This window comes from Adiantum capillus-veneris, chromosome 3, assembly GCF_014529385.1.
Source record: "Adiantum capillus-veneris isolate H3 chromosome 3, ASM1452938v2, whole genome shotgun sequence".
Taxonomy (NCBI): Eukaryota; Viridiplantae; Streptophyta; class Polypodiopsida; order Polypodiales; family Pteridaceae; genus Adiantum; species Adiantum capillus-veneris.
Genome location: NC_140933.1, coordinates 18,254,133 through 18,398,311, shown reverse-complemented (window position 1 = coordinate 18,398,311; position 144,179 = coordinate 18,254,133). Strand labels below are relative to the sequence as shown.

The following is a 144,179-nucleotide window of genomic DNA, read 5'->3' as shown; positions in this document are numbered from 1 at the left end:
AGAGAGAGTGCACTCAATGAAAATAGATTTTCTTGATTGAATAGGATGAAAGAGAAAATTACAAGCTAAACATTATGGCCTTATTTAGGCTCTGAGTGAAAGGTGGAAATCAATGCTAGAAAGTGATGTTGATCACATGTGGGAAAAGGGTCAAATACCATGTGACTATAAAGAAGCATATGATTAGGGAAATCTATGTAGTGGGATGCATACATGCACATAATGGTGCATGAGTGGTATGCTTGGTTTTAGGAGTTGGAACGGCATACCCCAATAGATGTCTATGTAAGCTAAAGCTTACACGAATGATCATGGATTCCAATCAAGGAATTTAACATGGGCTACATTGGGTAACTAGATGGGGCTCATAAATATGGAATCTGATGCAAAAGGGGTAGGTCTTACCTCCAAAACTCTGGGTTTGGGGCAGTGTCTAAAATCCATTACATTACATCCTCATATTCCCACCCTATTCCCCACCCCTGCAAAGTTTCATGGCCATCGCTTATCGTATCGCCAGTGTGGGATTGCGCAAACACCATTTTTTTGCCATAGGGTCCTAAGCAAGCCTTGTGGTAAGAAATGCACGATGTGTAGCTCCATACCGATGAGATGGTAACCAATGCCCATGAAACTTTGTGGGGGCAAGTAATACATCCTGCTCCCCACCCCTCTAAATTTTCATGGTCATTGCTTACCGTCTCGTTGGTCTGAGACTGCACCAATTTTTTTCCAAGGACCCTAAGCGATCCCTATGGCAAGAAAATGGCGATTGCGCAATCCCAAATCGGTAAGATGGTAACCGTTGTCCATGAAACTTTGCAGGGTGGGGAGTATGGTGCATTATTCACCCCTACAAAGTTTGTGGGCTTTGGTTACCTTCTTGTTGTTATGGGATTGCACAATCGCAAAATTTTTTCCATAAGGTTTGTTGAGGTCCCTCTGGCAAAAAATTGGTGTTTGTGTAGTTACAAATCAGAGAGATGGTAAGCAATGGCCATAAACTTTGCAAGGGTAGGGAGTAGGGCGCATCACCCACCCCTGCAAATTTTGATGGTCATAGATTACGGTCTTGTCAGTCTGGGACTGTGTAAACGTCAATTTTTGGCCATAGGGCTCGCTAAGAACCTATGGAAAAAAATTGGTGTTTTCATAGTTCCAGATTGACAAGATGGTAACCTATGGCCATCAAACTTTGATATGGTCCTTGGTCATGTGCACCACATTCTCTCTACATCTCTCTCTCTCTCTCTCTCTCTCTCTCTCTCTCTCTCAATGACTCGAGTCGACTTCATGTGTAAAAGGACTTATTTCTCAAAGTTTTAGCAATTGTTTGAAGCAAAGTTTGGTCACTTTAAAGTTTGTCTGCACTTTCATTCTAATTGTTTTCGTTTAGTTTCAAACTGTTTGTGTGTAGTCTAGTTCATTCTGATAATTTCCTTTTAGTTTCAAATTTTGACTCGCGGCAGACTTTGGGGGGCCTTTTTGAGGGTATTAAGGTCAGATTTTGAAAAAGTTTTGTATGTAGAAAACATAGTCCTAAACACAAGGAAAGATAAAGATATTAGTTCTTTGAGTATTTTTAGATTTCATTGTTTTCATGCTCATTTCAACTCATAGACTTAAAAAAAAGAGAGAGAAAATTCTATTTTACACCGTTCTTGTAAAAATTGCCAACTTGCCAGGTTAGTTTTTGAAGAATCCAAGTAGGATGTGACTTTTTTGCGTCACACCACTATTGAAGAGCACGACAAGGCAAAAAAATTTATGTGAGATAAGCCCGAATAGATTTGAGGTTGATTAGGAGCTACGAGCCGTTGAAACTGGTCAAAAATTAGGACTTAAAAATTAAAAAAACTAATTTTTCCAAACTTGGATGTATGATCATCTAAATGTACGTGATTGTTCACCACGTAACTTATTGAATTATGTGACGATGGTGCAACCAAAGTGTGTCAACCCTAGCAAAAGGCACAGGCACTGATGTGTATGCTTACAGGTGCATGGCAAAGGGCTAGAGCAGATGGAAAGAATTTGGGCAGGCAAGTGACAGCTGTGATGTATACTTTATGTGGTTTTTTAGACCAAAAGGGTTTTAGAGTGATCTAGATGGGGTTACAGGTGAAGGAAGTCCGAAGGGCTGATTTTTTGCTCAAAAAGGTATTGCTTGAAGTGCTAAGTCAACTGGTCTAGACGGCTCGTCAACCGGTGCCACGGCGCGCAAGATATGGCTAGTCAAAGCTGGAGTGTATTGCAGATCTGAGATGGGCAGGGCAGGTGATGCAAGGTGTTTAGAGCTGGTTGTAGCATATGGATGTGAAGTGTTCATCATGTGGAGCATGTCGGTCTTTTTGAATTCATGATTGGAGTCTTGGATGCCAAGTTATTGCCAAATGAAGATTTATCGGGGGACCAATTCTGTGTCGGTCTCGTTGCCTCAATCGATGTGCCATCTGAGGTTTTCTAAGCCTTTCCAGGGTTTGCATGCAAAGTATAAGGTGTATGAAGGCCATAGGAAGTGACAGCACAACAATCAAAGTCTAAATCAGGGAGATATTGCAGGATGAAGTTGTCAGTTGATGGCTCTACGTGTGCCGAGGTCGAGGACATGGTTGTTTTTGGGGTTTTTCATTGCCGTCGACGGCGATGCCAACGGCTGCTCATGTGGCAAGTCATGAGGGCGGGTGCTCGCTCGCCTAAAACAGCCCTCAACCTTTTTAGCATGGGGAGATGCCCACAGTCACAGCGCCATGATTGTGAGGCTTGAAGGCTTAAGAAGAGGTGGTTCATGCAATGCCTTGGGTCTCAAGAAGTGCCAAGATAGAGCACAGATTCTCATGCAAAAAGATGGGCCAAAAATAGCACAAGGGTTTAACTAAATTAGCAAGTGGTACATGCCCTATGGGGGCCCAATTTCTGGAGTGTTGGGGGAGATTTTGGAGAGCTTAAGAAGGGAGCTCTTGAGGGAGAGTCCTCAAAGCTCAAAGAGGAGCTTGAAGGGAATCTTTTGAAGCTCAAAGGAGGAGATTTTGGACCGTGTTGTGCCATTAAAGGGTTTTTCTTGCTACTCTCAGCAAGGAGATCCATACAACAGTGAAGCCAGAGGTTGTCCAAAGTTTTTTTTGTTGCTCGTCGATGTTCTGTCGAGGACGAAGTCTATGATAGCAGAGTTACATGGTGCTTGTAGATGGTGATTTTTGCACAATCGAAGCAAACCATATCAAATTTATTGCCATTTCTTCCCCCTTCCCATATTTGCTCTATTCAAACCATCAGGTGCTGGATTTATGAGATGTGTGTGCCTCCCCAGGCCTTTGTGTGTGTGCGAGAGAAAGAGAGAACGGTGTGTGTTGTGGCACAATTGTAAACATGAAAAAATTGTTGTGGCATGCTGTCAATTGTGTGAGTTTTGAATGTGAACTCTAGTGGATTGGGGTGTAGTGATTATCCTGGGCTATAGAGAGGCAGATTGTTTGGGTGTTGGGTGTGTTTCCCTTTTCCCCTTTCCAATGGATTAAGCCACATAACTCGCTGAGTTATGTGGCTGACATTTTCCACGTAACTCAACAAGGGTTACATGGCAAGAGTGTTTTCCATGTAACTTCTTGAGTTACGTGGACCTGCTGATTATATCACCATGTTGGCCATCATCAACTTGCCACGCTTGCCACAAGCGTAACTCAACAAGTTACGTGGCCATGAAACATAGCCATGGCTCACCACATAACTTGGCAAGTTACATGGATTTTCCATCCTGGCAGAGATGGGGAATTTCTTTTCTGCCAACGTGGAGTGGCCACTCAACTCGTTGAGTTACATGGCAAGTCCTTTTGGTAAGTCGGCGAGCTACGTGACCTTGCCATGTCTCACCTCCCAATGTTTCAAAAGCAACGGTATCTCGATGAGTTAGCCGCATGGCGCATGTCATGCTAGGGGGGGACTGCAAACGTGGAATGGACACTCAACTTGCCGAGTTAAATGGCAAGTCCTTTTGGAAACTCAAAAAGTTATGTGGCCTTGCCATGTGTCACCTCTCAATGATTTGAAAGCAAGGGTATCTCGATGAGTTAGCCGCATGGTGCATGTCATGCTAGGAGGGGGACTGCAAGAAAGTATAAAGGTTGAAGATGAAGCATCGGCAAAAGGGTAGCAGAAGCACATGATGTGCTTATTTGAGACATTGTCTCATGGAACACATTGATTGCAAGATATCCCCAATAAGGGCAAGGCTAAGAAGATCAAGTTTGATTATAGCAGATCTGAGCAAGGGATGGAGAGAGAGCACATCAGCTCTCCTTCGGCATCTTTGAGCATCGACAAGTCCAACGTTTGGATTGGGACATCCGCAGTGGATTTCAGTCTTTTGAATTTGGCATTGACTTTTATGGATCCCAACATTAACTCTCGACATCGGAGGGCTAGGACATCCTGATTGAGAATTCTTCCTAGATTTGGCATAGCGAGAGTGAGAGAGAGCGGTTTGGCTCTTCTCCAGTGTAGCCTTGACATTGGCTACCTTCCTCTGACATAGCTTTTCCATCTCATTCTGGAGATTTTTTGCTCCGATGGACTCTCTTTGGCATGCTGGCCTTTGCTTAGCAAGAGACAGATCGAGAGAGCGTGACATCTACTCTCCTCTAGCCCACATCTGGAGCAGCTTTGGTTTCCTCCTTTGGTCACACAATTAAGACCCATAGTGGCTCCAACATAGCGGCATTGTCTCTTGGATGGCGACTTTGACCACTACTAGGTGGTCAAAGTCGCCTACTAGGTCAAAGTCACCTAGTAGTGGTCAAAGTCACTCTTTTTACCACTACTAGGTGGTGATTGTCATATGTCTTTGCTTTCTGGTCGACGTACTTTTTGACCAATAAGATAGCGTTTCATATTTCAATATTTTTCTCACCGGTTGCATTATTTTTAGTGTAGATTATGCGGCACAGGTATTGTGCTCATATATGACTATATGGGTCACTTCAAAGAGTTTTTCAGCACATTTTTTGTGTGTTTTTTTCTATGTACACATATGTAGATATAGAGTGAGCTAGTTACAGTTTGCAAGTGGTAGATTCATGTTGATGACTGTGCAATTCAGAAGGGATGCAAGGTCTAAGAGATTAGGGTTTTGAGAGACGAGGTTGAGAGAGAAAGGTTTAGGTGTGGCTTCTTCTCACTCTATGTGTGAGCTCCTTATTGTTCTATATTAATTATCAGTAAGAAAGAATGAGATTAGGGTTAGTAGCTATTATTCTGTTATGGTATGGGCCTAATGGCCTTTATCCCCAACAACCTCCCACTTAAATGCCAATGTGCCGATAAGCGGAGAAAGGGGTAAGTAGAATATGATGGTTCTACCCAATACCCATCAAGTCATGATAGAATTCAAAATGCTCAAGCGGGAAACCCTTTGTGAGAAGGTCAGCAGGGTTGTCATGTGTGTGCACCTTGACAAGCCAGATGTACTTGTACTCAAATGATGCACTTGTATTTCTTGAATGAAATGATACTTGATCTCAATGTGCTTTGTCTTTGCAACAAACATAGAATTTTCTGCTAGTTGAATAATAGTTTCACTATCACAATGCAATATTGGAATCTCAAAATTAACACCTGAATCTCCCCATAGACGAGTAAGCCAAATAATTTCCTTCAAAGGTGTCTACATATCTCACTGGTTGATTTAGTGGTGCAATCTTGCAAATGAGATCTCCATGATATTGCACCCCCAGAAAATGTGAAAACATAGTCACTAGTGGACCTTCTATTGTCCACATTCCCTGCCTAATTAGCATCTGTGTATCCTTTCAAATCATAAGCATTTATCCTTTCTACAACTCAAACATCTCATCACTCTTTTCACTACCTCGCAATGCTTCTTACCAAGATTGGACATGTATTTACTAACTACTCCCACTGCGATCATGCCATACATCAAGCTAACATCAGTAGATGCATAAGAAACCTTGGCCATTTTAGTATTTTCCTCCTCTGATTTGGGACAATGAATTTGACTAAGTTTTACATTTGGAGCTATTGGGAAATTGGATACCTTCCCCCTCTCCATATTAAAATGTTGAAGTACCTTGGAATTGTACTAAGTCTGAGATAAGTAAAGCATTTTCTTGCTCCTATCTCTGACAACCTGCATACCAAGAAAGTGATTATCTTTTCCTAAATCCTTCATATCAAAGTTCTTGTGTAACTTTCATTCCAATGCATCTATCTCACTGGTACTTTTTTTGATTGATAAGCATGTTATTTACATACAAGATCAACATTAAAAGGCTGCCATCAATAGCCTTTTTAGTGTAGAGGCAATGATCTTCACCACTCCTAAAATCTTGAGACCTCATAGAAGCATCAGACTTATGATACCATTGACGAGATTCTTGTTTTGTCCCATACAGAGCCTTTCTAAGTTTGCAAACCGTATTTTCCTTGCCTTCAATAATTGGTTGTTGCATATAAATGTCTTCATGAAGATCCCCATGTAAGAATTACATTTTGACATTCATTTGAACAAGTTCCATACCCTCAACGGCTACCAATGCAAGCGCTAAGTGAAGAGTGGTCATCTTCACCACTCGTGAAAATATTTCATCAAAACCAACATCCTTTTGCTACTTAAAACCCTTGGAAACCAGTCTAGACTTGTACTTTGGCTTATCATCAATGGAACCGGTCTTCATTTTGTAGACCCATTTGTAAGGAAGAAATTCCATGCCCTCTTTTAGAGGTACTAAGTCCCAAGTGTCATGCCCAGGGCAACCCAAGGGGTCATGGACCTAGGCCAAAGGCCTAGCGGCTTAGATGTGGACTAGGGATCCATACTAGGCTAGGGCTAATAGCCATAGAGCCTATAAATAGGGTGGTAGGGAGGTGGATCTCTCAAGCCAGTCTCTTGGGTCTTACATTGATATCGTAGCCTCCGTTTTTTTGGGAAATAATAGGGCATGGTCATTCTAGTTCTTCCATGCCTTGCATGCTCATGCAAGCCGTGGAGCACAGGATGGCCACGTGCAAGACTGCTTAGGCGAGGAGAGAGCCAAAATTTGACCTGGTTGAAACACTATGAGGGTGGGCTCATTGGGTTTGCGGTGCCAAGGGAAGACAATCTTGACCCTATGGTGTGGCCAAAGGAGCGACACGGCGTGTTGGTTCTCCCTTTCTTCCTAGCGTTATTCTACAGCAAATGGCCTGCCATCACTGCCAGGGTTAACTTTTTAAAAAAATAAAAGTTGAGCACCCTAGAGTGCCCACGGGGTCACCCAAGAGCCCCATCTCACTGCTGGGTATTCAAGCCCGGGTTCAGCTCGTGTGTCATGCCCATGGGAATATGGCTTTGTGGCATGCATATAACTTTAGTTGCAAGTCAAGTTATGCATGGCAAAGTTTTGCTATTTATAATGTAAGGTGTTTATATACAAATGATTATCAATCATAGCGTGTTGTTTTGTTCTTCTTGCTCTCTCTCTCTCTCTCTCTCTCTCTCTCTCTCTCTCTCTCTCTCTCTCTCTCTCTCTCTCTCTCTCTCTCTCTCTCTCTCTCTCGTTCTGTTGCATCTCCTCCACGCCATGGATCCCCACCGCATGCATCCTCCATAGCCACAGTTCCCAACACTTGGTATCAGATCCTGGCGTCGGTCTTGGCTCAACTCGGCTCGCGGGAGTAGTCCCTTACAGCGGGAGGAAGCAACACGCTGACCTGCACAAACTCGCATAATCTTTGCATGAGAAGGGTTGCCCTGGCTTGCTGGTAAGATTTCGTCTCTTGAGCCCCTGCCAGTTTGGCCTCTACAAGCTCCTGCTTCATCAATTCACCATCGTGCTGGTCTGCAGCTACTACAGAGAAGGATTTTTGTTTTTTGTTGTGTGTTCCCACTTGTTTAAAGTGGCCACCTTCTTTGGTAATAGGCCTCTAATCAAGAGGTCATTCACACCCCGCAGTCCGGCATATCGATCAGAGTTTGCAGTCTCGATTGTATAGCATATGAGACTAAGTTTGCTAGTGTGGGTGGCATTTGTATTTCAGACAAGCATTTAAAATGCAAGTATAGAGGTAGTTAATCTTGAAGATTGACGATTCAATAACTAAACAAATTCAAATATGCCATTCAAATTTGACAAGTTTGGCAGCAGTGGCCAATTTTACATTATCAACTCAGTTTTGGCTATTGATGCCGAAGAAAAGCATGAGGGCGACTCCAAAAATCAAAGCTTCAATGGTGATTTTATTTTTAATGATTTTGTCTCAAGCACTCAATACATCAACATATGCCATACATAAAGTACTACTTCAAGATTGCGGTACCGGTTTCACAAACTACTTTTGCCAGTTAAGTGTCATAGGATTTTTTAGCTTTAGTCTATTGTCAAAACAATCATACTCTTTTTAGTCAAAGCCTTGTTGTCAGTTATTGTCATGCTTGCCAGTTGTCATCACGTCAAAATGTGTACGGGTTATAGACATTGCCACATAAAAAGTGGTAAGACCACCCCTTTGTTGTTTGGTCGGGTTCTTGTATGTCTCACTCTGACGGTTGTTTGAGGGAAGTACACACACACACACCTATGTTATTGTCAAGGGGGGGGGCTTCTACTCATGGTTTCAGGTGAATGAACTCTACCATTGTCTGTCTATCTCGAGTCCATTGTCAGTGGTTTGGGCTTGAGGGGGGGGTTGTTGTGTATTCAAGCCCGGGTTCAGCTCGTGTGTCATGCCCATGGCAATATGGCTTTGTGGCATGCAAATAACTTTAGTTGCAAATCAAGTTATGAATGGCAAAGTTTTGCTATTTATAATGTAAGGTGTTTATACACAAATGATTATCAATCGTAGTGTGTTGTTTTGTTCTTCTTGCTCTCTCTCTCTCTCTCTCTCTCTCTCTCTCTCTCTCTCTCTCTCTCTCTCTCTCTCTCTCTCTCTCTCTCTCTCTCTCTCTCTCTCCTGCATCTCCTCCACGCCATGGCTCCCCACCGCCTGCATCCTCCATAGCCATAGTTCCCAACACTCACCACAAGGGCATGCAAATCATTTGTGTTTATACACAAATGATTATCAATCGTAGCGTGTTGTTTTGTTCTTCTCTCTCTCTCTCTCTCTCTCTCTCTCTCTCTCTCTCTCTCTCTCTCTCTCTCTCTCTCTCTCTCTACTGCATCTCCTCCACGCCATGGCTCCCCACCGCCTGCATCCTCCATAGCCATAGTTCCCAACACTCACCACAAGGGCTCCCAAGGGTGTGCCAAAGGGGCCACCCAAGGGGTTGCTCCCTAAAGGGGTCGAGGTTGGAGGCCATGGATGGAACACAAGTAACAACAAAACCATCCATGCAAGGCATAATGCATGGGCGTGTCAGGCAACACTTGGCAGTTTCTGATGATCAAAGTATTGGCAAAAGTACATCGCATGCAAGGCAACATGATGAATACATCCATATTTGAATATTCATGAGATGACAAACAAAGGACATCTTGTATAACTTATATTCTCCAAAGATGGTTATAAGTTTGCAAAGCATGCATAGCTTTGGGAATGGACCTGAAGATCGTATAAGACACAATCGTGGAAAATTCTCCCCATCTGCATGCACGGCAATCCATGGGATAGAACAATCAAGGATTTCTAATGAAAGTGGGTATCTGTTGAGGATTCCTAATGAAAGTGGGTATCTGTTGAGGATTCTTCGGCGTATTGCACGACATAATAGTACATCCAACAAGATTCTAGGTACTCATTTTAAGTTTCCGCTTCAATTTTGTATTGGTTATGCAATCATTTGCATTTTTGTTTGGGTTTGTGAATTTCAATTTGTGCACTCATTTTCGCCCAAGAGCTTTGTTGGAATTTATCAAGCATGGATTGATTGTCATTATAGCATGGGTATTATTGGACTTAGTCAATTTTCTTTCTCCGCATGGATTGGCAAGTATGGTGATCGTTCATCTAGAATTGCACGTGCATATGACTTGTGCATATACAACATGTTTGCACATCATTTCAAACAAGCATGGCATTTGTTAAGTTACAGGAAGGCTATCAACCCATTAAGATGTTCCTGAATTGATGCGAAAATTGATACACAATTATTGCAGCATCTCTACATAAGCAAGCACATCTTAAACTTGTAATAGTTGGGCTATGAATGGTTTATAAAGCATATTCTATAGTTGGAACGAACATCCGTTGGTTATGACCATATTGGTTCCATCCTGTTTATTCTTTGGACAAACTTATGTAAAGCAAGGCTTCAATTTTAAGTATTGAAGGCACAAGCAAGGCTTGTGGTGTTGGGGTAAAGGCCTCTGTGCCTTACCCGGCTGCCCAGGCTATGGGCGCATATCCACTTACCATCACCTTATTCTTGTACATATACCAAGAATAAGGAGCTCCTCATTTGAGAGGTTGACTCCACCCACACACCTTGCATAGCCTCGCCATTGGCTTTCTTCCCTCGACCATTCCAGAGCGGATTTTCTCTAACAGACATTCCCCGGCACCCCTGCTTCCCAACCTCGATCACTGTCAAAGTCAAAGAGAAAAACTACAAATATGCATAAAATATGGCAAGAATCTGGGAAAAATCCGACAGAGTGTCTCTTAAAAATTGAGTGAAAACTCAAACAAAAACTCACAAAAACCACATGAAGCATAGACAAACACTCAGAGTCTCAGTAAACAGATCCACAAATGGTATCCATGCCTTGCCATCAAAACCCTGGCAAAGTGGTTCACTCCTGAACGAGTGGGTGTATGGATGTGTACCTGCAAAAAATACCTGTGAGACTGACAAAGTCTGTAGCCACATGAGCATATGCAACTCTCACTCCTGCGAGAGTGTGTACAAGACTGACAAAACCTGTCAAAGTGAGAGTGAACACTCAATCATTGTCAAAGTGAGAGATTGTTGGGGTAAAGGTCTCTATGCCTTGCCCAACCGCCTAGGCTATGGGCGCTTGCCCGCTTACAATCACCTTATTCTTGTACATATACCAAGAATAAGGGGCTCCTCATTTGAGAGGTTAACTCCACCCACACACCTTGCATTTTTTCTCCTTCTTCCCCTTCCCACACACCACACTGCATGCATTTTTCACTGCACGACACTCTTCAACTAGTATCACAGTCACGACGATGATTACGCATGCGTGTGACGGCTTCCCATTGATCTTCACGGGAGCGACGGAGCTCGTCGGCTATGGTGGAGCTTGGAGCTCAAACATTTGTTTGGCGGTAGCAGATCTGACATGGAGGTGTTGGATCAGTACGTCTCGATGAGGACCCGATGACAAGGATCGAGGTGAGATCTCGGATCTCGGACTCCCAGCGTGCGCATCCCCTCTTGGGCTTGGAGAATTGGGGATCTCTGTAGAGAGCAGAGATTTTGAGCTTAGAGAGCAGCTCGATGAATCAACAGTGAGCAAGCTTGAAAGCAAGCAGGATGTGTAGGGCAACAGATAAAGGTTTCGATAGAGAGAGAAGGAATGGAAGCTGAATTCGGTAGGAAGAGTGTGTGTGTGTGTGTGTGTGTGTGTGTGTGTGTGTGTGTGTGTACACACGCGCGCCAAAATTGGGCTCTGAGCAGCTTGAGGCCAGATCGAAGGAAAATCGATAAAATTGGGGGAGAATTGAGGAGTCCAGAATCCGAGCAATTGCAACCAATCGGGTACCAAGCACAAAAACAAGCTAGCGTTGGGGAGCACACACAATTAGTTTGAAGTTCTTGAAGTTTCAAAGCAATCAAGCAAGCAGAAGTAGATCAACAACTCGTGAGCAGGCAAAAGCTTGCATTAAAGCTTGGTCTTCGCCAACACTGAGGCAAGGGAGTGAGTGTGTGTGTTGCTCTCGCTCTCTCTCTCTCTATCTCTCTCTCTCTCACACACACACATGGTACAGTTTAAATAGCGCTCATACCACACAAAAAAAAAAAAAAAAACTTTTTCATCTAAGCGTGTGTTCACACACAAACACACAATTCTCGGCTCATAGGCGATTTGAGCGAAAGAGAAAAATTGTTTTGAGAGGAAGAAAGTAATGCTCGGTGTGTAGATGTGCACGCACACAAGAAGCATCTGCAAGCAAATAAGCCCGAGCATCACCCAACATAAGCTCGTCACCCTCATGGCTTTGGCATAGAGCGAGGGAGGGAGAGAGAGCGCATAGGATCTCCTCCGGCATGCATACGATATCGATTTCAAGCATTAGCGATTGGCATTGGTTTGGCGCATTGGTTTTGACACCGATTTTGGCACCTACGGCATTGGCACTTCCGTTTGCGGTGGAAGGTGGCATCTTTCCAGCCTTGAGCGAGAGCAATCAGGCTCTCCTTCAACCTAGCCTTTCACCATCAACTACCCTCCCACGTGCTCATCCAGAGATATTTGGCTCCGACAATTCCCCTAGCATCCTTGGCATTTCGGCTTCAACTTGGTAGGAGACAAATGAGTGAGAGCCGCACTAGCTCTCCTCTAGCCCACATTCGGAGCGGCTTGGCTCCGTAATGTCTCCTTGGTGACCCCCCCCCCCCAATGACATTTCAGCTTCCACTATTCCCTAGTTTTCTCTTTGTCAGCACACACCGATCCATAGCAGCTCCGATGGACCATTCTGAAGTAGTTTCTCCCATGAGCGTGGCTCTCAGACGGCAATTTCGACCACACACAGTTCGTTGATTGTGCTTTGCACTTAGTTTATGATCGTCTTGTTTTTCTAACCAATGAGGTAGTGTGCCAGATTCCAGGCGGTTTTTCTCATAATTTGTGTTGTTTTGCATTGCAAGCTAAGTATGATTGTGTGGGGCATTCTTGGGGCGTCCACTAGGAAATATGTAAGATAGCACGTGCAAACAAAATAAGGGATTTATAATTAGGTACATTTACAGAAAGTGAAAACTTTCATACATAAGGGCTAGTTTTTTTTACAAAAATGCATAAATAAGGGGTACATATAATCCTTAAAAATATACAGGTAAGGGATTATTTAAATACCTCTTGTTCGCACATGCTATATGCGATTTTTACATGGTGGACTCCTCCGGGGGGGGGGCATTCCACAGAGCAGTTTTTAGCACGGTTTTGTGTAGTCTAATGCTATGTATGCATTTTACAAATACAGCTTGAGCTAGGTATAGCACGTAGATACCATCTTCACGAGTTTACAACATTTTTGGATAGGTGCACGTCCATACAGCCACTCATGCAAGGGTGAGCCGGTTTGCCAGGGTTTGGTAGTGCATGTATACCATTTGTAAATCTATATTTAGAGACACTGAGTGTTTTTCAATGCTTCATGTGGTTTTGATGAGATTTTTTTGAGTTTTCACTTAGTTTTCAAGGGCAACTCTGTGGGATTTTTCCCAGATTCTTGCCATGTTTTATGCGTATCTACAGTTTTTCTCTTTGATGGTTTAGTGGTTAATTTTGACTCCCACTTTGACAGGGATCGAGTGTTCACTCTCACTTTGACAAGTTTTGTCAGTCTTGTACACACTCTTGCAAGAGTGAGAGTTTCATATGCTCGTGTGGCTATAGACTTTGCCAGTTGTTAAAGGGGTATTGCTTAGTAATGCTTTGTTGGACTATCACTCAGTCAAAATATTTCTTAGTCAGATTTTGGTAGGTCAAAATATGCTTAATTGGATATTTGTTGACTCGGAATTATGTTATTCCAAGAACATTTTGTGGGTTGGATAGTTATAACCACCCCACTGATTGGTATTTGTATGTGTTGCGAGTTCTGAGAAATATGTAGAGAAGCTTTTACTATGGTTTTTTTCCTTTGAGTGTATGAGTTCTGTCATAGCATTTTTGTGATGATTCTGAATGTGTTTACCTATCTTTTTTTATAAATTCTGAGTATGGAGCTTTGTCTAATCTTGGTTAGAAGTTTGTGTGGAAGTTAGATCCATGTGTTACAGAACCCTAACACATTTGGTGATCCTGTTGTGCCCGTTCCACTACTGTATCTGATGTATTCACTGCTATGTCTGATTCATTTCTGTGTCTACATTGGGTGAGTTGGTTATGTTGTTCCATTGAGGTATAATGTATGTCAGACAAACCAAGACAAGTTTAAGAGTTTACTACATAACGGCTCAAGCTCAAGTAGGCAACATTGATCCCTTCAACTATGAAGAACCTGTAAATGGAGCTGGGGAAGCAACTGTCTCTGAAGTCCAAGTAGAAAATGAGCAAGGGGAAGGTTCAGGAGCAGCAGAAGGAAGGTAGGTGAGGAAATTGCTAGGACCTTTATTCTTGACAGCAAGTTATACAAGAAGTAGAAGAAGACTCATATTTGACCCACTATAGGCATCTACTAGTAGGCAAAGACCTAGGATAGTAGCCTAGTCTATCCCAATGGCTCAACAACCTCCTAACCCTAAGGTGAAAGCAGCTAAATTAAGAGGCAAGTCAAGTGAAGATGCTGATTGTCATCTGGCTCAATTTGAGACCAAGTGGCAAGCAAGTGGATATCAGGCTTTGTACCCTGATAATATTAAGATGCAGCAATTTGCAACAACTTTTGAAGGGAGAGCTATGAGTTGGTTTAGCCAGTATGGCATGGCACATTTTGCAACATATGATGCATTAAAATTATAAATCTTACAAAGGTTTAGAAAGGAGAAAACCCCAACAGATATCTTAAAGAGAATAACGGACAACAAACAAAGGACTATGTTGGTGGAAGACTATGCTAAAAAATTCAGAATTTTGGTGGAGAGATTACAGGGAAATGAGAGGCCCACAAATGAGATGTTAGCTGGATATTTTTTTCAAGGTTTGAGAAAGAGTTTGAAGAATGATGTGGCTAGTATTGATATTTGTTAACCCTTACGGCTCACGGACACCCTATCACCTACGACGGACGATGTAACCTACAACGGACGTTGTATTATTTACTTGGTAGAGTCAGGTACCGGGCTTGTCGGTCCAATACTAAACCTAAAATTCACTCATTCTCTCATTTGTGCAATTGAAGAGTGCTCTTGCTCCACCTCCATCTCCTTCTTCTTCATCTCCTTGTGTGTGTGTGTGTGTGTATGAGTGAGTGAGTGATAGAGTGTGTGTGTGTGTGTGTGTGTGTGTGTGTGCGTGTGCGATCGAGCATTGTGGCGGCACGACAGCGACGAGGCGGTTGAGCGCGGCGTGGCGGCGTCTCCTTCTTCTTCGCGGCAAGGAATCCTCTACGATAGGAAGCGTAGAGCGGTGAGGGACACACCAACGCCATCTTTGAGCTTACTAGTTTAGGCTTGTTATGTGCTTGGAGCCATTTGTGGCTCGCACACAGTGTATCGGCAAGTTCATTGCATTGACACGTGCGACATACGCGCATATTTTTGGCGCCACTGTCGGAGAATGCCATACACTAAGCTTGAATGGCACTCTGTGCTTCTTTTGTGGTGCAATTTCAATTGTAGGAAGGGTAGGGAATGAGGGTGTGTGTGTTGAGAAGAAGGAGTTTGTGTTGCTACTGTGTATTTCTTTGTTAATGGATTTTTCAAAGGTATTGTGTTTTTTCTCTGTCATAAGGAATTAGTATTAAGGTTGTTAGTTCTGTGTAATGCAAAGTACAGTAAGTAGGAAGTAGATCTGTGAGAGCTATTAGAGTGTGTTAGTGTGTAACAATAGGTGTATTAGTTGTAAGTGGGTAGGTAGAGTGTGTGTGCGCTCTCGCGCAGGCCGCGGCGACCGTATCCTTTAAAAAAATTAAAAAAATAAAAATAAATAAAAATGTAAAGGTAGGACCGGGATCGGGAATATCTTCAAGATCCAAGCCCAAATTCAAGCCCAAGCTCGCGCTCAGGCTCAGGCCTCAATCGCCCTTTAAAATTACATATTTTAGCTTCACACGTAGCTAAAAATCGATTTTTTGAGGGCCAACGGAGCTTCAGGTGTCCAAACGTTGTGTTGTAAAGCACACCGCGACTCTCTGAGTGATATGCTCATTTCAAGCTATCACACTTTAATAAAAAAAAAAATCGATCATTAAAAAACATTAAAAACATAATTTTAAAAAAAACGAGTGAAAACGGACGCCTAAAAAAGTAAGCGGTTAACCTTCGAGATTATTCGTCGACGCTTGTAGGGTGCCAAAGGTACATGCATTCGCGCTGTGGTCGTGTGCTAGAGACGGAGCAACTAGAGAGAATTTCGACTTACGCGAGTTCTCAATATCCACCTACTTTAGGTTCCGGGCCCTCGACGGGGATCCAAGGTAGTACAAACCAAGACCCGAACATAGCGGCTAGTGACTCTTCCTCTGACTACGACATCATGGAGGGTTTCCCAATGCCTAATCCCGATAGCTCAAGCCAAAACATGCATGCCATGGGCCCGCGGTCCGGGCCGAGCGTGCTTAGCCGCTTGAAGGAAACCTTTAGTAGAGCCACTCGCTCCGAACATGGAGCTAATGATGTAAATGAGGGGGGTGGGGAAGTAAATTCTCCATTCATGACCAACGTAGACCCTATGCCCTTAGAGAATGTGCACGTGAATACTTCATTCACTGCACCTCCTGACTCTTCAGAGCTATTCCCCTCCGAGGTCATATTACCCGATGGTAGAAGCCTTGCCGAAGTGCAAGAGGTTGAGCGATATATCCTTGCAGCAAGGGAAAAGGAAATCGAGAGCTTACGCAAGGTGGAGCAACGAAGAGAGTTAAAAGCGAAAGCCCCTATGTCAATATCCTTGCTAAGAGAGCAATCGAGTGCTCCTGACTTAGGAACCGCTAAAGGGCAACCTCTAGAAAGCAACATTGCATCTAGCTCAAAGGACACCCCTAGCACCTCAATCTTAGATGGAGCGTTCTTAAATGATAACTGGGAGTACGAACTACAAACGAAAACTCTGACCGACCTATACACAGTTCACACCTATCACGTGGGTTGGTTAGATGTCCTACAATCCACAATGGGTGCTACTAGTGTAGAGGATCAATAACAAAGAGTTTGTGAGGTCATCCATAGGGTCATTGAGTTAGAGAGACAGAACAAGGGGATCAACATGCCTTCAACGGGTCTCATGAGATTCTTAGATACAGGAAAGGCTAAACAACCAACCTTATTGCAAATGGAGACTCCCTCGGTAAGTCCGATGGATCCTCCATATGTTGTTTTGCCAGGGGTCTCGGTGCAATTTGAGCCCACAAGTGATAGCTTTACCTTTCCAAGTCTAGCTCATCTTTCCCCTGATGACACCACATCTACCATGCCTACCCCAATGATGGGCATGCCAAGAAACACGCCATGGACCTCATTTGTTAGTAAAGCACCACTACATGGTAGCTCAATGCTTGCAATAGTACCTACAAGTGTGTACCAATCGTATACACCCAAGGGTCCTCGTACTCATGTAGTCCCTACACCTCCCATTGTTTCAACAACCTATGCTCCACAACCACAATACCCAAGTTCTTATTTCCATGGGACTATACCGGCTAGCATTAGCATGTCACACCCGACGTCTGCTATGCATAGGGCCACACATATGAACTTTGGGCCACCACATGGCACAACATCGTACCCAACGTGGAGCCCAAGGGCAATCCCAATGACAATACCTACTCCACATGTAGTCTCTAGAGCGCCTTCACCCACGGTTCCTTCTCACTTAGGTGACTTGGCAACATTTGCTCAAGCTTTTGGTCGATCTATTGCTGAGAATATGCGTAACACGCCTGATAGAGAGCCTAGAAATAAGGCAGTACAAATAGCCAAGCTCACACAAAAATTTAGTGGAGACAGGGATGTGAGAAAGCATATCGAAGTGTTTGAACAAATATGCGATTCTCTAGGAGAACACAATGACCTGTATAAGAGTAATGCTTTAAGCCTAACCTTAAGTGGGAAGGCAGGGGATTGGTATAGAACCGTAAGGGTGGAAGAAAAAACGATTTACCCTACTCTTAGGAGTCTGTTCTTGAAAGAATACTTACGAGAGGGAGTACTTTGGGGTGTAGCCTCTCAGCTCCAGAAAGCCCAACGAGAGGAAGGAGAGTCAGTGAGAGACTTAATTAGTCGACTGAAGCATTTGAATTCTCGTTGTAATTCAAATGAGCACTTCAATAATAATCAATTGCTTGATAGATTCATTAGGGGATTACGACATGAGGATATCCACAATGGCCTAGTCATTAGAGGTATCACCACTTGGGAAGCAGTCACCACCAATGCGATCCAATTGGAGGATAATTTAATGATTCAAGGAGAAAGAGTGTCTGTTGAGCCTAAATCTATTAGCTCGCAAGCATCACGGCATCAACCAATGACACTAAAGCCTATTGCTAAGGAGCCAAAGATATCTGAGATGACTTTAGCAGATCTCATCAAGGCTATTCAAGAGAGTCTTAGAGAAAATCGTGCTCCGCAAAACAATCATATGTATCCAAGAAGGGAGCAACAATGGTGCTTAGTATGCTATGGACCGCATAGCACCAGTGAATGCCCTACTTTTAGAGTAAAATTCAATGGGGACTGCAATGCATGTGGGAGGTATGGTCATCAAGCTAAGGATTGCATAGTATTTAAGCACGCGATGGCCAATAGACCAACCTTAGCATGGACAGACACACCTCGAGTGCCTGCATTGATGTCGGCCCCAGCTCTTGAATAAACAACACAACACATGGTCCCTAGGGCCCAAAATGTTGTTCAAACAACACCCTTACCACCTCCAGTGCTAGGATCGCAACCACCACATCCGAGAATCACTTCTGTGAATCAAGTGGGTTGTGAGTCATCTATTGCTTTTTTGGAAGGCTGTGAGGAAGATATAGATCCTAATATTGCCTATGGGCTGGATGTGCTTGAAGAAAGTCCACAATACTACATGGAGGACTATTGGGGACAAGTCAAACCTGTATATCAAGTAGCTGCTCTTGCAGCAAGAGGCCAAAATATCAATTACACTGCTAAGAGACCACCTCTTCAATGCTATGAGTGTGGAGGTCCACATCGTGTAGCCGAGTGTCCTATTAGGCTACAAAAGAACGCCACACTAATGCAAACCAATCAAGCGAGCACGTCTACAATGCCGATACTCATGTGTAATCGATGTGGAATAGATCATTTGATTCCCAATGTCCAAATAATCCAAATGCACCGAAGATCACACCATTAAAGTTGATTGAAGTTACCGAGGAGCCATCACAAAGTACACCTGTGGTACCAGTAAACGTACTCACACGATCGATGTTCCAAAAACAAAATTATATTCTTGAGGAAAGAGACACGGCATCAATTGCCCAATCTCAGAAAAAGAAGAAAACACGAAGGAAGAGATCGCAAAAAGCAGCGAAGTCAGACCCCAGTTCAAAGACCAACATAGGGATTGGTGACGACCTTGTATATATGAACGACGCTGAAGAGGATTCTGATTCAGGAGAAACCATGGAGATCAAAACGACCACTAAGATACAAACCAACAAGGAAGATCTTCATGAAACACAATGGCCAGGATCCGAGAAGAAAATAGGAACTTATCCAAACCCTACAGAGGAGATTGAGCGAGTCAAGCAATTAAGGAGTTTGGTAGAAGATACCCAAAGGGATCTAGAACCAGCACCTAGGCAGATACAGATTACAGACACCATGTTCCCTATGCAACTACAACCTCACCAAGTCCATAGACCCTTAGCCATACCTAGTGTCATCCAAGAAAAGTGACTTAAATTCATGGGAAAGTGGGCGTACTCACTTCTTGATGGAAAGAATGTTTACATAGGGACTACTTGATCCTATCGAAGAAATGGAGATCCCATCTTCCCCACATCAAGGGACTGAAGCCCAAAAGGTGCCGTTAAACATTGCCAAATTGATGGATTTCATGTCTTCAAAAGTTAGAACCACCATCATGTCCAAACTATATAAAGACCCTGAGCTAGTCTCAGCTCTTCAAGCCTTCCTCAATGGAGAACTGAAGTTTGGGCTACCACAATTTTCCCAGATGGCTAGAGCTAGGGAGATGCCAATAGAGGAGGAACACTTAGATCCACAACCTAACCTAGATGAGAACCTTGTTATACACTACAACAAAAAGACGTGTTATCGACGCAGATATCGACGCGGCCCGTCGCTATGCACGTTGCTATCCGCGTCGCTGTGAAACCAGTCGCTATTAGCGACGCAGATAGCGACGCGCATAGCGATGACCATAGCAAAAAAAAAAAATCTTGGAAAGAGGACAGGTAGCCTGGCCTGTGCCCAGTTAAAAGATGGACACAGCCACAGCCAGACTTCCTGCCCTCTGCCCAAGAAAGCGAGCAGCACCAAAATATCAACCATGCTCCCGCGCGTAGAAATTTCGACAGAGTTCCCTTTGTTTTTACATAAACTTTTCAAAAAAAACCATATCATGTATACGCCTCCTACATGCTATCCATGTAGGATCTCACATGAGATTTAAGGCCAATGAAAGACAACCGTACCAACTAAAAAGCATAGCCATAACTTAAAAGCATAACCATAACGAACCATAACCATAACTTAAAACCATAACCGGCTATAACCACTTTGATCAAAACCATAATGCAGATAACCATAACCATAAACAAAATTAACAATAACCATAAGCATAACCAAAAAGAGAAACAATAACTGTCTATACAATGACAATAATCATAACCATAAGGGAAACAATAACTGTCTGAACACTAACTGTTTGTACAAAAAAGAGACACAGAAGCGTGTCTGTGTCTCACAAAGCATATAGATGAAATCTGGTCCACTAATGACTAGGCGTCGCAACCTGCACATAGGACAACTCACAAAATTAGTATTGATATTACTTCACATATATGTTGAGATGTCGAGCTCTACACCTTGAGCTAGCATCCACTACGGGTCTTGGCCGCTTATGGCATTTACTCACTGGCACGTTAGGTGACCGACACGGAGGATCTCTGCCAGTGATTCTACAGCTGGACTACACTTATAGTGTCAGCCTAGTACGCTTCTAGCAAGTTCACACTTAGTGACCGCATGTACATATGTGCTACTTTTCAGCTTTAGCACTAAGTCATTTTGTACTCTCTTTTCTGTGAAGAAGAAGAAGAAGCTTTCCATCTCTGTGTGCTTTGTGCTTGTCTTGTGTAGCTCTCTTGCATCCTCATTCTTTACATGGTATCAGAGCCTAGTGCAGGCAAGAGAGGCTAAGAGAGCAAGAGCATCACAATCCCTTCGTTCGCAATCCACGACCAGATGCCAAAGGCGCCTCGCGTAGTGAAAAAAATTTTAGGGGTTTTTCGCACAAGTTTCTAAACAGGTCTCCAAAGTGAAGTATACAGAGATTTACTATACAAGTACAGTGGTTGTATGTACGCTTGATTGTGGACACTCGTTGAGTGTAAAAAGCGTTACAGGTACCACGATAGCAGGTTCAGCAGATTTGCAGGTTTTTGCAGATTGCAGCTATTTTGTCTTAGTGCTTCAAGATGTCTGACGGTTTCAGTCAGATTGTTACTGAGAATCTTGAGAAAAATAACTACCCTGCATGGACTATGTAGAAGGAGACAATGAAAAGGAACCAGAGATTCCCGAGGCAAATGCTACAACAGAACAAAGGAAAGCTTTGAGGGACTGGCAACAAGGCCAGAGCAAAGTGATGTATTGGATTTCTATGAGCATCACAGATGGCATGATGGGCTATCTACAGGATGCTGAAACCCCCGCCATTGCATGGAGAAACTTAGGCACAGTGTTCGAGGTGAACACCAAGGTCAGGAAGCTTCAACTAAAGTCGGAGCTAAATCAGGTTAAGAGGAACAACCTCTCAATCCATGATTATGCCTTGAATATCAAGAGTATCATTGAGGCTCTTGGATCTATTAAAGTCTTTGTGGAAGACGATGACATTGTCCGTGCATGCTTGGATGGTCTAGGAGATGAGTATGTACATTTCAGGTCTTCCATGAATACAAGAGACGACATCCCCGTGTTCCAAGATTTGATTTCTATGCTTATTCTTGAGGAGAAGAACCTTGACACATCTTCTTCTCATGGCAGAAATAATTCTGAGCAGGCCTTCTATTCTAACTCCAAAAGAGGTAGAGGTAGAGGTCATGGTCGAGGCCCAAGGGGTTGCAGGGGCCAATTTCTGGAAGGTCAATCAAATCAAAACAATACAGGTGGCAGGGGAAACCAGTCTCAAGGCAGGGGGAGTCAAAGAGGTCGTGGTGTACGATCAAGCAGGCAGCAACATACTCCAGATAGCAGAGAATGTTGGTCTTGTGGTGAAAGAGGTCACATGTCACGTGACTGTCCAAAGGGAAAAGCAAGTGGAAAGAGAGAACATGGCAACTATGCATCTACTAGCAGAGATGCAGATGACAGCAAAAACGAGCGCATGTTTGTTATGCAGCATGTAATGAATACAATGAGTGCAGAGAATTCCACCCAAGATGATGTTTGGTATGTGGATTCAGGTGCCTCTAATCATATGACGTCTCGTGGAGAGTGGTTTAGAGATATGCGCAAACCAGATGTGTCAGGCTATGTGCAGACAGGAGATGACACAGCTCACCCCATTGCTCATGTAGGGGACATACCTCTAAATACAAAGAGTGGGAAATCAAAGTACTTAGCAGATGTACTTCATGTCCCAAACATTACAAAGAATCTTGTTTCTGTTGGACAAATGGTTGAGCAGGGTTTGCAGGTTCGCTTCAATCCAAATGGCTGTTATGTAGAAGATTTCCAGAATGGCTGTAAGCTGATCACAGAGGGAAAATGTGTGGACAGAATGTTTACGCTGAATGCAGACATGCCTGAGGTAAAAGCTACATTATTTGCACAGGGCACAGGTGTTGTGGCTGATGTTGACATTTGGCACAAATGCATTGGCCATGTCAATGAGCAGAGATTGCGCAGCATGCAATCAAAACAGATTGTAAAAGGTTTGCCCACATTCAAGGTGGATGGTATGCATTAAGTGTGTGCAGCATGCCAGTTTGGAAAACAGTCAAAGGGCTCATTTCCACATGAGTGCAATGTATGTAAAAATCCACTTGAGGTGGTGCACACAGATGTTTGGGGCCCAACCGATACTGCAAGTATACATGGTTGCAGGTATTATGGCTCTTTCATTGATGACCATACAAGGAAAGTATGGGTCTACTTCATGTGTAACAAAAGTGAAGTGTTTGGTCACTTTCAAGACTTCAAAGTCATGATTGAGAAGGAGACAGATATGCAAATCAAGACATTGAGGTCAGATGGAGGGGGAGAGTACTTCTCCAATGATTTTTCAGATTTTCTGCGAATGCATGGTATACGCAGGCAGTTTACATGCAGATATACTCCACAACAGAATGGGGTCGCAGAAAGGAAAAACAGGCACATTGCAGAGGTTTCACGTGCATTGATGAATGAGAATAACATGCCTCATCATTTCTGGGCTGAAGCCGTAAATACAGTTGTGTACATTATGAACAGGACACCTACAGCTGCGGTGCATGATGTAACACCTGAGGAAAAGTTTACAGGTACAAAGACTGATTTGGCACACTTGAAAGTGTTTGGCTGCATAGCTTACGTGCATGTACCAGATGAGTTGCGTAGGAAATTGGATCCTAAAGCAGAGAAATGTATTCTTGTGGGATATTTCCTTGAACAAAAGGGGTACAGGTGCTACAATCCTACTACACGAGAATTACGAGTGAGCAGAGATATAGTCTTTGATGAGATGAGCAGCTGGTACAGTAATGCACATGGCACTATTGGGGCTGATGTAAAAGATGATGTGGTTGTACAAAATGTGAGGCCACAGTCACAGGTTTTGAGTGGACCACAAGAGTCCTCTTCTCGTGGCTCTATTGAGAAACCATGGAATGGTAGACTACGTACGCAGGTTACTGCACCAACAGGTACAGGGAATGTATCACGAAAAGGAAAGGAAAAGGTTGATGAACCTCCCTTTATGGCTGATGCATCATCAGGTTTTTCACATGTAGACATGGATTCAGATGGTTCTGAACAAAGTCTTGATGAGGAATTTGGAATTCCGGCTGTCAGGACACCTGGTGTAAGGAAAGTACAAGAAGATGCTAGAGGGCAAAGGAGTGACCCAGGACCGCACAAATCTAATAGAGTCAGAAATCCAGTTCAGAAATTGACTTATGATGGGTATCTAGCGCATCACCAAGCCTACATGGCTAAGGTGATACAGGATGTGGAGCCCACATGTTTTGAGGATGCAGTTGGAAATGTGCATTGGGATGATGCAATGAATGAAGAGATGGCTGCATTGGAAGCAAACGACACATGGGAGTTGGTGCCATTGCCAAGTGGCAAGAAAGCTATTGGCTGTAAATGGGTGTATAAAACCAAGCATAAGGCTGATGGTAACATTGAGCGTCACAAGGCAAGGCTGGTCGCAAAGGGTTATGCACAGACGTATGGCATAGACTATGAGGAGACCTTTGCTCCAGTGGCAAAGATGACGACTGTGAGAGCTGTCATAGCAGTGGCTGCATCTAGAGGATGGATTATGCATCAAATGGATGTAAAGAATGCCTTCTTGAATGGTGAGTTGCAGGAGGAAGTGTATATGGATCACCCACCTGGTTATGTTGATCCAGGTTACCCAAATTATGTATGCAGGCTTCTCAAAGCTTTGTATGGTTTGAAACAAGGCTCTAGAGCATGGTATGACAGGATTACCAAGTATCTTGTCAGTATTAATTTTAGGAGAGCTCATGTTGATCATTCACTCTATGTACGTGAGAGTGATGTGGGGATTGTGGTCATTACCATATATGTAGATGACCTTATTATTGTTGGTGACAATGCTATGGAGATTGACCATGTGAAGGGTCTTCTCAAACAGGAGTTTGAAATGAAAGATTTAGGCGAGTTGTGCTACTTTCTTGGCATTGAGGTGATCAGGACTCCAAAGGGTGTATGGCTATCATAGAGACAGTATGCTTTGGACATGTTGTCAAAGTATGGTATGGCTGATTGTAAGCCAATTTCTATTCCCTTGGATGTGAATGCAAAGCTGAGTGCAGAGAAGGGTGATGTTGTTGAGGATGTCAACATGTACAGGAAGATGGTGGGTAGTCTAATCTACTTGACTATCACGAGGCCAGACTTGAGCTACACAGTAGGCTTGGAGAGTCAGTTCATGCAGCTTCCGAGGAAGCCACATTTGGATGGAGTACGATGCACACTTAGGTATGTGCAAGGTACTCTTGACTACGCATTGTTCTATGCAGCAGATGCACCATTAGCATTGTATGGGTATACAGATGCAGATTGGGCAGGTAGCATTGTTGATAGGAGATCTACGAGTGGCTTCATGTTCTCTTTTGGGAGTGCTGCTGTTACTTGGAGCAGCAAGAAGCAGCCTACGGTTGCTTTATCGAGCACAGAGGCCGAGTACAGAGGTGCAGCAGTTGCGGCGTGCGAGGTAGCTTGGCTACGCACATTACTTGAGGACTTGGGAGTGCAGGTGGACCAGCAGATTGTCATTCATTGTGACAACCTCAGCAGCATGCAGTTGGCTAGGAACCCAGTGTTCCATGCTAGGACCAAACACATAGAGGTCCATTACCACTACATTCGAGAGTGAGTGTTGGCGGGCGACATCGACTTGGTCTACGTCAGCACAGAGGAGAAGATAGCGGATATCTTTACCAAGGCCCTCAGAGCTGAGAAGCTTCGACGTTTCCGGACTATGCTTGGACTCTGCGACATGCAGAGCTCGAGGGGGAGTGTTGAGATGTCGAGCTCTACACCTTGAGCTGGCATCCACTACGGGTCTTGGCCGCTTACGGCATTTACTCACTGGCGCGTTAGGTGACCGACACGGAGGATCTCTGCCAGTGATTCTATAGCTGGACTACACTTATAATGCCAGCCTAGTACGCTTCTAGCGAGTTCACACTTAGTGATCGCATGTACATATGTGCTACTTTTCAGCTTTAGCACTAAGTCATTTTGTACTCTCTTTTCTGTGAAGAAGAAGAAGAAGCTTTCCATCTCTGTGTGCTTTGTGCTTGTCTTGTGTAGCTCTCTTGCATCCTCATTCTTTACAATATACTGACTTAATTAAATCAACTCACACATATTAACATCTCACCTCAAGCGATCAGCCAGACTGTAAGGCCTCCCAGTCTACAGGCTCTCCTGAAGCTTCAAGATCATTCAGTACTTCATAGATACCTCTGCGATATCCATCTGACTCCTCCTCGCGTGATGGAGCTCGATGCATCGCAAGATTCTGCGTTTATTCAAAAATCAAAGTAATAAGAATACATGATTCATCGCGTTTTAAAAAACGCCATAGTTAAGATTGGATTAGAAACTCACAAACTCATAGCGAAAGGTGTCGAAGCCTCCGCTGCCAAGATGAGATGTCCCCCTAGTCATCTGTCGTACTTGCGCGGCCTCACGCTGCTGTCTGAACCGCGTGGCCGCTGTCCGCTCATCCTCCCTAATCTACAGCCACGTCTCGTGTGGGATGCCCGAAGGCTTTGGCGAGCCGGTCCTGAAAGCCTTCCGAGCTGCATCTCGTCGATGTTTGATGGTGTCCCGTGCAACACCCTTGATCCACCGCGTCAAAACAACGGAAGAACCTAGAGCAGGCCAGTCCTCTCTCAGGATGGTCTCCACTATGTAAGTGACTTTTTCCTTTTCTTGCTGATCCCAAGACGTCAGAATGCTGGTCGAAAACTGCAGCTCCACGAGCTGGCGAATCCACTGTCGCATCTCAGTGCCGACTCTATCCATGTCAACAAAACCATCTCCCTGTACAGTATAGAGCTTGGAGGCACTAGGATCGTGTGCCCCCCAAGGTGTCCGAGGTGTGCCAAGAGGTGCGTCGAGAGGTGTGCCTGGGTAAGACGGGGGTCGTGAGCAAGGAAGGGTCGAAGCATCTGTGGACCCTCCTCCATAGCAACCACCACCTCCACCTGACGATCGCTGAGATCGGCGAGTGCGCGTGTGCTACGGAGATGAGGACGTACCCGCCTCTGCCCCACCCCTAGGTGTCGAAGCGGCCGTGATGGGAGAAGAAGGCGTCGTACCCATAGGCGTCCTGAACCCCGTAGGCGTCCCCCCCCTAGGCGTCGGACCCTCGGGTGTGAAGCCCGGAGGCATAGTACCCGTGCCTCTGGCTACCCAGTACTGAGAAGCCTCTGCCATCTGAGCAGGCGTCATCCGTGTAACAAAGCCATGAATGCATCTGCACTCATGGAAGCGGGATCTGGAATCTCGTCTGCCATACTAAAGTCCTGCACAAAGAAAGTAAAATAAAGCGCCAGACCACAGTTGTTTAAATTAACTTTAAGCTTAATTTTAAATCAAAGTCTTCACACAAACACTTACAGGCCTAGGCCTCGATGAGTGAGGCATCATCGATAAGATCTTGCACCGTATCATCGTCTATCTCTAATTGCAAACATAACTCTGCCCCAACTCGTTCTGGCAGATTGTCTTCATCCATTGCATCTTCATCTACAAGTGTCAATCCTGGCTCGTCTGCGTCATCCCTCGTATATCTGTCAGCTTCCTCTGCCATACCTTCGTCCATCTTATCTAATGTCACAGTAGTATGGACGTCGTCTGACTAACTTTCCTCCAGAAGATCTTGCCCTTCAAATACTTGTTTATTTCTTGGAGCAACCTTAACCACAAACCACCATTGTCGCTCTCGAGGGTCTGGTACAAAGACCACTTGCTCGCATAGGCGTCCAGAACCCATAGGCGTCCTGAACCCCATAAGCCTCTAGTCGTTCAACTTCGCCTGAAATCCTGTTGCTCTAGATTGCGTCTCTCTTTCTCTTCTTCGTACCTTTCAAGCCATTTTTGCATCGGAGCTGAATTTAGTATACAGAACTTCATGATCTTTTCTCGCATGGCTAGGTTCATTTTCTTCGACACCCCTTGCCCTTGCGGCTCCTCTCCCACCAGTCTTGCATCCTCCTCATCGCTCCACAGTCAAGGCATTTCTGGGTCAGAAACGGATAGAAATTTGGTCGTCAATACAAGAGACTCTTGCACCAGCCATCCTTCTGCCATGCTCCCCTCTGGACGCGCTTTTTGGCGAACAAAACCCTTAAGTGTTTTCATGAACCGCTCTAGAAAGAACATCCAACGGCTGTGGACTGTACCTGCCACTGCAACCTCATCTACTACATGGACGAGCAAGTGCATTTGGATAGTTAGGCAGCTCGTGGGTAGATACTTCTCAATCATGCAAACTGCCTCAATGGAGTTAGCCCTTGTGACTGCAATAGATTCCTCCCGTATCTCCTTGGAAGAGATCCACCGCACTAGCTCTGAAATCTTGTATATGTAGGTCCGCACTTCCTATGTTAAACACGCCTTGATCACAATTGGAAGAATGAATTGCAAGAACTTATGCCAGTCGTGCGATTTCAACCCTGACAGTTGATCGTCACGGGTGAATGCTGTCTTGAGACATCGCATATATCCTGTTGGCGTCATGAACTCTGAAATCACCCTTTTCATTGGTCGCTCTTCGTTTTTTAGCAATACCCATGGCGCTCTTGGAAGTTTTGTTTGACCAGCTGCATTGGTGAAAGGCCACAGCTCTGGCATCTTTCCCACCGACTGCAAATCATATCGTGAATCTCGATTGTCTTTCATTCCCATGATTGTCTTCCAGAGGAGCTCTCCCACATTCTTGAATATATGCATTGGATCCAGCAAATGGTTAATTAGTAGATCACCCCAGTACGGCAACGTATGGAGAATGGACAAACGTTTCATTCCTAGAACAGGTTGCCCCTCATGTTGCTCCCACGATGACGCCACTCTTGTTCATGCATAGGACGACATTCGACGCGACCAAGCTGGCCTTCGCGCAAGTGATGTCCATCTGGAAGATAACGGTGGTGGCCTTGATAAATTGTCTTTCGAAGAGAGGGAGAATAGCGCACATCCAAAGACTGCCCGCAAATTGGACATGCATTGTATCCCGAAGTTGTTAGTCCTGCATATATCAAAGCATGAATCAGGCCAAGGCAAAGGGCTTGCGAATAGCGAGAATTTTGTAAATCAGTAACCATTACCAGAAGCTTCTCCGTATCCTGGCCAATCATGCATAGTCCACATAAGAAGTCCATGGATCCTTGCATGCTGTTGTCCTACTGGTTCAACCGCATCTGCTATGTCGATCCCATGCCATAACTCCTGGAGCTCGTCAACTAGTGGACCTAGATAAACATCCATGTTTTTGGCTTTGAACTTACCAGGTACAATCAAGCTTAAAATCAAATGACCCTTCTTGATAGCAAGCCACGGCGGGAGGTTGTAATTGACAAGGCACACAGGCCAAGTGCTCCATGACGAGCTTCTCAAGCCAAATGGATTGACTCCTTCCATTGCCATGCCCAAACGCAAATTGCGTGGTTCACTCTTAAAATGTGGCCAGGTATCTTCAATGTGCCTCTAAGCCTTCGAATCAGCGGGCACCCTAAATGTTGCGTCAGTGGATCTATTCGTAGAATGCCACCGCATCAACTTTGCAATGGAACCACAACGAAACATGCTTTTTATCCTAGGAATAATAGGAAAATGCTGCAACACTTTAGCTGGCACTGTCTCGCCAACTGCATCTTGTTTGTAGCGCATTGCTCTGTACTTAGGACACGACAGACAATCTACGAATTCATTGTGAAAAAGAATGCAATCATTTGGACATGCATGAATCTTGTTGTAGTCCAAGCCAACTGAGGTCAGAAGTTGCTTTGCGTCTGGCCTGGAGGGGGGCATTTCATTGCCAACCGGGAGAAGTTGCTCCCGCAATAACCTGTTTAAGCCACATTAAATTAAAATTAAAGCTCTCCGAGCACATCACCGTTGCAATCGGAAAATCTCTTTTGTAAATTACGTACCTAAACAAAGCAGTGACACTTGCATCTGACCACCCGTACACTAACTGAAGATTCAAAAACGCCAGACAAGTACGAAGCACAGATATTTTGGCGCCTTCATAGATTGGTTGACGTGCCAACTTTCTCAACATGTCTTCAGGAGATAGGCGCACGGTTTCTGGTGCTGCTTCGTTCGCGTTCTCCTCACTTGTCTGGAAGAAGGCATCCAGCATCTCCTCCATGCCGTCGTCTTCTGTCTGTAAGCCCTTTTCTGCTTCCATCCGTGGCTCTATATTGGTCGGACCTTCATGCATAATCTTTTTTCTCTCTCTCTCAGATGTAGGTGCTATGTCACGGAAATCAATGCCCGTTCCGTAGGAGTCGTATCGTAGATTCTGTATGGTTTCTCTAGAAAACTCTCCGTACTTGTGCACATGCTCATTACATATCCTACGCTTGCGCAGGATTTGATACTTGCAAAGCATGCACGAGCATGCAATCTTTTCCTCCATGTTAGTTGATGACGTTGCCATCTACAATGATTATGAATGTTGTTTTAATATATATATATATATATACTCCTCACAATGTAAACTACCTCGCATTCTCTAGTCTTGCCCAATCTCCGTACACCTCGGTCCAGAGGTGTACGGAGATCAGGACCACCGGGTCAAAATCTCATCTTTATTGGTAAAATCCTATATGGGTAGACACATACGTGCACTCCTAGGTGTACATGGCAATGCATGTAGCAGGCAAAACCCCTTTGCCTCTTTTAGTTCCATAGTTTCTTCTCTGTGTACGTACCCTATCTCTCGTTCTTTCTCTCTCGATCTCGCTCTCGCTATCTCTCTTTCTCTCTCGATCTCGATCTCGCTCTCGCTATCTCTCTTTCTCTATTTTCCTATCTCTCTCTATTTCTCTATTTTCCTATTTCTCTGCCATAACTCCTGGAGCTCCACTTCCCTATCTCTCTCTCTCTCTCTGTCTATATATTTATATATATATATAACTCTCTCTCTCTCTCTCTCTCTCTCTCTCTCTCTCTCTCTCTCTCTCTCTCTCTCTCTCTCTCTCTCTCTCTCTCTCTCTCGCTCTCTACTTCCCTATCTCTCTAATGATCGAACGAGCGGCTGATCTAGGGAGATCTAGACGCCCACGACTGCGGAGGACTACGCAACATCGATAGAGGCTGCATCAGAGGATCTAGCTAGGTCACTTTGGCTCGACATGCACAACGTCCGGTCAGAGTACTGACCATGGAGGAGATCTACCTATCCCAACTAGCTCGTTTAGCCGTTTAGTCCACACCCTATGTTTAGGATTCCATAATATTTTATTTTGTCATCTTCTTACTCTGACTTTGTATCAGATCCATCACATTGTAACTTTCTTGTCTCATGTCTCATAGGTCACTTTGGCCTTTCGAAGACGTTAATATAACATTTCATTTCATTTCTCTCTTTATTTTTTTTTCTTTAGTTTTAATTTCGTAAGCATACATTAATTCTCTCTCTCTCTCTCTCTCTCTCTCTCTCTCTCTCTCTCTCTCTCTCTCTCTCTCTCTCTCTCTTTCCTACACACACACACACATTTCTCTCTCTCTCTCTCTCTCTCTCTCTCTCTCTCTCTCTCTCTCTCTCTCTCTCTCTTTCTTACACACACACACACATCTCTCTCTCTCTCTCTCTCTCTCTCTCTCTCTCTCTCTCTCTCTCTCTCTCTCTCTCTCTTTCCTACACACACACATCGCTCTCTCTCTCTCTATTTCCTACACACCTCTCTCTCTCTCTCTCTCTCTCTCTCTCTCTCTCTTACACACACACACACACACACACGATGTAGAGGTAGAGAGAGAGAGAGAGAGAGCAAGAGAGAGGGGTTGGGGAGGGTGGAGATGGACATAATACCTGCGCAACAGGTTTCGGCCAAGACCCGAGCAGGCGAAAATGGCCCCTACGCACGGGTTTCGCTTTTTTCGACCAATTTTTTTGGCGTCGCTATACGCGTAGCAAATAAAGCCTTTCCACGCGTATATCGACGCACATTGCAACGCGTGGAAAGGCATGGCCATCGATATAGACGCGCCGATATCTTCATTTAGTGTTGTAGTGATAGAAATACCTGTTAACAAGTTGGGACAATACTTTGATGGTGATGAATCCAATGCGACCATACCATTTACTACTAAGGGATTAACTGTGAAGGGAATCCTTGATGGTGGCACTGGGGTTAGCATTGTGACTAAAAATTGATAGGAAACTATGGGACCTCACTTTGCAACCACAACCATAGTAGTGAAGATGGCCAATGGGTCTATTGTTAAACCTATTGGGATGCTAGAAGATCTCAAGATCAAGGTCTTTGGACATAAAATAAGGATTATCTTCATTGTTATGGATTTCTCCAAACAGATTGGCATCGGAGATGATCTTAGGACGTCCTTTCATGAGGGAAGCAAAAATGGTGCATGACTGGTCTGAAAACCATGTCTACTTGCAATTCCAAGATTCTGTTATTCGAGTGGATCTTGTGACTGGTCGAGCACATCCTCTAGAAAACAGGTTTATAATTGATCATAGATCTGACACCACAGTTCACTCGGCCCCATTGCAGTATTGTTACACGTGTAAAGAGGACACTGATATTGGGGAAGATTCTCCTTATATGGATGTACTACCTGGGATGACTGAGTCGGACAATGTTGATTGGGTCCACCTAGCAGCAACCATAGACACTTGGGGAAATAGAGGGACGACCTGGGTAACACCTAAGGGGGATGAAATGCTTGTATCCTTAAATATGCTACAAGCAATGCATATAGATTCTGACACAACTCATCCTAATATAACAAAGAAAACATACAAGTGGGTCCCTAAAGCTTTCTTAGCGACCATAGCTAGTGCTAAAAAACAGAAGCCTTGTAAGAAACGTACCACTCGCTGCAAGAAAAGTAAGAAAATGTTGTGATGGATTCATAAACGACTTTTGGAAGCCCAAGGCTACTACCAAGGAAATGATCAAATCTGGGTGCCAAAACGTAGATTGTGCTCTTACTTGTCACCGGGCCCATGTGAGCTCAATCATGTGGCTCCAAAACAAATTGAAGATCGCAGAAAGGAAAAAATCATAGAATGCTACACACCTACTCCAGAGCTAGTTTGGGTACCAAAGAAAGAACGGTTTGTTCCACCTAGCTCAGGAACAACGAAATCAAATGAAGCTTCTTGCTCTTCGTGTAGTTCCTATATGAAAATAGAAGCTTCAACACAACCTCCACCTACCATTGTACATATCCATACAAGCAAGAAAGAGTTTGCACCTCCCGTTGTAAGTTCACCACCTACAACAAGGTTGCAAACAAAATCATGGGAGAGTACCTTACCACCCTTGCAACTCGATGAGGCACCTAAGGTAATAGAAAACTACTGGCAAAAATCCTCACCTATTACCAATTCGAACAATTGGTTTCAAAAGGTGACGAAATCATTCCAAAAGGTGACGACATCATTCCAAAAGGTATGATCTACCCAAGGAAGGGGGGAGTGTTTACTGACATCCATCATTCACTTGCTTCCCTCAACCTTCCTCCCTGACCTCCTAATCTCCAATCTTAGGGAATGTATATATAAAGCCTTATACTCACAAAATAAAAAATAAAAAAAATTAAAGAGCAAGAGCAATTAGCAAACTTGTATGCACAATAAAAGTCAAAACATCGACTTAGACCTACACATTCGCATCCGGTACACTGAAACAGAAACCTATGCCATAAAACACCTTTGATCCTCATCACTCAAGTGATGGAAGGTACGTAGAATTAGTACGATAGGAGTGTTTCTGTTTTAGAGTTGAGTGATTAGCAAAGTTCCTTTTCCCACTGATGTGCCTCCTAGCAGTATTCTTTGTGTTTCCTAGTGTGTACAGAAACGTGTTGCTGTTGTTAGGATTTGGACCTTCATGGAATCTTTCTCTCGTTCACAAATCAAATCAAGCACGACCATCAACACAAACAGGTGTTTCTTGTCCATTAGCATTGCCCCTTATCTTTTTGCATCCATGTTTGTCTGCTTTAATTGTGATTGGTAGCATAATATTAAACGCATTTGCTTAGTATCAAACGTTAAATTCAATGTAATTTTTTGGCATAATCACTTGTCTAGGTTTAAAAATCAAGCAGTCCGACTAAGCAAGTTTGACCAAGTTAGGCGTTAGAGATTTTCTCTTAATACCATGGGGAATGCCTTCCTAATAATTAATGGTTTCTTAGGTTCTTAATCTGATTTAGGCAGCATTGTGTGAAATGTACTAGAGCTTTCTAGTGGGCTTAGTCCCTATTGACCTTTAGCTTAAGTATTATAAAGGGAGTTTACTAGTGTGATGAACCTGGGGAGGTGTAACATTGTTATATGACCCCAAAGTTACAAAATTAAAACGCTAAAAAAAACAAACAAACAAACAAAGTGCCACAATGTAAAATCTTAAGCTGGAAGAGAAATCTCAGGTTGATTTGGTACTCCACTCACATGTATCGCCTATGGTACTAGAGCCCTAGAGGTTCCCAGTGTGGGCACTTTTTCTTGAAAAGCAAAAAACACAAGGCATACAAAATAAGCACACACATCAAAATCGAATCACTGTGAAAAGACTTTGGGGGGTCAAAGAAAAGGAAATAAGTCAGGTGATGATTTCATGAGCAATTTCTTTTATCGTAGCTTAACTACAAGGTCTTCTAGGTATAGCCTCTAGTCAGCCCTCGAACATGAAATACTTGGCTCTCACGATTAAACAACTTAATTGACCAGAGAAAATTGAGAAGCTTACCCATGGTATTAATAGTCGATCTTTAGTGCCTTTCGATTGTTAAATTAGCGACCCCAGACTTGTTTAATTTTTTACCTTTACACCTGTTTATGCATTTGATTATATTACAATTTAATGTTTATTGCTGATAAATGGTTTAAAATTATGTTACCAATCAAATTGTCTGCCTACAACTGCATATGCTTTTTAATTGCTTATGAGAATGCAATTACTGTGACAATGTTGTTTGATTTTGTAGTGATTGAAGGAGGCTAAGGACATTCATCTCAAAAGCTCTTCCACCTCGACGAACGAGCTTCAACTCAATAGCTTCCGAGGACGGAATCTACATCAAGAAGGGGGGCATGTTAATCCTCACGGCTCACGAACACCCTATCACCTACGACATTGTAACCTACGACGGACGTTGTATTATTTACTTGGTAGAGTCCGGTACCAGGCTTGTCGGTGCAATAGGAAAAGGGTAAGAGTGATCGCCAATGAGAGGCGCACTCTAACTGGAACATTCAAGGGATTAGCTGACTAAGCATGGGTGCCCAAGTGTGAATGGGGCGAGCTCATATAAAAGTCAACTAAACCTAAAATTCACTCATTCTCTCATTTGTGCAATTGAAGAGTGCTCTTGCTCCATCTCCATCTCCTTCTTCTTCATCTCCTTGTGTGTGTGTGTGTGTATGCATGAGAGAGAGAGAGAGAGAGTGTGTGTGTGTGTGTGTGTGTGTGTGTGTGTGTGTGTGTGTGCGATCAAGCATTGCGGTGCCACGACGACGGGCGAGGCGGTTGAGCGCGGCATGGCAGCGTCTCCCTCTTCTTCGCGGCGAGGAATCCTCCACGACAGGAAGCGTAGAGCGGTGAGTGACACACCAACGTCATCTTTGAGCTTACTAGTTTAGGCTTGTCATGTGCTTGGAGCCATTTGTGGCTCGCACACAGTGTATCAGCAAGTTCCTATCACCTACGACGGACGTTGTATTATTTACTTGGTACAGTCAGGTACCGGGCTTGTCGGTCCAATAGAAAAATGGTAAGAGTGATCGCCGATGAGAGGCGCACTCTAACTGGAACATTCAAGGGATTAGTTGGCTAAGCATGGGCGCCCAAGTGTGAATGGGGCGAGCTCATATAAAAGTCAACTAAACCTAAAATTCACTCATTCTCTCATTTGTGCAATTGAAGAGTGCTCTTGCTCTATCTCCATCTCCTTCTTCTTCATCTCCTTGTGTGTGTGTGTGTGTGTGTGTGTGTGTGTGTGTGTGTGTGTGCATGAGACAGAGAGAGAGGGAGAGTGTGTGCGATCGAGCATTGCGGCAGCACGACGGCCACGAGGCAGTTGAGCGCGGGGTGGCGGCGTCTCCCTCTTCTTCGCGGCGAGGAATCTTCCACGATAGGAAGCGTAGAGCGGTGATTGACACACCAATGCCATCTTTGAGCTTACTAGTTTAGGCTTGTTGTGTGCTTGGAGCCATTTGTGGCTCGCACACAGTGTATCGGCAAGTTCCTTGCATTGACACGTGCGACATAACGCACAATATTGCAAGTGATTCAACAATTTGGTTGCCGCTACAACTAGAGTTGAAAAAAGGCTTGGCATGAACAAGACCAGAAGTAAAAACAAAGATAGTTCAGGTTCAGAAGAAGGGTCTGAAGCTGAGTCGGAATCTGACAGTCATGGTGATTCAGATAGGTCATCAGAAAGTGAGGTTGACAATAGCAAAGGAAGGAAGAAGCAGAAATATAGTCAAAAGAAGAGAAAGGATAAGAAGGATAAAGAGGAGGATTTGATAAGTCAATTGAAGAAGATTGGATATTCTGTGGTAGCTCCCAAGGAGAAGCAATATTGTCATATTTGTGAAAGGAAAGGACATAGCACAGCTCAGTGTTGGTACAATCCTCACAATAGAAGTAGACCAACTTCAAATGCATGAAGAGGAAGAAATGAGATGAAACCAATCAAGTAGCTCCATTTAGAGGGAGACCACCATTTCAAAGACCTCCAAGACCACCTTGGAGAAATCAAGACAACAATCAGAGAAGACCACCAGGTATAATGACATGTGTTAATTGTAATGCACCAGATCATTGGGTTGGTCTGAATTGTGCATTGTGGGTTAAGCATAGAGAGGAAAGAGGAATGCCAGTGGTACCATACAATCAAGATAATCAGCAAGCTAACCCATAGCTACAACAACCAAATCAGCCCACAGGCTAAGGCAAATGTCACCATAATTGACATCACTAAACAACAAGCACTAGAGGAGTTGTCTGAAGAAAATCTGGATCAACAAAGTAAAGAGCATTGTGATGAATGGGCATGTTATTGTAACCAATGTTGGAAAAGTTAGGAGATAGATGTCATGGTTGTTACTAGGTCTAAATTTTAGGGACCTATTGATTGGAAGGAGCAAAGAGGAATAAGAGACCGGGTTCAAAAACGGATTCAAAAGGAGCAGAGGAATCAGAATGTGGATGACATTACTTCAAACACTCAAGAGGATCACTTGCACAGCAACATTCTGAGAGACCCTTAAGGAAAAAGGGGGACAATGATTGGTTTGAGGTATTTATCAACTCTCCATTGCAGTTATCCTTAGATCAATTATTATCTATGGTTGCAGCGTTCAAAGAAAGATTGTTGAATATATCGTTATTCAAGGAGTACCCAATTCAGACAAACCACACAGTGGAACCAATGGTGAACAATGTTGATCCAGCAGATGTGGGCTTTGTAGTTCCAATTATAAAGGTGGTGTTTTAGGATACTTTGTTTGATGAAGTGTTGTTGGATGGAGGATCTAGATTCAACATATTGGCTGAGTCTGTATATCGTAAGATGAAGCTGGGCAAATTAGAGCCAGCACCATTTCACGTGAAGATGGCAGATCATAGGAGAGTTCAACCTTCAGGTACTCTGAGACAACAGGCTATTCAGATTGCAGGTATCAAATTCCAGGTGAATTTTGTTGTTTTGAAGATGGAGAAGGGAAATTCATCCTATGATATGTTATTGGGAAGGCCTTGGTTTAGATTGGCTAAAGTCAAGTAGGATTGGGGTGAGAATGAAGTTGTTTTAAAGAAAGGGACGCAGATAGTTGTAATTCCTATGATGGGAAGAAAGAACATTCCTGGTAACGAAAGAACATTCCTATGATGGGAAGAAAGAACATTCCTGGTAACGAAAGACTATTGTATGCTCAAACAATTAATTTGGTAGAAGAAGTGGAAGATGATGAGGAAGAAGCATTTTTCAGAGCTAATCCAACCATTGTACCAATATTTGAAGTTGATGGTGAGGGAATCTTGCAGAAGGAAGAAGAAGCAAAAGAGGAAAATTTAGACTTGCTACCTGGGTAAGAAATTCAAGGATCACAGTTGGTGCAGATTGTGGATCAAAACTTGCTTCCTAATCCAAAGGAAGCTTTACAACACGAGGAGAAGGAAGCAAGGGAATTGGCTGAGAAGATCTATAATAAAAGGTTTGGAGGATCAACTAGGGTCAAGCAAGATGAGCTCAAGGGCCTCAATTTAGGTACTAAAGAGGAGTCCAAGATATTCAAGGTTAGCATTCATGTGGATGGGTAGTTTTTGCATGATCTGTTTCAGTTGTTGAAGGAGTATAAAGATGTGTTTTCATGGGACTACTCTGAGCTTAAGGGTATAGATGCTAATTTGGATCAACATCATATTAATCTGAAAGAGGATGCAGTTCCGATTGTGCAATAGAGGTATAGAATGAATCCAAACTTTGCAGCACAGGTTAAGAAGGAGATTGATAAGTTGTTAGTTGTTGGGTTTATCAAACCAATTCATGAAGTTGCATGGTTGTCACCAATCATTGTGGTACCCAAGAAAAATGGGAAGATCATAGTATATGTTGATTACAGAAAATCCAATGCAGCCACTGTCACTAATTCATTTCCAATGCCATTTTCTGATGCCATATTAGATCCAGTAGTAGCTGGGGAAGAAATGTATAGCTTTCTAGATGGTTTTTCAAGTTATAATCAGATTGTGGTTCTGAAGAGGATCAACATAAAACAACTTTTATCACAAAATGGGGAGCTTATGTATCTACAGTGATGAATTTTGGATTAAAAAATGGACCGACATCAATCAATTTTACAGCACATAAAACATTTGAACCATACCTGCCAGATTTCACTTTTCTCATCCCTTTAATGGGTGATAAGCAAAGGAAAAGTTTTGCTTGTACCTAAAGTTTTTGAAGAGTCCTCTCCAAAACGTTTCATATGTGGGTCTCTATCACAAACAATTGCTTTTGGCAAGCCATGATTCTTGAAGATATGAGGAATAAAAGGATGAGGAGGCCTAATAATCTTCTTAACATGTATAAAATGTGTCTGCTTACTAAGACTCTCCACTATTGTCCAAATAGCATTGTTGCCATGAAGAGACTTAGATAGGCCAAGATAAAGATGCAGCTTGTGTGCTCATAGCCAACAGGGGATCCTATCCATGTACAGATATCATGGAAAAATAAAATTGATCTTGCCGATCATTCACAAATAATCGACGTGTCAAATTAAATAGCTTATTGAGAAAAATAAAGTACCTTAGATTGCCCAATGTGGATAGTAGATAGTTGAGGAAACTAAAATATCCAATTTCATCTAACTACAAAAAATATTTTGGCGGAAGCAAATGTTGATGTCCAAGCTAGCTTTGGAGAAATTCAAAATATTCAAAATTATAAACCTTAAATTTTATTGGCTTATCGATTTTGCATGAATAACTGCCCTTAGCAGTGGAATTTGTAGCACCCCCTGGTGCGATCATCTATGCAGGATACCTCACATGTGAAGAAACCTCTTCACCTTGTACCATTACATCTTGCACAAGCATTGCTTGTGAGCGTAGTCCCATGTGGAGCCTTGCTCCTTTATCCAAGCATGAACATGACTAGGCCTTGCTATGTTCCTCAAGCTCATGACATACCTCTACAAAACAAACTCGAGATCAAGGTAAAAATAAATTTACTTGCTTGACCGCGATCCTGTCGATTGATTGGGATTGTTATCCTTCCGTATTCAATGCCCAATTATGTGCTCGATAATGATTGCAATAAAATCCATGGCTACCTAATGCAGAATTCTTGTGCTTGAGTAGCCCTCTATGGAAACTTTCTTTGTAGTTGGAACCTAATCACATGTTGTGCATGTGCGCCGAATCGCGTCTTGCTTGTGTTGGATGTCTGCGATCCTTCTTAGTCCGATGTACCATGGCTGATATGATGATCAAAACTACAAACCTTATGGTAATTAATTTGTTGATACATTCGTATGATGCCATAAACTTTTACCCATCCTAGAGCTCATTGGGTGTTGTTCACTTCCATAAAGCGAGTTCTCCCAACACTTTTTACTAGCTAGAGTTTGAAAAAGTGTTCAGATGTATTCCAAATTAGGTCCTCCTTCCCTAAGCTTCTCAAATCCTGGTGCAGTTTCTCCTTGCAATAGCTTCTCAAAGCCTGTTTGCAGGTCCTCCTTGCATGAGAGGTGGGAAACTCCCCCCTTGAAAGGGGCCAACCAACAATACATGCCCCAAAACATGCCCAAAATTTTTTTTGTTTTTTATGAAACCAATCGCTTTCTCTTGTAGAGCGATGGCAAGCAAAATAGAGAGGGCTTCTCAAGCTTCTGTGTCAGGCGCCAGAGGCCGCAAATTGATTCCCTTCAGAAGCAAAAACATCTCCCCAGACCATGGCGATCCTATCAAGACCAATATCATGTAGTTTGAGGCAGGTCAAAAACATGCTCTCCTTGTGTGCAGACGATCGCTCCCACAACCATCGCTTGTCGACACTCCTCGACCGACCTCGATGTATCCAAGGGGCCATGCCCATGTTGTAGAATCTTCATGCAAGCTTGAGGGGTTGATGAGAGAGAGAGAGAGAGAGAGAGAGAGAGAGAGAGAGAGAGAGAGAGAGAGAGAGAGAGAGAGAGAGCCCATGCACCACATCCTTCCCTCCTCCATGACTGCCCTTCTCCCTCGATCTCTAATACCAATATAAGAGATTGGGGACTCGCACATGCACATCTCCACCCAATCATACCTAATATAGGCCCTTGGCTAGTATATGCCCCCTGTACCAACATGTGTGTCGTGGCCCTTGGCCTTGGCCCGTCTTACCCTAAGCCTAACAATTTTCTCATTTTATTAATAAAACAAAATACCCCTCCACCTCTAGGCCTATAAGTTTTACCACTCACTTTTAAGACCTAGCACATCCACCATTTTAGTCCACATGGTAGTCCCCCATTTGCTCATTCCTTAATCTCATTTTTAATCCCATGGCAAATAAAGAGGCCCTCATACACCCTATTCCCTTCCTAATGTACCGCGTGGTTATGTTTTTTTTTAATGTGGTCCACTATATTTTAATTTACTGAAAGGGTGGCTCCTTTTTTGTTTGTGCACCTAAAAGCACTAAATGTGCTCATTTGCATGGTTAATGTTCTAGACTTCTTTCTTTAAAAGAAATGGTCCAATAATTCTCTATTTTTTTACTTCCAAAAAGCACTTGCCATGCTTATTTTGGTGATGCTTGTCAGTTATGTGTTTTGAGACTGTGTGAAAGAGACCAATATTCTTTCATGAACTTCTTCTTGATGTTTTGATTTTGTGACATCTACACTTACAGCAACCTCTCTTAGTATCCATGACTTTTCTACTAGACATTCATATATACCTCCCTTTCAAGGATCTGGGTTTTTTGGATGGAAGGCCAAATTCATTCTTACCCTTGAAGCCGATGATTTGCTAAGATTTTGGGTGATTTGTTGTGTCCTCGTCAATCTCTTAATCCCTATAATGATAACACTTTGATTCTTAATGGTCCTTTGTTTCATCATTGGCAAGCTACTCATGCGGATTAGACACGTGGAGATAACAATGCTCATCGATGTCTTCTTTCAGCTCTTCATGATTCCTTTATGCTAAGTGTGTGTCATCTTTCCAAGTCTAATGACATTTGGAAATATCTTGTTTCTACTTATGAGAAGAAGTATGTTTCGGAAATCTCATGCATCAATTGGACAATTTGGAGTATAAGTCGTCTACATTTATTTTTCCTCATATTGAAGCTTTCAAGAGCACTATTACTCAACTTGTTACTGATGGTGTCCGCATTGTGCAAGATCAATTACTTGTGCATCTGCTCCACACTATCAAGGTTCAGCAATATTGTTATGTTTTTCATGCACCAAGATAGTCTTCCTTTTGTGAAAGATTGTACTTCATTGATTTTCTTCCATTTTTTGTGGATTATCATTATGAGCCATATTTATTTTTATGATTAAATAAAAAACATTCTTCATTTTTCATAAATTTTGTACTCTTCTGTTATATTCTTTCATTTTAGACACAGTTTTTTTTCACGTTATTCAAACTGAGAAATGTCACAACATTGTTTCATAAAATTTGTACTCTTCTGATATAGTCTTTCATTGTAGACACAAAGTTTTTTTTTCATGTTATTCAAAATGAGAAATATGAAAACATTGTTACATTTCTCTCTAATAAGGATGGCCTTGCCTTTGATAGTGCTTATATGTTTCTCATTGAGTATCATCAACATCATGATTATCACGTAGACTTTGTGGATACTACTTTGCTCAATTATTCAACAAAATATTTGGATGTTTCTTTTCTTACCCGAAAGCGTCCTTTCAAAAGAGAAAATGGTGGCAACTGTTTTTCTCAAGGTGGACATTTCAATAAGCATTTTAGATCATCCAAATTTTTTTTCTATTGCAAAAGAGATTATCACATTGAATCAAATTGTTGGGCAAAACAATATGATGAAAATCATGGTGTGTCTCTTACCCGCCAAAGTATCTCTAGAAGTTGCCAGTCATGTGACTATTGTGAACATACAAATCACTTATCTTCTTGATGTTACAAGAAGGCTTAGGACAAAGAGCACAACCAAGACTATGTTGTTGAACGTTTGCAATATAAAAGGGTGGACAATGAGGTAAACTATGTTAATTATCACATCTATGCGGATAGAGTTTTCTTGTCAAAAATGGTGCATCATCTATTGTGGAATCTAGATTCATCAAAAATATGATTTTTCAATCGCAATGGATGCATAACTATTGTACTTTACCCAACCAAAAGCTTGTTTATCTTGCTACTAATGATACACCTTGTGAGGTTAAGGGTATTGGTGATTTTTACTTGGGACTTTTTCTCCTACGAGAAAACTCAAAGGTGTGCTTTATATTTCCGGCCTATAGTGTAATCTACTTTCGATTGCACACTTAGTCGATCTTGAATGCTTTGTTGGGTTTGATTATAGCTATTGTTGAATTTTAGTTGATAAGACTATTGCGGTGGCTCCTTGCCATGGTAATCTATTTGAGCTTACTTTAGCTGATGATTTTGCTCATATGTTTACGTCTTGTAAATATCATGATTGAAAATTATGGCATCATCACTTTGTACACTCTAATTTATCTAAGACTCTTGACTATATCGACATGATTGGATTCAAGGCATAAAGCTAAAATTTTAGTGCAACATGGGAATTTGTGAACATTGTACTCTTGGAAAACATCACAAAAAACCATTTTCTTTGCCCAATACTATACACTTGGAACTTGTACATACAGATCTATGTGGACCATTTTCTCCCATTCATTCTTTTTATAAATACCTTGAATTTTACAGATGTTTTTCCTTTATACACGCATGTATTTTTTATACACAAATTAAAATTTTCTCAATATTTAAGCGATATTGCAAGCATGTGCGGCTTCATACAGGTTGTTAATTGAAGGTACTTCACAGTGATAATTAGGGTAAATATCTATCAAATGTCTTTGATGATAATGATAGGTTTGGAGGTATTCGACGTGAAGTAGCTATTCCATATTCTCCTCAACAAAATGGTATTGCAGAGTGTCATAACAAAAATAAATAAATAAGTTATTTACGATGCATGCTTTTACACTTCGATCTTTTCAAGCAAGTCTAAGCAAATGCACCTCTCACATCAGTTCATGTATAGGATTTTCTTCCAATAACATTAGAAAACATATTTATATGACATGGACAAGTAAAACTTTTGGTGTCTTATTTTCAGACCTTTGGTTGTATTGCTACATGTTTCCAAAGAGACAATGCAAGCTGGATCCCCCTCGAAAAAAGGTTACCTTTATTGGTTATCCTCATGATGCTAAGGGATCCTGATCTTCAGTAAAAAAAATTTCAATGAAAGATTCCCCTTGGTAGAAATGCCTGTAAAAAATATTAGAGAAGCACTTTGCTTCCAAGAAAGCTATGTGCAGTCATGGTGCTATTTTTTATGAGCTTACAATAGGTGGTGCATGGTCTTCAAATGATTGTGATGATCCAGAATCTCTTTTAATTGCCTTTGCATTTCTTCTTGATGATTGAGTGACTAGTTTGGACTCTAGCACTACTCAAGTGGATGTCTTCACAACCTCGAACCTCTTTTATAGCAGGTGATGATTCTGAAGTTGAGGTCTATGTTTATATTCCTATCGATAATGACCATGGTTTCTATTATTATCTTGATAATCACGAAAGCTTGCTATGATCATTACTAAAGATCCAAATATATATGAGCAAGCCATATCCTCACCTTACCATAGTTAAATTGCAAGCTAAGTATAATTCTCCCATCTCTTCAGGTATTTCGATTCTTATCTTCCACCTAGCTACACACCTATTAAATATAAGTGACTATATAAGACCAAATTGAAGGCTAGTAGTACGTTGTTATGTTTAAAATTTTCTTGTAGCCAATTATTCTCAAACTGCTAGTATTGATTACCATTATACTTTCTTCTCATTCATGTACTTTAAGCTCTTGTTACTCATTAGATGGATGTTAAAACAAGTTTTCTAAATGGAGATTTGAAGAAGAGATCCATATGGAACAACCACTTGAATTTGAAGTTCAAGGACATGAACATCTTGTTTATCGTCTTCGCATAGCGCTTTATGGACTCAAACAAGCCTTATGTGCTTGGTACATCAAAAATGACACCTCCGTAAGGACGTTGTCTCTTGTTTTGCAAATCTTAATATCTACATTCAAAGGAGAGATCTATATTTTGTGGTTACTACTTTATAAGTCTATTCCCAACCCATGCACTTTGGGTTTGCCCTTCTTATTGTTGAAGGGACTACTCCTCCTTTGAACATGGGGAGAAAAGGTAGCACTGGGTAGCTCAAGGGAAAACAAAAAGAGAAGATGGTAAGGTAAGAGTCTTGCAAAGCTATATTATGTCATAAAGGGAGAAACTAGAGCTATAACTTAGGCTATGAAACTTCAAATCAAGAGCATGATGGACCAAAAAGATGCTAGGGACTTACCTTCCTCCAAGAAGCCGGTATCTGAATAGATAAGTTTAGAAATGATTTGAACTATTTTATAACAATTGAAGGAGGAAAAAGCAATACAAAAGATACCAACAGGTTTCCAACAACTAGGAGATCACTGGGACCAAAAAGTGAAAACAAAAGCTCGAAATGATGTGAGTTGAAGGAGACCTTGGGGAACCAAAGACATAACCCAAAGCGGCTAAGATATGTGATCAAGAAATGGCTCAAAAAGGAAAGCTTCATCAGCTAGGTTCCTCTCTAAGACACATTCTTCCTTTCGTATGCTTCCACAAGTAGAAGCTCCACACATCCATTAAGAGTATTTTAATAGCAACCAAAAAGTTCTTTGTCTTTATAGCTGTGGTATCATCAATATACTCTAGTGGTTGCTTTCATTCAACGTAGATAGATATAATCATAACCCTAAGTCATGGACAATCTCAAGGTTATCACATAAACAGCTTCCACTATTAGAAGCTCCACATCTAGAAGCATGCTTTAAATTGCAATCAAGCAAGCACTTCTGAATTAGCCATGGTTGAGTCGAAATCTTCCAAGGAGTTTTGTTGAGGTCTCCATAGTTGTGGTAACGTAAGTTTTCTTGTGGTTGCTTCCTTGGTAGCTATAGCTACTCCAGATCCGTTATCAAGTATGGCTAAAGTCTTAGCACCTTTGCAATCAATGGGCATTTCAATCTTCTCCTTCACAGCCATATCCTACCTTGGGGCTTGTTTTACTCTCAGAGACACTTATGAAAAGTACATTGCTCCTCAAAATTATCTCCTTTACCCTTTTTTGGACTGTACCAAGAATACACAACATTCTGAGCAAAGATTCACACATTTTTGTTTCAGCTACCTACCCACATTAAAACCCTTGAGACACCTTTCAAGAGCAGCTACAAAAAGCAGGACAAATCCCTTGCTAATTTTTGCAAGGTAGTTACCAGCACTGTGTGCTTGTCTTTGTAGATGCCAGCCAGTTGCAAACTCTGTGAAAGGCCTGACAGCATCCATATCTAGAGCATGAGCAAGAAGAAGAGAGACATATAGATCGGGATAGGACGCGAAAAGTCCGTCATTCTATTGCTGCTAAAAAGCATATCACAAATTTTAGTTTGATCCCTCTGGACCCCACCACATTGGTTGAAGCATGCAGCTGAGAAGGTAGGTAGACTCTAAATAAAAATACCGACTTTTGAGGGACATGGAAGTAGCTTATTGTGGGATTTGCTGACGATTTTGTATTCAGATTTGTCAGAATGTGTTGCTTTTCCTTAACTCCATGACATAGAATTGACCTTGAGAACACAAAAACTCCTGAAACTCGAGAATCATTAAATCTAAGCTACAAAACTGTGGAAGAGATTATATACAATGCTTCCATTGTACAGTCCATTCTTGTATGCCACACTGTGCTATCTGTCTTTTGTAAGATATACAGGAAACTATGATACAGTGTGCAATGCCAAGAATGCGCTCATATATGGCTGATGACACCCTTAATCTAGCACATCTTCCTTTCGATATTCAGGCAGGAACTTCCCAACATCCCTCATAGAGCAGCATAGGTAGGCGTAAACCTACGGTGCTGCTTTGCTTGATCCCCCCACAAGCCTCTCCAACCTTTCCAAGAGTGGTGCTGCCTCTGCTGCTTTCCCAAGTACATCCATTATCTCCAGCATCAAATCCAGCACTAGCCCAAGCTCCTTGCTGTCCTTTCCCAGCTGCTTCTCTTTTATACGCAACGCTCTCCGTGCAAGCTTCAAAGCTTCATCATGTCTACTGTTTTCATGTAAAATGGAAGCCAGTATATAGCAAGCTTCTCCTGTACAGCACAATCCCTAAGTTAGGCTGGCAACGAGAGGAGATCGAACGTAATACAAAATGTTAAGCATGAAGCTCACCAATTAAAAGATGGTCGTCTGGAAAATTCTTCTCACGGATGCTGAGGGCCTGGCGTGCAAGAGATTCTGCTTCCTTGTTTTTATCCAAGTGATGTAACGTCGTTGCCAAAAACTCCAAAGGGACAGACACCTGAGGTGCAGTTGGCCCCAAAGTGGTAGTGACGAGCTTTAGGCTACGCCGCAGTAGTGGCTCGCACCTATCAAACCTCCCAATTTGAGCATAAGATGTAGCAAGATTATGAAGGTGAACCACCAGCCTTGGACTGTTGATGCCTACGATTCTCTCTTTTTCATGTAAGACCTCTTCCCACAGATCCTGAGCTTCTTCAGTCCTGTTAAAAATCCAGAACATAATCTTGAGACCAACAACCCATACTTAACTACACATGAAATCAGTAGGTTAAGACAGCTTGTTTTCTCATCCTGACACAACACATGACATGAATCACATGTCTCAGCTCATGTTTGAAGGCTTCCTCAACTCCAGAACCTTTATTACCATTTTTCCATGCTTCTTCATGGAAGCAGATTCCCACTAAAACTCTTGACACTATAACTCAACAATAAATCCCTGAAAAGGCCATATGTACACAACCTCAGCAAAGCATCCCCTTTCTGAACTGCCAGTCTAAGTGCGGTAAACACAGGACACTGAATGGCAACGTGGAAGACCAATGAGAATGGCCACAAGGGGCAGAACGCAAACGAGGGAGTGGAGTGGGGACACTTAAAATACACAATTTTCAGCTGTACTCTACAAAATATTAGATGCACAAGACACTTGGAGCCTGTAGAAGCATAATATTGCAAAGAAACCTACTCGAGTCTCATGTTTCCGGCACAGCGTTCATCGCAACGTATGTAAGTGTTCATACTTCAATTTGCTGCGTGCTCAGTAATGCCACTTTACTCATTGCAAGTTTTGACTCAATTAACAAAGCAAAATTTGTCATGGACATGGGGATTCATGTTAACGAAAACAGACTACAATCTTGAAACTACAAAGTTACAAGTAACAAGAGGGCACAAAGAAATAATGCAAAGCAATGATGTGTACAACCAAAAAATGTGCAACATCCACATGTCCTCAATGTCATATAGAGATCATCTTGGAGGAGGTGGGAGAGAGTACCAGTGGTTTTCCTCTTGCAAATTGCAAGTGGTGGGAGAGGGTAGAGGAAGCTTGACTTGAGACTTAAAGGTGCCAAGGCTCACGACTCATAAAAAAGAGGAAGATTATGAGAAGACGAGAGGGAAGGATCTCTCTTACACAAAGAGCCTTTCAATCTTTTCAAGTTTCGAAGAGAAGAGGCTTCAAAAGTGTGGCTCTTGAAGCCTAAAAAGAACATTGGTTTTTGTTGAAAATAGGGTTCGGTCTGTTTTCAACAGCCTGGCCAGACAGGGGTTTGATGGATCCGAGCCAGTCAAACCGGCGTTTCGAGGTGTCGAAACAGCCGTTCCCTGTTTCTATGATGCAAGTAGACGAAGGATGCAGCAATGAAAAGCCAATGATTTTATCATCAATGCTATTTACATGAGAATATAACTGCACCAAAGCTACTTTAGAGCAATACTGCTAACTACCCTATGTCATTACAGGCATTAAGAAACCCCGAGACTCTAAATATAGTTGGAACCATACTCATATGTTTAGCTCAACCACATCCGTAGGAAAAATGATTCATACTTGGCCAAAATGGGCAACGAAAACTTCAAAATGATGAGGTTGATGATGAGGTTGATGCAGGCATCGATGATGATTGAAACTCATAGTGGCTCAACCACATCCGTAGGAAAAATGATTCATACGTGGCCAAAATGGGCAACGAAAACTTCAAAATGATGAGGTTGATGCAGGCATCGATGATGATTGAAACTCATAGTGGCTTCAAGAATAAAGTAAGATTGGGAAAGTTTCATATTTCTATAGTGCTACGCGTGCTTACAATGTATTCCATACCGATATGCATTTTCCATATGGAAAGGACTATGGTTCTAATGTGCCCTCATGCCTATTGCTATCAAAAACAATACAAGCCTCGTTGAGGTTGGGACACTACGTTCACAGTTTATCATCCGTGAAGCAGGTCTTGTAGGAAATTTATGAAACGCTGAAACCAATTTCTCACGTCAAATGTTACCTCCCAACAACACTGAAAAACTCTGCAGCTTCCATTTGAATGCTTTCGATGGCAAGATCTCCACTTGACCAGAGACCCGAATTCTTTAAAATCTCCAACCCACTTTGATAAAGTTCTGCCGCCTTGCTATAATCACCTATTACCATACACAATTGATGGCCAGGCATTAGCCAAAAGAGATAAGAAAACAAAATCAAGCTATTGAATATTTACCTTTGACATACTTGACCCTGGCAAGCCCACAAGTAGCAACACCAAGGCTGCCACCTTTTTCACTAGTCTTCTCTGCTATATTCAAAGCTCTGCATAGACACCCACCTTTAAATTCGTGAGGTAATCAGGTAAAGTATGTAGCTCCAACATGTACGAGCTGGAACGATGATGCATTACAAGAAGGCACTGCTGTGAATGAATGTGCACATGAGACGGACAATTTTATTGGCTAGGCAACAAAGAATTCATGTCATATGACTCTTCAAAAAACACCATGTTCTGGTTCAAGAAGCATTTTCTCTTTCAAACATGATCAGTACCTACTACTAACAGTTGTTTCTCTTGCCATACTGAAGAGAAAAGCAAGCACAAAACTATTCTTTCTCTATATCATTTGAACGGGAAGTAACATTCTGTCCTCCATAAACCACAGAATTGCAAGATTTGGATCCCATGTATAGATTGACGCAGGTAATGCATCCTTCAGAGATTACAAAAACTGTCGTGACATTTGCATTTTCCAAAATCAAGTACCTTCTCATACAGTGCTCAGCTTCCTCTGAATTCTCTTCTTCAAGAAACATATAACCAAGGTGCAGCAAAGGCGGCCCTAACTCCGCACAAACGACTCCTTTTGAATTCTCCAGTATATGTACAATCCGAGTGTATATAGATTTTGCCTTATCTCTTTCCTCTGGTTCTGTATATGCTCCAGCAACAGCAAGCAGACTAGCCACCAACTCTGCACTATTCTCACCTGAATACAATGCAACCAGGAAAGCTCAAGTTTAAGAACTAAAACTGTAGCTTTGTAGGTCACATCTTTTCTCTTCCTTCTGACTTTCAGGGGAAATGCAATTATGAGAAACAAGAAAAGTCTTACGTCAGTCTATGGTACAACAACAAGCCCCTTGATAAAGGGGCCTTCGCCTACAATGCTCTCCCCTGGTCACAAAAAACATTAACGGCGGTCAACACTGTCACTGTGAATTCAACCCATTATCGATCAGTTTTGTGCCTTTGATGACCAAATGGAGAAAAAAATTGACTGAAGCTCCAAACATCTTTTGGAAACTCCGTCAGAGCTTGCTACCACTCCAGCCAAAGTTTGATTCAAGTCCAACCCATGCGTCTCTCATCGGCACCTTCAATTGAAAAGGCTCAACTTCTCACTTTACATACACTTACATTATTAACATTCTGCATCGAATCACTTATAGTCGCCACATTCCATGTTTTGTCTCTAAGTGGGCTACAATGCATGAGAAGTTTGGGTCACGTGTTGTTTAGTTGCTACGTACGAAGGCGTTTTGAAGGACATCATCCTTTTGTGCACACGAGCTTTCATTGCTATTTTCTCATCACAAAAGCTTGCCTCGAGGACCGTCACTCGCACTCCTCTCACTTTTGGAGACAGATTGATTTTCCTACATCTGTGATATGAGGATTTTACTTTAGCTTCTTTTGAGGACAGATATCAGGTCCCGAAGTAATAAGTATCCTAAAAAAATTGCTTTTCTAGAGCTACTTGCATAGTTTTGGTTGCCCGACATGTTGAGGAAGATGGGTTCTAATTTTGGCATACTATTATGTGCTCAGTTGTAACGTGGACAGGCACCACGTGCCAACAGAAACGAACAGATTGAACAACTTTAATGCACGAAACGACAAAGAGTGGCGGAGTTCCACCCCGAGAGAGCATTGGCCCCAAACCTTGGCACCCTTTTCGGTATTTCTTTATATAGCTTCGACTATGTACAAGCCAGTACTCCACGCTATGCACCTTCACCGGGAATGTGCCAAAGAATGAGCCCATGGCACAAATTTGAAGGCCCTTGGCCTATGAGAAAAGTTACATGAAAAGCTTCAAACTCAAAAGCAACTGGTCCAAAAGTTGCCAGCGCATTTTGCGGAAATCCGTACAGCTGCCACGTCATCAACGTAAAACACGAAAATCCATACAGGTGCCACGTCATCATGTCAGCGCGTTTTGCGGACTTTCCATACAGCTGCCACGTCATCATGCTCCACACGATTCTTCTATGTGTGTGTGTGTGTGTGTGTGTGTGTGTGTGTGTGTGTGTGTGTGTGTGTGTGAGAGAGAGAGAGAGAGAGAGAGAGAGAGAGAGAATCTTGCTTTATCTTTAGATCACTTGGGCCCCATCGAACGGGGTCCCATAAGTTGGTGGGAACTTCTTCTGCTTCTTCTTCTTCTGCTTCTTCTTCTTCTTAGGGTTTAGATCTCTCGACCGAGATCTGTAGGCTGGCTCCGTTCTTCAGTGGCTTAACAAGTCAGCAGTTTGTGAAAATCCCCCCTTCTTGAAAGAAAGTGATCGTCCGCGATTACCGTATTCCAGATTGGAGCTCTTGATATCTTGGGTCGTTGCCTTCCAGAAAAATCTCATTTAATAAGGAGTCTCATTCCAGATCGGAGCTCTTGATATTCTGACGTAGTAAAATTAGCCATCACACCCAAACCGTGTTGATCTCCAACAAGTGTCTTGATGGACTAAAATTACATACCCAGGCAATCTCATACAATTAGGGATATTTCAATGATTGGCACATCACAATGCAACATAAATGCTCACATATGCATGTTACAACACATAGACACATAAAGCTGCAGATGAACACTGCCCCCGCAAATAACCATCTTGGTCCGGGCTATTCAAGGACTCTCTCATCTCTCCTCCTGCAAATAACCAAATAGAGGCCTTTTACAAACAACACACCCCCCCCCCCCCCCCCACAAGACCGCAACCTGCATCGTTTGGGTTACATTTCTTCCACAAGGTTGTAGCCGACCGCCGCAGCATGGTCCATAAGCTCTTGGATAGTCGAAACAGGCCTCGACAGACAGTGTTCCTGTGGCGGTGATGGTAGCCTCAAGATATAGCAATCACATTGGGCCTCCAAGGTTATCATCTTGTGAAGAGACACATGCTAAAAGATGTCGAAAAATTTCAAGTTGTAATCTGCTAAGGTTTTTTGTGGCAAGCCTTTCAAGATACCCCACTCATCCAGAATGCAATCTGAAGGGAGATGTCCGAAGGCATGTAACTTTGGGCAAAACCTTTCTTGAAAGCTTGTCAAGTCCTTGGAGGGGGCGGCTTGGTAGCTATAGACTTCCACCACTGCATGGCAATGCCCTTGAGAGAAAAACAGTGGTTTGAAAAAAAAAACAGTGCAAGTGATCTTGAATTCCTTATGACTTATGCCCTGTAAGATCGATGAAGACGGGAGCGCGCTCGATGCACAATGGAGTAAGGGTGGAGTGGCTAATAAGTTCGGAGTCGGGACACAAAGATTTTTTCATAAAATTTTCCTGAAAATCTTGCAAGCGCCATGTTGCTCTGTCTACTCTTTGGTAGGACCGGTATGCTTCCAAAAAACCACACGCTTGAAGCTTTGATACCACTGTAACGGGAACGGGCACCACGTGTCACAAATTGCTGACGTGTCAAGCCACAATAGAACGGAGCCGACTTAAAGATCCTGACCGAGGGGCCTAAACCCTAAGAGAACAACAAAAGCAGCAAGAGAAGATCCAACCAACTTAAGGTTCACGTCCGAAGGGGCCTAAAGTAAAGCAGCCCACACACACAAATACAAAAAGCGTAGAGGCTGATGACATGGCATCCTATATAGAACTTCACACTTTGCACTGGCTTGATGACGAGGCAAATTGTACTGATTTCCGGATTTTACGTTGGCTACTGATGTGGCAAAGCTGTACGGATTTTCTTGCTTTTGCACTGGTAGATTTTGGACCAGATGCTTTTGAGTTTACTGCTTTTCATGTAACTGCTTTTAAGGCCAAGGGCATTTAAATATGTGCAAACGGCTCACTATCTGGCACTCTTCTGGGTGAAGGTGCAAAGCGCGAGTACCGGCATTGTACTGAGTTCCAAGTAATATAAAGAAATACCTAAAGGGGCGCCAAGGTTTGGGGCCAGTACTCTCTGGGGTGGAATTACATCCCTCATGTCACGTGTGCTCTCTCTCTTTCAGTTCAGTTGTTATTGAACTGCTAAAAGTCTGTTCACTCTGTTCTTTTCTATTGGCACGTGGTGCCCGTCTCGTGGCACCACGTGCCAACGGAAAAGAACAGACTGAACAACTTTAATCCACGACACAAGACAAGGAGTGATGGAGTTCCACCACGAGAGAGCACTGGCTCCAAACCTTGGCGCCCCATCGTATTTCTTTATATTGCTTCAACTCACTACAAGCGGATACTCCATGCTCGGCACCTTCACCCGGAAGCGTGCCTGAGAGTGAGCCCATGGCACAAATTTAAAGGCCCTCGGCCTATGAAAAGCACTTACATGAAAAGCTTCAAATTCAAAAGCAAATGGTCCAAAAGCTACCAGCGCATTTTGCGAAAATCCGGAAAGCTGCCACTCATCAACGTAAAACACAAAAATCCGTACAGGTGCCACGTCAACATGTCAACGCGTTTTGCGGGCTATCCCTACAACTACCATTATATCATGCTCCACGCGATTCTTCTGTGTGTGTGTGTGTGTGTGTGTGTGTGTGTGTGTGTGTGTGTGTGTGTGTGTGAGAGAGAGAGAGAGAGAGAGAGAGAGAGAGAGAGACAGAGAGAGAGAGAGAGAGAGAGTGGATCTTGCTTTATCTTTAAGTCACTTGCGTCCCATCGGACGGGGTCCCATAAATTGGTGGGAACTTCTTCTGATTCTTCTTCAGTTGTTGCTGCTGCTTAGGATTTATATCTCTCGGCCGGGTTCTACAGGTTGGCTCCATTCTTCGGTGACGTCAGCAATTTGTGAAACAATACACACCTAGATATCTTTGCCATCTATTAGTGTCACATGCACATGGATCTGTGTGCCACGTGGACATGCTTCATAGACTACTAGAGTCGGTTTTCCCCTTCTTTCTAGATAGGAGTGTCTAGAATCTTAGGAGGATTAGTATCGGCAATTTTGTGAGCCTATTCGCAAGCATAGTTACATGGGACGGCGGGTCGGGGTCAGGAACGGGGTCAAGACGGCAAAAGTCAGGAAACGGGGACGGGGGTCGGAACGGCAAAAAAAAAAAAAAGAGTTTTTTTGGCATTTTTTGACCTACACACATGCCACACACATAGAGCATCACTTTGACCATAAATTTACACTAAATAGACCAAAGAACACGAGTCATATAGGCTGAAAATGTGCTAATAAAACATCGATGATCGATCGATACAAAATGAGAAGTGCATGCCACAAGGGCTCAAGAGTCAAAAAGCCTAAAGGACTTAGGAGAAGCCTGAGGCCTCAAGGATAACAAAAAGTACAAAGGGCTACGTAGTAGGTAGAGTCGTAGACTCAAGAGTCTAGACTCGAGAGTCAAGTGATCAATGATCATCAAACTCAAGAAGTGCTCACCTGCTGAATCTCCACATCGTCGTCGTAGTCGAGGTCGTCAGCAACGTATGAGGGCTCCGGCTCGGGAGGCTCGCATTGAGGCTCGAAATCCTCCTCTAGCTCCTCCAAAAGAGTATCGGCCATAGATGGATTCTCTTGTGCCATCTCCCACTCAGTGAAAGGATCTGCCTTGTGTGTGACGCTCTTGGCAAGCATGCGCAAGTTAGCGCTCACAAACACCAAATCATTGGCCCTCTGAGCCCCAAGGCGATTCCTCTTCTTAGAGGCAATGTGGCTGTACACACTCCATAGTTGCTCCAAGCAACTAGTGGTACATGCTTGGCTAAGGACACGAACAGCCAAGCGCTGCAAATGTGGGCCATCTCCTCCATAGTCCTCCCACCACAAAACCGAGCCAATCTTGTTGCGATCAAGCTATGCATCTACACATCCATAGGAGCCCTTCTTTTGCCTGTAGTTGAGTAGCTCGTCTCTAATCTTGCGCCTAATGTCACTGCTAGGCTCAAGGCGCTCCAATGCAAGCCGCCATCCTTTGCTCACCTCCTTGTGGGTCTCTTGACGCTTTCCTTGAAACTCAGGGTCAAGCACATAAGCTGCCGCATGAAGTGGAGAGTAGTATCCATTCCACCTCGACTCACACAAGCCATAAATCTCCGCATACTGAACAGGGTCAGGCACAAGCTTCTCAAGTGCCTCTATCATCCGATCCATGGCTTCGTAGACTTTGCCAATGCATGGCTGCAAGCCATCCACCACTCGAAGTAGGTGTAGAATAGGCTTGACCATGGCGTCAAGAGTCTTCACCTCCTCCCACCAAGCGACGTCGTCGGCCCATTCTCGGCATTTCAATCCTACTGCTAATGTAGACTCCGGCATGGCCTGGAACTCATCACTGAGAAAGAGGCCCCTTAAGGCTCCGCCACATGTAGACAAGCGGCCTAGCATAAGCCAATTGAATGCAAATCTTGTCTCTGAATATTTGAGCAAAGACAAGTGGCTCCTCTTTGAGAATTCATGGCGCACTTTTTGATGGTTGAGCACAAAGGAGACAATTCGAGAGGCGTCACCAATGGTGGGTGAAATCCATGACAAGTTCCCTATGTCCTTGAGGAGGTTATTGAGGCAATGCGCCATGCAAAATGTGACATGGATGCTGGGATACATGCCCTCAATGATAGCTCCGGCTGCCCTATTTGACGCCTCTCCATCTGCAACCATACAAAGGACATTCTCCGAGCCGGTGATCTCTATGGTGCTTGTCCACTCCACAGCAAGCATCTCGGCGGCCTTGCCACTATCAGATGCATCATGTGACTCCACAAAGTACATCTCCCCCCGAGAGTAGGCCACCACCCCGTGGATGGACCGCTTGCGGGTGTCGCTCCATCCATCTACAAGAAGAGAGACGCCATTGGTCTCCCACAAATCCTTTGTTGCTTGGGCCGCTTGCTCCACGGCAAGCTTCTCTTTGTCAAGGAGGGTGGTGCGAAGCCTCTCCGATGAAGGTGGCACATAAGAGGAGCCATATTCCCCTGTTTTCGTAACCATGGTTCGAAAGTATGGAGACCTATCCACACAAAATAGAGCATGTTGCGTTAGTATAGAGAGTCGAGAAATTATAACCCATTATGAATACAAAATGGAAGATTGCAATGTGTATATGCCAAGGGAAACTCACCGCGAAGCATGGAAGGCAATGTGGTCGTGGAAGAAGAATCGGGCAACGGACCTATCCACCTCTTCCTTCAATTTAGGATTCCAATTTTCGTTGAGAATGGTTTGGCAATGCGGAAGGGAAGAGGACGGTGTAGATCCATGGCTCTTGAAGGTTCGAGGGATGTCGTCAAGGTTGGCTTCCCTTTGCTCTCGCGGTGTCGCCGTGGCGGAGGGATCAACGGCAACAAAACGGCCCCTCTTGGCCGCTTCCGCAACCTCATACACCGTGAGTTTCTCAAGAAGATCCAACCTCTTCTCGGGAGCTACATGAGGGCAAAACTTCACCTCGTGACCGGGTTCATGAAGAAGATGGCCTCGCACTTTGTTTGAACCACCCGATCTCTTGTATGGACATAGCTTGCACGTCCATGGTCTTGCACCGCCACCTTTGCCACGCGAGCTAAAGTCGACTTCATCCCACCACGACCACGTTTGCACGGCGGGCCTCCTTCGAGAAGAAGCGGCTTGAGAAGTGGAGTTGGCTTGAGATGACATGATGGTGGAGAGACTCGAGAGAGTAGAGCTTAGAAGTTAGAAGGGTTAGAGGAGAGCTTGTGTGGAGAGAGTAAAGGAGAGCTTCAAAGTGGGTAGAAGAGGGAGAGGAGAGCTTCAAAGTTCAAACTTGAGCCTTGAGCTTGAGGGAAATGGAATGAGCTTGAGCCTTGAGCTTGAGCCTTGAGCTTGAGGGAAATGGAATGAGCATTGAGCATTGAAACTATGAGTATTAAGAGGCCCATGGGAGCCTTTTATAGCCTCCCAAGGGCCAAGGCTTAAAAAAATATGGCAGTTGGGGCTGCACAGAGCCGTTGCAAACGGTCAAAAACGGCCATTTTTTTTAATCCGACCCTGGCCGACCCTTGCCGTCCCCGTCCGGTCCGTCCAACCCCGGTCCGGCCCCGGCCGTCCCCGGTCCGTCCCCCCTGCGACCCGCCCGTCCGGCCCGTTTTCCGTCCGTCCCTCGGCGTTCCCAGCCGTTACCGGCCCGGTTACGGCTGTCCCCCGACCCTAGGGCCCGTCCCCCCCGTCCCCTGTAACTATGTTCGCAGGACCTGCAGGTCCGAACAAGTCCATTAGATTAGCATTTCCAATTTGCAACCCTCTTGCATAAATGGTTTGTATAGGCGTTATGACAGATGTTATTACACTACAATGGGCATTTGGCATGACGAGCATGTAGTTCTAGGTTAGAGGAATCCAATGAGCCAATCCCCATGTCAATTGGATTCCCGGGTGGGCATTGGTGCGACAGTTTCACCCAAACTAACCCCCCCTAGCTTTAATTTTTTAATAAATCACTTTAATGATTTTATTTGTTGGGTGTGGTGGATAAATTGCCCTACCTCAGCCTAAGGAGATTCATAAGTCAATTTTCAGCCCTATAAAGGAGCCAAGGGAGCTAGTGTTTGCAATCAGATGCAGATAGCGCTAGCAAGGAGCAGAGCCAGTCCTAGCGTTTGCTCAGGATCAGCCTAGCGTTTTCAGCCAGCAGCAAAAGGGTTAGCATTTTTGCTTGGAGATGCCAGATCAGCCCTAGCGCTACCTCCTCTTGCAAATCCAGCCAGTGTTCTAGTTTTCAGCCCTAGCGCTGCAGTTAGCATCAGATCAGTCCAGCGTTTTCAGCTTTCAACGGCTTGCATCTATCTTCATTGGCATCCTATTGCGGTCCAGTACTTCGGTAGCCCATCGAGCCTCCCCTCAGCCATTCCCTCGCCGGCATGGAGTGCTCCATTGCTACCCATCATCACCGTCATCGAGATCTGCGTTTGCATTGCTCTACGCGAGAGGTCTGCTGCATTTTACGATCTGCGTTTTTGCAGCCAGCTTTCAGCCCATCATTCCTCTCACATCGGGAGAGCAAATCAGCCCCGTATCTTCCCCTTGGTGGCCATCCGCGATCCCACGTCGGGAAGGATCCTAAGGTGCATCAAACCAACTCCGGAGGTGCCTCATCTTGAAGAGTTACCGCGGTGATACTCATCATTCGAGTCAGTAGAGTCTGCACTTGAGGTATTGCATTGTGTGTGCATTCCATTTACGCAATCAAAAGCAAATACCACATCAGCAATGGTGTGGGGGGCCTTTGAGAGGGTTGGGACCCCATCGGGTGTCTTTCTCTCTCCCTCCACACATCTCTACAGCACTCTCTCATTCCCTCTCTTCAGGGAAAAGTAAAAGGAATGCCTTTGTGAAAAGGTCTGCGAGGTTGTCCTATGTTGGCACATAAGCCAAGTTGATCTCTCCTGTTGAGAGTCTCTCCCTGACAGAGTGATAATGCACCTTAATGAGCTTTGTGCAAGCATGAAAAATTGGGTTCCTAGCACTTGCCAATACGCTATGACTGTCAGTGTAGGTAATGTTGGCAGAGTCTCTCCCTGACAGAGTGGTAATGCACCTTAATGTGCTTTGTGCAAGCATGAAAAATTGGGTTCCTCGCACTTGCCAATACGCTATGACTATCAGTGTAGGTAATGTTGGCAGTGTCTTGTCCCCAACACTCAAATCAACCATAAGGCGTCTGAGCCATACACACTCAGCCATAGCTGTGCAGACTGCCCTGCACTCAACCTCACAACTAGAAGTGGCCACAATAGGTTGCTTCTTGCTCAACCATGATATGCATGAACTGCCCAGTGCCAAGCATGAAATAGAAACCACTTGTGGACACTTGTGTGTCAAAACAACGAGCCCAAACTGAGTCCAAAAAAGCATGTAAATCTGACGGTAATGATCCCTCCTTGGGAAAACACAACCCAAGATGTAAAGTGCCACTCAAGTAGCGAAAGACCCGCTTGATAGCCTACCAATGCTTAGACCCTAGGCTATGCATAAATCTGTTGACCTGTGAGAGTACAAACTAAATATCTAGCCTTTTGTTGCATACATAAATAAGCCATCTAGCAACAATTTGGTAAAGAATGACATCGGCAGGATCACCAGCATCATGAAGACTCAATTTCAAACCTGTTTTCATAGAAGTGGCAATAGGTTTGCAATCCTCAAGTCCAAACTTACATAGCAATGTCTCTATGGAACTTGTTTGACACAAGGCAATACCACCATCACACTGCTTAAACTGTATACCCAAGTAATGATGCAACAGCCCCAAATCTTTTATCTTGACAGTAGCATTCAAATCAACCTTAAATTCAGTAATATGTGTCTCATTCAGACCAGTGATCAGCAAATCATCCACATATAGAACAATGATGAGAAGTACATGTAGTAGGCTTAGACACTCCAAGCAAGAAATCAATAGCCACACACGAACAGAAACTTCAAAATCACTAAACTTCAATAAAGAGAGAGAGAGAGAGTCGACACGGTCCGGCGGAGTTCTGTGCCCAAAGGCATTGGCCCCAAAGTCTACCGCCCCTTTAAGTATTTCTTTATCATTAATCATTGCATAGTACAACTCCCAAGGGACCTCTACTCTCCGACTCTGCGTTCAGATGCTCTGCAGAGTGAGGCTCCAAGGGCTCTTTTAATCTTACAATGGATGCCCAAAAGAAGAGCCCCAAAAGCATTCAGTTCAAAAGCGCTAGATCCAAAAGCATCTGCGCCAGCATGAATCGCGGAAATCCGTACAGTCTGCCACGTAGCACAACTAGCGCAAAACACGGAATTTCCGTACAGTTGTCCATGTTAGCACTCCACGCAATTTAATCTTTTGGCATATTTTAGTGACATTGTGTCCCCTTGGGCCCCGTCGGAAAGAAAGCATAAGTTAGAATAACTTTGAAAATCATTTTTATCCGATGTCTTGGTAGTTGTGCCACGTCATCACTTTGTGACATACCCCCCTCTTGAAAGAATTGTAATCGTCCTCGATTACACCTGCAAAAATCAGACATAAGCCATAAACCGATTCAGTAGACACCGACTCTCAATACTTACATGCTAGACAACACAAATCCAACACTTGCACAAAGACGACAATCACTGAATATCCACGTCACATTCAAATCAAATCGCATAAAATCCATCGAGATCTCAGACCGTGATCTCTTGGCAACGTGTTTAGCAATCGCATCTAGATCCACACTGTATCTCACTAATGTCGGATTGAATAATTTTTATTGCTAGCATATCCAGAGACTCTCAAGACCGAAATGCTGCATTTTGTCTTTCAAATTTGCACCCAAACACAGTCACATGAGAGAGCACACAAAAGTCAAATTCATTTTGAGAATTCCCATGTCGAAGTACTTCTTTCATAAAGTCATCCAGCAGAATACTATCAACCCATCAGTATCCTTGAAATCCAAGAGAAAATAAGTGACTTTATTCCATCTGGGTAACCTGGTTACCTGTGACAAAGGAGCGGAGTGACACGCCTCTTGTGCAGTCGCTCCTTTCCCTTCTGTTTCCTTAGGCGTGCCTTCTCAAATCGTAAGAGCACCCAATCATCTTCCTTCAACTACAAGTCGCGTCGATGTCTATCAGCTGCCTTCTTATGCTGTGCTTGAAACTTCTCAAGAGCCTCGTGAACCTTCGCAAAAGTAGTGTCGAAATCTCTCATATACTAATCTGTTTATCTTATCCTGGGTCTGGGGAATTCTCTAATCTACCAGCTGATTCTTGTCACGTGACACATCCAACCGTGTCTGTCCATGGACAAGCTACAGCATGACCAGGGTTCAGTTCAGTCAAGTCAGTCTAGAATAGGAAGTGATCTGGCACTTTTGTGAGTCTGTTCGCAGACCGTGCATGACCAGACACTTAGAGTAGATGCATATACTCCGGTTGCATTAAACCTATTTTTGACATTTTTCACTTATTATCTTTAAGTGACTTTTGTTGGAAAGTAGGTAGGGCAATTTTGCTAAGATAATATATAAGCAAACCAACGCTAGCACTTTCTGGCAGAAGAGGAAGCAGGAGCACCTTGCTCAACAGGCAACTTCTCAGCAAGACCAACCCCCGCGACAACTCTGGCGTTTTCTCTCACCAGAAGGCCTAGCGTTTTTGCATCAAATCAGCTAGCGTTTTGCAATTGCAGATTCTTGGCTAGAGCAAGAAGCAGAAGACTCCCAGCGTTAGCAAATTCTCCACAGCAAGACCATTTTCAGCCCTAGCGTTTTTGCATCTGCAAGACACTTCAGCGTTTTAGCAGACCTTCGCGACGGAATCCCCAGAAGCATCAGCGTTTTCAGTTTTCACCATTTAGAACCCGCAGAAGAAGTCCCGAACCTCGCAAATCTCACCTTCCTGCAACAGTTCCTCGCCGGACGGTCAGATCCCGCGCAGTTTGGAGATTCAGCCCGGAAAACGCAGATTTCAGCATCAGGGTTTTCAGTCCATCGTCGTCGTACCGTCGTCGTCGACATCGTCATCGACATACAGTCAGAAATTCAGCAGCTACAAAATTTGCAGATTTTAGCCTTAGCGTTTTCAGATTTCACCCGTCTCGTCGTCGTCTTCATCGTCGTCGAGTCCAAGCATTGTAGAGATTTGTGCAATCATAAGTAGACCTCTCTCGCCCTAGAGAGTGGGACCTTCGGAGGAGGGTTTGACAAAATTCTGGTGTCGTATTCTTCTCTCTCTATCTCTCAGTCTCATGCACTTCCATTCACAGTGTCCATTCACTTTGTTTGTGTCTATTGCACACTCTCACTAAAGGAACGGAAGGCTCTCCCTTCCGTAAGTAAAGGAACTCTTGAGCACAGTTCGGAGCACTCATCTTGAGCAAAGTTCTGTTGGGTTAAAGGCCTAAATAACCACTTTTTTGTACATTTTTATACTTTGTCCAGGTTCAATATCATATTGAACCTGGACACATTTTTTAAAGGTCACTTATAATAAAAGTGGAAAAACCCAAAACTCACTTATTGAGTTTTCCCCAAAAACGTGAGCTCTCTCTCTCACTCTCCCTCTTCTTCTGCTAGCGCTTCCTCTCCTACTGCTCTTCGCCTCCCCTCTCTGCACACACACTGCACTTCCTCGCGTGCTCTTTCACTTGCACACACTACCGCGCGCTCATCAACTGGTATCAGAGCTCGATTAGGGTTTGCCCACAAACCTGCAAACGTTGAATTTCAGCCAAGAAGGTCAACTTTCTCGCGAGATTTTGCAATTTCGTTGCCAAAGGACTCGTCCTCGAACACTAGAGAGCTCCCGGCAACCCAAATTGACCTAAAACAGACTGAAATTAGGTCAAAAAACAGGAAATTACAGGTTATGACAGCGAAAATACAGGTTTTGCAAATGATGTATTAAGGTGTGGAAATACTTTTGCTAAGTCCCCGCTATCCGAAAACCCTGAAATTGCCGAAAAACAAGCCCTAAAACAGGTGTTTTAAGCAAATTTCAGATTTACGCAGGTTTTTGCAAGTGTTTTTATGGTGCGATTACCATTTGGGAAAGTGCAAATTGACCATTTGTGGCTCAATTTCATGCAATTTTGATGCTACAATTTGGGGCTTTTGTGCTTACATGCTTCTAAAGACTGTGTATTAGCCTTATGTATGTCTTCTGAAGCTAAAAACAACTAAATTTTTTGTTTTCAAGCACAAATACGCTCGCTGAAATTTCCTGCGCATAAATTTCAAAAATTGAATTTTATGCCCAAATCGACCTATTTCGCCCCAAATTGCCCCTGTGACCATTTGGAGTTGTAGTGCACATCTTTGTGAGGCTATACTCCGATTTTTTGCGCATTTTGCCCAAAAAATCAACGTATTATTCCTCTTATTTCGTGCAACTATGGCCTCGTCTTCTTCGGATATGAAGAACCTCTTCGAGATTAGGAGGTTCGATGGTACAGGTTTTGATCTTTGGAAAGACAGGATTCAAGGAATCCTATTTCTTAAGGATTACAAAAAGGCACTTGAACAGGTGAAGCCATAGCATACGACGGATGAAGCATGGGTTAGCATGAACAGGAAGGCCGTTACATACATTAAAATGGCCATGACAGATGAGACCGTCATTGATGTAAAAGGTCTCACGACTGCTTTTGATGTGTGGGAGAAGTTAAAGGGAATGTATGAAAATACGCCGCCTGTCAACCAGGTGCACTTGATGCGAAAGCTTGTTGGCATGCAACTAGATGAGTCCAAGAGCGCGGCAGAGCACTTGTCACTGTTCGCAGGTACTTTGTCGCAGTTACAGGATTCTGGCTTACCCTCTTTTGATGATAAGCTGAAAGCTATCTTCTTGCTTATGACCTTACTTGAGTCATGGGAAACTTTGGTGGTTTCGTTGTCCAATAACCCCAATTTGACCTTTGATGGTGTTAGGGGTTCTATCTTGAATGAAGAAATCAGGAAGAAAGCAAGTGGAGAGGGAGGCAGCTTTGCCAACATGGTTAGAGGCAGGACAGAAAAGAAGAATGCTTATGCACAAAGGAGTAAGAGTAAGAGTAAAGAACGGGGAAATGCAAGCAAAGGCAAGGGTGATGTGACATTGATAGAAAGAGAAGAAGGAAGTCAAGACAGATGCACAGGATAGCTCAAAGGACAAAGACAAGGCCAATGTGGCTTCTAGTGTCGTGATTGAGGAGCTGTCAGATGTAGAGGACATCTTGTGTGCCACTTTGTCAGATGATGATGCTTATGACTTTGATGCCTCTCTAAATGTTCATTCACAGGACATGAAGATCACCAAGAGTGATCTTATTGATGCTTTGTTGACTGTCAATGATGCATTGTCCCAGACTTGGATTGTTGATTCCGGTGCTTCATTTCATGTGACTCCTATCAAGGAGTGTTTCTCTACTTTTAATGCAGGCAAGCGTGGCCATGTATACCTTGGAAACAATCATGCATGTTCCATTGAGGGTATTGGCACTATGCATCTCTCCATAGATGGCACAAATGAGCTTGTCTTGCATGATGTTCGATATATGCCAGGAATCAAGAAGAGTCTGCTTTCTGTTGGTCAGATCGATATGCATGGTTACAGCATCTTGTTTGAGAGAGGGTCATGGAAAATGACTAAAGGCTCAAGGCTGATTATAAAGGGCACAAAGAAAGGGACACTTTATTGCATGCATGGAAAGGCCGTGTTGGGCAAGTTTATTGCATTTGCTGAAATTAACTCTCACATGGAGTTGTGGCACAAGAGGCTTGGCCATATGAGCCAAAAGGGTCTTTCTAAGCTTTGTACTTTGAACAAGCTTGATGCTAAAAGCCACAAAGCTTGACTTTTGTAATGAATGTCAATATGGCAAGCAAGTAAAGCGTTCTTATTACTTTGGTGTCTCTCATAAATCTTGTGTGCTTGATCTTGTACATTCCGATGTATGTAGCATGCCTACTAAGTCTATGGGTGGTGCATGTTATTTTGTCTCCTTTGTTGATGATCATTCTAGGAAAATTTGGGTTTATTTGCTTAAGTCTAAGGATGAAGCCTTTGCTGCGTTTAAGAGATTTCATGCATTTGTGACCACCCAAATTGGTAGAAAGCTAAAATGCTTGCGTACAAACAATGGGGGGGAGTACACAAGTGCTGAATTTAACAAGTTTTGTGAAAATTTGGGCATTAAGAGGGAGCTTACTACAGCCCCTCTTCTAATGGTGTGGTTGAAAGATTCAATAGGACACTTTGTGAGAGGGTGAGATGCATGCTGTCCACAGCTAATCTCTCATGGATTTTAGGGAGAAGCTTTGAAAACTGCAGTGCATATATGCAATCGATCCCCTCACATGTCTTTGAAAGGTGACATCCCTGAAGAGGTTTGGTCTGGCAAGCCTGCTTCATATGATCACTTACCCATTTTTGGTTACGAAGCTTTTGTGCATGTAAGACCGGAGTTGAGGAGTAAACTAGATGCGAAGTCCATTAAAAGCCTCTTCATGGGATATGGTGAAGAAGGCGAAATGGGCTACCGGATTTGGTTACCTCAGCTCAAAAGGGTTGTACGCAACCGAGATGTTGTTTTTAATGAGGCAAGGCTGCTTCAAAGCAATTGTGCCTCAAAGCATGACCATAAAAGGGTGAAATTTCAGCATGACCAACCACATGTTAGGCCTATTTTTGACCCTCAAGATGCACCACAAATGGCTGAAAATGTAGATGATCCAGTGGTGTTTGAGCCAGATGATGTTGGACAGCAAATTGAAGCTCCTGAAGGGCATTTGCAGCCAAGAAACAATGCTGAAAATGGTGCTGAAAATGATGTACAGCAGCCCATTGTTGATGATTTTGTAGTGCCACCTGATGTAAACCCATTGCCGGATAATGTGGATCATTGGGTGAGGCGGTCTACTCGTCAAAGACGGCCTGTGAGTCGATATGACCCCTCTTTGCATTACATTATGTTGACAGATGAGGGAGAGTCTCTTACGTATAAAGAGGCAAAGACATGTGAGCACAGCGACAAGTGGGAGCTTGCTATGCAGGAAGAGATTAAAGCTTTGCATGCTAATCATACTTGGGATTTGGTTGAATTGCCCAAAGGAAGGAAGGCTATTCCTAACAAATGGGTGTATAAAATCAAGACTGTTAATGCAAAACCCAAGTATAAGGCAAGGCTTGTGGCAAAGGGATATGTTCAAACCAAGGGCATAGACTTTCCGGAAGTGTTCTCTCCTGTTGTGAAGATGACCACTTTGCGTGTATTGTTTGCCATTGTGGCTGCTCTTGATTTGGAAATGGACCAAATGGATGTACATACCGCTTTCTTGCATGGTGATGTGGAAGAAGAGCTTTACATGAAGCAACCCGAGGGTTTTGTCATCCCTGGCAAGGAACATTTGGTATGTATGCTCAATAGAAGCTTGTATGGGCTGAAACAATCATGTAGACAGTGGTACAAGAAGTTTGATCGCTTCATGCTTAAACATGGTTACAAAAGAAGCCATGCAGACCATTGTTTGTATACCAAACGTGATGAGGATGGCAACCCTATCATTCTTGTGCTCTATGTAGACGATATGTTGATAGCTGCAAAGAAAAGAAGCACTGTTGATGCTCTTAAAGGGCAGCTAAAATCTGCGTTTTCAATGAAAGACCTTGGGGCAGCTGAACATATACTTGGGAGTGCGTCAAGGTAGTACCGTACGTACGTACAGATGCAATCCATACGGTACGTCCATACAGTACGGATCCGTACCGTACGGATTGCATCCGTACGGTGCAGTATTTTTTAAAAAAAAATTTGGCCAGCGCGTGTGGCGTCCGTTGCAGCGATAGGGTAGCGATTTATTTTTTCAGTAAAGCTCTTTACAGAGAGTGTGCGCTTCTGTAAAAGTTGCAGAGCAAGTGCAGAGCAGGTCTGTGAGCGCCTTTCTTGCAAAGAAAACACCATGCCTCGCGAAGCCAACCCCCTCTGGAACATTCACACTAATGTCATTGAGATTGTGAAGTCTCCAGGGCAATCCGGATCAGGTACACGACGTTGGCAATGCAAGTATTGTGGGATGCAGAAGACCAGTACGGTCACTCGTGTCGTCAGACACTTGACGGCAATAGGATGTACAGCCAATTGTGGAGCATGCAAGAAGGTGCCGCCTGCTGTAAAAGATCAACTGATTGCAGAAAAATTTCCAGCAATGGCAGGAGTAAACAAAGGTATGGGAAAACAATCTACACAAGATGCCCTTCTCGGAGACCTTGGGGAGACGGACACTCAAGATCAAACGGTGGGAAGTAGTGAACCTAGTGCACAGGCTCAGTCTAACAGGAAGAGGGCTCGTGTCATGCAAGATGTTGAGGATGTGTTTTCTGAGGATGTTAATGATACGGAGGATGTCACAGGGCCTAGGCAAACCACCTTGCCCTCGCGTGTGCATACTCAATCTTGGATCAAGGAGCGACAAAAGGTGGCGGAGATGGAGATTGCTCGCACTCTTATTGAGTGCAACATCTCCTTCAATGTATTGAGGACTGACCAATGGAAAAGGATGGTGAAGGCTATTGCTCAGGTTGGTCCCACAGATACATGGACTGGCTTAGAGTACAAGAAAATGCGCACGACAATGCTTGATGAGCAAAAGGCTTTGATTGACAGGGCTTTGGTTCCAGTGAAGGCAGGATGGAAACAATTTGGGTGCACAATCATTTCAAATGGTTGGAGTGACATACGTCGACGACACATCATCAACATTCTTGTGTCATCTTGCCTTGGCACATATTTTTTGCGAGCCGTGGATGCAAGGAAGGCAAGGGAACATATCACAGTTCAGTTCATTTACACGCACATTCGGCAGGCCATTAGAGACGTTGGCGCAGAGAATGTGGTACAGGTTGTCACTGATAATGCATCAAATTGCAAAGCAATGGGTGACTTGATTTCAGCAGAGTTTCCATCCATAGTTTGGACCCCCTGTGCTACACATTGCCTTGATTTACTCATGGAGGGGATAGGGAAACTCCCTTGGGTGCTGCCTATTGTGTCTGATGCAACAAAGATCACCACTTTCTTCCGCAAGAAGCACCAAGCACTTGCCATCTTTAGGAGCCACAGCCAGTTGGATATGGTACGGCCTTCAAAAACCAGGTTTTCCTATATGTAGTTGGTGCTCCATAGGCTCTTCAAGCTAAGGGATTCCCTGATGCAAACAGTGGTGGATCCCAAATGGAGAGACATGCACAATTCCCAGCAGGAGAACACTAAGTACATCCAGAGGCGTGTTCTTGATGAGAGCTTTTGGACAGAGGTGCAGTCTCTCACAGTGGCTTTGCAGCCTGTTCACGTGTTGCTGCGTGTCACGGATATGGAGGGGTCCACACTAGGGCTGGTTTACCATCTATTCTTGCAGATGAAGAGCCACATTAGAGAGTGTCCTTCTTTGTCTCAGCAGCGGTATGTTTCCTTGATTGCATCATTGACAATTGTTGGCAATTGTTTTTTTTTAGATAGCTCGGACCTGCTACACTGAGATGCTTCTTTTTTGATGGATGTGTGCAAAAGAGATGACATACTGGCTATTGTGGAGAGTCGGTGGACGTTCATGAGCCGTCCTATACATGGAATGGCTGCATGTCTCCATCCTCTCTACAAAAAGCCAGAACTATTCCATGATAGAGATTTGCTTGCACTACGCGATTCATACATCTCGTTGAGGTATGACGAGGACACAGAACTGGAGATTGATGCTGAGATGACGAGCTTCATCAACAGCTTAGGTCCTTCCTTTGTGCGGCCTGTGGCACTGAGACAAGAGGCCACCAAGTTTCCTTTGACTTGGTGGCAGAGCTATGGGAGACAGGGTCTTCCCAAGCTTACGGATCTTGCATTACGCCTACTTTCGCAGGTAAATACGAAACCTAAACCATTGCCACTTTTGCAGGTAAATACTAAACCCTAAATCATTGTAATTTCCCAATTGAAGGATTGCTCTGCGGGTGCTTGTGAGCGCAACTAGAGTGCCTACTCATTGATCCACACCAAAATACGCAATAGGCTAAGCACTGCGCAACTAGAGAGGTTGGTTTACTGTAGAGCCAACATGAAGCTTGTGCGAGCCTACCATGCTTTGGGGACACCAAAGCAGGTAATATTAAATATGTGGTTTTGTTAACTCGTCGATTTTACTTATGATGATATGATCGAACTCTTTGTAACGTACGTTCGGTTTTTTCTATGAGCAGGTAGATCCCACGCAGGTTAAGATGGCGCCTGATTCCACTATAGAGAACATTGAGCAGCAGACGAGAGATGAGCAAGAGGAGATTCTTCGACTACTTCATAGAGAGTTGGAGAGTGCGGATCGACGAGTGACCAGATCGCGAGCACGGGCATACAACATTCCACTCCAAGAGCGAGCTCCAGATCCAGATATTGCACGACGTGAGAGCATTCGCAAAGGAAAGCTTCCTGTCCGCAAAGCACAAGTACGTGCAAATGAGGCGGTTCGTCTCATTCACGCCACAAAGGAGGAGGATCTTGAGGATGTTGCAGAGCAGCCACAGGTGTCTATGGTTGTGGAGCCAGAGTACGACGACGAGGGCAATGTCTTGTCACATGGAGACATTCTCTCCTCTGCAGAGAGCTCATCTTCATCCGATGATGAGTTCTAAGCTAGTTGTCTTGGGAGAGAGAGACTTGAGTCTCTTGACTGAGGACTCCATTGGGTTTTTTCTAGTATTATTCATGCTATGTATTAGTTTTAACTTTTGGCATTTGCACCTTGCTAGTTTATGAGCTTTTGTAGTTGGCATCAGACATTGGTCATGATTGCTATGTCATGATGTCATTCTCATTGGTCATGATTGATATGCCATTTTCATGCCGGGATGATTGTAGTGTTGAGTTTTGTATTTGCAGTATTTTAATCATCATTAGTCAATCTTTGGATCTTCACCCTTGTATGATCATTGATGTACATTGTCTCTTACCTTACAATGCTATGTTGCTTTTGAGATTATGGTATCGAGTCTGTCAAACTATTACTGAAATCGGGTATTGTGTCCCATGTTCGTATATGGACCATAAATCGGGTATTGTGTCCCATGTTCGTATATGGACCATGGTAGGTCACTTGATTGATGTTTAAATTTTAATGCAGGTAGGCCTTTTCATTTAGCCATATAGATTGATAGTTTATATATTTGTGGGCTTCTTTTGTGAAATTTCAAATGTTTTTCCTAATTTTGAAGGGTTTTTTACCAATAGTGCGTATTTTTACGTACCTTAAACCTCAATCCATACAGGACTGCGTACCTTACGTACCAAATACGTACAGTATTTTACGTTTGGTTCCACCTTGGAGTGCGTGTTACACGGCAAAGAGACAAGTGCCTATTGTATTTGTCGCAAGAAAAGTACATTGAAAAGGTGCTGGACAGATTTAACATGGCTGAAGCAAAGCCTCTTGGTGTGCCATTACAGCCATATGTTAAAATCTCCAAGGATGATTGTCCCAAGTCAAAAAAAGAAGCCAATGACATGCAAAGTGTGCCTTATGCTTCAGCTTGTGGTTCACTTATGTATGCTATTGTCGCTACTAGGCCTGACATAGCCCATGCAGTGGGAGTTGTGAGCCGATTTATGGCTAATCCAGGCAGGTTGCATTGGGATGCAGTAAAGTCCATTATGAGGTACTTGAAAGGGACTAAAAGCAAATGCCTCTGCTATGGTAAAGGACCAATGGAGTTGAAGGGATTTTGTGACTCTGACATGGCTGGTGATGTGGATACACGAAAATCCACAAGTGGCTATGTATTTACTCTTGCGGGAGGTGCTGTTTCATGGTGTTCTAGATTGCAAAAGATTGTTGCATTGTCTACGACAGAGGCTGAATATATTTCAACCACTGAGGCCTCCAAAGAAGCTATTTGGTTAGCACGCCTATGCAGTGAGTTTGGTTTGCCTGCCAAGGCACCTATGCTTGGTTGTGATAGTCTGGCAAAGAACGCCATGTTTCATGCACACACAAAGCATATTGATGTGCGGTATCACTTCATACGAGAAGTGCTTGAGGATGGCCTTATTACATTGGTTAAGGTCCATACATCACAAAATCCAGCCGATGCTCTCACTAAGTGCTTACCCAAAGCACAACATCATCTATGCATAGAGATGGTGGGAGTCACGTAGCTTAAAGGCGCCATTTATGCCTTTCAGTGGGAGGTTGTTGGGTTAAAGGCCTAAATAACCCCTTTTTGTACATTTTTATACTTTGTCCAGGTTCATATTGAACCTGAACACATTTTTTAAAGGTCGCTTATAATAAAAGTGGGAAAACCCAAAACTCACTTATTGAGTTTTCCCCAAAAACGTGAGCTCTCTCTCTCTCCCTCTTCTTCTGCTAGCCCTTCCTCTCCTGCTGCTCTTCGCCTCCCCTCTCTGCACACACACTGCACTTCCTCGCGTGCTCTTTCACTTGCACACACCGCCGCCCGCTCATCAAGTTCAACATTCACATTCCGTTGCACCTTACATTGGTATCAAAGCTTTGGCAATGTTCTGCATCACTCAAGGAAAGAACCACAAGAATTTTTTTTGCTTGTTGCGGTCGCACGAACCCAAGACTTCTTGGGCGTGTCGATTCCTGATTGTGTCTTTGAAGAGTGACAGGAAACCCAAGAAAGAAGGCTTGTCTAGCCTCCCCTTGTGCCTCTTTTCACTCATTGAGAGTGGACCGTGCACTTAACGGCCGGCCAATCGACGTGAGGTGGACAAAAGCAACCTTGTGTGAGCGCAAGGCCGCCAAGGGGTGCGCTCGCAGAAAAGAGCAGAACTTCTTTTCTTAGGGCACCCACAAGAGCCCTAAGTTCCTCGTGAACTTAAGAACCAAAGATCACAGTGTATGCTCATCACCCGAAGCGGAATGGATACTTCGCATGGAGGTGATGGCCATGAAAGTAGGGAAAAAGAATTTCCTCACCATGGAGGTTTTCCTGACCCTCCCCCTTCGTCATCTACGCCAGGGATTGCACCAAATCCTATGGAGGCTTTGGTGAAATCGATGATGGACATGATGGCACAACAAGAGGCGACTCACATTGCTTTGGAACGCGAGCGCGATGCACGAAAAGAAAGAAAAGCAGATAGAAAAGCGGCTATGGAGCATGAGCGTGAACAAATGCGCTTGGAAGCCGAAGCAAGACGAGCGGCCTTCGAGGCCGATCGAGAGGTTCAAAGGGACCTCCGCAAGCGACAACTAAGAAGACAGGAAATAGCGAGGTTTTGACGGCAGCTATGTACCTTGGCGGTGATGCCATAAATTGGTACCACGCATGGCAAGAGACACAATTAGCCGCGCACCTAGAGGAAGCCGACAAATTCACGCCTCTTTCCTTCAATTAGGCTGATTTCCAAGACAAGCTCAAGGCACGGTTTATGCCACCTCAGTACCTCGCACGATTGAAGGACGATTGGCGCGCTCTCAAGCAAAATGATATGCCAGTTATATCTTTCTCTAATCGTGTTTTGCAGCTAGGTACCCAATTACGCAAGTCGGATGATGAGCGCAAAGAGGCATTCCTTTATGGATTGGACAAATATATCAAGTATGATGTCGAGGTGCTCGATCCAATCGATCTCAACAAGGCGGTAGCGATTGCTCTCGCACACGAGATGAAGCACAACAAGGAAAAGCCTAAGGAAAACAAACTTCGACAAGTACCTCTCAAACTTCTCGGAACCCTCAGAACGGTAAGAATGGTAAGAACGGTAACTCTTCTAACCAATCTTCCAATAGTCTCTCAGAAAAGAACTTTCAAAGTGAACCTAAGGGTAAAGCTAGCACAATTGCTAAACCTAAGCTCACTCCATATGAAAAGGTAGCACAAGGAAGTTGACTTTCAGTTAAGTATGATGGTAAGATGAATGCTACGGTTATTCAATATTGGTTGCATCAATTTAATGATTATAATGCGACAACTAAGAAGACAGGAAATAGCAAGGTTTTGACGGCAGCTATGTACCCTTGCCGGCGATGCCATAAATTGGTACCACGCATGGCAAGAGGCACAGTTAGCCGCGCACCTAGAGGAAGCCGACGAATTCACGACTCTTTCCTTCAATTGGGCTGATTTCCAAGACAAGCTCAAGGCGCAGTTCATGCCACCTCAGTACCTCACACGATTTAAGGACGATTAGCACGCTCTCAAGCAAAATGATATGCTAGTTATGTCTTTCTCTCATCGTGTTTTGCAGCTAGGTACCCAATTACGCATGTCGGATGATGAGCGCAAAGAGGCCTTCCTTTATGGATTGGACGAGTATATCAAGTATGATGTCGAGGTGCTCGATCCAATCGATCTCAACAAGGCGGTAGCGATTGCTCTCGCACACGAGATGAAGCACAACAAGGGAAAGCCTAAGGAAAACAAGACTTCAACAAGTACCTCTCAGACTTCTCAGAACCCTCAGAACGGTAAGAATGATAAGAACGGTAACTCTTCTAACCAATCTTCCAATAGTCTCTCAGAAAAGAACTCTCAAAGTGAACCTAAGGGTAAAGCTAACACAATTGCTAAACCTAAGCTCACTCCATATGAAAAGGTAGCACAGGGAATTTTAGGAGGATACATCAAGTCGGAAGAGCAAAGCACTTATTCTACAGAAGGTCATTGTTTTCATTGTCACATTAAGGGCCACATAAAAAGAACATGTCCTAAGCTTGACTCTAATGAATCTAAAGAATCCACAGAACCCACTTCCTCTGTCAAAGCAATCAATGACAACACGAGTGTGCCCCAAGTTTCTCATGACCCTCCCATTGATGAGTCTCTCATTAAATGTTATGGTCATATAACGGGGTAGCGTTTTGTCATATTGTTTGACCCAGGCAGTATGCATGATGTGATCAGTCCCTCTCTTGTTGAGAGAGCCCGCCTAGAGGTTAGTGAGAAATCTCCTCGAGGTCTCTCGCTTTGCGCCCGGTATGGACTCTCTCATCACGAAGGAGTGCCTTAATGTGTTGTTTACAATTCAACAAGCTGCTTTCCGAAGAAAATTTTTAGTCTCTCCTCTCTCAGTATGTGATATGATAATGGGCATTCGATGGTTTCGTGAGCATAGCCCTCTCATTGATTGGGCGGAAAATACGTTCACTTTCAATGCCAAAAGTAACTCTCCCATTGTCATTCGGAAAGCAAGTTGTTCATTCTCCATCGCTCATTTCTAATGTGCAGGCGAAGATTGAACGGATTCAGGAGAAGGAGACTCTCGGTCTCGTCTTCTCCAAAGCATGATACACAGGATTTGCATGATGATTTGAATGACAAGCATGATGATCATTGTTGATCAAGATCTAATTTCTCACCATCATGATGATTTGCATGATGATCAAGATGTGATATCTCACCAGCATGATGATTTGCATGAAGATGACGTGATTGTTCACAAGGATGATGGTTTAGTTGATGTTTTTTCTAGCGAAGCTAACCTCGTTGCAGAGTCGATCAATCACGAAGAATCGATCTTGGCTTTCGAGTCGAGGTCCACAGCAACCCCCCCCCCCCCCCGGCAGATTTGATCAAACACGACCAACCGATCTTGGCTCTCGAGCCTAGGTCCAAAGAACCCTTACAGGAAGTACTATGTGTTCGACTGATTCGTCAGCACGCATTGTTCAAGTGTTTCATTCGTGATCGTTTCCTGTATTTTAGTCACCGTCTATATGTGATCCCTTTTCATAGGTATGCCATATTGTACGTTGAGCACGATTCACTCGTGAATGAGCACGGATGTATGCGGATTTCTCATGAAAAGCTGAAAAGTATGCATTCAAGGAAGTCACATTCTATGTCTCTTCCTTGGCATGACACAGTAGTAGAAAGAGCACAAGAAGAATTGAGTATCAAGCCTCGGCATGTCCATTGTGATTTGCCACAATTGATTGATTTAGATCACAAAGACGAGATTGGATTCCATGTTTTGCATGTGTTTGATGAACGGTGTGGCACTTCGTCTCTTGTTTCATCTACATTGCATGCACAGTCTTTTAGGAAGACGAGATTTTTTCCAATCACTTTACATGGAATGGGTATGTTCATGTTTTTGTGTTGAAAGTGGTTTCAGGAATTTTTAGCCTCGGAGATTTTTGAAGAAGGTAGACGCATAGCTCTAGAGGAAGTGGAGCATTGAAGATGACTTTGTGTCGCTTTCGGCGCGGCCCAAAGAAGCAAGCATTGCACACCTTTATGAAGTTCAAGTATCGCATGACCCACGCATCAGAGTGGGCCGGCAACGAGTCCTTTCCAGGATTCCGGATGCTATTGGCGATCTCCCTTGATGCCATATAGTTTGGTACTAATACCTCACTTTGAAAAGGAGGGGATGTCACATGACACATCCAACCCTACGTGTCCGTGGACAAGCTACAGCATGACCAGGGTTCAGTTCAGTCAAGTCAGTCTAGAATAGAAGGTGATCTGACACTTTTGTGAGTCTGTTCGCAGACCGTGCCTGACCAGACACTTGGAGTAGATGCATATCCTCCGGTTGCACACAGCATGATCATAAGCATTCCCATCAGAATCCTTCAGGGGAATTTTCCAGTGCATTTAGCCTATTTTCCCTATTTTTGACATTTTTCACTTATATTTTTAAGTGACTTTTGTTGGAAAGTAGGTAGGGCAAATTGAATAAGTTTGTATATAAGCAAACCTAGACTAGCACTAATTCAGAAGAGGTAGCAAGAGCACCATTGCTCAACAAGCAACTTCTCAGCAAGAACCTTTGGTGGCGTTTTTCCCTCCAAGCAAGCATCGCCAAGAATCCGTCAGGGGAATTTTCCACTGCATTAAACCTATTTTTGACATTTTTCACTTATTATTTTTAAGTGACTTTTGTTGGAAAGTAGGTAGGCTAATTTTGCTAAGATAATATATAAGCAAACCAAAGCTAGCACTTTTTGGCAGAAGAGACAGCAGAAGCACCTTGCTCAACAGGCAGCTTCTCAGCAAGACCAACCCCAGCGACAACTCTGGCGTTTTCTCTCACCATAAGGCCTAGCGTTTTTGCATCAGATCAGCCAGCGTTTTTGCAATTGCAAATTCTTGGCGACAGCAAGAAGCAGAAGACTCCCAGCGTTAGCAGATTCTCCACAGCAAGACCATTTTCAGCCCTAGCGTTTTTGCATCTGTAAGACACTTCAGTGTTTTTGCAGACCTTCGCGACGGAATCCCCACAAGCATCAGCGTTTTCAGTTTTCACCATTTAGAACCCGCAGAAGAAGTCCTGAACCTCGCAGATCTCACCTTCCCGTAGCAGTTCCTCGCCGCACGGTTAGATCCCATGCAGTTTGCAGATTCACCCCGGAAAACGCAGACTTCAGCGTCTGCGTTTTCAGCGCGTCGTCGTTGCATCGTCGTCATCGACATAGAGTCAGAATTCAGCAGATACAAGATTTAAAGATTTTAGCCTTAGCGTTTTCAGATTTCAGCCCGTCTGGTCGTCGTCCTCATCGTCGTCAACATCATCGGCAAGTCCAAGCATTGTAGAGATTTGTGCAATCATAAGTAGACCGCTCTCGCCATAGAGAGTGGGGCCTTCGGAGAAGGGTTTGACAACATTTTGGTATCGTATTCTTCTCTCTCTATCTCTCAGTCTCATGCACTTCCATTCACAGTGTCCATTCACTTTGTTTGTGTCCATTGCACTCTCTCACTAAAGGAACGGAAGGCTCTCCCTTCCGTAAGTATAAGGAACCCTTGAGCACAGTTCGGAGCACTCATCTTGAGCAAAGTTCAAGATTCACATTCCGCTGCACCTTACAATTCCCTTTTCTACCTTGAGACGTGTGGGTAGCTTCGTTAGCTTCCCCTGTCCATTGGCACGTCAGTCTCAATCATCGGAACCCTGAGACACATTATCATCTGATCCCCTTTCTCCGGAATCCTTTGATGAACTTGCATTTGGTTCCCTTAGTTCGTCGGAACGTTCGGATGTGCTACCATCTTATTTTTCCAGAATCCTGTGATGAGCTGTCATCCGGTTCCCTTGATTTATTCTCTTCAATCTGGCGGACTCTTGCCCTGTTTAGTTGGATACTATCCTGTACATAAGATAAGTCAATGAGCCGGCATGCGTTCCAAATCGTTGCTTAACATGTCCCATGAGTCTCTGAATGGAGTCAGACTTCTGGTTCAGACAATAGTCTCGAATCTCTTTTGGCAAACCACAGCAAAACCACTCAATCTGGTCTCTCTAGTTAATAAATATCCCAAAACCTCTGGCAGTAGTCATCCAATGTATCTTTCTTAGTCATTCTCAATTACCTCAAATGGCACCTTCCCCATTGAACAATGTTGTTGTAGGCAAACTCCACCAAGGGCAAATACTTTTCCCATTAAGTCTTCTAATTCGAAATACAAGACTTCAACAAATCCAAAACCATTGAATTTGGCTATCTCAAATTGCCCACCTATCTACGGGTGAAATGAGGACGAGAACTGCAACCGCGTGCCAACGTTCTCCCATATTTCCCTCCAAAACAAACTAGTAAACCAGGGATTTCTGTTCGAAAAAATGGACTCAGGCATGCCATGTAATCAGAAAATCTTTGAAACAAACAATTTCGCCAAATGATCGAGCTTAATTGTCTTCTTTACCGGAATGAAGTGGGCTTGTTTACTGAATCTAACAATGACTGTCCAAAAACCATCATATCCACTTTGAGTCTTGGGGAGATCAAAAATTAATATATCTGGCAATGCTTTCTGAGGGACGGGAGGGTATGGGTAAAAGGTTGTAGAAGTCTCGGTGCCTTATGCCTGTCAAACTTAACCTTTTAGTCTACTAAACAACTGCGAACAAACTCGTCCACATCCTTTCTGAGCCTCGGCCAAGAAAAGTAATGCTCAACACCCTTCAAGGTGGTATCTATGTCGCGGTGGCTTGAAAAAGGTGAACAATGGCACTCTATCAAAACCTTTTTCCTCAAAGGTTGTAACACACAACATCGTTTTCCGCATTAAATAGCTATCTCGTATGAAATATCCCACAATTGTCTTCTTTCATCTTTCCTTTTCTTTCGCGCTCTTCAGCTTCTCGCGAATTCCCTAGCTTGTCTTCTTGTGATCCTTTGGTTCTTCTTTTCAAGAATTTTGTCCAACTCTTTTTGCGAGTACAGGTTCCGCTTTTCTGCACTCGTCTATCCTTTCATCTTTCCTCTGACTTGCGAGGAGAATCAATGGCCTCACGCCATCTCGAGTGAATCTCATCAATCGAGTAATCCTTCAGGTGTCGGTCTCTAGAGTACTTGATCAATCTTTTCACAAAGGTGTCAACCTACAGTTGATGTTTGTACTCCGCTCTGGCAAACTTTTCTGCTGAAAATTTGCCCAAATCTTCATTCTTTTCTTCAGTTCCCTCGCCAGATTTCAACTTCTCTTTGCCTGCCCACCGAGAGGTGTTATCTCCGTCAGATTCTCCGCAAAAACCCATGTGTACTCTTGGGTTCTTTATGGCTTATGCCTTTTAAGTCAGAGTGATGAAGAGGGGAGCGTGCGTGAAGCGCGATGAAGTAAGGGTGGAGTGTAATAAGTCCAAGGTCGGGACACGAAGATTCTTTCAAAAAAAACTATGTGCGCTACAAAAAAGATTGGATCCTTCGTAGAAGAAGAATCATTTTGAGCTCTAATACCACTGTAACAGGCATGGACACTCCAAGTGAGAAATCAATAGCAACACACAAACAGAAACTTCAAAATCACTAAACTTCAATAGAGAGAAAGAGAAAGAGTCGACACGGGCCGACGGAGTTCCATCCCAGAGGTATTGGCCCCAAAGTCTAGCGCCCCTTTCAATATTTCTTTATCATTAATCATTGCAAAGTACAACTCCCAGGGACCTCTGCTCTCACACTCTATAGAGTGAGGCCGCAAGGGCTCTTTTAATTGCCGAAAAGCAGAGCCCAAAAAGCTTACAGTTTAAAAGCATCTGCTCTCAAAAGCTGCCAACGTGAATCACGGAAATCTGAAAAGTCTGCCACGTGGCACAGCTAGCGCAAAATGCGGAATTTCCGTACAACTGTCCACGTCAGCACTCCACACGATTTAATCTTTTGGCATATTTTCATGGCCTTGTGTTCCTTGGGCCTGTCGAAAAGAAACCGTAAGTTGGAACAACTTTAAAAGCATTTTTATCTGATGTCCGGGTAGTCGTGCCACGTCATCACTTTGTGACAGTACATCGCCCTCATGTTTTACATATAAAGTGCTCTCTGTTGGATTGTTACAAACGCCTCATTTAACCGAATGAGTGTAAGTTTTCTCATACCAAGCACGAGGATATTGCTTCAACCCATACAAAGCTTTCTTACATTTGCACACTTTATATTCCTACCCTTTAATGACAGAACCATGAGGCTACATTACATAAACTTCCTCAAATATGTCACCATCCAAGAAAGCAGTAACAATATTTGATTGGTGTACATCCCATCCTAAAATGAGTTGCCAATGCACATAGAAAACGCATAGTAGTCATAAGTGGAGCAAAAGTCTTTTCATAATCTATGCCTTTCTGTTGTGCATAACCTTTTGCAACAAGTCGAGCCTTATAGCAATCAATCCCACCATCCAGCTTCCGTTTCAACTTGTAAACCCACTTCGTACCAATGGCCTTTTTACCAAGAGGCAAATCACATAAAGTCCATGTATCATTTTCCATAAGTGCATCTTTTGTGATTGCATGGCAGCCATCCAATTTTCTAAATTCTGTGCTTCATCAAAAGACAGAGGTTCCTCACTATCACATAAGCTAAAAATAGCCAAATCATAACAATCCGGTGCATGGCGAGAACCTGAACGAGTATGACTAGACAAAGGTGCATCCAATTTATTGTCATGCAAAGTATGCACCAGCCATTTTGGCATACCTGTAGCCTACTCATTCTAAGCCATTTCCACATCAAGTACATCATGTATATCTGCATCAATAATAGATTGATCTGTAACAGTTTCATAAACCTGTACATTTGCCTCATTCAAATTTCAACCACTGAAAAGAGGCAACAAACTGTCATAAATGTCCTGTGAGCTTACAACACAGTCTCTAGTCCATGACAGTAAGGGCTGAACAGAATCTTCCACAAACACAACATCCCCTGAAACCAAGATACGCTTTGTTTGTATATTGTACAACCTGTAACCTTTACTTTCAGCACTATAACCAACAAAAATGCATTTAACAACCTTATCATCCAATTTTATGCCCTGCGTTTGTGGCAACAAAGTATAAGCCAAACAACCAAAAACATGCATGTGATCAATAGATGGTTTTCGATCATGCCATGCTTCATAAATAGCCATAAATTGCAAAGCTTTCGTAGGACACCTGTTAAGTACATAAGCAGCACACATCATGGCCCAAGCAAAAATGAATGTGGCAAACCTTGACTCTTGACCATACATCGTGCCATCTCCGGAAGCAACCTATTTTTCCTCTCAGCAACACCATTTTGTTGAGGTATATATGACATACATTGGTGTTTTATCCCACGACTAGCCAAAAATGCATTAAATTCATGAGAGATATACTCCCTCCCTCGATCGGAACGGAGGGTGCCAATAGTACATTTAGAGACATTTTCAGCCATAGCCAAAAATTGCTTAAGCACGAAAACACTTTGGACTTAGCTTTAAGCGGATATACCCATGTATGCCTGGGGTAATCATCAATGAAAGTCACAAAGTAAAGGTAACTGCCCAAGGACGGAGTTTGCATGGGCCCACAAACATCACTATGCACAAGCTGCAACTTGCATGTAGCCCTAACTGAACCATCCTTTGGAAACTTCGGACGCTGCATCTTACCCAAAATACAGCATTCACAAACATGCTTCATAGGTGCTTCAAGAGGCGGCAAAGAAGCAACCATATCAGATTTTTGCAAACGCAATGCGTGTTTATTTATTTGGATGACATTCTCATTTTCTCCTCTTCCTAGGAGCAACATGCTATTGATGTGGGGAAAGTTTAGGCCGGATTCGATGCTAAATGTCTTTACATTGTAGACGGAATTTTTTATGACTATTGTGTGCTATTTGGGCTATCTCATCTCTCCCGAGGGCATTCGACTTGATCCCGCAAAGGTAAGTGAGGAGACAAAGAGGCCTATGTGTGAGACAGAATATGATGTTTCGCTCATTTTTGGATTTGTGTCCTCATATAGTTCTCACATCAAGCACGTTGCACATATTGCCGCACCATCGTCTGATTTGTTAAAGGGTTTTAGACTCGCCATCAGCGCGTTGTCATGATCGATGCCGATAAGAGTGCTTTTGAAGCGCTCAAAGTAACAGTCATTGAGACACCATGCCTCGTCCTTGCCTCTTGTGATGAGCCTTTGGAGGTTTAGACTGACGCTGGTAACATTGTTATTGGCGCGACGTTACAACAAAATAGCCATCCAATGGCATTTCTCTCTCGTAAACTAAATAGTGCTCAGAAAAATTATTTTGTCTATGATAAGGAACTTCTCTCTTTCATTCATGTATTAAAAGATCGGAATCGTTTCATGTATGGGCGTGAGTTTGTCCTTCAAACAAATCAACAAGCACTTAAATGGCTTCAATCTTTGCCTAGTGCACATTGGAGTGATAGGCAAGCAACATAGTCTCAATTTTTTGAACAATTTGGTATGGTTGATTATGTCCCTGGCAAAGCTAGCCCTGTGGCAGATGCATTGAGTAAGAAAGGTTAAATTCTCTCTTGAGAGTCTAATTCTTTTCTCTCTATTCAAGGTGTTGGTTTTGATGATCTCAAAGTCAATTATATGGGTTCTGAATTTGAAAAGCACTAGGTACAAGCACTAATGCATAAGATGCATGGAAACCGAGAGAACTTTGTGATTATCAAACTTTTTAACAGCAGCAAAATAGATGTAAATCGATGCAACCAAGAATAAATGACAAAAGCATCCATCTTACCGTCATACTTATTGAACGTAATCTTCTCGAGAATTGGTTCATTGGCCATCTGTGCAGCATTGGTCGCCTCCGCATTAGTCTTGGTAAGTTTTTCATAGTCCGGCTCTAAAGAAAAGGTATTGCATCGCACCACCAAAGTGGTGATGAGATCACGCATGGCTTCCCTTTCTTGGCTTCAAGCATCGACGTTTGCGCGTCTACGAGCTTCTGCTTCCACCATCAATCGACGTTCTTCTCGCTCTGCCGCTTGCGCACACTCTAATCGGCGTGCCTCCTCTGCGTCCACACACTCTTGTCGTCGCGCTTCATCTTGCTACATCATCATCCGCATCATGAAATCCATGGGATTTGGTGGCAAGGATGGAGGGGTAGGGGGAGGATTCATGGGAAGATCCATAGGTGGAACTTGCTCGCCTTCTTGATTGGTGGAGGCCTCCATAACGCTACGAGTCTTAACCATGCAAGGATTTCCGCTCATTGTTCAAGGAAGGTCGTAGACTAATCTTCGAGAGACTATCTACCCCCTCATCGGCGCACCCCGCATGCAACACCCAATACATCATTGGTTGCTATAATCCCACGCTCAAGGCGCATGGTCCTACACGCAATGGCACGCCTGTTGCTCCAAGAGAGAGAGGAATATACACCGAAGGACTGCCAACACAACCAAAAACACAATAGAGAAAAAAAAAATAGGATTAGTAAATTAGTGCAAAATCTTCAAATCTCTGATAACAATGTCAGGTGCAACGAAATTGAAATGGTGATCTAGGCATTACACTTTTACAAATCTTTTACCTCTTTTCCTTGCGTAAGTGATTGCTTTTAGCTTGAATGATGGTTCCTTTTACTTTCCTTGAAGAGAGGAATGAGAGAGGGGGGTAGAGATGTGTAGAGAGAGAAAGAAAGAGAGAGAGAGAGAGAGAGAGGAGGAGAATGACACCCAATGGGGTCCCAACCAACCCTTCTCAAGGGCCCCCTACACAGTTGCCGATGTGATATTTTCTTTAGATTGCATAAATGGAACGTACACACATGCAATACCTCAAATGCAGACTCTACTGACTCGAATGGAGGATGTCGCCCTGCGGTAACTCAAGACGAGGCACCTCCAAGCTGATTTGATGTTGGATTCTTCTCAATGTGGGATTGCGGATGGCCACCAAGGGGTAGATCTAGAGTTGAATTGCGCTCCCGATGTGAGGAATGAAGGGCTGAAAACACAGACCTCAACTACAAAGAATGATTTATTAATAAGTTTGACCAAGGGGTTAGTTCTGGGTGAAACTATCTTACATCTGCCCACCCAGGAATCCAACTGACATGGCAGGTATATTTTCCTTCAGATTCACCTACCTTGGGTGATCCAGTTACACAAGTATAGACTGTTAGAGTCGTGGTAGTTATCCATGGTTCAGATGTTCTCCCTTCAGAGGGGGATGTGGAGTCATCTTGGGAGTCGCATTTCATGGACTACTTCTTCAAGTGATTTCATGTGCAACGAACAGAATATTAGTCTATTTGGTGGCTTTTTATAGCCCCTTGTTCATCTCTTGCACACCTTGGTTGTTAGGTCTCTTGAGCTTGGCATATGACTCGTATTCTCAATATTGATGTGCGTGCCTTTCAATTGGATGCTTGTTTCCATTCCAAATCACTCTAAGAGTGAGGTGATATTCTCTCGAGATGTGTTCCAGACAAATAAAAATCAATAGCAGTTTTCACTCTCAGTTCCGATGAAGTTTCTTCAGATGTGGTTTGCAATTCACTCATGATCTACGGTGGTTAGTGCATGTCTTTGGTTCTTCGTCATCAAACAATTGATTTCTCAGTAGCCTCGGTTGTCTGCATTCTTTGGACTTCCCGTAGGAGCTTGGAGTTTCTTGTGTGTGGTATGTGACCGCAGGTGTAGGATTTCAACTCTTTCCTCAAGAGTGGAGCACTTAAGAGCTGAGAAATGATGCTGTGTAACGTGCGCACTTCACTTGCGCTACATGGTGCCACAATCTAGCATGATCCAGTAGCTTAGGACTGAGCATGGCACCTTTGTGAGCCTCTAGCAAGACGTGCATGTCCAGGCCGGTCACAGTTGCATACCCTCTCTTGCACAGGACAGCATTTTCAGCATATAGGCTTGACCGCATGAACCACCTCTTATTTTAATCACTTAATTAATAAGTGATTTTTAGCCATTTAAATGGAATCGTGGGGCTTTCTTTTGTCTGCTCGACCCAGCCTTTGAAGGGTATAAAGGGCAGCTAGGAACAACGCTTGGAGAAGCAGAGAACCTAGGAAAGTGGCGGTGCAGCAGATCGTACAGCAAGACAGCGAGCAGCCCATCGTTTTCTCAAAAGACAAGGCCAACGTTTTCAGCCTCCCATCCACATACCAATAGTTTATGCCTTTACCCTCAGTTTTGATGCATTCTCTTGGAGCAGTCAGCAGTAGTACCTTCTGTAGATGTTGGTTGTGTGACTTGTGAGTCAGTTGAGTTGAGGAGATTCTTGTTAGAGCTGGGTTCTTCACCAGCAAAGAGTATTTTACTTCCCAGACGTCTTTCGAGGGTAATGGTAGGATGGTACAGATATGGCTCAGTGTTGCCAGGCCGATGTGAGCCATTTTGATCAGCAGGTTTTGGACCCATGAGTGGGCAGGGAGGGGTATGTATGTTTATTGCGGATGCTTGGCGGCAGGCCATTGTGGACAGAGGGGTGATTGTGCCGGGCAGAGCCCAGTTTATGACATTGAGGATGCATGGGAAGCTCGTGGGGCTTCTCAATGTATATGCGCCTAATCAGGCAAGTGCTAGAGCAGATTTCTGGGCACAGATTTTGGATGCATTTACTTGAGATGGACCACTGGTGTGTTGGAGGGGACTTCAATATGCTAGAGAATCCGGCAGATAGGATTGGGGGCAGTCATGTGACAGTGCATGGGCATGACCTAGCAGCATGGGAGAGATTGTGTTTGACTTTGCGGATCTCGAATGTATGGCAACATGAGGCTTTGGTACGATCTCTAGACAATCTGAGTTTCTCTCAGTCGGACCGTCGACAGGGAGGAACTACCCTGTCTAGGATTGATCAATTCTATGTAGGCAACTTTGTTGGGGAGATGGGTGCGACCATAGGGATCCTGGCTGACACTGCATTTTCAGATCATGCCCCGGTGATTCTTACTTTTGAGGAGCAGCGACAAGCACCTAGCATGCAGCTACGGATTCCAGAGAGTACTCACGGACCCGAGCCTTGTTGATGAGATAGAGCGTATCTCGCACTCTAGCTAGAACTCAGATGTGGATGCAGCAAAGCAGTGTGCCCAGGGGATTGCGGCCCTCGACACTTTTTTACATGATACACCTTTGACTAGATTTCGAGAGACTCGCGAGAGAGAGGAGATTCAGGCGCAGCCTAGCAGCCATTCAGAGGTTACACGAGAAACAGCCTGAGTGCACCTGGCTAGAGGGTCAGTTGCAATAGGCTAGACACGAGGTTAGCAAGATCGAAGAGCAGAGACATGAGTTCTACTACCACTGCCAGGCCTCGCATTGGACACAGCTTGGGGACCGAGTCTCTGGAGAGTTTTTTGAGATTACCGGACCCCGCCATGCACATACAGGGATTAGACAGCTGAGACGTCAAGATGGATCACTAGCGACTGAGCCTGAGGAGCTGAGAGGGATTGCTACCGATTTCTTCAGAGATTTACTTAGTGCTACACCTCCGTCTGACGAGAGAGATAGGTGTAGAGAGCTTGTTTGGGCTCATATCCAAAGGAGAGTCACAGATTGTATGAGGCATGCATTGGCACAGCCATTGTCTAAGGAAGAGCTTATTGAGGCTTTGAGGGTACTCCTCCGTAGAAGCTGCCTAGGAGAGGATGGTTTGGCACCTGCATTTTATAGGCGGCACTGGGGTATCCTGGGACCAGGCCTACGCAAAGGCTTTCTATCACGAGGACGTGGCAACTACTAACCTTAGTTGTTGGTTTCTTTCCAGTGATTTATGCTTAATTTTTGAGACCCTCTATTTGAAGTTGCAAATGGTCGGACATTGTATGGCCAATATGAACGGTAGTTTCACCCACAGACGCGAAGTTGGTCGGCACTGGAACTCGTAAAGTAAAAGGATGTCTAGGCTCAGTTCAAGATAATGTAGGTCCCCCCGTCACACTTAGCAAGTTGGTGGATACTAGGAAGTGAACTCAATAAAGACATAAAGTCAAGGTGGGATCACCAACAGAAAGTATCCGGCAATTGGGCCACATTGCACTTTCGGATGCGGTCCCAATGAGGATAGATGGTCAAATGACCGGTGGAAGCCCAACGGAAGCATCTCCTAAAAATTAGGGAACTGCTATTTTGGGCCGTGAAATGTGTTCGCGTCATTACCTTCGGTATGACCAGGGGAACATTTTATTACTCTGCTGCAAAGTCAACCGATGCACCAGTTGAGGGATTTTTAAGCAGGAAGCCCAATGCGGGGAAATTGCATGTATGAGTGCCAAGTGGCACTTTTTGGCCAATTTACCAAGTTTGAGAGAACAGAACTCGTAACTGACTCTTTGGAGCAGTTTTGGAGGCTGAGAACTTTGATTTTCAGCCATTTCTCTCTATTTTTTAGCTTCCCATGACTTTACCTAGGACCAAAGAGCTCATTTTCAGCATTGGAAGGCATCAGATGCGTGTTTACAGGGCTGTTTTGCTGCGTTTTCAGCGATACGCAGGTTTTGGCAGCCATGGAAATCTTCCCCTTTTGCATCTATTTGTTCACAGATGCATTACGGGTCAAGCGCAGAAGAGGGGGCGCTCGATTTATGCGGGGGGGGGGGGGGGGGGGATGCTTCATTGAGAACCTGTCACACGTTAAGAGCTATGGAGTGCTTTCTTTCCCTCCCATGTACAGTGTGGTGCTAGGAATGATGCCCTGCACGCTACACACTGCTCTCTCTCCCCCCTACGTGCAGTTATGTGATGCCCCACAAGAAGGCTCTTCATTTGACTGATGTACAGCTGTGTGGGTTTATGATTTTGTGCTGAGGCAAGAGCCTCCTTGAGCAGGAACAGGGGTAGCTAGCTGCTACTCCAAAGCAGGCATCGGTGAGGGTCATAACCTCACTGTACAGGTGTGTTTTCAGCGCTGTGTATGCGCTGTAAATTGACTGTTTTTCAGCCATACGGACAACCGAACCATTGGGAATAGTGCCCCACTGGCAGAGGTCAGGTAGGGGACGGTTTGGGGCTGGAAACAGGGCCAAAACCAGTAAATACAGCGTGCTGAATTTACTGTTTTTGGGCAGGCATCAGAGGGTTTATGCCAGTGGAAGTGAGTTCCAGCAGGGGAATTGGTTTCGCGCAAGTTTTGGGGCTGTAATACTGCCGAAATTTGGCCAAATCAAGTGGTATCTAGTTGGATATAGACAAAGGATTCCTGGGACTTAACTTTGTAAATTTACCCTCTCAAAGCATAAAGAAATACCGAAAGGAGCGCCAATTTTGGGGCCTACAAGTTGTCGGCGTCTGCTCGGGGCATTCTAGCTTCAGAGCCGTGTGTGTGCTTGAGTGTTAATTCCCGTCGCAGGTTACCTTTGCAAAGTGCTCTGTGTGTGTGTCTAAAGTAAGGAATTTCGGGTGAAAGCCAACGCCTACCACCCCACGGGCCGGTTTCAAGGTTCCGTTGCCGGGATATCAATCACTTTTTCCTCAAGAAGTGAGCTTCGGTTGTTTTGGGTAAAGACACAGAGTACAGGAACTTGGAATTACACTATGACTGAGAGGATGAATGACACCAAGGAAGAAGGTTTCTCTTCACAGAACAGACAGGAAATTCCGCATGTTTGCCCTGCCAAAAAGTGGTCAAATTAGGGCCGATTTTCTGCTGCGTTTTTAGGGTTTGCAAGTATGAACCAAGATGGGATAGGGAGAGGTCTCACGGTGGTAGATTGGCCACTAGATCTCCTGCGGGAGTGATGTGGGTCTGCCAGGTGACACGCTGCTTGCCGACTCTCTGAGACGATTGCTTGGATTCTTTGACGCATCGGTAAATCATCTTGAAATTTGAGCTTACTTGGTCATGGATGGTACATCAGGTTGTCGAATTATGTTCGTTTGCAGAGGCAAGAGCCTTTTGCACACGTAAAAGTTAAGGAACGGGTTGCAAGATGCTATGTGGTGAAGTTCAAGAACTATCCAGCTATGGATGCAAAGTGGATGGAAGAGCATTAACTGTCAGAGTCACCAAATGTATTGCAGCTTTACCTTGAGGCCTTTGGGTTACAGCCTACATGTTATGTCCCGCTCACAGGAGAGGGGATCGAGCCCAGATGCTGTCGGGATGGGCGTCCAGTGTCCGGGCGGACGTAGTGTGAATCCGGCCAGTGTGGCCGGCCATTATTATAAAAGGGAGGCCAAGGCCTCATTTGCAGTTATCGACCCCACTGGCAGAGTGCAAGTGGTTAGCCCACAAGGCTAGGAGTGCACGAGGTCACCTAGAGGAGGTGAGGCCGGGTGGTATGGGACGCTCGGTCTTACAGGTGCACGTCTATGTCCTCGGACGCTCGCCCCAGCATGGGGGAGCTGCCGGATGGTGGCTATGGTCGGGTGGTTTGTCCAACGAGCATCTGTAGGCGGTCCGTGTGGTCGGGAGATCCTATCTCCTCGTTCGTTTCATGGTATCAGAGCCGGCTTGGCTGCACGAGGGACCGTGTGCACACCTACGGAACGGTTTGGGTCGGAAAACCTCGCGTTTGCATAGTTTTTAGTGATTAAATTGCTGAAATTTCTTACTTTTCTTCTCGGAAGCATGTTTGCCGGTAAATAATACAGTTCGACTTCTGATTTTTGATAAAAATCAGCAAATTGACAGATGGGAGTGCTGGAAATTGAAAGATTTCTGACTGGTTTTCGATGAAAAGCAATGTATTTACCTTTAATTTGCTGTTTTGCATTAAATTTCAGAGTATGATATACTTTTACATCTTTCTGTAAATTCCTCTTCCTCTCTGTGAGCGTGATGACGCGCCAGGTAACATTCAAATTCCATTCACGCATGCTCTCTACACATGGATTACCAGCACTTTCCAGAGTTTCGACCAGCATGTTACCGCTCTGGAAAACGCGAATGTTCAGACGAACCTTCGCTTGGCCTCTCTCGAAGGGGTCGTACAGGGGCTCAGTTCCCGACTTTCTACTCTCGAAAATAGGGCTCAGTCGACGACTGCGCGTATTTCCGAGGACGAAACCCATCTCCAGCATTTGCGAACGCAGATTGCTGCTTTTGGGCGTTCACAGGGTGGTCCGACTGCCACAATTCCGTATAAGACTACAAATTTCTCAGGTGAAGAGGAGTGTACGGAATTGGCTGTAAATAACTGGTTGCACCAGTGGACCACATACTTTGATCTCCATGGGGAGCATGATGAACGGAGGATTCAGACGATTCCTCTTTATCTGCGCAGTAAGGCGCTTACCTGGTGGCGTGACATGACAGAAAAGCCTACGATGTGGGCTGATTTTTGCGTGAAATTCAAGAAGGATTTCGCAAAAATGGACCCTTTGAAAGCTTACACCAAACTTCAGAATCTTTCGATGAAAATTCTGTCTTTTGATAAATATACGAAAGCTTTCAAAGAGGCACTCACCTTCTACAAGGTGGATTCTACGCACGCCGTGCACATGTATCTGCGGAGATTGCATGAGAACTACCGTTGGGCCTTGATCAAGGATAAAGCCGCGACTGACGTCGAGGATGCAGTGGCACTGGCCAGGACGTTCCATTTGATCAATGGAGCGAATTATGAGAAGAAAAGAACTGCAGACCATCAATCCGGTGAGGGTGCTTCGAGGAAGCGACCTCGATTCCAGCATAAGTCCAAATCACCGCCGAGATCTTCTCAGGAAAAGAAGAAAGTCAAAAACGCTTCAGTTGCTGATGCAGTGAAGAAAGGAGCTTGCTTCGGATGTGGCCAGACAGGTCACCAAATCAAGGATTACCCTAAGAAGAAAAAGACGTAGAAACCGCAAGGCCGTCCTTCGATTCAAATTCACGAGATCTCAGGTAACTCTGATGTTGTTCAAGTTGAAATCCATCATTTAGCGCACAGTTCATGCACAAATTGTACTTTTAGCACCAAAGTGTTTGGTAAGCACGATCTTCTCCGTTTCCCCGGGAAGATCAATGGTCACGACGTGACCGTACTCCTTGATAATGGAAGCTCACACAATTTTGTGGATGCAAAATTGGTGCAGAAACTGAACCTGCAGACGCAGGATAGTGACCATGAGTATCGCGTGAAAATGGCTCGTGGCGTGGATACGGATGTATGGAATCGGATGGTTCCAGACTTGTCGCTCGAGCTGGTTGATTACAAAGAGAACCTGGACTTCCACATCATGCGCCTGGACAGAGCAGATGTTATTTTAGGAATTCCATGGTTTTATGATAAACAAGACTCATTGTATATAGACTATGTACATCACTCTCTTGTTTTTGTTAAGCAGAACATGCCTCATGTATCTGTGTTGCTTTGTAATCAGAAGTCTGTAAATAATGGTTTTGCAATACCAGTTGTTACTGCTTTGGAAATGTATAAAGAAATAAAGTCTTCTGATGTTGACTTTTATCAATGTGTACCATCTGCTTGGTTTGATTCATTAGTGCTTGGTACTTCTGTCACTGAATTTCGTAAAAATGTTTCATGTTCTTCCGTTGAACTTGGGGATTCCGACGAATCCAACTTTATCTAAGAAATCATGACTGATTTCAAGGATGTTTTTCCTAATGATCTACCTCCTGGCTTGCCGCCTTCGAGAGGAGTAGATCATGGCATTGAGTTGGTGGCTGGTAGTCAGCCCTTCTCAAAGCAACCCTATCGGTTTAGTAAAACCAAGGAGGACGAGATTCAACGACAGCTGAAGGATTATCTCGACAGGGGTTTTGTTCGGCCTAGCAAATCCCCGTGGAGAGCGCCAGTGCTACTTTCTCGAAAGAAGGATAACACTATGCGCTTCTGCGTGGATTACAAGGGGTTAAATAAACTCACTGTCAAGAACAAGTATTCGCTCCCGCGCATGGACGATCTGATAGATCGGCTCCATGGAGCGTTATATTTTACGAAGATAGACCTACGATCAGGCTATCATCAGATACGAATCAACTGGAAGATATTCCTAAGACAGGCTTCCATACGCGTTATGGTCACTATGAGTTTTTGGTTTTGTCTTTTGGTTTGACCAATGCTCTCGCTGCGTTCCAGCAGATGATGAATGATCTGCTGCGACCATTTTTAGGCAACTTCGTTCTTGTATTTCTCGATGATATCTTGATCTACAGCTGAAGTTTGCCTGAGCACCTAGTGCATATACGCACCGTTCTCGAAGTACTGAGAATTGAGAAGCTTTACACTAAGGCTTCGAAGTGTGAATTCTTTAAGAAAGAGCTTCTATACTTGGGTCACATCATTACTCGCGATGGAATTCGCGTCGACCCTGAAAAGTTGGATAAAGTGCGAAATTGGCCCATTCTCAAGAATGTGCCCCAAGTAAAGTCGTTTTTAGGCTTTACTGGATTCTTTTGCAAGTTTATCAAGGATTACTCTAAAGTTGCTGCTCCGCTTACGCAACTTTTAAAAGGAGGGGTGAAAGGGCCGAAGACCTCGGGTCCTCGTCGTAAAGGTAATCCCCCTGTTGTCTGGAATGAGCGTCTCGACGAGAGCTTTCGGACACTAAAGCACTTGGTGACTACTACGCCAATATTACACATTGTGGATCCTAGCAAACTGTTTGTGGTTGAAACGGATGCTAGTGATTATGCTATTGGTGCGGCATTATACCAGGATGGACGTCCTGTCGCGTTTGAAAGTAAGAAAGTAAGAAGCTTTCTGACGCTGAAATGCATTATCCAACGTATGAAAAGGAGCTTTATACTGTAGTCCACGCCCTGAGGAAATGGCGGCACTACTTGTATGGCTCTAAGTTTGTTGCATGGACAGATCATCATTCCTTGCGCTATATCTGTGATCAGGGTGATCTCAGAGGCCGGAAGGCTAGATGGGTTGAGCTTATGCAAGAGTTTGACTTTGAGATCCGTTATAGGAAAGGATCCAGCAATCGAGTTGCTGATGCGCTCGGCAGAATTCCTAAGGTTAGTGTATGGCTGAAATCTCGACGGATTTCTATCTCTCTCTCCGAGGGCTATGTCGTTCCGATAGCCATTTCGACAAGATATGAAACGAGGTCGAAGCGGGGCATGACTCGCATACAGGCTTGGGTGGTCCGGAGACCCAAGTGAGTGACAATATTCCATTAAAGGTGGACTATTGTTTAGAAATGGTAAAGTCTGCGTGCCGGAAATCGATGAGATTCGACAAAGGATTTTGTGCAATGCCACGATGTTCCTAGCGCTGGGCACCCAGGCAGCCAAAGCACTTTGGCTTTGGTCAAGCGATATTTCTATTGGCCAAAAATGCGCTCTTACATAGAGAGCTATGTGAAGAGATGCGCTCAGTGTCAGGTCAATAAGGCAGAGCGCCTTAGGAAAGCTGGCTTGCTACACCCATTGGAAATCCCAGATGCCAAGTGGCAGAGTATTTCCATGGATTTCATCGTTGGTTTGCCTAATACTAGTCGAGGCCACGACGCTATTTGGGTTGTGGTCAATAGACTCATAAAAATGGCGAAGTTTATACCAGCGAAGTCGACAATAAAAAGCCATGAGTTGGCGGTTTTATTTGTCCATCAGCTTTATAAGCTATATGGTCTCCCAGAGGACATCGTTAGTGATCGAGATACTAAGTTCACTGGTCGATTTTGGCGAGATGTGTTTGCTCATCTTCAAACAAAGTTGAGTATGTCGTCTTCTGACCATCCTGAGTCTGACGGTCAAACTGAGAGGATGAATCAAACGTTAGAGGACATGTTGAGAGCCTATGTCTCTCACAGGCAGTCTAATTGGGAAAGGTATTTTCCACAGTTAGAGTTTGCCTATAATAGTAGCAAGCATTCTGCTACTGGATTTAGCCCGTTCATGCTGATGTATGGATTTGAGCCTAAATCCCCGATTGCTATTGGCTTAGAGAAAGTCAAGGACCGCCAAGCTCGTGATTTCTTGTATGACATGCACGAGATGCTCGAATTGGCTAAAGATAGTATAAGAACGGCTCGTGATTGAGTCACTACTTATGCTAATCAAAAGAGATCTCCAAGGACTCTAGATGTGTAACAATGGGTTTATCTGAAGATACCCAAGGATTCCAAGACTATGCGAATAGGAAAGCATTATAAGCTTTCAGCTAGATATTGTGGTCCGTTCCTGATCACAAAGAAAATTGGCCAAGTTGCATACAAACTGGCTCTTCCTTCGGATGTTACTGTACATCCAATGTTTCATGTCAGCCGCCTTAAAGTGAAATTGGGCGAAGCTGATGTTGTCGTGCCTATCGAGGAAAATGTATGGCAAGATATGCAAACTGAGTATATTCCTCGAGAACCAGAAGCAGTTTTGGATCATCGTACCCGTCATTCGCGCCAAAAGGTTTATGACGAGTACTTAATCAAATGGAAGGGTCAATCTGAAAGGTTTGCTACTTGGGAACCTGTTAGAGCTTTGAAGGCTCAGTATCCCCACTTCATTGATGAGGACATCAATGGTTCTTAAGGGGGGAAGTATGTTATGTCCCGCTCCACAGGAGAGGGGATCTAGCCCAGATGCTGTCGGGATGGGCGTCTAGTGTCTGGACGGACGTAGGGCCGGCCATTATTATAAAAGGGAGGCCAAGGCCTCATTTGCAGTTATCGACCCCACTGGCAGAGTGCCAATGGTTAGCCCGCGAGGCTAGGAGTGCGCGAGGTCACCTCGAGGAGGTGAGGCCGGGTGGTATGGGACGCTCGGTCTTACAGGTGCACGCCTACGTCCTCGAACGCTAGCCCCAACACGGGGGGCTGCCGGATGGTGGCTATGGTCGGGTGGTTCGTCTGACGAGCATCTGTAAGCGGTCCGTGTGGCCGGGAGATCCTATCTCCTCGTTCGTTTCACTACGTATACCCCAACCCAATGTCTGCAAAGGAGAGGTAATGATAGAGCTAGCACATCAAATGTACTCATGGATTCAGTGCAACAGCAGTATACAGTTTGACAAAAGTATGAAGGTCTCATTCAGTCATTTGTACATATGTTTTGACAGTCTTTCTTGCGGATACATGCGATGATAAAAGGGTGCTTACCACACAAGATCATCTATGGCATGTATTTATAATATGCAATCGACGACGTTTGCGATTTCAAAAGGGGGGTATGTCACGAGGACGTGGCAACTGCTAACCTTAGTTGTTGGTTTCTTTCCAATGATTTTTGTTTAATTTTTAAGACCCTCTTTTTGAAGTTGCAAATGGTCGGACATTGTATGGCCAATATGAACGGTATTTTCACTCGCAGACGGGAAGTTGGTCAGCACTGGAACTCGTAAAGTAAAAGGATGTCTAGGCTCAGTTCAAGATAATGTAGGTCCCCTCGTCACACTTAGCAAGTTGGTGGATACTAGGAAGTGAACTCAATAAAGACATAAAGTCAAGGTGGGATCACCAACAGAAAGTATCCGGCAATTGGGCCACATTGCACTTTCGGATGCGGTCCCAATGAGGATAGATGGTCAAATGACCGGTGGAAGCCCAACGGAAGCATCTCCTAAAAATTAGGGAACTGCTATTTTGGGCCGTGAAATGTGTTCGCGTCATTACCTTCGGTATGACCAGGGGAACATTTTATTACTCTGCTGCAAAGTCAACCGATGCACCAGTTGAGGGATTTTTAAGCAGGAAGCCCAATGCGGGGAAATTGCATGTATGAGTGCCAAGTGGCACTTTTTGGCCAATTTACCAAGTTTGAGAGAACAGAACTCGTAACTGACTCTTTGGAGCAGTTTTGGAGGCTGAGAACTCTGATTTTCAGCCATTTCTCTCCATTTTTTAGCTTCCCATGACTTTACCTAGGACCAAGGAGCTCATTTTCAGCATTGGAAGGCATCAGATGCGTGTTTACAGGGCTGTTTTGCTGCGTTTTCAACGATACGCTGGTTTTGGTAGCCATGGAAATCTTCCCCTTTTGCATCTATTTGTTCACAGATGCATTACAGGTCACGCGCAGAAGAGGGGGCGCTCGATTTCTGCTTGGGGGATGCTTCATTGAGAACCTGTCACACGTTAAGAGCTATGGAGTGCTTTCTTTCCCTCCCATGTACAGTGAGGTGCTAGGAATGATGCCCTACACGCTACACACTGCTCTCTCTCCCCCCTACGTGCAGTTATGTGATGCCCCACAAGAGGGCTCTTCATTTGACTGATGTACAGCTGTGTGGGTTCATGCTTTTGTGTTGAGGCAAGAGCCTCCTTGAGCAGGAACAGGGGTAGCTAGCTGCTACTCCAAAGCAGGCATCGGTGAGGGTCATAACCTCACCGTACAGGTGCGTTTTCAGCACTGTGTATGCGCTGTAAATTGACTGTTTTTCAGCCATACGCACACTAGAACCATTGGGAATAGTGTCCCACTGGGAGAGGACAGCTAGGGGACGGTTTGGGGCTGAAAACAGGGCAAAAACCAGTAAATACAGCGTGCTGAATTTACTGTTTTTGGGCAGGAATCAGAGGGTTTATGCCAATGGAAGTGAGTTCCAGCAGGGGAATTGGTTTCGCGCAAGTTTTGGGACTGTTATGCTGCCGAAATTTGGCCAAATCAAGTGGTATCTAGTTGGATATAGACAAAGGATTCCCAGGACTCTACTTTGTAAATTTACCCTCTCAAAGTAAAAAGAAATACCGAAAGGGGCGCCAATTTTGGGGCCTACAGGTTGTCAGCGTCTGCTTGGGGCATTCTAGCTTCCGAGCCGTGTGTGTGCTTAAGTGTTAATTCCCGTCGCAAGTTACCTTTGTAAAGTGCTCTGTGTGTGTGTCTAAAGTAAAGAATTTCGGGTGAAATCCAACGCCTACCGCCCCACAGGCCGGTTTCACTTTCAGCATATTTTAGACACGGGGGTGATGCCGCAATGTTTCCCGGAGGGGCTGATTTTTCTTATCCCCAAAGGGGAGCAAGTATCTCATGACATTCGGCAGTGGAGGCCTATCACGATCCTCAACACTATATACAAAGTCTTAGCGAAGACTTTGAGTTTGAGGATCCAGCCCCTCCTAGGAGAGTTGATCCATGATACCTAGACTGGCTTTGTCAAGGAACGTAGTATCCTTGACAACATTTTTATCTTTTGGGAGGCTACTGCACTAGCTCGCTTGCTTGGTGAGGATCTGGTTGTTCTTCTTCTCGACTTTGAGAAGGCCTATGACAAAGTGGACTGGAGCTTTCTAGAGGGCACTATGCTGCGTATGGGTTTTGAGCCTGGCTGGATTCGAGGGATTGCAGCTCTATACACCACTGCTCAGAGTCAGGTGCTGATGGCAGCAGGCCGAGGGCCGAGTTTTGAGCTAACTCGCTCAGTTAGGCAGGGCTGCCCCCTTCCTCTTCTTGTTTTTCGCTGAGGCCATGAGTATGTATTTGATTGCAGAGGAGGTTGGATTGGGTGGCTGCAGTTACCTATTCGGGATGAGGATTTGTTGGACTCAGAGTTTGCTGATGATACAAGACTTTATTTGCATGGCCAGGAGGCCAATCTGCAGAGAGCGGAGCAGGCCTTGGATGTCTTTTGTGTGGCTTCGGGTGTGCTCATTAATTGGTGAAAGACAGTTGCTTTTTGGGTCAGTGAGTCTCCCACTCCCGAGTGGAGCCCAGACCCCGAATTTCATTGGATACCCCGTGGCACTGCAGTACGGTACCTGGGTTGTCAGGTTGGATTGGACTTATCTCCAGAGCAGCAGACTTCTCCACTTCTTCTGTGCATACGAGAGAAGATTCTATATTGGAGCTCAGCGAGATTATCTCTAGCAGGGAGGGTGGTGGTGACCAACCAAGTTTTGCTGGCTACCATGTGGTACATCACTTCATGTTGGAAATTCTCTAGTTCTTGTATCAGACAGATCCAGAGGCTGATCAGAAACTTCCTTTGGTCAGGGCAAGACGGTCACTCTGCCCGGGCCAAAGTAGCTTGGTCAGTCATCACTTTACCCCCGGCAAAGGGGGGTCTTCAATCTTGGCATCATTGATCCCACAGATCAGAGCAGAGCACTGCTAGGGAAGCTCATTGTGCGAAGGCTTCTTCTCGGTGCCGAGCGGTGGAAGGAGTTCTTACTTAGGCGGATTCAGGCCCGAGCTCCCCTAGCAGGAGGTATTTGGGCACAAGAGACCAGATGGATCTTCACTGAGATAAGGAGGACAGGCCTAAGCAGAGACTGGGAGGATCGTTTTGCTTTGAGCATATTACGGGCTTGGGAGTTGCTTCGCCTTGGCCTACAGCAGCAACAGCCATCTTGTATAGAGGAGAGAGCGCGGTAGCCTTTGATATAGAGTCCCTCTGTGCGCACAGAGCAGGGACATATGTTGGGATCCACGACAAGACTAGCATGGGGACCCATGGCTGATGGCCCTGCACGCAGCTTTGGGGATTGGCAGGCTTTTTGCAGACTTCCAGAGGAGATACAGATGGAGAGGCTGAACCACTTTCGGGGCGGACAGACTACGAGAGAGGAGATTCAGACAGCCATTACAGCACAGTGGGAGGAGCCATTTGATCCGACGGCCCCTCGATGGATGGGGGCTTTCACGCAGCTATGGACTTTGATTGCAGTCAGAGCATCTACCGGGATGACGGGAGGCTGCAGAGAGTGGAGGAGGAGTCTCCATTGATTGAGGGATGTACTTTTCAGAGGATCAGAGTTGTGGGTGCTGCTTCACAGAAGTGGCACATAGACCCGGATCCAGGAGAGCTTGACACGACTTGGCGATTATGGGTCTATGGCTCTCGACCGCTGGCACAACTTCACTGGGACCCAGGCGAGCGGATGTGGGAGGACCCTTTAGCTTCACCAGGGGCTCCTGATATCTCCTTCTTTCAGTACACAGTGCGACTGGGGAGATACATTTTGACGTCATGGCGGGCAGCCATCCGAGCTGCAGCAGAGCATTGGAGACGACAGGGCCTCTCACAGGCCTTCCTAAAGGATTTCTGGGCGAGACTTTGGGCATCACGTCAGGCCCGTCGGGTCACTTGTATGAGCAGTTTGTTATTAGCATGGGGAGCCTTTCCCCGAACTCTGTTTCTCCCTCATTCTGAGAGGTCGTGTCTCTTTCTACTTCAGTAATCTCTCTTCTCCACGGTTGCCTTGTTCATGTATGTGGCATTGCACGTGTTCTCTTGTGTCAAAGGATCTTAAAGGAGTCGGGCCAGATCCGGGTCAAGGTGTCCATTGGATCAGAGGCCAGTTCTTGTCTTCATTGCAACTTCCGTTGCCTATTCTAACAAATCTCTCCCTCCCTCAATATGCATTCATTTCTTTATTTACATGTTTATAATTTGCATTTATAGATATAGAAGTTATATACTGAAACCACACTGGTAACACTATGTAACAACATTCTTCTACCAAAACGAAAATAAAGCATTCTCAAAACATGTGCAAAAATGAAGGCCAAAACGAAGCTGAAAAATGATAATACCTCTAACGGATACTCAACAATGCTTGTGGCAAGGTGTTTTTTAATAACAACCCTAATACGAAGTTCAAGAATGAAACAAGAGCTACTTAGCAAAAAAGCAGCTTACCCACGAGCGATTCCTGTATGGTAATACTTCTATTATAACAGGCAAGAGCCTCCTGTTTGTTTCCAAGTGCCAAGTACACATTGCCCATGTGCTCTAAGAAGGCATCAAGAAAAGGTTCGTGCACTTCCATGTTTGCTAAGACATCCTTCATCTGGAAACAAAAAAGCAGGGTGGTTTTTTCTCTTTCTTTCTTTTTTTTCTTTTTTTTTTTTGGGGGGGGGGGGGGGGGGGGGGGATTTTTTCGAAATTGAAATCCTTCAACAATAATTATTCAGAAGAAGCTAGTTCAAAATCTGATGATTGAGCAGAAAGCCAACTCAACCTGATTAAGCATTTGTCTAGCAGCTTCTAAATCCTGCAACATCAGAGACAGCTGTAAGAGAACTTCCAGCATGGCTGCCTGTTCGAGACCCTTGTTTCCTTGGTTCAATTGTTCTACAAGTGTCTTAAAATTTGCTTTGACAAGAGCAGCAGGTGTCTCTCTATCTCCGTTTTCAATCATGCTTTCCAATTTCCTCTGAAAATCTCTCAATTCATTCAAATAATCACCAAAATCATTTGAATGTTCTGATAGTGGATTCTCCTGCGAAGTACGTCTGTAATCACAGTCAAAACTCTTAGAAAACAAGACTGCCGTGTCTACTTTCTCCATTTGTCATGGAAGCAGGCAAAGCATTGAATGCTCTAGTCACAGCCCCTAACAGGTGCATACCACAAATGTATGGAATTTGTATGCGCACCCTTAGTACAAACACATAAAGAGATACATTGATTTAGCTTCTCACCTCTACTTACAAACTTGCAAATTTACTCTCCCTCGTTTGAGTGTTCATGTAGACATATTCAGTATTGAATCGTGAGTTCTAATTCACATGGTGGATATGAGTGCGCATCTGCTCCCATGTACTGGTACATGGTCCTTTCACCATTGCCTTTGGATAACAGGTTTTTTGTTTGGGTGCCCAGTTATTCAAAAACATGATGGAGCCATGCACATGTAGTCTTGAAAGAAAATGATTATAAACAGGTTGAGAAGAGTACTGAAACACACCCAGTAATTTCAACCAATCCGCCTGCAGTTTTGTCAAAAATCACATCCTCTAACTCTACATTTTGTCCTTCAGTTGTAGCCACGCTGTTACTGCTGACTCTTCTGGTGGTTGCACGTCCACCCCATCTGTGCACAAAACAAAAAATCACCAAGAAAGTACCAAGAGTTGGAGAGTGGAATAACTCAATTTGACACAAGTCAAAACATCTAAGCACAAAGCTCAACAAGACGCATGGAGGCAAGCCAGTGTGCGTGTGTGTGTGTGTGTGTGTGTGTGTGTGAGAGAGAGAGAGAGAGAGAGAGAGAGAGAGAATGAAATGAAATGTTATATTAACATCTTCAAAAGGCCAATGTGACCTATGAGACCAGAAAGTTACAATGTGGTGGATCTGATACAAAGTCTGAGTAACAAAAAAAAAAGAAAAAAAAAAGTCCAATCTGGTCTATGAGACAATTACCAAATTACATCCATGTCTGATGTGATCTCATCAAAATAACATCCTAAACTAAAGGTAAGCGAGGACACTAGAAGCGCCAAATTTCCAGAAGAGGGGAAGATCTGGTAATCTCTCTCCTCGTGGATGTAGGTACTACTACGATGTAAACCTACCATACGAGTTACTAGGCACCCTTACTACTATCGCAGAATATCAGCCTTGATGATGACTCTGTCATGCGAGCAAGTATTGCCACCCGAATAGTCCTGTCGTGAAAACCTTGCGGGTGAAGATGAAAGGTAAGGGTGCTCGGAGGTATTTACAATGGTTCCATGTCAACAGAATTGGATGCATGCTACATAAGAATGCAAATGCGAAAGAGGGTTAGGGATCCTTTCTCCAAATCCTTTTGTATCCTTATACAAGAAAAGTAGGTCTTGGTACACAAGATCTAAATCTTCGTGTATCCTATGCCGATCTTTGTTCATGATGAAGAGATTATGTGTCACATGACACATCCAACCCTATGTGTCCGTGGACAAGCTACCGCATAATCAGGGTTCAGTTCAGTCCAGTCAGTCTAGATTAGAAGCGATCTGGCACTTTTGTGAGTCTATTCGTAGACCGTGCATGCCCAGTCACTTAGTGTAGATGCATATCCTCTGGTTGCACACAACATGCTCATAAGCATTCCCATCAGAATCAGTCAGGGGAATTTTCCAGTGATTTTAGCCTATTTTCCCTATTTTTGACATTTTTCACTTATTAATTTAAGTGACTTCCCAACAAAAGTAGGTAGGGCAATTTGGGTAAGAAAATATATAAGCAAACCAAAGTTAGCACTAAATGGCAGAAGAGGCAACAGGAGCTAAGCTCAGCAGACAACTTCTCAGCAGAACCTTGGTGGATTCCCTCCAAGTCAGATCCCAGCCTTGGCGTTTTTGCATCAAGCACCATCGCCAAGCAGTCTCTCTCCCTAGCGTTTTTCTCATCAAGAGATTATCGCCAAAAGAACCAACAAGATAGCGTTTGTGCATCAGATCCCCTGGCATTTTTGTTTTTCAGCATGCAGCGATTTTCAGCCATAAGAAAACCTACAAATTCAGCCCTAAAAGAGCAGCAGATTCAGCCCAAAGATCATCGGTTTTCAACCCTACAGTAGACGCACTTTTCCAGCCTTAAAGACAGCAGGAACCAGCATTTTCCCAAGCGTTTTCAAACAGGCCAGATTTCAGCCCATAGAGTTTTTGGACAGCAGATAAAAGATTGCAGATTTCAGCCCTTAGGTCGCTGTCGTCGTCGTCATCGCCAACATAGTCTAGACTTGCATCAATCTCATGCATCCCATTTGTACCAGATTGTGCAATCATAGTAGACCACTCTCGCCGACAAGAGTGGGGCCTTCGAAGGAGGGTTTTACAACGTCTCTGGTGTCGTATCTCTCTTCTCTCTCTATCTCTCAGTCTCATTCACTTGCACGTACAGTGTCCATTCACTTTGTTTGTGATCATAGCACTCTCTTATTAAGAACGGAAGACTCTCCCTTCCATAAGAACAAAAGGAACCTTGAGCACAGTTCAGAGCACTCATCTTGAGCAAAGCGCAAACATTCATTCCACTACACCTAACATTGGTATCAGAACTTTGGCAGTGTTCTGTATCACTCAAGGGAAGAACCACAAGAATCACAAGAATTTTTTTTGCTTGTTGCAATCGCACGAACCCAAGTTCGCTTGGGCGTGTCGATTCCTAATCGTGTTTTTGAAGAGTGACAGGAATCCCAGGAAAGAAGGGCTTGTCCAGCCTCCCCTTGTGCCTCTTTTCACTCATTGAGAGTGGACCGTGCACTTAGCAGCCGGCCAATCGACGTGAGGTGGGAAAAAGCAACCTTGGTGTGAGCGCAAGGAGACCAAGGGGTGCACCCGCCGAAAAGAGTAGAACTCGGGTGAAGAGAAGATCGTTCTCAAATGCAGTTTGCAAGCGAAAGAAAATCTCAAGAACCTCAAGAACCTCAAGACCCGCAAGAACCCAAGTTCCTCGTGAACTTCAGAACCCAAGACCACAAGAACCCACGACTTCAGAATGGTCATCACTCGAAGCGGAATGGATACTTCGCTTGGAGGTGATGAGCATGAGAGAGGCGAAGAAGAATTTTCCCCACCAGGAGGTTTTTCTAACCCTTCCCCATCTACGACAAAGATTGAACTAACTCCTATGGAGGAGTTGGACCAGATGTTTATGAAAAGGACTTTAGAACGCGAAAAGAGAGACGCAGAAAGAAGAGCAGAAAGAAAAGCAGAAATGGACCGCAGACACCTAAGAAAGAATTGCAGCCACCGTCAAAGGAATGAGCGACCAACACATGAAAGAGTTCCTGCAACTCGTTTCTCAAGCTCAGGCACAGCTGCAAGAGATTCGGGAAAAGGAGACTCTCTCAGTCTCTTCTTCTCCAAAGCATGACACACAAGATTTGCATGTATGTGATAAGCATGATGATTTGAATGACAAGCATGATGATTTAGATGACAAAGATAAGCATGATGATTTGAATGATATTGCTAAGCATGATGATTTGGATGCCAATGACAAGCATGATGATTTGCATGATCAAGATGTGATTTCTCACGAGCATGATGATTTGCATGATCAAGATGTGATTTCTCACAAGCATGATGAGTTGCATAAAGATGATGTGATTGTTCACAAGGATGATGTGTTAGTGGATGCTTTTTCTAGCGAAGCTAACCTTGTAGTAGATTCGATCAATCACGAAGAACCGATCTTGGCTTTCGAGTCGAGGTCCAAAGAACCCCCACAGTACGATTCGATCATTCAGGAGGAAGCGATCTTGGCTCTCGAGCCTAGGTCCAAAGAACCCTCACAGGAAGTACTATGTGTTCGCATGATTGATACGCACGCATTGATCGAGTGTTTCATTCATGATCGTTTCCTGTATTTTAGTCAGCATCTTTATATGATCCCTTTTCCTAGGCATGACATATTGTACGTTGAGCACATTTCACTCATGAATGAGCACAAATGTATGCGGATTTTTCATGAAAAGCTGAAAAGTATGTATGTAAGGAAGTCACATTCCATGTCTCTTCCTTGGCATGACACATTCGTAGAAAGAGCACAAGAAAGATTGAGCATCAAGCATAGGCATTTCCATTGTGTTTTCCCACATTTGATTGATTTAGATCAGAAAGACACTATTTGATCTCATTGTTTCCGTGTGTGTGGTGAACGGTTTGGCACTCCGTCTCTATGTTCATCTACATTGCATACACAGTCTTTAGAGAAGACAAGATTTTTCCATTCACTTTATATGGAATAGGTATGTTCATGTTTTTGTGTTGGAAGTAATTTCAGGAATTTTCAGCCGTGGAGATTCTTGAAGAAGAAAGAAGCATGACTCTCGACGAAGTTGAAGCATCGAAGGAGCCACAGAAGACTTTGTATCGCTTTCAGCGCGGCCCAAAGAAGCAAGCGTTGCAAACCTTTATGAAGTTCAAGTACCGCACCACCCACACATTAGAGTGGGCCGAAGAAGAGTCCCTTCCAAGATTCCGGATGCTATTGGCGATCTCCCTCGACGCCATACAGTTCAGTACCAGTATCTCACTTTGAAAAGGAGGGGATGTCACGTGACACATCCAACCCTATGTGTTCGTGGACAAGCTACAGCATGATCAGGGTTCAGTTCAGTCCACTCAGTCTAGATTAGAAGTGATCTCGCACTTTTGTAAGTCTATTCGTAGACCGTGCATGCCCAGTCACTTAGTGTAGATGTGTATCCTCTGGTTGACACAGCATGATCATAAGCATTCCCATCAGAATTACTCAAGGGAATTTTCCAGTGATTTTAGCCTATTTTCCCTATTTTTGACATTTTTCACTTATTAATTTAAGTGACTTCCCAACAAAAGTAGGTAGGGCAGTTTGGGTAAGAAAATATATAAGAAAACCAAAGTTAGCACTAAATGGCAGAAGAGGCAACAAGAGCCAAGCCCAGCAGGCAATTTCTCAGCAGAACCTTGGTGGATTCCCTCCAAGTCAGATCCCAGCCTTGGCGTTTTTGCATCAAGCACCATCGCCAAGTAGTCTCTCTCCCTTGCATTTTTCTCATCAAGAGATTATCGCCAGAAGAACCAGCAAGATAGTGTTTGTGCATCAGATCCCCTAGCGTTTTTGTTTTTCAGCATGCCGCGATTTTCAGCCATAAGAAAACCTGCAAATTCAGCCCTAAAAGAGTAGCAGATTCAGCCCAAAGATCATCGGTTTTCAGCCCTACAGTAGACGCACTTTTCCAGCCTTAAAGACAACACTAACCAGCGTTTTCCCAAGCGTTTTCAAACAGGCCAGATTTCAGCCCATAGAGTTTTTGGACAGCAGATAAAAGACTGCAGATTTCAGCCCTTAGGTCGCCGTCGCCGTCGTCATCGCCGACATAGCCTAGACTTGCATCAGTCTCATGCATCCCATTTGTACCAGATTGTGCAATCATAGTAGACCACTCTCGTGGGGCCTTCGGAGGAGGGTTTTACAACGTCTCTGGTGTCGTATCTCTCTTCTCTCTCTATCTCTCAGTCTCATTCACTTGCACGTACAATGTCCCATTCACTTTGTTTGTGATCATAGCACTCTCTTATTAAGAACGGAAGGCTCTCCCTTCCATAAGAACAAAAGGAACCTTGAGCACAGCTCGGAGCACTCATCTTGAGCAAAGCGCAAACATTCATTCCGCTGCATCTTACATTATGCCTTAAGGGTATCCGAGACATAGCGATGAAGACGGGAGCACGTCCGATGCGCAATGGACTCAAGGTGGGAGAGGCTAATAAGTACGGGGCAGCAGGAACACTAAACTTCTTTGGGAGTATCCCTGCTGCCCATCTGCCTGACTGTGGTGTTGCCCTACTGCTGGGAGGGAAAAACACCGGGGCTAAAAAAACGCTCAGCTGATCTACTCCGTACCCATCACCCACCCTAGGGCTGCCCCAAAAAAAGCACCAGGAGCCCAACAAGGCTATGGGAAAAATCTGGCAAGGCTAATGGCCATGGAACCAAGCCAAAAACCCGAGCCAAGCATGGCTAAACACACCCGACATGAGAAAACAACCTCATACTCGCCGGGCATGACCACAAACCAGCCCTCACTCCCTAACACCTGTCCCTGGGAGAAACTGGGACGGATTGGACGAATCCAAAGATGTGCCATAACTCTAACAGGTATTTCTTTATTCATTAAGTTCTCAAATTTACAAGAGTTTATGCGACCATGCATTGTTTTAGAACTGGGACCCTACCCTAGATTTTATAGACACTTGCCTGTTAAAAGCAACTTAAAAGTCATTGGCTATTTTAAAGGCCACAGAGTAGTCTACTTTCAATAACTTGAGCCCAAAAAGCTCTCCAACGTTTAAAAACAACCACATCACCCTCAATCCATATGCTACCACATATCACCCACGTTGTGCAAATTGCAATGGAAATACCACCGCATTTTTTGGCGCACTGGACTCCGACTTAGGTTCCTTGCTTTACGGTCCTATGAGATGCTGCATCCACTGCTCCACCACATCATGTCACATAGGGAAGCTAGCTAATGAGAAAATAAAGAAGGTGGTAGGTGTTTTCCTTGTAACATTCTAGAACATATGAAAAAGGATTTGTCATGACGGAAATTATTAAAGAACTCACTAGCGTTTAAGTCATGTGATTGGCCACTAGGTTGTCATGTTACTAAGCCCAATAGCAAGTATAAAGTTGTTAACAACCATGTTGCAAGCAATGCAAAGAGTGAGGCTAATAGTATAATAGCAATTCTTAACTCAGCAATTATGGTAGCAGGTTTCTATGAGAGTATGCGTTTTGGGGCCAATATTCTCTGAAAAAGAACGCCACCTCTTACCCTTCAACTACTTCTCTGTTGGAAAGTGTTCTTTCAGGTTCTCGTTTGTCTACTCCAAACGATTAACAGCTTTGGTTACCATCATTGTTATTGTCAAGTGTCTATCTTGGATATCTTGAGAGAGTGAATTGGCCACTGACACCCGCAGGTGGTATGTATTGTAAAAGACCCGAACCACAAAACAACCATAGATTAATTATTGCAGCCATGGCATAGGACGGGACGTATAATACGAGCCGTGTAATACACGTACTAGACGTATTTTCCACATATAAAACTAATATACGTTGTTTTAATATATTTTCTTATAAATATTAAGCATGGGTGACCCGATTGAAAATCTAGTTTTTCACATAATCTCATTGAAAATTTAAATGTGTAAAGATTAAAGTACATTTAAAACTCGATGCAAGACTTGAGAGAAATATTAACATGAAAAGTCTCTTTGCCATCCACAAAAAATAACAAAACCATCCAAAAAGAGTTTAGGCTCTGTCACAAACTAATGACGTGGCATGCCTAACGGACAAAAGACCACTAATAAGTGCGGGCACCTGCCGACAGGGCCCTCGGGACACTAGCAAAAGTTAAAAGAAGTTGGCGGGCTGGCTGTACAATGTCACATGACACATCCAACCCTATGTGTCTGTGGACAAGCTACAGCATGATCAGGGTTCGGTTCAGTCAAGTCAGTCTAGAATACGAAGTGATATGGCACTTTTGTGAGTTTGTTCGTAGATCGTGCATGTCCAGACACTTTGATTAGATGCATATCCTCAGGTTACACACAGCATGACCATCAGATTCCAGTCAGATCCCATCCGTAGCATTTTTACAGTGCATAGAGCTATTTTCCCTATTTTTGACATTTTTCACTTATTATTTTTAAGTGACTTTTGTTCAAAAGTAGGTAGGGCAATTTTGCTAAGTTTGTATATAAGCAAACCAGAGCTAGCACTTTTTGGCAGAAGAGGCAGCAGGAGCTCCATCTCTCAACAGGCACCTTCTCAGAAAAACCCCCCCTAAGAGACCTAGCGTTTTTGGAGCAGAGCCAATACCTAGCTTTTTCAACACCAGATCAGCCAGCGATTTGCAATTGCAAATTCCGGCAACAGCAGAACCACAGATCAGCCTAGCGTTTTGCATTTTGCAGAGCAACCGGCGACAGCAGCAGAATTTCAGCCCTAGCGTTTTTGGTTTACAGATCAGCCCCGGCGTTTTGCAGATTTACCACGACACAACATCAAGAAACATCAGTGTTTTCAGTTTTCAGTTTTCAGCAGTTAGCACCTGCAGATAAAGTCCCGAACCTCACAAATCTCACCTTCCCGCAGCAGTTCCTCGCCGCACGGTCAATTTCTGCAAGGTTTACAGTTTCAGCCCGGAAAACGCAGATTTCAGCATCTGCATTTTCAGCGCGTTGTCGTCGTACTATCGTCGTCGACATCGTCACCGACATAGAGTCAGAATTCAACAGATAAAAGATTTGCAGATTTCAGCCATTAGATTTCAGCCCGTCTAGTCGTCGTCCTCATAGTCGTCGACATCGTCGGCAAGTCCAACCATTGTAGATATTTGTGCAATCATAAGTAGACAACTCTCGCCATAGAGAGTGGGGCCTTCGGAGGAGGGTTTTACAACGTCTCTAGTGTCGTATTCTCTTCTCTCTCTATCTCTCAGTCTCATGTACCTTCACGCATAGTGTCCATTCACTTTGTTTGTGTCCATTGCACTCTCTCACTAAAGGAACGGAAGGCTCCCCCTTCCGTAAGTATAAGGAACCCTTGAGCACAGTTCGGAGCACTCTTCTTGAGCAAAGTTCAAACATTCATTCCGTTGCACCTTACATTGGTAACAGAGCTTTCGCAGTGTTCTGTATCACTCAAGGAAAGAATCACAAGAATTTTTTTTGCTTATTGCGGTCGCACGAACCCAAGTTTGCTTGAGCGTGTCGATTCCTAATCGTGTTTTTGTAGAGTGACAGGAATCCCAAGAAAGAAGGGCTTGTCCAGTCTCCAACCCTATGTGTCACATCCAACCCTATGTGTCCGTGGACAAGCTACAGCATGATCAGGGTTCAGCTCAGTCAAGTCTATTCGCAGACTGTGCATGTCCAGACACTTTGATTAGATGCATATCCTCTGGTTGCACACAGCATGACCATCAGATTCTAGTCAGATCCCATCAGTAGCATTTTTACAGTGCATAGAGCTATTTTCCCTATTTTTGACATTTTTCACTTATTATTTTTAAGTGACTTTTGTTGGAAAGTAGGTAGGGCAATTTTGCTAAGTTTGTATATAAGCAAACCAGAGCTAGCACTTTCTTGGCAAAAGAGGCAGCAGGAGCTCCATCGCTCAACAGGCACCTTCTCAGTAAAACCCCCCCTAAGAGACCTAGCGTTTTTGGAGCAGAGCCAATACCTAGCGTTTTCAACACCAGATCAGCCAGCGATTTGCAATTGCAGATTCCGGCGACAGAAGAACCTCAGATCAGCCTAGCGACCGGCGACAGCAGCAAAATTTCAGCCCTAGCGTTTTTGGTTTGCAGATCAGCCCCGGCGTTTTGCAGATTTACCGTGACGGAACATCAAGGAACAACATCAGCGTTTTCAGTTTTCAGCAGTTGGCACCCGCAGATAAAGTCCCGAACGTCGCAGATCTCACCTTCCCACAGCACTTCCTCGCCGCATGGTCAGTTTCCGCAAGGTTTACAGTTTCAGCCCGGAAAACGCAGATTTCAGCATCTGTGTTTTCAGCGCGTCATCGTCGTACCGTCGTCATCAACATCGTCACCGACATAGAGTCAAAATTCAACAGATAAAAGATTTGCAGATTTCAGCATGTCTCGTCGTCGTCCTCATCGTCGGCAAGTCCAAGCATTTTAGAGATTGGTGCAATCATAAGTAGACCACTCTCGCCATAGAGAGTGGGGCCTTCGGAGGAGGGTTTTACAACGTCTCTGGTGTCGTATTCTCTTCTCTCTCTATCTCTCGGTCTCATGTACCTTCACGCACAGTGTCCAATCACTTTGTTTGTGTCCATTGTACTCTCTCACTAAAGGAACGGAAGGCTCTCCCTTCCGTAAGTAAAAGGAACCCTTGAGCACAGTTCGGAGCACTCATCTTGAGCAAAGTTCAAACATTCATTCCGCTGCACCTTACATACAGACTTTCCAGATTTTGCACTCGGTGACTGTACGGACAATAAGATGGATGCTAGTGTTATTCATTCTTGGTTGCATCAATTTAATGCTTATTTTGCGACAACTAAGAAGATGGGGAATAGCAAGGTTTTGCCGGCAGCCATGTACCTTGCCGGTGATGCCATTAATTGGTACCACGCATGGCAAGAGGCACAGTTGACCGCGCACCTAGAGGAAGCCGACAAAGACGTGCACCTTTCCTTCAATTGAGCCGACTTCCAAGACAAGCTCAAGGCGCGGAATATGCCTCCTCAGTACCTAGCGCGGTTGAAAGAAGATTGGCCCAATCTCAAGCAAAAGGGTATGCCAATCATGTCTTTTTCTAACCGTGTTTTGCAGCTTGGTACCCAATTACGCAAATCGGATAAAGAGCGCAAAGAGGCTTTCGTTTTTGGGTTAGACAAATATATCAAGTTTGATGTAGAAGTCTTCGACCCCGTGGATCTCAACAAGGCGGTAGCAATTGCTCTCTCTCAAGAGATGAAGCACAACAAGGGAAAGCCTAAGGAGAACAAGTCGTCTCAAAGTACCTCTCAGACTTCTCAGAACCGTCAGAATGGTAAGAACGGTAAGAATGGTAAGAATGGTGACTCTTCTAACCAATCTTCCAATAGTCTCTCGGAAAAGAACTCACACAAAGAATCTAAGGGTAAAGCTAACACGATTGCTAAACCTAAGCTCACTTTAGATGAAAAGCAGCACAAGGAATATTAGAAGGATACATCATGTCAGAAGAACAAAGCATTTATTCTAAGGAAGATCGATGTTATTATTGTCACGTCAAGGGTCACATAAAAAGAACATGTCCTAAGATTGAATCTAGCGAATCTAAAGAACCCACATCCTCTGTTAATGCCATAAATGAGAACACGAGTGTGTCCCAAGTTTCTCATGATCCTCCCATTGATGACTCTCTCATGAAGTGTTACGGTCATGTGAATGGTCAACACATGGTGGTCTTGTTTGATTCTGGTAATATGCATGATGTGATTAGTCCCTCTCTTGTCGAAAGAGCCCGCTTGGAGGTTCGCAAGACATCTCCTTTCGAGGTGTCGGGCTTTGCTCTTGGTATGGACTCTCTCATACAGGAGAGTGCCTTGATGTGTTGTTCACTATTCAACAAGCGTCCTTCCTCAAAAAATTTGTAGTATCTCCTCTTTCAGGATGTGATGCTTTTAGGCATTCGATGGTTTCGTGAGCATAACCTTCTCATTAATTGGGCAGCCAATACTTTCACTTTGAATGCCAAGAGTGACTCTCCCATTGTCATTCGTGGGGAGCAAGTTGTTCATTCTTCATCTTTCATTTCGAATGTGCAGGCGAAGATTGAAAAGAATCAGGAGAAGGAGACTCTCTCGGTCTTGTCTTCTCCAAAGCACAACACACATGATTTGCATGATAAAGATGTGATTATTCACAAGGATGATGATTTGCAAGATAAATATGTGATTGTTCACAAGGATGATGGTTTAGTTGATGCTTGTTCTAGTGAAGCTAACCTCATTGTAGATTCGATCAATCACGAAGAACCGATCTTGGCTCTCGAGTCAAGGTCCAAAGAACCCCCACAAGAAGTATTATGTTTACTCAGGATTAGTCAGTACGCATTGTTCGAGTGTTTCATTCTTGACGGTTTCCTGTATTTTCGTCACCGTCTTTATGTGTTCTCTTTCCACACGCATGCCATATTGTACGTTGCACATGATTCACAGATGAATGAGCACGGATGTATGCGGGACTCTCTTGAAAGGAAGAAATGTTTACATTCAAGGAATTCACATTCCATGTCTCTTCCTTGGCATGACACGGTATCAAAAAGAGCACAAGACGGATTGAGCATCAAGCATCGGCATTTCCATTGTGATTTGCCACAGTTGATAGATTTAGATCAAAAAGTCAAGATTCGATCTCATGGTTTGCGTGTGTTTAATGAACTGTTTGGCACTCCGTCACTTTGTTCATCTGCATTGATTGCACAGTTTTTTCGAAAGAATAGTCTTTTTCCAATCACTCTACATGGAATGGGTATGTTCATGTTTTTGTGTTGGAAGTGGTTTCATGAATTTTCTTCCTCCTCGGAGATTCTTGAAGAAGGTAGATCCATGACTATGGCCGAAGTTGGAGCTTTGACGCAGCCACAGATGACTTTCTGTCGCTTTCGGCGCGGCCCAAAGAAGCAAGCGTTGCAGACCTTTATGAAGTTCAAGTATCGCCCGACCCACGCATCAGAGTGGGCCGTTGAAGAGTCTTTTCCAAGATTCCGGACATTGTTGGTGATCTCCCTCGACGCCATACAGTTCGGTACCAATACCTCACTTTAAAAAGGAGGGGATGTCACGTGCACATCTAACCCTATGTGTACGTGGACAAGCTACTTCATGTCTAGGGTTCAAGTCAGCTTAGGAAGTGTTCTGGCACCTTTGTGAGTCTGTTCGCAAGCCGTGAATGTCCAGGCACTTAGAGTAGATGCATATCCTCTGGTTGCACACAGCATGATCATCAGCATTACCATCAGAATCCATCAGGAGCATTTTACAGTGCACAGAACCTATTTTCCCCATTTTAGCCATGTTTCACCTATTATTAATAAGTGACTTTGTTGGGAAACTGGGTACGGCACATTGGCCAAGCTACTATATAAGAAAACTAGCACTAGCACTTTCTGGCAGAAGAGGCAGCAGAGACCCAATTGTCTGGCAATGCACCTTCTCAGCAAGACCCACTGCGGAACAACTTAGCATTTTCAGCCATCAAGAAAGGCCAGCATTTTTCAGCCATTGAAGATCAGCCCCAGCGTTTTGCAGTTGCAGATCAGCCAGGCGTTAACAGATTCACAGCAGATCCCCTAGCATTTTTGCAACAGACAGCAAATCAGCTTAGCGTTTTTGCATTCGTAAATTACCATCACTGTTTGCAGATTGCTGGCGACAAGTACCCCATTAGCATCAGCGTTTTGCATTTTCAGCAGTCAGACTCCATACCGCAGCCCCCAAACCTCGGAGATCTCACCTTCTTGTAGCAAATCCTCGCCGCAAGATCAGATCAGTCAGCGTTTGCAGATTCAACCCACTATTCGCAGATTTCAGCAACTGCATTTTCAGCACGTCGTCGTCGCATCGTCGTCATCGCCGTCCTCACCGACATAGAGTCAGAATTCAGCAGATACAAGATTTGCAGATTTCAGCCCTTAGCGTTTTCAGATTTCAGCCCGTCTTGTCGCCGTCCTCATCGTCGTCGACATCGTCGGCAAGTCCATTGCATTTAGACCATTGTATGAGATTCGTGCAATCAATAGCATAGACTTCTCTCGCCATCGAGAGAGGGGCCCTTGAAGGAGGGTTTGACAACTTTTCTGGCGTCGTATTCTGCTCTGTCTATCTCTCAGTCTCAGCACCTTCATTCACAGTGTTTACCACTTTGTTGTGATCATTTACACTCTCTCACTAAAGGAACGGAAGGCTCTCCCTTCCGTAAGTAAAAGGAACCCTTGAGCAGAGTTCGGAGCACTCATCTTGAGCAAAGTTCAACATTGACTTCCGCTGCACCTTACAGTGGCCATCTCATCCCGCAGGAACTGTTGATGCGCTCACGACTGTTCCATTGAATCAGTCGTGATTCAATATTCATGATTCGTTATCGGGTTCATTCGGGAGTTGTCACTGCTCCAAAACCATCATCATCTCATTCTTAATCCTATTATCTACTCACAAATAGCAGGTTCTTTCATAAAACTTAGTTTCATTCAAAATTCAAAATCATCTTCCAAAAAAATTTCTTATTTCATAAATTCATAAAGCAAAATAATGCTAATTCATCCATAATTTTCTATCTAAAATTTATTATGGAACGAGTATCGCCTCGTCCCGCAGTCCTTTCAATCAGTCAGTCGTCCTGATTCTCGTGCCTTTTTGGGGCACCGTGTAGCGATATGTCCTTGTTCTCCACATTCAAAACACTTTCCTGCTTTAAAATATTCCACCTCGTCAACTGGGTGTTGCATCAAAAATTTGGCATACTAAGAATCCTTTGCAAATTTGAGCATCTACTTTGCACACTCATCAACCTCTTGTTGATGTTGCATCTCCATTAGATGATGCTGCGTAGGCTAAGGTGGCCCGTATTCATGATCTGCTAATCCATTCAAATTCTCAGTACCACCTCCCGTTTCAGAAGTATCAAGAGGGTTCGTTTGATTCTTGCAAGATTCGTTGTTTGAATCCATGTGTGTCGCGGTAAGAGGATCGGATTTTCCGGCAGAAGAGTAATCGGCCGTTCTTTGATACCACTGTCACAAACTTGGGCATCCCAAAGTCAGGAATCCGGCACGACACACGAGAGAATCACATAAAATATTTACCAACTTTAAAATCATAGTTCAATTTGGTCGACAAGGCCCGGTGTAGTTCCGTGCCAGAGATATCGGCCACAAAGAATGACGCCCCTTTCGGTATTTCTTTTATGTTAATGCTTGATCAAAGTACAACTCCCGTGAGTCCTCGGCTCTCACACTCTGCGTCCATATGCTCTCAAGAGTGAGGCCCTTGGGCCCTTTTTATTCTTACAAGGGATGCCAAAAGCAGAGCCCCAAAAGCCATAAACTCAAAAGCAAATTGCCTCAAAAGGAACTAGCCCTCACAAATTGCCAAACAAACACCAACCCAAATTGCCGAAATCCGTACAGGCTGCCATGTCATCAGCCAGCGCAAAAAGCAGGATTCCGTACAGTTTGCCACGTCAGCCTGCCAACGCGTTTTGTGGGGGTCCGTACTGCTGCCACGTGGCATTTCTACCGCAGGGTCACTGTGTGTGTGTGTGTGTGTGTGTGTGTGTGTGTGTGTGTGTCCAAGCAGGGTTGCCGCGTCATCATTTTGTGACATTGAATGCTTATTGTGAGAGATTTTAGGTCCTAGGATGCTTTTCTACTTTTAAGACGGTCACTTTCAAGCAACAAATCGAAAAATTTTGTTGTGGACTTCCCAAAGAGATCCGAGATTACTGCCTTTAGCAGAAGTCTGAGTCCATACAACAACTAATGGGACATGCTAAGCAAGGATTTGCTATGAATTCGTGTCACAAACTGCTGAGGTGTCAAAGCCCTAAAGAAGGGAGTCAACTTGCAAATGTCGGCCGAGGGGCCTAAACCCTAAGAAGAACAAGTAACAAAAGAAGAAGTCCTACCAACTTATGGGGACCCCGTCCGATGGGGCCCCAAGTGACATAAACGATTAAAATAAAGCAAGTCTCTGACACACACAAAAAAGAGACTTGCGGCAGATTTCCGAAGATTGTGCTAGCATGATGATGTGGCAAGCTGTACGGAACTCCGCGTTTTGCGCTGGTTGATGACGTGGCAGGCTGTACGGATTTCCGTATATTACGCTGGCAACTTTTTGGCTTTGCTTTTGGACCAGATGCTTTTGAGTTTGAAGGCTTTTTATTGTAAACTACTTTGGGACCTAGGGCCTTTAAATATGAGGTTAGGGCTCATTCTCTGGCTGAGAAGGTGCAGAGTTTAAAGTACCAGCTCGTACTGTGTTGATGCAATATAAAGAAATACCGAAAGGGGCACCAAGCTTTGGGGCCAATACACTCTGGGGTGGAATTCCGCCACTCCGTGTTGCATGTCGTCTCCCTCTTTCAATTCAGTTGTTATTAAAGTGCTAAAAGTCTGTTCAGTTTGTTCTTTTCTATTGGCACGTGGTGCCCGTCTTGTGACAATTCGGGTAACCTGACTTACCCCACTGATCAAGTTTTGACTGCAAGAACCGGATAGAATTTGACAAATGATAACAGAAGAAGAAGTTTCAGAAAAAGAAGGACGCACGACCCCGACTGTCCAAGGAACAGAAATCATAATAACTCAAGGAAGGGAAGTGCTTTGATTGTGGAGAACAAGGACACATCTCTGCAAGGTGCCCCAAAAAGGCACAGAGAGGAGAATCAGAAGATGGGCCAGAGAGCTCTAGAGCAGCCGAAGAACGTGGCGTAAAAAAGAAAGATGAAAGCAAGACTAGTACTAGATTGTATGAGGACCGACCCATATCACATAAATGAAAGCACGGAACTTTGCCACGCATGGGGCAAAGTACGAGATCAGGAAGCCCTCATTCTTTGACGAAGGAGCCAAGGCCAACTTCATTTCACCTGAATTGGCGGCTAGACTTGGAATTACGCCCGACAGAATGGGGCCACAGGTGGAGGCAGTTCTAGCAGCACCCGGACAGGATGTTTCCATTACACCCATCATTGGCAAACTCCGTTTGCATAGTCAGGGGTATTCAGGGCCTTTGGAACTTTTACACCATGCCTTTGGAAGGGTGTGACGTCCTCCTAGGAATCCCTTGGTACCACAAGAACAACGCCGTGGTCGATTATCGGGCCAAGAAAGCTACTTTGAAGAATGAGAAGGGCACGAAAATTATACTTGATGTAAAATTGAAGGGCGAGTCCGTCCCACTTGCATCGGCTTCGGCCATTTCCAAATTAATGAAATCCAATCTTTTCGTTTACTCGATCTACTTGAAAGAATTGAATGATAAGCAACAAACCAATATGTCTGAATTGGATAAGGAGCGACAAGAATTTATGCACACACAGGCTTATTATTTCTCTGAAGGCCTACCAGGCGAGTTCCACCTCGTCCTGAGGACCATACAATCGATTTGATTCCTAGAAGTACAACACCGAACCGGCCACCTTATCAAGTTAGCCGAGCCCAGAAACGAAGGGGAAAGGAACGTCTTTTTCCTAAGCTTAGCATGAGGTATTATGGCCCTTTCCAGATTCAAGAAAAGATAAACGATGTATCTATCACCGGGAGGTGTATTTTTCCTATTGCCTTCTTTGAATATGTACTACATATTTTTATTTATTTTATTTTTACTTGTTTCCCCGGAACCCTTGAAAAGGTGCAATTGGATATTGCATGGCCAGTGTGAAACGGCTGAGGCCGAACAGGCTTCTCACATCAAGAGTGTAGGTCGGTCGGTCGGTCGGTCTGGGATTGGTCGGGCCAGTTAACACTGAATTCTGATGAATATGGAAGCCTGTGTGTGCCAGAAGGTATTTGGGCCACTCGGCAAGTCACTCACAACTTTATAAGTTGGTGGGAACTAGGAATTTAAACTAAAGAGGCAAATTGGACACTTGGCAATAGCAGAGCCACCTGCATGACACCTCAACAAGACGGGACGCCCTTTTTGAGAGAGAGAGGCGGCTTTTTGCTTCATTGTGCAATTACAGTGTGTGTATGTGTGTGAGTAGTGGGTACAGGTTCACAGCTTTAATGGAAAGCTTTCCTTCTCCTTTGTCTCAGCTCTCGCGCATCCCTCTCCCCTTTTGCACATATAGTAATGCCCCACTAATTGGGCTTCTTAGATGATCATGTACAGCATGAGGGTTTTATGCGCGTTTGCCAAGGCAAGAGCCTTCTGAACAAGTACCAGCTTAGCTAATTGCTAATCCACCACAGGTATGCAAAGTTCCATCGCAAAAGATTGCAGATTTGGAGAGGTTTCTCGCGTGAGAACTCGTCCAATTTTCAGGAGAACTATCCCATTGCGTGCTGGAGCCCTTGGGACACGCGTAGACATGTTCGCTCCGCTAAAAACGATCCAAAACATAGAATTACAGCCTGCTGTGTTTTTCTGCAGGTTTAGGGTTTCTCACCTAAACTGCAATGGAGCACCCGGGGAACCTCGGGAAGGCCTTGGCATGCTTAGACACAGCTTTGGGCACCTGGCAGAGGCAAAACAGGAAATTACAGCACGTTGAATTTCTATTACAGCTCACCATAAAGCTTCTACATTGTGAGGGAATCTGTCCTAAACAGGTACTTTTGGCCTACAGAGGTTCTGGCGCCGTTATGCTGCCAAAATCAGGTCAGAAACCTGCGTTTTCAGCCCTCGCCATATTTGAACAGCTTTGTGAGAGTGCGAATTGTCTATTTTCAATTGAATAAGAAATACCGAAAGGGGCGCCAGTCTTTGGGGCCTACAGGGTGTCGGCCTCGTGTGCGCAGTGACATTCTAGTCGCTAGACGCATCTGTGCTCTCTTTCCTTCCCCGCCCCCTACTGTGTATAGGCCTGTGTACAAGCCGGTTATATGGTTTCCATCGACGGGATAGTCACTTTTTCTTCAAAAAGTGCAACGTGGATTGTTGTGGGTGAAAGCAACACGGAGCTTGTCATTATGGCAAAGAAGAGAGACGAAGTACCTGAAAAGGGATCTTCCTCACGTGGCACAGAAAAAGTTCCTTCAACTCTTCAAGAAGGGGAGAGGTTGTTCAGAGCTCAACTGCGTAGCTGCAGTTCGCTAACAACCCAAGGATGCAGGAGTTCTTATAGGCTCCTACACAGAATTTCAAGCTCCGATACAAGGTTTTCAGGCTCTTACACAGGGCATGACTGAGCCGTTGCAGGACAAGGAGATTTCCAATGCACAGAGGACTCGTGATGCTCGAGGGAATTCCATTGTGATTGAGCAACCAGCGGTGTCCATTAATCCCAAGCAATTTGCTTTAGCTGGACAGGAACCATTTGTGAATGGTCAAGGGAGAAATGAACAAGCTATGCGTCAGACCCTCCTGTTACCTGCTTCATATCCTCGTTATTTTGGAGGTGGTTTAGTGTTTCAAGCTATGGTTGGACCTTCCATAGGTTATATGTCAGGAATGTGTTCGGGACAATGCAAACAGGCATGGTTAACCCTATGTACAGGAACATGGGTGTCCAGGAACATGGGTGTTCAACCAAGTTTTCAGGGTGCGTATGGCCAATTTCAAGTGCCTTGAACACAATTTGGTATGGCTGTTTTTCCGCAACCATATGCCCAAAATGCAGATATGACAGGTAGAACAGGAGATGCGAGTGCTGGAATGGTTAATCTTGAAGCATCACTTTTGCGGGCACCTGTTTATGACAATGTGACTCCTTTGAGTCAACCAAAGGATTACAAGGAAGGTGTGCAAGGAGTGAAGTTTGAAACTTTCAAAGGAACTGAGGATTAACTGAAGGCTTTGACCTTCATATAGCAATTCGATGCAGCTTATGTTGGAGGAAACTTCACAGAGTCTTCGAAGATACACAAGGCTACCAAAGGGAATGCGCTTCAATGGTGGACCGCATTGTTGAATCAGAATCAAGCCCCAACAACGTGGGTCCAATTCAAATAGCTTTATGCACTTGCATGGCTGACAAACGCGTTTGAAGTGAATCTGATGACAAAATGGCATGAGTTGAATGCTAAACAATGTGCGAATCTAGAAGAGTACAACAAACAATCCTGGGCCGCATTGTTGCCAGTAACCTCCTATAGGTTTGTGCCACTGTCAGAACAGATTGAGAAGTGTTGCGGATTGTCGAGGAAAATCGGGGACTACTGCACAAAGACTACTGTCATGAATGAGGCGCAGTTGATTGAGAATGCAAGAGTGGCCAACAATCTGTCGAAGGGAGATTCCGAAGGATTTAATAGCCACAAGAAAGGGTCCTAGGGTAAACAGTTTTCAGCCAAGGGCAATGTTGCAGCAAAGACTTATGTGCCTCCCACAAAGAAACCCTCACTGATGAAGCTGACACGTCCAAGAAGTAGTCTAAACCTTCTTCTGGGCGAGAAGGACAGAAAAGGCATTTTTCTCGCAAATCTTTTGAAGAGAGGAAAGCTCTTAGAGAGGCCAAGAAATGCTACATTTGTGAAGGGAGGGACATTTTGCTAATGAATGCCCACAAGTCAAAGCATAAAGGGAAGAAGCCAAAGCCCAGTGGAGGACTTGTCTTAGATTTGGTTGGTGACCAGCCAAACATAGATGCCACGAAATTGTGCAGAGCTTGGGGCAAAGTTAGAGACCAGACAATATTGGTTTTCTTTGATCCAAGAGCCCGTGCAAATTTCATGTCACCACAATTGGCATCAAAGTTGGACATTCGTGCAGAGGAGATGGGTATGACAAGTGAAGCACGTTTGGCATGACCACGTCATTCAGAGCCCGTTACTCCCATTTTGGGGAAGCTTCGTTTGTACATTCAAAGCTACGTGATGCGAAAGAGTTTCATATTATGCCACTTGAGGGTTGTGATGTGTTATTGGGTATCCCATGGTGTTACAGGTTGCATGCTATAGTGGATACTTACAACAAAAAGATTACCCTTGTACATAGAGGAAACACTCATGTCCTTGATGTAAAGCTTAAAGGCGAGTCTATTCCAATTCTTTCTGTTTCTGCTATTTCATATGTAATAAAGAATCATCTTTTTGTATACTTGATCTTTGCAAAAGAAGTACCTGAAGTTGTATCTAATTTGTCTACTTTACATAAAGACAGGTCAACTTTTTTGAGTGGTTTCAGTTGCTCCTACCACGTTCAATAGAATAATGGATAGAATATTTAGACCACATAGAAACTACGTGGGTACCTTCTTTGATGACATGATTGTCTACTCAAAAGTCTGAAGAGGAGCATAGGGATCACGTGACCGTAGTTGTCAATGAGTTACGCAGGAACAGGCTACTCATTAATGCGAAGAAGAGTGAATTCTTCTTGGAAAAGATTCACTTCCTTGAACACATTGTTTTAAAGGATGCATGGATCCCGCCAAAGTGGAAGCAGTTAAGTCATGGCCAAACTTGAAGTCCGTACATGACATTCGAAACTTTCTAGGCTTATATTCCTACTACACGAGGTTCATCCGAAATTTTGTTGAGATTGCTTCTCCACTCCAAGCACTGCAAGAGAAAGGAGTTACTTTCAAGTGGACAGCCAAGGAAATTCTTGCCTTCAAACACTTTCCTTGGCTTCAAACACTTGAAAGAGAAACTAACTTCAGATCCGGTAATCATTTTGCCAAATCTTTCGAAACCTTTTGTGGTTCAATGTGATGCATGTGGCCCCAGTCTTGGTGCAGTTCTAATGCAGAATGGCCGAGTACTCGCATATGAGAGTAGAATTCTTTTGAAGACTGAAAGGAACTTTCAAGTTTATGAAAAAGAATTGATGGCAGTAATTCACGCTCTCACTAGTTGGAAGCACTATCTGCTAGGGGCTGATTTTGCTGTCCAAACAGATCATCAAACCTTGCGATACTTTCTCACACAAACGAAGTTGTCTGAGAAACACATGAGATGGGCAAACATCTTGTCAATGTTCCATTTTCAGATTGTGCACATGCAAGGTAAAAAGAACGTGGTGGCTGATGCGTTGTCACAAAAGCCCCAAATTTCAGCAGTGTCAATTCCGTACCATTGTGAGCTAGACGAAATGAAGACACAATATGCTGAAGATTCAGATTTTGGAAGGATCTATGATCAGCTTGTTGATGGGCAACATCATGAGCACAAGAATGACTTTCTCATGATGCATGGAAAGTTATGCGTTACTAAACAGTTAAGGCCAAAGGCTTTGGTGGAATGTCATGCTCCACCATATGCTGGGCATCGTGGAAATGATGCGACAGTGAAAGCGGTTGAGGCATTTTTCTATTGGCCAGCTTTACGTCAAGATGTTTACACATTTGTAAGATCATGCCTAGTATGTCAAGAAGTCAAATTTGACAGGCAAAAGCAATTGGGATTGTTCCAACCATTGCCGATCCCTCATAGGCCATGGGAAAGCATAGCGATGGACTTTATCTTTGATCTTCCAAGAACGCAAACAGACAATGATGGGATTTGGACTATCATTCGTAGGTTCAGTAAGCACGCCCATTTCATTCCTCTTAGGAAGAAGATAAAGCCCAAGAATTCAGTGCTAACTGGCCCGGGCAGTCCCTGTCTGACCGACCTAGATCCCCGATGTGAGAAACCCATTTGGCTGCAGCCGTTTCACACTGGCCATGCAATGTCCACTTGCACCTTTTCAAGGGTTTTGGGACAAACAAGTAAAAATAAAATAAATATATCTAATACTTATTTACGGAAGGCAACAGGAAAAATACACCTCCTGGTGACAGAAGGCTAGCGTTTTAAACCAAATAAGCCAACGTTTTTGCATTGGCGACAGCCGGAAGCAGCAGACTCTCCAATGTTAGCAGATTTCCACCGCAAGGACAAAGATCAGCCCTAGCATTTTTGCATCTGCAAGACACTTCACAGTTTTTGCAGAACTTCGCGACGGAACCCCCACAAAGACCAGCGTTTTCAGTTTTCAATTTAGAACCCGCAGAAGAACCCCCAAACCTCGCAGATCTCACCTTCCCGCAGCAAATCCTCGCCGCACGGTCAGATCCAGCGTATTTGCAGTTTCAGCCCGGAAAACGCAGATTTCAGCATCTGCGTTTTCAGTGCGTCGTTGTCGTACCATCGTCATCAATATCGTCCTCGACATAGAGTCAGAATTCAGCAGACAAAGATTTGCAGATTTCAGCCATTAGCATTTTCAGATTTCAGTCCGTCTCGTCGTCGTCCTCATCGTCGTCGACATCGTGGACAAGCTACAACATGACCAGGGTTTAGTTCAATCAAGTCAATCTAGAATAGAAAGTATTATGGCACTTTTGTGAGTCTGCTCGCAGACCGTGCATGTCCAGACACTTAAATTAGATGCATATCCTCTGGTTGCACACAGCATGACCATCAGATTCCAGTCAGATCCCATCAGTAGCATTTTTACAGTGCATAGACCTATTTTCCCTACTTTTGACATTTTTCACTTATTATTTTTAAGTGACTTTTGTTGGAAAATGGGTAGGGCAATTTTGCTAAGATAATATATAAGCAAACCAAAGCTAGCACTTTCTGGCAAAGGAGGTAGCAAGAGCATTGCTCAACAGGCACCCTCTCAAGCAAGAACAAGAACTCATCAGCCTGGCGTTTTTCCACAAGGCCACTTCAGCGTTTTCAGCCTAGATCCTTGGCGTTTTCAGCAAGGGATTTTCGCCAGCAAAAGACTCAGCACTTAGCGTTTTGGTCCTCCTGTTGTCTAGCGTTTTTCAGCCCTAGATCATAGGGATTTTCAGCCAGCATGCAGAGCGTTTTTCAGCAATGCAGGCAGCGTTTTTGACACGCTGTCCAGCATTTTCAGGCCACAGAAAACAACCAACCACTTCAGCGTTTGCCAGCTTGCATCAGTGTTTTTGCATGGCCAAACCTGCGTTTTCAGCAAGGCAAATTCAGCAGCACAACACAGTTTGAAGGTAGCAAAATCCAGCCATAGTCAGCATCGAAGCACCCAGTTTTCAGCCGTAGTCTCCTCCACACCGTCGACATCGACATAGCCATTAAACTTACATCAGCATCATGTATCAGATTGTGCAATCAATAGTAGACCACTCTCGCCATCGAGAGTGGGGCCTTCAAAGGAGGGTTTAATGTAAGGTGCAGCGGAATGAATGTTGTTCTTTCTCAAGATGAGTGCTCCATAATGTGCTCAAGGTTCCCTTTTTGTTCTTATGGAAGGGAGAGCCTTCTGTTCTTAATGAGAGATTGCAATGATCACAACAAAGTGAATGGACACTGTGCGTGCAAGTGTATGAGACTGAAAGATAGAGAGAGAAGAGAATACGACACCAGAGACGTTGTAAAACCCTCCTCCCAAGGCCCCACTCTCGTTATTAATTGCACAAACTCGTACAAAGTGGATGCATGTGACTGATGCAAGTCTAGGCTATGTCGATGTCGACGACGGGGATGACGAGACCAACTTGATGGCTGAAAATCTGCGTGTTCGCTCTGCTGTCCAATTCGCTGGTCTGGGGCTGATCTTGACTGCTGATATTCTGAGGTTATGGCGCCGCTGAAAACCCTAGGAAAGGGGGCGATGATTGTGCTGCCTTCTGTGGCGATGGAGATTTGCTTGAAAAACGCCAGGTGTGGGAGTCTTATGGCGGTGATACTTGTTGATGAAAACGCTAGAGATGGGGGATCATGGCGATGATGCTTGCTAATGGAACCGCTAGATATGGGAGATCGCCTGCTGTGAAGGAATCGCCCAAGGGGTGGAAGTCTTGCTGAGAGAGGGGGAACCTGCCGCCTGTGGCCTGTGTTCTCATTGCTCTTCTGCCAAATAGTGCTAGCCTTGGTTTGCTTATATATTATCTTACCCAATTTTCCCTACTCGGTTCCCAACAAGAGTCACTTAAAATAATAAGTGAAAATTGTCAAAAATAAGTAAAATACACTGGAAAATTTCCCTGAAGGATTCTGATGGATTCTGATGTGTGCAACCAGAGGATATGCATCTACACTAAGTGTCTGGGCATGCACGGTCTGCGAACAGACTCACAAAAAGTGCCACATCACTTCTAATCTAGACTGACTGGACTGACGGAACCCTTGTTACGAAGTAGCTTGTCCACGGTCACATAGGGTTGGATGTGTCACGTGACAGTTTTACAACTCCCTGGTGTCGTATTCTCTTCTCTCTCTATCTCTCAGTCTCATGCACCTTCACGCACAGTGTTCATTCACTTTGTTTGTGTCCATTGCACTCTCTCATAGGCTCTCCCTTCCCTAAGTAAAAGGAACCTTGAGCACAGTTCGGAGCACTCATCTTGAGCAAAGTTCAACATTCATTCCGCTGCACCTTACATGGGTTCTGTGGGTTCTTTAGATTCGCTAGATTCAATCTTAGGACATGTTTTCTTTATATGACCCTTGATGTGACAATGATAACATCGACCTTCCTTAGAAAAAATGCTTTGTTCTTCTGACGTGATGTATCCTCCCAAAATCCATTGTGCGGCTTTTTCATCTGGGGTGAGCTTAGGTTTAGCAATTGTGTTAGCTTTACCCTTGGATTCATTTTGTGAGTTCTTTTCTGAGAGACTAGATGAAGATTGGTTAGAAGAGTTACCGTTCTTACCGTTCTTACTGTTCTGAGGGTTCTGAGAAGTCTGAGTGGTACTTGGAGAAGTCTTGTTTTCCTTAGGCTATCCCTTATTGTGCTTCATCTCTTGTGCGAGAGCAATCCCTACCGCCTTGTTGAGATCTACGGGGTCAAGGACTTCGACATCAAACCTGATATAGTCCTTCAACCCGAAAATAAAAGCCTCCTCGTGCTCATTATCCGATTTGCGTAGTTGGGTGCCCGAGCTACATGTCTTGTTGTCGCCGGGCTGATCTCCTGTGCAAAAACGCCAGGGCTGGTCTATGATGCACAAACACCAGTTTTGATGCTGTGTTGCAAAAACGCCAAGCCTTGCTAGGGAGGGGAGGGGGGGTCTTGCTGAGAAGTTGTCAGTTGAGCAAGGTGCTCCTCTTGCCTCTTCTGCCAGAAGTGCTAGCTCTAGTTTCCTTATATATTATCTAATGCAAATTGCCCTACCCAGTTCCCAACAAAAGTCACTTAAAAATAATAAGTGAAAAATGTCAAAAATAGGAAAAATAGGTTTAATGCACTGGAAAATGCTCCTGATGGATTCTGATGGATTTTGATGGAAATGCTGATGATCGTGCTGTATGCAACTAAAGGATGTGCATCTATTCGAAGTGTTTGGACATGCACGGTCTGCGAACAGACTCACAAACGTGCCAGATCACTTCCTATTCTAGACTGACTCGACTGAACTGAATCCTCGTCATGATGTAGCTTGTCCACAGACACATAGGATTGGATGTGTCATGTGACACTCTGCTACTTGATGAACTACCAACATCTCGGCTTTCGAGATGAGTACCTGTAGGACCAACTCTTGCATGTGTTGGTCTCTTTGCGCCTCACGCTCTAACTCCAAGGCCGCTCATCTGTCTTCGGCCGCTACCCGTTGTGCTTCGCGTGTTTGCTCACGCTCAAGCTCAATATGTCTTTCTTTCTTCGGCCGCCAAGCGCGCTTGCTCACGCTCACGCTCCAAGGCTACCCTTTTCTCTTCGGCCGCCAAGCGCGCTTGCTCGCGCTCACGCTCCAAGTCGGCCTTTCTTTCTTTGCGCTCGCGATCCAATTCTGCTTTTCTTTCTTCGCGCTCACAATCCAAGGTAGCGCGTTGCGCTTCTTGTTGTAACATCATGTCCATCATCGTCTTGACCAAAGCCTCCATAGATTTGGTGCAATCCTTGGCGTAGATGCGGAGGGGGGAGGGTCGGAAAAACCTCCTGGTGGGGAAATTCTTCTTCATCACTTCCATGCTCATCACCTCCATGCGAAGTATCCATTCCGCTTCGGGACCATACATTGAGTCTTGGGTTCTTAGGTTCACGAGGAACTTGGGTTCTTGTGAGTCATGGGTTCTTGGGTTCGTGAGGTTCTTGAGGGTCTTGAGTTCATGAGGTTCTTGAGATTCTTCTTTAGCTTGCAATTTGTGTTAGAGAAGGATCTTCTCTTACCCGAGCTCTTCTCTTTCCTGCGGGCGCACCACTTGGCGACCTTGCGTTCACACCAAGGTTGCTTTTTCCCACCTCACGTCGATTGGCCGGCCACTAGGTGCACGGTCCGCTCTCAATGAGTGAAAAGAGAAACAAGGGGAGGCTGGACAAGCCCTTCTTTCTTGGGTTTCCTGTCACTCTTCAAAAACATGATTAGGAATCGACACGCCCAAGTGGACTTAGGTTACGTGTGACCGCAACAAGCAAAAAAAAATCTTGTGGTTCTTTCCTTGAGTGATACAGAACACTGCCAAAGCTCTGATACCAATGTGAGGTGCAGTGGAAGTGAATGTTGAACTTTGCTCAGGATGAGTGCTCCGAACTGTGCTGCTCAAGGGTTCCTTTTACTTGCGGAAGGAAGAGCCTTCCGTTCCTCTAATGAGAGAGTGCAAATGATCACAAACAAAGTGGATAAACACTGTGAATGAAGGTGCTAAGACTGAGAGATAGAGAGAGAAGAATACGACACCAGAATGTTGTCAAACCCTCCTCCAAGGGCCCCACTCTATGTTGCGAGAGAGGTCTATGCTATTGATTGCACAAATCTTGTACAACGGTCTAAATGCAATGGATTTGCCAATGATGATAATGACGACGAGACAGGCTGAAAACTGAAAACACTAAGGGCTGAAATCTGCAAATCTTGTATCTGTTGAATTCTGACTCTATGTCGATGACGACGGCGATGACGGCGACCCGACGACAATGCGCTGAAAACGCAAATGTTGAAATCTGTGAATAGCGGGCTGAATATGCAAACGCTGGCTGATCTGACCATGCGGAGAGGATCTGTTGCGGGAAGGTGAGAACTGCAAGGTTCGGGGACTGCGGTACGGAATCTAACTGCTGAAAACTGAAAAACGTTGATGCTACGGGCTGAACTGTCGCCAGGAATCTGCAAACGCTGAGGGAAATCTGCAAATGCAAAAACGCTAGGCTGATCTGTTGTTGTTGAAATGTAAGGTGCAGCGGAAAGAATGTTGTACTTTTCTCAAGATGAGTGCTCCGTACTGTGATCAAGGTTCCTTTTTGTTCTTATGGAAGGGAGAGCCTTCCGTTCTTAATGAGAGAGTGCAATGATCACTAACAAAGTGAATTGACACTGTGCGTGCAAGTGTGTGAGACTGAGAGATAGAGAAGAAGAGAATACGACACTAGAGACGTTGTAAAACCCTCCTCCGAAGGCCCCACTCTCGTTGGCGAGAGTGGTCTACTATTGATTGCACAAACTTGTACAAAGTGGATGCATGTGACTGATGCAAGTCTAGGCTAGATTGATGACGACGACGGGGATGGCGAGACCGACCGATCTAAGGGCTGAAAACTGATGCTTTTGTACTGCTGTCCAAAAACGCTACTGGCTGAAACCTGAGGCTTATTTGCTTGCTGTCCCAAAAACGCTAATGGCTGAAATTGTCTGGCACCAAAAACGTTGATGTGGGCTGGTCTTTGCGGGCTGAAATCTGCTGGTCTTTAGGGGTTCAACGCAACGACGATGCGCTGAAAACGCAGATGCTGAAATCTGCGGATAGCGAGCTGAATCTGAAAATGCTGGCTGACTCGATGGTACGGCAAGGTAGGTGAGATTTGTGAGGCTAAGGGCTGAATCTGCTGTGTCTAAGTGCTGATAACTGAAAACGCTGATCTGACGCCGAAATCTGCAAACGCTAGGTTGAATCTGCAAACTGAAAAGTTAAAACGCCAGGCTGATCTGTAGCAAAAACGCTAGGCTTGATCTATAGCTAAAAACGCTATCTGCTCTGTTGGCTGAAAATGCTAGGCCTCCTACCGGTCTTGCTGAGAAGGTGCACTGCAAGTTGCTGGAACTTCTTCTGCTTCTTCTGCCAGAAAGTGCTAGCGCTAAGTTTCTCTTATAGTAACTTAGCAAATTTGCCCTACTCACTTTTCCAACAAAGTCACTTATTAATAAATAAGTGAAAAATGAGTAAATTGGGAAAATGGGTTCTATGCATTGTAAAATGCTCATGATGGGTACTGAATGTCATGCTAATGATCATGATGTGAGCAACCAGAGGATATGCAACTACTCTAAGTGCCTGGACATGCAAGGCCTGCGCAGAGGCTCACAAAGGTGCCAGAACACTTCCTATGCTGACCTAAACCCTAGACCCGAGATAGCTTGTCCACGTGCACATAGGGTTAGATATGCACATGACATCGCAGCACATAGTCCTTAGCCTCACAATATCAAGTATCTACGCAGTATCCTTTAGTACCCCACATCAGTAGCATCAAGCACTCATTAGCATCTCAGCATCTAAGAATTTAGCAACATTGTATCAGCATTTGTGCAAGAAATGAATCAAGTACTTGCTCTGGCAACAAAGCAAGGGGAGGCCCCGAGGGCGGTTGGGACCTGACATGCTCGCTCTCTCTCTCTCTCTCTCTCTCTCTCTCTCTCTCTCTCTCTCTCTCTCTCTCTCTCTCTCTCTCTCTCTCTCTCTCTCTCTCTCTCTCTCTCTTCAGCTCAATTCCCTTTTTCAAGTGAAGTAAAGTAACCTTGTATATACCTTCATAAGTTCAGAATAGTATGAACTCACGAATAATAAGAGTGAATAAAGCACTCATAAAACTATAATAGCAAGGGACACAAGAAAAGAAAAGAAAAAACAAAAACAAACAACCATACAAACTAAATCACTTTGTTTGCTACGAAACAGAACATTATTAACTTAAAAATGTTTTTAGAAAAGGCATGCGTAAAATAAGTTGACGCAACTTACTTGGCTTAAAACAAGTACTCAACTTTAAGCAAAAAAGGATAAGACGTCTTAAAAACTTAATCCTAGAAATCAAACTTCACACAACAACTTCTAAAAGAACACATTCTTATGTCCTCAGGTAAGCTAAATACGAAATCGAAAAATGAATACTACTACAAACCTACGTAGAGCAAAGATCCAAACTTGACACGAAGTATTGGATACGAGCTAAACCCTTAAACACTTCCGATGGACCTGAGAGAGAGAACCAACCAAGCAATGAATAACTCATTGTGATACACTGGGGGCAGTGGGTTGTTTCTATACCCACCTCAGTAAATTGCCCTATCCAGACTTTGACAAATAACTAAAATAAATATCTAAAGATAAATATTGGGATCACACTGGGCTATTCACTTGAGATGCTACTAACTTTAACACTTACAACATGCAAAGGGCAAGTCTAATACTATATTAGCAATTCTTAAATCAACATGTATGGCAACAGAATTTTCCGCAGGAATACAGATTTTAGGGCCAATATTCTCTAGAAGGAAACTCCACATCTTAATCTTCTATTGCTCGTGTGTTGAGATGTTTGCCTTCAAGTTCTCAAGTTGTGGTTGTGCAAGTTGTTTTGTGCTACTAGTCTTTTATAATATACACAGCTACGATGGCTAGTTTCTATATCAACATACCCACTACAAACACTTCATGGTAACAATGATGGTAATACTAGCGTTTTGCTCATGTGATTGGTCAACGAATTGTCGTGTTACTAAGCTCAATAGTGAGCATAATGTTGCAAGGAATGCAAAAAGCGAGGCTAAGACTATATTTGCGATTCTTAAAACCGCAGGCAACTTTGTACATCTTTTTTTCGTGTCGAAACCTGATTGCAATGGATTTGACCCATTGTTATTGGCACCATGGTTGGGCGTATTGCTTTACATGACATGCACGTCCAAAGCAAGTTGCACAGGTGACACTAACATGATGCTCGATGTGATGACACATATGCCCATGAACCACCTCAAGAACAGGCCATAGATGTCCTCAAGGCAACTCAGTTAAGTACATCTTTTGATCCTTTGTCTCGAGAAATCCAAGAAGCACCTAATTTTGAAACACGTAAGTTAAGTGATGGCTGGTTTGATCGATTCACACTCTCTTTTCCCTATACTTCTCACTTGATTGTGCCTAAGAACCTTCACTTACACCGTGTCTCTGTGTATCTCAAGTACGAGTCTACACCAAGCTCTCATTGGGGAACTTGGGAAGCTCTGCAAAGACGCATTCAAGATGATGATCGACAACCCATAGATGATGTCTGCGATTGCAAATAGAGAAAGATTGTAAGAATTATGGCTCGTGGAAGAAAGTGAAGCGTCTACCTACAGGATGGAGGGGCAACAACTCAACGAAGCATCAAGCACACTCGCTTTGTATGCCATGTGGACGTGTTTATCAACCTGTGGATAGAGTTGTGGGATGCCAATCCTAGATACATGAGACCACCTAGCCTAAACCTTGGCTTTATTTCACTTCCTCCTTTTGCTCAAATCAAAATCTAGGTATAGTGTGACTCCATGTACTCAAAATATGCCCACAAAACTTCACAGCTGATAAACCTGAAAGAATCAGAGATCAAAAATTGAAACCTTTGAAATACACAAATGACGCTAGAATTTTCTACTCGAATGTCAAAATCATTATGGGCAAAATATTCCTTTTTGAGCAGTGGGAGTACCCAATAGGGTCTAATAATTTGGTCTCGTAGGTTGGTTCAGCCTTCCAAAGGTATTGATGCAATCTTTTACTCTTCAAAATAAACACAAACAAGACTAGCATGAATAAAATTTTCCTTCATCTACATGAATTACCTTGGCCTGATGGAAGCTTGAGAAGTCAAAGAGGCGAAGCAGCCATTGGGTTGCGCATGTGGAAGCCGACAACTCTTGAGGTGATTCGAAGAGCATGGGCGAGGGCGAGTAAGGCGAGTCCAGTAGCACGGAAGGTATGATGCCCTGCTGTGTTCACGAGATATGCATCAATAGGAAAGCGATGAGGGAGAGTTCACAAAAATAAGAGGCTTACCTGGAATGGGCAATGTGGCTGTGTGGCTGGTAGCATTGAGAAAGCTCCATGGAGGTCCACGCAAGGCTCAGGGCGTAGCATTCCCCAGCTTAATCATGCTGCAATGTTTTAGCCTGGAATGGAGGATGAGCCTGCTGATGACCGTGGCGTGTGCAACGGCTAACGAAGGCAATCCCTCTCTCACGGCTTACAAAATTGTTTTGCCTATAGGCCTACCCCCAAAATTTCCAAACCCCAAAACAAAAGAGAAAAGGCTAGCTATAGAACATCTACAAAGCATAACATATGCACATTTACATCAAGCATCTAGCACTGCACTAGAGAGAATCAAACTACACTATTGACCTGATAATCGTGTATGGGTATCGTCCAATTGTGTAACCCAAAGGACAATGTTTGTGCCAAGCTACAAAAAAAGCAATGTGAATATTTAAAACATTTCGTCTTGCGGTTAGGGTCAAAGTGAAAATGCTAAATATATGTGCACGTCATGCAGAAGTGCTATACAAAAGTATGGTGGAAAGTTTGCATTGTGGTCTCTCCAAAAATTATAAGAAATGGAAGTCGTGCCCTACCTTGTAGGCTTTATGTGTGGACCAAGCAAATGTATAGGCATGGGGAATTGAATGCAGATAACGGTGGATTCGTGGTTTTATAGTTGGAATGTCCATTGTTGTGAATATATGTGCTTTCTGTGACACACAAAACAGGAGTTAACACAAAAAGACAAGATGCAAGAGATAGATTTAAGTTAAACAGAAGCAGAGGTAAGATTATGTTTTATGTCGTAGACGGTGTAGAGTTTACTCTACTGATGAGTTCTCAGTTCATAAGCTCCGAAGCAATCTCTAAAGTAGAATCCCTCAATCAATAGGCTATGGATACTAAGCTGGGGGACGCCTCATTTTGTTGTTTGGACTCTACAGTATACTGTTTAAATAAAAAACTCAAATCGTTTAAAGCAATTTTAACTTTTATTCTACTAAAACCTATTAAGCTAAGGCGGATGTGACAGTGGGGCAGACATAAGATAGTCTTCTAAGTTGGTGTATCGAATGTCGGAGGTGTTGGGCAACAACCCACTCTTGCTTCGAGTAACCTTTCCTAGTCTAAGTTCCAACACGCTCCTTGTATGTTGTTTTTCCTACTTCCCGTCTTTTGGGTGAACTCGTCCTGTTCAATAGTTGCCTATAAAAGCCATTTTCATCCTCCTCCCAAATCCTCCTCTATGATCATTTTCATCCTCCTCTATGATAATGATCCCAAAAATCCCTATGCGACCTATTGAAGGCTAGCATACAAGAGGGATTAGATGATCTTGCCCTGTATTTTGGTCCACCTCCTTCATGGAAAGGCTTTCTGAAACAACCTCAACCCATATGTCTTGATCATATGTGTGGCAATTTGTAACACATGCTCCTTTCATTCACAAAAGCCCATTATAAGCTCCACAAAGCATCCATGATCCATGACATGTATAACCCTACCTGGTAAAACATTGAACAACTCCAAGTTCCTGTGATTGATTCCCTTTCAAAGAGCAAGAGTTTCTATCATCTTGATCCCTCCTCCTCGCATCTTTGTCATTGCCAAAATATCCTTTGTATTTATCCCTGCAATCATCATGCACTCTTTGAGCTCTTCGTTCACCATCCATGTGGCTACAAACCCCACCTCTATGTGATGGTCTTTTAGTCTTTCGGGTCTTCTCTCATGTCTATCTTGGCTACCTTGATCTCCATCATCATGTTGATCGTGTTCATTGTCATGGTCACTCTTGCTACCATGACTACCATCATTGTTGCTTCTATGTTGTTGCTCTTCTTTCACCTTAAGCTCCTTTTTGCAAATTGTTGATTCTCCCTCTATGATCAAGGATAGAAAGCCAAGAGAAGCTTGAGGAAATTGTGGAGCAAAGAATTAACTTAGGAGACACACTTTGTAGAGTGTTCAATACAAGACTTATCCTCTATTGTGTATGACATACAAGAGGTGTTGAAGCCTTGTGATGGCTGTAGCGACGGAAATGAATTAGGACAAATTTATCCCCGGTGTTGCTAAAAGCATCGATAAGAACGTTGAAAAGAAAACGCCACTATAGGCGTCGCTATTTGTGTCGCTATATAGCGACGCAAATAGCGATGCTACAAACCATAATTGTGACATAAATAGGACGTGGCAAGGCCCAAAATAGGAACGCTTATAGCGACGCCCGATTCAAACAAATTAATTTATGGCAAGGTAAACAATGCCCTGCCACCCAATCAACCATATATAATGAACATAAAACAAAAACATAGAATTGACCAAAGCAGTGTGAATTGATAAAAACATAGAATTGACAAAAAGCAGTGTTAATTGAAAAAAAACGTAGAATTGGCAAAAGCATAGTGAATTGACAACAGCAGTATGGCACCAAATTGCATTGCGTTGTTGTTCACAATTTACAGAAAAGTAATGCCGGACCAAATTACAATGTTGTTCACAATCTACAAAACTGGAGGACCAAAAGTCATTATGAAAAATTGTAGAACCAATTTACAGTGTATGCACAATCTACAAAATTGATGTATATACTTCATCTCCTAATACACATGATGTATAGAAGTAAGACAAGCTAGTCCTAGCTAGGGCTAGTTTGAAGTGGTGCGAGCTCCCTGCCTCTACTCGCACTTTGGCCGCCTCCTTTTTGTTGCTTCCACTTGTCGAGATTCTCGCGGTCTTCCCGCTTTGCAATCTCCCAATCTTCTTTACTTAGCCAAGCTGGTTTGCTCCGCCCATGCTTGATTGCTTTCTTCACTTCGGAGCGCTTGTGCTTCTAGTACTCGTGCATCCACACCCTCATTAAGTCTTCATTTAAGTGCTCATCCTGATTTGCCACGGGGAATTCGTCTTGTAGCATGCTAACGACTCTGTCTTTGAATTCATAAAGCACTTCTAACCATTTATTTAATATGTAGTGCTGAAAAACCTAAGAGCACAAGCCGCGCATACACGTAATCACCTTCTTGCCATCCTCATCCAAGATCAATCCTCCGTTGACGTTGATCGAGTATGGCAAGCCTCTCACCTGGCCGCCTGAACCTAGGTTTCACTACAGGCGTCTTGGTAGGGGTCTCAAGTGGTGTCTCGAGAGGGGTCGCGATTGCAGGTGTCTCCATGGGAGTCTGGGCTCTGAAGCGAGGAGTGTCGATGAAAGGACATGGGAACTGACATGCTAATCTCCACCCAGCCATGCCCTATATAGGCCCTTGGCCTTCTAAATATAGGGACCCCCTTGACTACATGTCCGTCCTGGCCCTTGGCCCGGATTGGTCCTACCCTTGTCCTGACATTACTCCCCCCTTGGAGAAGCGTTTTCGTCCGCGAAAACACAAGTGATGGTATCTTCATAAGAACACTAATGTTTTCTACGTAACATCCCACATGGATCCAACGGTTCATTTGAGCGGAACCCGGTTCAGTAGGAGAACCATTTGATGGTACCGGTTCCTATCCAAACGTAGTGTGTAGACTCCATTTAGAACGCTCATGAGCATGGTAAACAAGTTTATCACAACAAAGATGTACCAAAGAGAGTACCTCTTGTCACTTTCCATGAAAGTAACTTACTGACATAACTCATCAGCCAATTTTAAGTCCTTGACTTGGTCCCAATTTTCATCATTAGTAAACAACCCCACCCGAACGAGTTGTTCAAGGTTGAGAACCTGAGTTATACATGAAGAGACTACCTAGTCGCAACATGCGTAAACTCCAAAAAGAGCAATAAAGGCTTATGAATTTGTTTGCTTGGTGCTAATGTAAGCACTTTGCATATCCTGTAGCCCAAGATTACACTTTTTAATATGTCAATCCCCTTGGATATTGACAGTACTGAGGTGTGTTTCCCCCACAGTTTACAAACAGTCTTCCCAGACCACTGGTAAACGGGAATCACAGTAGCGCATAACATTGTTGAGGAATCAACAATGTTCGGAATAACCATCATGGTTAACTTGAGAAATGCACAAACCCCCAAACCGAGCCATGACCTCTATTGGGGATTAGTAGACCCAAAAGTAATCTCAGAGAGTTACTGCACTTAGAGTGCAAAATGCTTCATAAGCAGCAACGTGAGGAATATGCATGCCGTTCCAAATCAGCCTTTGCTAAACACTAGGGCCCATAACACCTACTGTGTATGCGTTTAGCAAAAACTAACCCAAACCTGTATATCCATGGTGACTCTTGCCAATACTTATGGAAAATGTGATGCGCGTAGCACACATTAAAAAGAATGTAAATAGTGCTGAAAAGAAACTAAGTACTTTCATTTGCAATCTTTTGCAAGCTTTGCGTAAACGTCTGAACCATAATAGAAGGTGAAATAGTGATCACTTCTAGGTACAGACAATGAAACTTTTCATTAACAACTTATAGCCTTGCTATTCGTATAAACAACCATCTGTAATATTTTTTAGCAGTACTTGTACCTTGACAAGTCATTCTGAGTATCCGACAATTTTTGGCCACGAAATTGCTCCTGATACGTCGTGCTAAAAAAATGGTCTAGAAAACAGATGTGACCAGCACCTAGGGACTTTGTCGTGACACATAATTAAAATAATGGCGCCAATGTCAGTCCAGAGACTCATATTCTCCACATGTGGAATATGTCCCATGTAAGGATGTGTAAAAAGGAACATCCTTCAAGTACAAGATGTACTTGTGTGTGGAGGTAGTTCTAAACACTTTACGACAAGAGTGCGAGGGACCCTCATTCATTGCTCGACACTGGCTAAACTGAACTCCTTGAGTTCCTAGACCATGTTGTATCCCATGTGACAACATGTGCCAAATTGAACCCTACAAGTAGGTTCGTAACAGCATAAGGCACAAAGATAGATTGGATACTTGGCCCAAAATACTTTGTGCCAATATGCCCTTGGCATGACTCTGTAACATTCAAGCGTACTTATACGTCTTGAAAAACCAAGCAAAGCATACTAAAAATGGAATAACACCAAATCAATAGATGCATACCTAGAGATTTGAACGTAACGTTCAGAATCTACGTAGTCAAACCCCTTGGTAAGACTCTTTGTAGAAACTGCTCAACTAGCAGATAACGGTAACCAACATAGTCAACCGTGTGTAGAATGATTGGAAACAACTTGAAAAGTGTGTCCGTCCGCTACCGCATGTGGTAGATTGCGGAATTCTTTCCTTGAAAGTATAACTGGGAGAGATCAACTGTGATCCTCAATGCAGATCAAACTGTGATCCTTAATGCCTATGGGGTGATGTAGCATCACCGCTGGGTCTACCCCAAAACAGTATGTCCATAGACACTCCGTAGTGCTATATAGAGAGCAAGAAATCCACACAAATAAGATGCCTAGCTCGTGACAGCCATGCTGTCTCAACCGTTTGCTGCCTCTAGACTCCATGGTATAGATCAGTTGATGTAAGTGTAAGAGTGTAAAAAACTTAATCGCACTAGAAACATGTAGTGCAAAAATGACATCCTAAACATCCGTAATGATATCTATAATGACAAGACGCTTGCTTGTCAATTAACGTCAATGTGTACACCACTGGGTAGAGCTGTTTGATCTTGAGAACAATCATCCATGGAATACCAACAAGTGGATCTTATCCTAGATTTAGCAATGGCCCGTGTAGCCAGCGTGCGTGGTTCATAGCCTGTATGGCAATGAGTGTCCAATCGATAAATTGATGAAATAAATGTGAATGGCACATTGCCCAATTTGTAGCTGATAATTGTAAAGCATCGTGGCTCAGGAGAAATCATGAAACAAACTTCGTAGGAAATGTTCATGTTGTACCTTAGAAAAAGAGGTGAAGAACGAACAGAAGAGCATGCTGGGCTGAGGTACTTTCCTTAAATGTCTAGTTTGTGTGTGCTCAAAACTTGTGCACTTAGACATCTTATGCCTGACTGGCATCTTATCCTATAAGCATGCAACCATCTGACTGTATGATGCTCGCATCGCAAGAGGGAACACAAGTCGGATCTCGACTCTCTACCGTGTATGGGTCGTGAATCCAATAGAAGTTTTTAGGTTGTTTTGTGTGCCTGGATAGCAACCTAAAATTATGGGAAACAATGCATAACTAATAGTGTCCTTGGCAGAGTGATTTTTGAGAGCATACTGTCTACCATCTGGGTAGAATGTCTTGCATACAAAAACGAAAGCCTGTGGCTACCATGATAACCGTTGAAGTCAACACCCTAAGTGCCTTGCACCGGTTAGAGTGGTAAGGATTCGATGAGATGATATCCTGAATAATGTAGGTGCCCCAAACTTGGTTGCCAACTGCTCTTGTCGCCAGGTAATCAGAGTACGAATTAGAAGCCTTATGTCATGTAAAATGGGCCAAGCATTTGGTATTTCATAATACTGTCCAAAGTAAATGCAAAACGTGAGTTGTAGGACACGTATATCATATACACCCTAATGTAGTGATCTTGCATACATCTCAGAATGTTTTCGGCAGATCATATAAACCGAGATGATGTGACTGGTTGTACCAAAAATGACTGTGGCAGAAAACAATTGGGATTTAACAGTACCCAATTAAAAAAAAAATGTACAATATGCTGAAAATTCCATATTGAAGTATGAGAAAATGGTTGCACCTAACATATTCAAAAGCCATATAACTACTGTGCCGTGCACCAAAACTGGAGTTTATGTCAAATCACAAACTCATGCATCATGATTAAGTTTTCTGACATGTGGGTAGTGCTTTTTTTTATGTGTTCCTAAGCAAATAAAGCATAATTTTTGACTTTTTGCACGTTGAAATTCGGATGGTGATAGGCGCTTCTTGACCACAGTTGGTCGTGCCCTGATTTGTTCCGACAACCGAAGTATTGTGGAGACATGTTGGACCTCGTTGGTCATAACTGGTAAATTGGCAACCCCCTGGGTTGATGGCAAGTGGAGAGTTGATTCTAGTAGCATTCTGTAATTAGTTGTGTAAGGTTTTCGACTTGTGTAACCAAGATTTGAACCTTGACAGCCAGCTTGCGAAATCGAGCATCAAAAGTTGCCCAGTCCTGTCGAGTGACAAACTCCCTGGCATCTGGCAATTGACTGTCATCCTCTAGAATATCCAACACGCTCTGTGGAGGAGGGGTTGATAAACGAGGAGATAGAGATTGATCACCTCGGTTTGCACCATCCATCCCTGTTGCCCATTCGATATATTCAAAGTCAAACATGTGTTGATCATCTGTTAACCCTCACGGCTCACGGACACCCTATCACCTACGACGGACGTTGTAACCTACGGCGGACATTGTATTATTTATTTGGTAGAGTCAGGCACCGGGCTTGTCGGTCCAATAGGAAAAGGGTAAGAGTGATCGCCGATGAGAGGCGCACTCTAACTGGAACATTCAAGGGATTAGTTGGCTAAGCATGGGCGCCCAAGTGTGAATGGGGTGAGCTCATATAAAAGTCAACTAAACGTAAAATTCACTCATTCTCTCATTTGTGCAATAGAAGAGTGCTCTTGCTCCATCTCCATCTTCTTCTTCTTCATCTCCTTGTGTGTGTGTGTGTGTGTGTGTATGTGTGTGTGAGAGAGAGAGAGAGTGTGCGATCGAGCATTGCGACGACGGCACGGAGGCGGCGAAGCGGTTGAGCGCGGCGAAGCGACGCTCCTTCTTCTTCGCGGCGAGGAATCCTCCACAAAGCAAGCGTAGAGCGGTGAGTGACACACCATCACCTTCTTTGAGCTTACTAGTTTAGGCTTGTTGTGTGCTTGGAGCCATTTGTGGCTCGCACACAGTGTATCGGCAAGTTCCTTGCATTGACACGTGCGACATACGCGCACATTTTTGGCGCCGTTGCCGGGGAATGTCGTGCATTAAGCTCGAGTAGCACTCTGTGCTTTTTCGTGGTGCAATTTCTATTGTAGGAAAGGTAGGGAAGGAGTGTGTGTGTGTTGAGAAGAGGGATTTGGTGTTATAATGTGTGTTTTTTTTGTTAATGGAGTTTTCAAAGGTAGTGTGTTTATTCTCTGTATATTAAGATTGTTAGTTTTCTTTGTTAATGGAGTTTTCAAAGGTACTGTGTTTATTCTCTGAGTATTAAGGTAGTTAGTTTTCTGTGTACAGTAAGTAGGAAGTAGATCTAAGAGAGCTAATAGAGTGTGTTAGTGTATTAAGGTTGTTAGTTTTCTTTGTTAATGGAGTTTTCAAAGGTACTGTGTTTATTCTCTGTATATTAAGGTTGTTAGTTTTCTTTGTTAATGGAGTTTTCAAAGGTACTGTGTTTATTCTCTGAGTATTAAGGTAGTTAGTTTTCTGTGTACAGTAAGTAGGAAGTAGATCTAAGAGAGCTAATAGAGTGTGTTAGTGTGTAACAATAGGTGTATTAGTTAGAAGTAGGTAGATAGAGTGTGTGTGTGTGCTCTCGCGCAGGCCGCGGCGACCTTATATATATATATATATATATATATATATATATATATATATATATATATATATAATTTAAAGGTAGGATCGGGATCGGGAATATCTCCCAGACCCAAGCCCAAGCCCACGCTCAGGCCTAGGCCTCATTCGCCTTTTAAAAAAACGAATTTTAGCTTCACACATAGCTAAAAATCGATTTTTCGAGGACCAACGGAACGTAAGATGCCTGAAAATTGTGTTGTAAAGCACACAACGACCCTCTAAGTGATACGCTCGTTTCGAGCTATCACAACACTTCAATGAAAAAAATCAAACATTAAAAAACATTAAAAAAATATAAAAAACAGTGAAAACGAACGCTTAAAAAAGGTAAGCGATTAACCTTCGAGGTTATTCGCCGACGCTTGTAGGGTGCCAAAGGCACATGCATCTACGCTCTGGTCGTGTGCTAGAAACGGAGCAACTAGAGAGAATTTCGACTTACGCGAGTTCTCAATATCCACCTACTTTAGGTTCCGGGCCCTCGGCGGGGACCCAAGGTAGTACAAACCAAGACCCGAACATAGCGGCTAGTGACTCTTCCTCTGACTACGACGTCATGGAGGGTTTCCCAATGCATAATCCCGATAGCTCAAGCCAAGACATGCATGCCATGGGCCCGCGGTCCAGGCCGAGCGTGCTTAGCCGCATGAAGGAAACCTTTAGTAGAGCCACTCGCTCCGAACATGGAGCTAATGATGTAAATGAGGGGGGTGGGGAAGTGAATTCTCCATTCATGACCAACGTAGAGCCTATGCCTTTAGAGAATGTGCACGTGAATACTTCATTCACTGCACCTCCTGACTCTTCAGAGTTATTCCCCTCCGAGGTCATATTACCCGATGGTAGAAGCCTTACCGAAGTGCAAGAGGTTGAGCGATATATCCTTGTGACGAGGGAAAAGGAAGTCGAGAGCTTACCCAAGGCGGAGCAACGAAGAGAGTTAAAAGCGAAAGCTCCTATGTCAATATCCTTGCTAAGGGAGCAATCAAGTGCTCTTGATTTAGCAACCGCTAAGGGCCAACCCCTAGAAAGCAACATTGCATCTAGCTCAAAGGACACCCCTAGCACCTCAATCCTAGATGGAGTGTTCTTAAATGAGAACTGGGAGTACAAATTACAAATAGAGACTCTGACCGTGAAGGAGTACAAGCAAAAGTGCGACGCGAGAGAGAGTGCGAGAAGAAGAGCACGACGATATGGTGAACTCGCTCTACAGTAATGTGTAGAGCATAGTGAGTTCTTATTAGGTTTTTACAAAAGAATATATGTACATACCTGGCGGCCCACCCACTTACCTGGGCGACCACATTGGGCTTTATACCCCAACAACCTCCCACTTAAAGTCCAATGTGGTACTTTAAGTGTGAGAGAAGCTACTATACAAGCTAATATACAAGACATGTAGAGAAGTGATGTACTACCCTACACCTAACTGCTTGCGAAAATGCGTAAAGCTCTCTGAGGGAAGTCCTTTTGTAAGTAGATCAACAGGATTTTCTGTGGTGTGAACTTTGACAAGCTGAAGTTGCTTATCCTCGAGCATTTCCCTGATGAAATGATACTTCACATCCACATGCTTTGTCTTTGAGTGATAAACTGGATTGCGAGCCAATTGTATAGCACTTTGACTATCACAATATAACACAGGCATCTCTTCTTTGATTCCCAAATCTATTACTAGTCGATTAAGCTAAATTGATTCTTTGCATGCCTCTGATGCTGCAACATATTCAGCCTCTGTAGTAGACTGAGTAACACAATCTTGTAATCTAGAACGCCATGATACTGCTCCACCAGCCAATGTAAAGACATACCCTGACGTAGACCTTCGGTTGTCTAAGTCACCTGCATAATCTGAGTCTGTAAAACCCTTTACACTTAGCTCCTGACTCCCATAGCATATACGCATACTCTTTGTAGCTTTCAGGTATCTCAATATTCCTTTCAGGTATCTCAATATTCCTTTCACTGCCTCCCAATGTTTCTTGCCTGGATTTGACATGTATCGACTTACTACTCCCACTGCAAATGCAATGTCTGGGCGAGTAGCAATCATTGCATACATCAAACTACCCACTACAGACGCATATGGAATCTTATCCATTTCAGCCTGTTCTTCCTCAGACACAGGACAATCTTGTTTGCTAAGTTTCACATATGGTGGCAATGGAACACTCAATGCCTTTCCCTTCTCCATATTGAAACGTTGCAAAACCTTGTCAATATACTCTGTTTGAGATAACCAAATCAACTTCTTTGATCTGTCTCTCTCAATGCGCATACCAAGTATATGACTTCCTTACCCATGTCTTTCATGTCAAACGATTTTGCCATCTTTGACTTCAAAGCTGAAATTTCTTCCAAGTGCTTGCCAGCAATCAACATGTCATCCACATACAAAATAAGGATCAGCCAACTGCCATACTTAGCCTTCTTTGTATATAGACAGTGATCGAACTCACTACGTTTGTAGCCTTGAGAAAGCATAAACTTGTGGAATTTATGGTACCATGCCCTCGGTGATTGTTTTAAGCCATAAAGACTCTTTAACAACTGGCATACCCAATCTTCCTTGCCTTTCTCAACAAACCCTTCTGGCTGCTGCATGTAAATTTCCACATCTAAATCACCATGCAAGAACGTTGTCTTGACATCCATTTGGTGCAACACCAAATCTAATATGGCAACCAATGCAAGAAAGCATGTCAATGTAGTCATCTTGACCACCGGAGAGAAGACTTCATCAAAGTTAATGCCTTGTTCTTGCTTAAAGCCCTTGGCAACAAGCCTTGCTTTGTACTTTGGCTGACTATCATGAGTGGTGATCTTATACCTGTAAACCCATTTACAGGGTGGATCCTTTTTGCCCCGTGGTAATTTAACTAGCTTCCATGTCTGGTTTTTATGCAGAGCTGTCATCTCTAACTGCATGGCCAATTGCCAATTCCCGGAGTCCTTCATTTGCATTGCTTCCTTGTAACATGAAGGCTCATTGCAATCATCCAACATGACATAATTCATAGATGGAACAAACCTATCAGGAGGTCGCGTGACACTTCCAAATCTATGCACAATAGGTGGCTCAGGCTCAGCCACAACCTGTGGTTCCACTCTATCATGTCCTTGCTCCTCTTGAGCTCTGACATTTTGTCTTGCACGTGCAGGTCCATCTTCTTGGAAGACAACTCTTCTAATCTCCTCAACCCTCTCTGGTTTAGAATGATATTTGGATTCATTAAAGTGAACATCATTGCTGCGGACAACCTTTCTGGATTCGGGATCCCAAAGTCTGTACCCCATCTCACCAGAATTACCATAGCCTAGAAAGATGCACTTTCTACTCTTTAGCTCAAGTTTGTTCCTAAATTCCTTTGGAACGTGAGTATATGCCTCACAGCCAAAGACTCTGAGATGCTTGTATGAGGGCATTTTGCCTGACCATACCATCTCTGGCACTGAATCCTTCTGCAAAACCTTGCTAGGAGATCTATTTACAAGATGAACAGCTGTTGATACAGCTTCAGCCCAAAACCCATTTGGTAGCTGTGCATTAGACAACATACTTGTGACCTTCTCTTGTATGGTCCTATTCATCCTCTCAGCAACACCATTTTGAGGAGGATTGTAAGGAGTAGTAAGTTCACGTTTTATACCTTTTGACTCACAAAAGTCCTGAAAGGCCTTTGAAACATACTCTCCACCATTGTCAGTGCGTAAGCATTTAAGCTTCTTGCCACTCTGATTCTCCACAAGTGTCACAAACGTTTTGAAAACACTAAACGCTTCATCCTTGTGCTTGAGAAAGTAAACCCATACTTTCCTCGAGTAATCATCTATAAATGTCATAAAGTGAGAAGCTCCACCTAGAGGTAGGTTAGGCATAGGTCCACACAAATCACTATGAACAAGTGCCAACTATGTATCTCTTCTACTGCTTCTATGCTTATGTGGCTGCTATGTTTGCTTACCATACAGACAATGTTCACAGAATTCAAAATCATTAAATGAAAAGCCAGGCAAATAACCAGAACGAGACAAGATTTCTATTCCCTTCTTGGACATATGTCCTAACCGGCTATGCCACAAAGAAACGTTCAGCTGCTCGGTTACATTGATTACATTTTTAGAGACATTTGATACATAAATCATGTAAAGTCCTCCAGACTTTACTCCATGTGCTACTGTCATAGAACCCTTGGATATCTTCCACAAGTTCTGTCCAAAAATGGTGACGTAGCCAACATCATCAAGTAAACCAGTGCTGATCAAGCTCTTTGTAATTGCGGGAACATGTCTCACATTCTTCAGTGTGAAAGAAGAGCCATTTTGAAACTTCAATTGAACATCTCCAACACCTAAGATCTCACATGTCTGCCCATTGCCTAGCCGAACATGATCTTTAGTGGTCACATAAGAAGTAAACCACTCCTTGTTTGGAGACACATGAAGTGATGCCCCTGAGTCTATTATCCAGTCACTCAGTGCATTTCCATCAGATGCTGTAAGAAGAGCTGAGTCCATTGTATTCTTCAAGAAGTAGATGTCTCCTGACACTAGACTGTCATCCTCTGCAACAGTGTTTGTCACATTTATTTCTTGAATCTTCAATGAGGACTTGTTCTTCTCACCATGGTCTTCAGCTTTCTCTTTGCCTTTTTCTGCTTTCCATTCTCTGCAGTCTAGTTTCATGTGACCCTTCTTGCCACAATGGTAGCATTCTATGTCACTCTTGCCTTTAGCACTGTGGGACTTGCTACGAGATTGATTCCTCTTTCCACCTTTGTACTTTTCTTTGGTCCTTCCCCTGACAACTAAGGCTGTTCCTTTGCCTTTGTCCATTGTCTTTCTATTGGTTTCTTCAGTAAGCAGACTTCCTTCTACACCTGCTATGTTCAAACCATCTAGAGGTGTAGAATTACTCAAAGCTGTGCGAAAAGTGTCCCAACTTTCCGGCAATGTGATCAACAGGAACATAGCTCTAACAGGTTCATCAAACTTGACACCTTGAGCTGACAACTGACTATAGATTGTGTTGAATGCATTCAGATGATTGGACATAAGTGTCCCTTCCTTCATCTTCAAGTCAACAAGCTTCTTAAGCCAGTATACCTGTGAAGTTGCACTCTGCTTCTCATAAAGATAACTCAGCTTTAACCATGCTTGATAAGCCGACATCTCGTCTGCTACATTGAAGTAAACGCTTTCTGCTAAAGTCAGCATAATGGTAGAAAGTGCCAATTTATCCATTTCGCTCCATTCATCTTCGTCCATATCTTCTGGTTTTATCCCCTTGAGCTTTATAGGTTTTATATGCTTCTTTTGTACCAACAGGTGCCAAATCTGCTTCTTCCACAATGGGAAATTGGTTCCATCCAGCTTCTTGATATTGTAAAGAGCAGTGTCCTGTGATCCAGCCATAGCTACGCTTCACAGTAGTTTACTTTTCTGGGAAAAATTCGGCAGAGTTTCCCCTGTAAACTGACCTCTGAACCAATATCAACCTGTCAAATGAACCAAGAAAGCTTCAGATTCTGCAGAAATTTTGGCAGAGTCTCCTTTGTAAAATGGCTCTGGTGTACTAAAAACAGACCAAAAAACAGCTCAAAAAACACTGTCTCTC

At 43.9% G+C, this 144,179-nt stretch overlaps 3 protein-coding genes across 4 annotated transcripts; 2 read left to right on the top strand and 1 right to left on the bottom strand.

Moving 5' to 3' along the window:
* Positions 1–46,344: 46,344 nt before the first annotated feature.
* Positions 46,345–130,299, bottom strand: LOC147460553 (uncharacterized). Of its 2 annotated transcripts, none has more exons than XM_086507987.1 (10): positions 130,084–130,299; positions 129,870–130,016; positions 99,417–99,542; positions 98,688–98,961; positions 98,366–98,516; positions 49,822–50,044; positions 49,288–49,376; positions 49,075–49,210; positions 46,934–47,265; positions 46,345–46,854 (listed from the first exon to the last, which is right to left on the bottom strand). In XM_086507987.1, the coding sequence occupies exons 1-10, from the start codon at positions 130,131–130,133 to the stop codon at positions 46,610–46,612; spliced, it is 1,773 nt and encodes a 590-aa protein (XP_086364113.1). In that variant the 5' UTR covers positions 130,134–130,299; the 3' UTR covers positions 46,345–46,609. The 2 variants fall into 2 exon arrangements, with proteins under 2 accessions (XP_086364113.1, XP_086364117.1); XM_086507991.1 differs by having other exon boundaries at positions 129,870–130,013.
* On the top strand, positions 66,647–67,855 carry LOC147460555 (uncharacterized). Its single transcript, XM_086509642.1, has one exon. The coding sequence runs from the start codon at positions 66,647–66,649 to the stop codon at positions 67,853–67,855; it is 1,209 nt and encodes a 402-aa protein (XP_086365768.1).
* Positions 68,230–69,594, top strand: LOC147460554 (uncharacterized). Its single transcript, XM_086498893.1, has 2 exons — positions 68,230–68,836; positions 68,934–69,594. The coding sequence occupies exons 1-2, from the start codon at positions 68,792–68,794 to the stop codon at positions 69,360–69,362; spliced, it is 474 nt and encodes a 157-aa protein (XP_086355019.1). The 5' UTR covers positions 68,230–68,791; the 3' UTR covers positions 69,363–69,594.
* Positions 130,300–144,179: the final 13,880 nt, after the last annotated feature.

What these genes read in the sequence shown, in the direction of transcription:
- LOC147460554 (XM_086498893.1), top strand. Translation starts at nt 68,792, where the DNA reads ATGAAGCTTGTGCGAGCCTACCATGCTTTGGGGACACCAAAGCAG. An exon ending in CTTTGGGGACACCAAAGCAG is followed by an intron (nt 68,837 to 68,933) that starts GTAATATTAAAT and finishes TTCTATGAGCAG; the next exon opens with GTAGATCCCACGCAGGTTAA.
- LOC147460555 (XM_086509642.1), top strand. Translation starts at nt 66,647, where the DNA reads ATGCCTCGCGAAGCCAACCCCCTCTGGAACATTCACACTAATGTCATT.
- LOC147460553 (XM_086507987.1), bottom strand. Translation starts at nt 130,133, where the DNA reads ATGGAGCTTTCTCAATGCTACCAGCCACACAGCCACATTGCCCATTCC. An exon ending in CATACAGGAATCGCTCGTGG is followed by an intron (nt 50,045 to 98,365) that starts GTAAGCTGCTTT and finishes CATTGTATTCAG; the next exon opens with GTGAGAATAGTGCAGAGTTG. An exon ending in GCTGAGCACTGTATGAGAAG is followed by an intron (nt 49,377 to 49,821) that starts GTACTTGATTTT and finishes GTGTCTATGCAG; the next exon opens with AGCTTTGAATATAGCAGAGA.